This window comes from Phaethon aethereus, assembly GCF_964289735.1.
Source record: "Phaethon aethereus genome assembly, chromosome: 15".
NCBI lineage: Eukaryota > Metazoa > Chordata > Aves > Phaethontiformes > Phaethontidae > Phaethon > Phaethon aethereus.
Genome location: NC_138591.1, coordinates 7,235,064 through 7,379,242, shown reverse-complemented (window position 1 = coordinate 7,379,242; position 144,179 = coordinate 7,235,064). Strand labels below are relative to the sequence as shown.

General features: G+C 44.4%; 2 protein-coding genes across 2 annotated transcripts; both read left to right on the top strand.

Annotated features, from left to right (window-relative positions):
* Positions 1 to 50,140: 50,140 nt before the first annotated feature.
* Positions 50,141 to 110,406, top strand: FAM20C (FAM20C golgi associated secretory pathway kinase). The gene is made up of 10 exons (XM_082006495.1): positions 50,141 to 51,535; positions 53,416 to 53,588; positions 62,647 to 62,725; positions 95,850 to 95,942; positions 97,730 to 97,845; positions 106,315 to 106,495; positions 107,099 to 107,208; positions 108,771 to 108,852; positions 108,947 to 109,006; positions 109,802 to 110,406. The coding sequence occupies exons 1-10, from the start codon at positions 51,033 to 51,035 to the stop codon at positions 110,052 to 110,054; spliced, it is 1,650 nt and encodes a 549-aa protein (XP_081862621.1). The 5' UTR covers positions 50,141 to 51,032; the 3' UTR covers positions 110,055 to 110,406.
* A 30,641-nt stretch (positions 110,407 to 141,047) lies between these two features.
* On the top strand, positions 141,048 to 142,934 carry FOXL3 (forkhead box L3; the record flags this gene model as incomplete). The annotated part of the gene is made up of 3 exons (XM_082006679.1): positions 141,048 to 141,154; positions 141,931 to 142,099; positions 142,452 to 142,934. The coding sequence occupies 3 exons, from the start codon at positions 141,048 to 141,050 to the stop codon at positions 142,932 to 142,934; spliced, it is 759 nt and encodes a 252-aa protein (XP_081862805.1).
* Positions 142,935 to 144,179: the final 1,245 nt, after the last annotated feature.

Genomic DNA, 144,179 nt, shown 5'->3' with positions numbered 1-144,179 from the left:
CTTAGAGCTCAACATAATTACATTTTTCCCCGCAGAGGTAGTAACAAGAGACTAAACTGTATTTTGGTCTTCACACGCAGTAGCACCCACTTTTCTGCAAAAAACTTCGTTGTTTATCCTCGTTTAGGATTACGAGAGATGTTCAGTGCCCTGTGCAAGACGATTAATATCTTCAGCTGCCAGTGAGGCCAATGGGAGTGGAAGATGCTCAGGTTCTCACTGTAGTTATTAAATAGATTTCCGCCTGGACACGGCCGCTGGGCTGCGATACCCGCTCCTGCGGGAGTGCCAACGCTGTGGTTGCTTTGCAATTCAGCAAAAGCTTCTAAAATCAGCCAGGCTGCACCAGAACAACGTACCAGGACTCAGCAGAGGATGCTCAGGAAAAGTGTCTAAAAATGAAGACCTGTATAGACCCCCCTTTCCCAGCTCCCCCCCTCACAGCTGCCATCCAGAGCTTTATCTCTGCTTTCTGAAAGTGATGCTATTCTCTCAAATTTTCAGCCTGCTCCGTGTTCATGGGACAATGGAATCTCCCTGCAGACAAAGGACAACATTCTCCATTTTGATTTGTCCCTCTAAGCTGCACTGCACATTTGAATCTCGTACCGTGCACTCGCAAATCTGTCCCTAGCACCAGCAGCACAGAGAAATAACCCTTCCAGCCTTCCAGGAACAGAGAGGGAACGAAGGACAAAAATGTCCCTTCATTTGTCTTTTGTATGCTGGGGTTTACTGCAGATTTATTAATGTCTGGACAAAATCATTAGCATTCTTTAAAAAGTCTTACTCTCCAGCCAAAACTAAAATTAATTTGATAGATTCTCCTTGACTCTCAGTTATTAGGTGAGTGCAGAAAACGTTCATAAACATGAAGGACCTTGACACTGCATCTGAAAATTGCCCTCATAATAAATTAAAGATTTTTTAATAATATAATTTCTCATTGCACGTTTTGCCCTGCTCCTACTTCCAAAGAAGGTTTTTGTATATATTTCAAGCTCCCTCACTTTCTCACAGTTGCAAGATCTTTTCTGTGACTGAGCTGTGTATTTCGAAATATTATCTTCTCCAAATAGTTCTAACAGCAAACATGAACTAAAAACGTGAGGAGCACTGTTCAGCATCACTTCAAGACTTCATAGTGTGCTACAGTTTGGTTCAGATGTTCACGAAGATATTCTAAACTAAAAATCCCAGTGGATTTTCTTTCTAAGAAAACTATCATTTACATGATAATGTTTTATGTCTCTGAGAGAAACTGCAAATAGGAACCGAAAAGAGAAAGAAAGAAAAAATGCCTGTGCTGCAAGAACATTTATACGTGAAAACTGGGTCAGAAATCACGTAAAAGATGACAGCTATCAGAAATACTGTGTTTTCAGCTGGAAAATTTGGTTTATCAAACTGCTTTTTAATTTTGATGATCTGATTAGAAATCTGACATTGTAACCTGTGTGCGATATCCTTCAGTCCTCCCATTTCCATGTAAATGAGAAGAGAATTTAGCCCACTGAGTGTGCTGGGAGCTTGCCTTAATTAGCAACAAAAGCCTGGGTCCAACATGAGAGACAAATCTGAGGGAGAAAACCCGGTGTCTCACTGGGCACGGGTATGAGATATTGTCACTAATATCGTCCTGAGATATATTCTTGAATTTAAAACTGTAGAACCAAATTGTACTGTGTAGCCACATACATTTTGTTAGATTATTCCAAAGTCCCTATAAGTGGAACTTCTTTTTTTCTCTCTTTATATTATCCTTGGTGATAGTATCCCTATGTCTCAAATGTAAGATAATTTTACAGACTCTATTTTGTCTTTCTATAAATATTTACATTTTCTCATAGTGCCGTTTCTTTTGTGCAAGTCACACTGTCTCTGTCACACTGTTGGACACAGGCTTCCGTTGCTTGTAGAACTGTGCAACATTTTCACGTATAAGATGAAAGCGATAAAATTTCCCTTTTGCTGATGTCAAGAGCGCAACAAATTAATTTACTTCAAGATTTTTTTTTCAGATTTTAACAGTTAATAAATTGCTATTTTGCCTTGAAAAAACTCAACATTTTGCTTTCTGTGTCAGAGTGCCAGAGGCTCAGTGCCACCCTTAATTACCACAAACCACTTGAGATCTATTGACTTAGGTGGACCTACATCACTCTGTAACAACTGAAGATCTGGTCTCTAATGTGCTGTGAAAATCAAGTTTTCCTGGAAACGCAGTACAATAAGCTTACAAGCTAAATAGGGAAAATGTGATCCTTCTCTGCCTTTTTCACTGCACACTCAATTCATAAGGCACCCAGCAGTACGGCAACCCACAGTCTGTATGTGACTGGTTTAGAAGCGGAAAAAGACACCCCAAGCAATAGGCTTAAACTTTCAACGTGGTCATATCTCAACCAGTTTCTCTACATTTTCAATAATTTTTTCCACAGTGAGGACTCGTACTATGATGCTTTTGTCTTGTGGCATTTTAGCACAATCACTCTAAAACAAAACCGAGAAACCAATATAGACAGAAGTTCAACCTGTAAATATATATGTATGGGAAAGTTATTCTTCCTCCAGGCTCTTCAATCTTCAAAGTGGCTGACCTACTTTAGTTCAAGTCGCCAGAAATAGCCTTTTTAGGCACACGGAGACCTCGTAAAATGGTAGGTGAAGTTTTAAGCGATGGCAGCAGGGCACTGGGACAAAAGCTGTTAAGCCACCCTGGTGGTTTTCTGTGCTTGTGCTCCCGCTACGATTAAGCATCCAGCCACGCTGAGCTGGGAGCCCAAACCCCACATCCTCTTGTGTGCGCCCGCAGTTCTTTTCAATCGGCAGAAGTTAGAGACAAAATAGAAAAATGAGTCTGGTGACTTATTGTAGGTGGATGATTAATTGTTCTGAGATTGCAGTCATGATTACAGAGCTTTCATCTCAGGTGACGCTAATTAGGTTTTTCGTTCCTCTGCACGCATACGTGATACCAGAGCAACTCACTGCAATCGCACTGGGGGGGCTGCATGCAGAGCCCCTCTGCTTATCATCACCAACCAAACGGCCTTAAATCTACTAATCAGACACACGGTTTATTGAAATAAGGCACTGTCTCAGTTTATGCAGTGTCTAGAGCCCCAGGCCGCTGCTCAGGACAGGTTGCTGGTTGGGTTTAGGAATACAGTTTTACCAATCACCTATGGTAAACCTATGCCCAGGTATGCTGGTCCACCCCGCAGCCTCTCCTCCACTGCCGAGCAGGCAGGCAGGAGACAAATCTGGTGCGTATGCAGCCCAAAAGGAGTAAACACAAGCACTTTTCTGATCAGTGCTTGGATGAAGTTCAAAGCCAGAAGCCTTAGGAGACATCCACTTCTCCCTGCTCCCGTGGGAGCTGAAGAGGAGCTGGGGTAGGTTTGTGAGGGAGCAGGCGATGGACACCATGGAGGCTGGGATGCACCAGCCTCAAAATCTCTCAGGTGGTGAGCCTGCAGCCCCGGCTCCACTTGCAAATTCAAGTACAGTCAGCGGGAACTGGCAGAGGAGCCGCATGCCCTAACGGGGACTGGGATGGGGCTGTGCTCTGCCTGCACGCCCAGGAGAGGACTGGAGAGCACAGGGAGTTAAACTGCTTACGCCAGTGGTGTGGAATCAGGCTGCTAACGCAGGGAAACGAGGAGGATGAAGCAAAGCATGGGAAAGCACATGGGAAATTTAGGAGGGGAAAAAAATGAAACAGGCTATAACTGCTTAGTAAACATCATTTTTTCTCACCCTGGGAGAGCCCTGTTTCTCTGAATGTATCCTACATCATAACGGCACATGGAACACATTAACTTGCAGCCATGACCTACATTAGGATCAGAAAAAGACTGTCCTAGCTAAAACAAAGTTGTGAGCTGATGTTGTCAAAATACTGAGCTGCTGTTTTCTTACAGCCTTTAGGATGATCCCCTGCAACAGAAGGCTTCAATGTATTCAACAGCAGAGCAGGTCTGCTAACAGCTTTTAAGTCCTCAGATCCCTGGGAAGCATGGCTATCCCTCAGTCGTTAGCCTCACTTGATCTAACGGGACAAGCACAAACAAGAGCAAAACCAAGGAATTGCAGGAGTGGAAACAACATTTCCCAGAAACATCCAGTAGGTGTGAAATACATGGAGTCCCCAGCATAACCACATCAAACTAGTGAGAGATATATATGTACTCGGCGCAGCTGTACTGGTTTTTAAATTGCTTTAGCCCTTTTGGATCGTATCCAAAGTAGGAAAAAGCCAGTACAATCTCCTCTTCTGCAGAAGAGGCAAAGCAATATTTATTTGTTCAAGTGGCCCCTGCACATAAATGGGTGGACCTTGGTTTTGAAGCCGTATTTTTTGCAACCCAAAGACGCAAACCTAAGAAAGCAGAAATGGGTCTCAAGCAGGACGTTGAGTCCCAAGCACAGGAGCAAGCGCAGCATCTTCCCCTTCCCTCTAGCTGGTTGTACATTCTCGTTACATTTTCAGCAGTCTGGCTCTTGCGTTCACTCACGTTCCCCGTGTCCCAAATTCAGCCTACACGCTGTACGCAGAAATTAGCCTCTTGTGAAAGGATTTGAGGCACTCTCCCATTACAAAAAGCTCCAGTGTGCTCTCCCTGTCACTCCATTCCCTGAGGCTGTTGAAGTGCATATACTGACCCATAAGCAAACAACCTTTGCCAATGAACTTAAATATCAAGTCACAATCAGGAGGCTGTGGTTGACGACGCATACACAGAAAAGTATGACAAGACTGACAAGACTGAAGTAGTGCCACAAAATATCATCAGACATTATCAACTGCTGTTGGGCCTGGAGCTTTCCCGAGGAAGCCTGCCAAGGAGGCAAGAGTGCAGCGTCTGTGACTCGGTGGCAAGTAGCCTCAGACAGTGTAAGAGACCCAGAATTGTCGTATATAAATTTCCAAAGGCTGGTAAAAAACAGCTAGTGAAAGCAACTGAAGCAGCAGGGAGAGAACTCTGGAGGCAAATGTTAGAGCATCACCGAACCATATGCAACCCTACAAAGATAATGGCCCTAAATTACCTCTCACTTGCATTGGTTCATTAGGAATTTGACAGAGCTCTACTGGTGCCACTGGAAGCCTGCTCAGAGAGCTAAGTGGACTCTGGATGAGGCCCTAGGACTGGAAAATACATTAGGTTGTAAAGTACGCTATTACATATTTTATAAAGGAACAGATACCAATGTCTGCTCCACCCGGGGAACATACAAAAACAGCTGGAAATAAGAACAGCTGTGCACATCCCAGCTTCTCTTTAGCTGCAGCTTCTTCCAACTGCTCCTGAGCTCATGTGAGAAAGACGTTTCTATGGCTCCCTATCTGTAGGGGGAATCTTAAAAGACTGAGAAAACAATTATGTTCAGTGGCATATGTGAGTAAAATAATTATAGCATAAATAAGATATGCTTGACATTATTGTCAATTATTTGAGCTAACCTCTGGGTATGCAAATGTGGATGATGAGAGATGTATTTGCAGGCGTCTTTAATAAGTGCTTCTTACATCACAACTTTTCAGCCAAGATTTTGGTATTTGCTAGCCTGATTTAAAACTATTCTATGAATACAAATCAGATCGTCCGTCACTTATACAGAAGGTTCTCCTGTTAAGGTCTTCGCAGAACAATGGGCAACAAGGGTGTGTAGTGGGTGGAGGTATTGCTAATGAGACCACTACTTATTCCCAAGGCAGAGATTTTTAGACCCTCTCTAAATTACCTGCCTCTTGGGCAAAATTCTTCACTCCCACTCACACAGCTGATTTTGATCACACATTCTGTGCTAGATACATTTGCAAGTCTACCACAATATCATCTGCGCTTTCAAGAGGGAAAGAGAGATGTATTAGTCCATAGATGGATGGATCCATGGTGCAACCTGGACAATTTTGCATTTAATTTCTTTTCCATCACGTCTGGGAGTTAGATCCAAACAGTCTTCCTTCATCATGATTTTCCTTCTCCTTTAGGCATATAAACTAGACTATGTGTTGCGTTGAACCAGCTGCTTATTTGTTATTGACTCAAAATATCCAACAATTGATAAAGAAATTGGTTTACTTTTCTGGCATATAACCCTAGCTCCCTGGAAATAACAGACAGGTATTTAATTGTTACGAGGACTTCTATTTATTTTTCTAAAAATAAATGATAAAAAAATATATAGCATGCCATACTTCACAGAGTGCCCTTGTTAAATATAATGTATCTGAGTGGAAAACTTGCCCAGAGTTTTCCATAACATACCAAATTAAATACGAGCTCTGTTTGGAAAAGACTTACAGTGTGCCTAAGGCTGTTTTTAGTACTGCTCACATGGAAACGTCACACCATGCAAGTCTCCATTATAACCCACACAAAACTGATATTGCCCCCCAGTAATGCAGCCTTGTGGCCTGGGCTGGTGGAGTAATGGCTGTCAGTCTGCACGGATAATTAGGAGATTCCTGGGGTTTTAGCTCTCTGGGGTAATGCTAGCCTCAAGTTGTATATAGGACAGATTCTTTAATTCACTGTCGTTTTGACTATGGCAAAGCTACGGAAATCTATACACAAGAGATGACTTTCACAGACTGGTGTTGCTAATGCATATATATCACACATATCTGTCCAGAAGTTTTAGGTGAAATGCTTCTCCCATCTGATTTTATCCATACGATAAGCAATAGAACTAAAACAACTGCTCAGTCATGGCAGAAAAGCCTGAAGCTGATAATATCTGCCAATTTAACTTGAAAGTTGCCGTGGCGCAGAGAAATTCCTGGGTGACATAGTGCTGTGATGGCAGTTCCCCTCCCAACACTTAAGAGGAAAGCTACTGCGACTGAAGAGGAAGGGCGCAAAGAATACCAGTGACGTTGTCTCTGGCCCACGAAGGTTGAGCCTGTTGAAATCAGTTTTTAATAAACGTGCTAACACAAAGGAAATTCCTGAACGCTGGACAACAGCTGGTGCCGTGCCAAGAGTCAAAAGTGGAGCTGAAGTATGAGCCAGCTAGCCAGCATCAATGTCAGGCAAGGCAATGGAAAGCCGATAACAACATCGATTAATAAAGATAATTAATAAAAATAATAAAGCATAGAAATATAATCAATGCCAGTAATCATGGTTTTGTGGAAAACAGGCCTCATCATATAAAGCTGATGTCATTCTTTGATAAGATTACAACTTTGGTCGGTAAAGATAACTGCATAGATTTAACACACTTAGAGTTTGGTGAGTCATAGAACTCAGCAGAACACAACATGCCGATTATAAAAACATTATGAAACATCTGTAGAAAAGAGGTTGTTTGTAGCACAATATGGTTGTGGGCCAACCACAGTCGATGGTTGCAAAGACATTAATCATGGAAAGCAACGTGCATTATTTAGCAATTTTGGGCACTTAAAACGAGATGCATTTTAATCCAGTCAAACGCGAGTCTCACTGCTATCAATGAGGAACGCAGGTCGTACTTGCAGCAGGGAGGACTACATGGAAAGCAGTGAGTTGGGACAGAGTTAAGCAACTGAATATGAGCCCTCATTCTAGGAGAAGAAAAAAAAGCAAAACAAATAAGCAAATTAGACCTTTAGATACACTAAAAGAAGAGAATTGTAGGGTAGATTTTTTACCTCTGCACACACCAGTAAAGCTACCCTGTTATATCACTTGCATTTTTTAAGGCTGCTGAAAATTGTAGTAAAGAAAGAGTCTAAAATAATTTAGTAAAATGTTTTACATTTTATTTATGGAATTCAATCAGTTTAATTAAGCAGCAAAACAGTGAAAAGGTGACTTGACTGCAGTGTGCTTGTACACACAAAAGAAGAAAACGCTGGGCATCAAAGGTCCCTTTCTTCTAAAGGAGCAAAGCATAACAAGAAGCAAGGTCTGAAATGTGAAGCCATACAATTGTAAGTGAGCAGTTAAGAACACATTCTAATAGGGAAAGTTATAAATTGCTGTAGAAAATACTGAGGAAATGGCAGATTCTGCAGTTCTCAGAATATACAAATCAAAACTAGATGCTAGCTGCTTTTCTGGAAAAAAAATTAACCAAATATAAGTTTTCAGGCTAAATATAGGGGTAACTGGCCTTTATTAAACAAAATGTCAAAGTAAATGATCTAGTGGTCCTTTCTGGCCTTAAACTAAATGAATCTCTGAAGAAACAGAGACTGCTTTTTCTTTAAAAAAATCGCATGATGACTTCTGGTTTTCAGCCAGTTGAAAACAACATGCTTTAAATTTTTCAGAGTTTTGACTGGTTTTCCCATTCTCCCTTGAGTATTTCAAGCAGATCAGTATAAATATTGATAAAACATATTTCCCACCAAAAAGGAGATTGTTCAGTCAATAATTTCCATTGGCATTCATATATTTTTATGTGTTTATGACTGGCTTTACAAAGTGCTGGATTCCTCTCCGCATTTCCTGCTGAAAACCAGAACACTTTGTTGTTGAAACGTCCATACAATTTTGTTTTGGTTTGGTTTTTTTCTTACCTGTATTTGATATTTTGTGGGTAATCAATGAAGTGAATGAATTTGACGTAAGAAGTCATTGTTTATTCCTATCTTCGCAGCCAGAAGGAGTTACATCAGTACCATCTGCTAAAGTTTTTCATTTCTGTAGCGCATGATGGGATCATATTAACGTGGAGCAGTTTCTCATTGCAGCGCCGTATGCGGTGTCACATTCTTTGCATACCTCCATTGCTATATGACACATTAGCTTAACAAATAACTATGTGGATTTGGGCAAATTTTGGATCCAAAGTGCATGAAAGAAAATGGAGACATTTTATTGACCTAAATGGGATGGGACCTCCAAGACCAGTTTTTCCCAGCATTGATTATCTTAGTCCTTCCCATCATTTTCCCATCACGATGGGAAGGTGCTGTGCTTGCTGGACCACGTGGCGCTGATTCACGTGGTCTGAACGGCTCAACATACGCTCACACCCACGTAGCAAAACCCTAACGAAACAACATCCTTTTCTCTCACCAGAAACGTCAAGGCTCGGTTTTTTTAGTGATACGGCCAAATACGAGTTGGTTTATCTCACTGGGGAATTCCACTTTGGGAAAACAAATGATGAAGTGGTCTTTCCTAATGAAAAGCATACACTCTGCTGCGACCTACAGGCCACAGCCGGTATGCGTCTGCCAAGAAATGCCTTTTTTGGGGGGTAAGAGATTTTTCACTCAGTTTTCCTCTGAGGGCTCTACTGCTTGTAATGGGGTTATTCCTGAATTGTTCAATATCAGTGAAAGGAGAATTAGGTGCACTCTGTTTCCAAAACTCTTCCCTAACAAGTACCAACAAATTGTTCTCCATCCTTCTCCACCCACGCTGGGCATTTACATCTACTCTCTTTATCCTTCTAGCACAATATTCACAAAGTAAAAAAAAAAAAATCCCGCTCCATACATTTGCTTAAGGTATATATTTGAAACAAGTACACAGCAGAGCCACAGTCAGAGCTGCACGCTTCATACCAACCTTCCTTCAAATGAAGTGACAGACTCAGGGGGCCAAATTACACCCAAGGTGTCACTTTGGACTAACCGTGGGCACCTTCAATAGATTTCCCCATCTACCAACTTTAAGAAGATAATTTCTCAAATAGTCAAATCTGCATTTCAACTCCTTTACTACAGACATGTAAAGAAGCACTTATAATACTTGGAAACATTTTCTCCTCCACCCATGGGGAGCTCACTGCCCCTTGGTTTTGCTGACGACAGTCAAAACTCATTCCATATTCCTGGTCAAAGCATCAGTCGTAATTATGGGAAAAATCAATCTGAGACTCCAAGGAGCAAGCCACAGGCGCTGCCTGGCTGGTAGTGGTCTGACTCCCATCAGTTCATCCCTTCACATCGTTCTCCTCTTGGGGGATGGTTGCAACCATCAAATTACAAAGTAAAACCAACGTGGCTGATTACACTCCACAAATAATAAATGACCAAATCACCTAGAAGATGGTACACACAGGACGTGGAAGCTGTGCTTTTCCAGTCTTCCAACGCTTGTTTGTCGCTCTCATATCCTTTGTGCTTTTAAACATCCCCCTTTGTACATGAACACCTCACACGCTGTCAATGATTTGCTTGAATCCTACGCATTTCCAAATAACTCCGTGGCCCAGCACCTAATGCTAAGCTCAGAAACCAGAAGCAGTTTGTAAATCATTCACAGATCAGCCAGAGCACAGAGACTTGGAAAGCACTATTTGAACAGCTATAATATGCTTAACAATATTGCAACAAAATGTTGATACTTGGAAATCAATAGGGTCTGACAGACTAAGTATAACTCTGTGGTCACAAACATGAGTTTAACTAACTTCAGAAATATTACCTAGGCTGGATGAAGATGAAAATTGGCCTTTTCCTTTATTGAGGGAAGAAAACAACAATTTCCTGCACTGCGGTCATGTAGAGATTTCACCTCCCTGCTGCCACGTGGCTCTCCTGATAAGAAACTCTTTAATCTCCTTGACCCAGGGAACACACATTCTGCTGATTCTCCAAAGGAAGTCAAGACATGCAGCAGGTCTTCACCTCAGATGAGCGTGGAGCCCTGAACGAAGCAGCATGACAGGACGTGCACCAGGGCTGCAGCGAGGCATGAGTCAACCTCCTCCGGCCATAAATCCAAGTCATTGCAAAACTCCCTTCCATTTATTCCATCTGATCCTCTCCCCCGATTAATTTTGCAATGGTGTAATTTTAAAGGAATAGTTACACTCTCTGAAGGAGGTACAGGATCTCTTGGGGAGTCTTGGAACAATGTTACCAACTCACATGATTTTTATCTCGAGTCTTAGGATTTTTGAGCATTCTTTAGCTTTGGCTGCCAGAAGCATGCAATTACATGAGAAACTCAGCTAGCTCCTCTCTTAATTTTTATTAATACTAATTTTCTAGACTTTATGATTGTACCCTAAAGACCCAGAAGTCAGCATGCAAAGAAAAAAAGGGGCCAATTTAGTAATTTTAACTGTGATTTTTAAGATTACCATGTAATTCATGAAAACCTGACTCAAGATATTTTTCGATTGAAGTTGGCAGCAGTGTTTGCTTTTCATCCTTACTAAACTGCCCCTTAATATTATTCTAATTGATCTGTCTAGGTTGTTAAAGAAAGGGGGAATACAAACTCTCCATATCTGGAGGCAGAACAGCAACCTGAGTAATTTTTTTCAGGTGCTTGCAAAGGGCTTGTAGGTACTGGATGAGGAACAGGGCCATCGAGATGGTGGGGAGGAGAAGGGAAAGAGCTAGGTCCTAAAGGAAAGGAAAGGCAGAGACGAGAAAGAGAAGATGAGGTTGCCCTCCTTTAAGGAAATGCCCCTCCACAGAGCCTCCTGGAGGCAGGATAGCCTCTTTGGCTGCTTCCTCCAGGATGAGATGAGATGGGCTGGCAAGAAGCAAAGGCACCTTCTGGAAAGCAGGTTCCTATGGCTGAGTGTGCTTTTCCTCTGGTTTCCACAGGGCTGCAACTAGAGCCATCTTAGAGTCAAGGAAATACTGTTCCTGGGGCAAAGAGGCGTCCATATTTAACCAGCTTTGAACCCAGAGGGCCAAATTATACATATTCTTGCAGCTACCCGCCTTCCAAGCGGGGTTTCTCCTGTGCCTTTCCAGGTACCAGGGGCTGGGCACACAGTGGGTACATCCAAAGTGTCACTTGCTCTTCAAAATACAAAGGCTTGCAAATAAATGGCGGGGCGGGGCGGGGTTAGTTCTCCTCTCGGGCATCCAGAAAGGATTGTGGCCAAACCATGCTGCTGACAGGGCCAAAATCTCAATGTCGTTAATACAGCAGCCGAGCTCCCGTAAAGGGGAGCTTTGTTAGGGACAACCAGTTTTCACCCTGAAGAGGCATATGACCATCCGAGCCGCTGTGTTTTTCAAGGGTAGGCAGGAGGTTGTGCACAAGTCGCCTTTTCCTCTCTGAGAAAAGCTGCTTTGACACCAGTTAGGCAATGGGAACCGTTGCTCATAAAGGAAGTGCCTCTGCCCAAAAACACTGTGGCAGAATATTCTGTGGGTGTATGTTCCCCTGCTGAGCTGTAGCACGGCCACTAGCTGGTGGCCACAACATGAGTCCTGTTATACTTGGCATCTTTCGGAAAGCGTTACCTACTGAAAGCATTTAATTAACTGATAATTTTAACCTTCAGAACAAACAAACCAAAATACAACTGTTTAGCTCTGATGACTTTGGAGAAAACCTCAAAAACATAACCCAGCCATACCCTGTAGGCATCAAAGGCAAGTGAAAAGGTTGCTAGTCTTTGTGTTTTGCTTTCAGATACTGTGGTTGTAAAGTCAACCTCCTACTTTTAGACAACCTGACATCATTTTTGCATGGGAAGAGGCATTCACAACTTATCTGGGCATTATCTTTGAGAGAAAAATCATTTAGCAGATATTAGTGATCTCTGGATAGTAATGGGCCAGTGAAGAAAAATGTGTTTTGCTTAAGTGTTCATTACTATTGCAAGTTTCACTTGCTTTAAAACAACTTGCATATTAAGTAGCAATAATGTAAGCCTCATTAGGGGCTGCCCATATGTCTGGCAGTGAAAGGATATATAGCTCTGGTACTGTGAAAAAAATAAAGACTTGCAATGGTAAGCTGTTCCCAACCTTTTCCACCGGCAATCCCACCCTGACAAGCTCCTCGTCCAGGTGGAGGCTCCCACTCCTGCTACTGGATTGACCTGCAGTCATTCCTCCACTCCTTTATGAATAACTACTCACATATCTTTCCATCTGTCAAGTGGTATATTACTCCGTAAGTGCAAAATAGATTACTGGTATGTCCATTACTAGATTGGACTACTAGTGAAATAAAGTGATATTCAAGGAAAATGAGGAAATGTATCAAAATGCAGCACTAAGGAAGCATTCATCCCACTACAAATGGAGAATTATGCTCAGCTGTACGGAGCTGGGCCCCAGAGAGGAGGAGAGCGAGCCGGAGAGTTAAGCCTTACAGCTTGATAATATATATAATATTACGGGGAGAAGGGTTTTGACAAACCGAACGTGTAAATTTACAAATTTGCAAATGTACGTTTGCACACAAAGATGTAGATTTCTAAGTGTACTCAATATCCTGGGAATGTGGAGATTTGGCTCCTTCTGAGCGAAAAACCCCCAAGATTTGGTGTATATTAATACACCAAAACCAAACCAATAATGGAAGAATTTCACCCAAAACTGTAAGATGTCTTGTATTTTTCATGCCTCTAAGCAATGAATATTGGTATTTCCTGCAATCTATAATACAAAAGAACTGTAATTTCCTCCAAGAATGCATTTTCATGGTTAGAGGAATAAAAATTCTGACCTTGAAACACAGTCATAGTAATGGCAACAAACTACAAAATATGTGCGATCCAGTTTATCATTATGCCTCAGTTAGATGAGATTAGCTAATCACGCAGTTTATTTTCCAAACTTCTATATGCTGTTATTGTTTGTTTGTTTGTAGTTCTAGCAGACAAGCCTCAAAAGGATGAAAAACATGATTAAGGACTTATTTACATTTTCTTTAAATATCAGCAGCATTATATTATGAACGATGATTTTAATGACCTACCCAAGTCTGTGTTTATAATGTTGCCCATGATTTCTGAGCACTGATTTATTTTTTGACAAAGCCTTGTTGGTTTTTTGTGCAAGCCTACAGAACCTGATCTGGCCCTCCTTAGAGTCAAGAATCAATGGCTCTTATCGACATCTGGGCATTCAGCCAGGTCCCATTGGTGTTTTTTCAATCACAAGCAATCACACAAGAGCAACAGAGAACTTGCAGCTTCATCTCAAAATCTAAAGTCATGTTAAATCTATGGTTTTAAAAACGGTCCTTGGACAGGCAGGGGTGAATGCACAAAGAGCAGACCTACTCTTGTGGGTGGCTTCTTAGCAGTAGCTCCAAAATCAATGTACAGAGGAAGCATCTTTATGTCTAAATTTCAGATAGGCAAACTAAACGTGAAGTTATACAGCACATCTGAGCAGATCCATCCGTTTACAATGGCTAAATGTGGGAATCCTGCTCCCTTTGCCATCGCTGCTCCTTCCCCTCAGCCCCTGCTCCTGCCTGCACAGCTCCAGCCTTCTCCTTGCACATCCTGTCCCTCATGAGACACCCCACTGAACCAGTTCAACCCACTTAATCTGGCAGAAAACTATCCACTTTTTCCATGTGGTTAGCAAGTTTGCAGCAGTTACCTTAAACCCACACTTTTGCACCTCCAAAGCCAACTTATTGCAGAGGACTGCCATGATATTACCCCAACATTATGTAAAATTATCAGCATCAAAAGCCTTGAGCCCGATTTTTCCACCAGTCACACAAATCAAGAGGAAACACACTAACAGATTATAGAGCCATAAGTGAGGGGACACTCAAGGCTTCAAGACCCCTGGGTATCTCAAATTGCTCCTGCCTTTGTGGGCTGCACACAGGCTGCCCACTCAGCACCTTGGGTGCTGCCTCTGAGAGGGTCGGGAAAAAAATCAAAGACTGAGAACAAAGAAGGTCATTCAGCAGCTGTGTCAGTCCGATCTTTATTTTAAACACAGTCCCCAAGAGCTTAGAGCTGGAAAGACTTATTAGGTCACCCTAGTCAACTGCCTGCCAAAGCAGGAATACACTTTGTAGTATTTTCTTGAGGGCTTTTATCCAGCTTATATTTAAATGATTCAAGTAATGGGGATTCCACGTTTGGCCAGACTTTGGAAAAAACACACTGACAGCCAGCTTATATTTCCTTCTGCTCATTTCATGCCATTCCTACTTGCCATGCCTCCTCCTAACAACAAACACAACTTTTCCTGTGCTTTTGGAGCAGCTTCCTTGTCCCTGCCATGCTGTATTCGGGATGGGATGGAGCGAGGGGGAAGGTTGACTCATGTGAAATGTAGCTTTAAGCACAAATTTATCTCCAGTATCTTGGGAATATTTGCTCGTTGGCTGCTGGCATAAAACACAGCAGTCTTGAGAATGTCCTGAGAGGTTTAAAGCAAAGTGGTGATCTTAACAAACTAGATACCCTGCCCAGCTGGGTGTCTCCAATGTCACTACTGACAGCTGAATTTTACCCCTCCCTTGAGCTTTCATTTAAGCTACCCAGGCTTCTTTTAAGCATCCCTGCATTTACAGCCCTCCCGCCCTAACTGACATCCTTCCAATCTGTCCAAGGGAGCCTTTGTTCCCCCAACCCACTCCAGAGAAACAAGGCCCTTTGCAAATTGCAGACCATCCTTTCAATTATATTTCTATAGTAATGCTGGCACATTAGTTCCACTTATCCTTGGTTAATAGTTCAGCTTATATTCAAACAGCCATTAACATAAAATCAACACAGCAATTTTGTATGAATCCTCATATCATTAATCCATTTAAAGTGGATACACAGTTCACACTCCAAATTCACTTAATTATTGACTTAATAACATTTAAAGAGGCCATAGTCTTTGGCTCCATTGGAATGCAATCTTTTTTTTTTCCCCCGCCTCCTTACTTTTACAGTTTCCTTTGCAGAAGTTAATTTTGCAAGGTTTGGGTAATGCTTGGAGGTGTTTCTGTGAGAAACCCCCACCTAATTATAGGTTCAATCTCATGAGGAATAACCTTACAGAGCCCGTTGGCTGGTTGGTTGGCTCAGTTGGGGGCAAGAGGGCAAACATCCATGATGGGCTGCATAAAATGGACCCTATTTGCCCAAACCCCTCTGCGGGAGGCAGCCCCGAGCATCCCAGCCTGGAGCATCCCAGAGTAGCTCCTTTCAGCCTCCTCCATTGCTGTGGGCTCAGGAAGCCCTCACAGGGTCCTGCTCTGGTGGCAGCCACGAGCCCTGCTGAGGAAGGGGAGATAATTACATCTTCCTCTGTATCTGACATAATTAGGTCTCTAGCTCTGGCACAGACAGTGGATATAGCATGATAATTTCGAAGCACTACACACAAAATTAATAGTTTCATCAAAATTGTCTATGAAGAAGCTTGTTTTCCTCCATAATTTGATTCAATGCTTCTTTTTTTCTCACTCCTTCCCTGTCTCGCTCTTCTCTCCTTGTCATCATCCATGGCAAATGATGCTGTTTGCGCTTCAGCTGCTGTTACAGGGCAAAAGCAATCAGCAAGCAGCGGGTCTTGCATTTCACTTTGAAAAATGTCAGGTTAGGACTTGCCTGAAGCCTCGCATAATTTGTGCCACTGTTGGAGGCCTTTCCCAGAGACTCGTCATCCTCCAGCGGCTCCGGTGGGATTTGGGAGCACAAACAAAGTTCTGGGCAGGATCAGAAAAACATCTGAGAGCCGTGGGGAAACATGTGCATGGCTGACACAGACCATTGTCCCTTCCAGCCTCCCCTTGTGGTCTGGGCACTTCCCTGAGAGCCGCTTGGTGACAGCGGAGGAGGGTGCCCAGCACCACCCCGTGCCCCGGGCTGGATTCCACCTCACCGTCGTGCAAGGCAGGCCAGTCAGACTCAAGCAATAGGTAAGTCCATGCTGGACGTGCTGTTTGCCAAAAGTCCTTGAAAACTACTTTGAGCCATCGCTGTGATTACGGTAGCTCATTTCATTGCCTTAAAGCCACTTCTGTTTGCCCTGGCTATGTGGCAAGCTGCATCTCACAGCACAGACATATCCTAAACACCCTTTCCCCTCTCCAAGATATCAGGGCAAGACAGGCATCTCCGCTCCCATAGCACGTTCACAGCACTATACTGGCAGGAAAAATTCACTATAACAGACAGCAGTGGAGACTAATTGCATTAGGCTTTCTGCTGGAGAAGGGGCAGCGGAGCCCACGAGGCTACTCTGCTTTTCCCTGCCTTTCAGAGAGAAGCAAGTGCTTGGAGGATCATATTGATGGAGAGGAGCCAAATTTTATTAATGCACTCTTGCCACAGACATCAGCAAAAGCATAATCAGATGCTCAGCGCTGCAGGTTATAAGCAAAGGTTTTAATTCAGATATTGTAGTAAAGAAAAGAGCAGAACATCCCAGGACAGACAACCACCATAGTGTGTGGTTTCTTCTTCTCAGTGGGGCCTTAGGGTGTTTCCCACACCTTCACCACACTTAACACCGTTCCCTCTTAATTCAGGCACCTGGGGATTTCCAGGTAGTGTTTGCTTAGGACTGCTTTTAAAAGCGTGAGTAGGTACTTGATAAAACTAGGTACAACTTTACACCCATTTTATTGCTTGCTTAGTTATCACTCTGAGAATAAATGTTTCTTCTTATTCGAGATTCGGGACTTATCTGCACCAGTAAAAGCAGTACTTTTTTGTTTAATGTTTACTGATGCATCTACTTATTTTATGAGGTAACATCGTAATCCTGCTTTTACTATAAAATGCAATAAAAACATGGAAGAGAGAGTTGTAAAACTACCCCTGAAGCTCTCTGTGACATTTCATAAATACTGGCAAACATCTCCATGTTCTTCCTAAATTTGCCACAGATTTTCTAAACGTCGTGTTTAGAGAACACAGCTCCCGTAAAGAACAGCTTCTCTGAACGCGGTGCAGAGCCTGGCTGCAGGCAGCATGCAGACCAGCGCTCTCGCTGCGGCATTTACGTGTTCTTCGGGACCACGGCCCCTCTTGCTGGGGAGACGGAGCAGTTGAGCGCTGCCCGTCCCCACCTGCGCGCGCGGCAGCGGTCAGGACTCTTGGCAATTCGAGGAGCATGACGGAGCACAGAAAGTCTACTGAAAAACGCAGACTGCTCCTAAGCGGCCGGATCCGCGTCGGGATACTCCTCACGTCGCCCAGGCGGTGCACGGCGCGGGGCAGCGCGACCGCAGCCAGGGCCGGACGCCGCGCGGGAGGCTGGCGAGCGGCGGGCTCGGGAACCGAAGCGGCGATATTTCCACCTACCGCTTTTAAGAGGGGGAAGAAAAAACCCAACAACAAAACCGAACTCAAACGGTCGGGTACGGCACGTGGACGGGTCAGGGCGCGGAGCGCACCCACGTCTGCATCGGGCAAACCCGCCGTGCGGCGACGCAGGCAGCGCGTCCCGCAGCCGCGGGTCGGTGCGCGCGCTGCTGGCACAGGCAGGCGTTCCAGCAGGCAGCCCTGCCGGTGCCGGCGGTCTCACGGCTGCCGCTCCTCCTCGAGCATCCCACCCGGGACGTGCCCAGGCAAAGCGGCTGCCGCGCTCTAGCCTCAAGCCAGGACGGACGCAGCAGCGGGAGTGGAAAAATACGCCTTTCCCACGTCTATCCATCCACTCCTACCGGCTGCTGCTCCTGCGTCCCCGTTCCTCCCCACGCTATACGTGGGTTAGTATAAACCAGCCTGGAGGGCTGCCCTGCTTCGGAGATCCACGTCACGCTTCCTGTTGGGCCCCTCGTCATCCTCACAAATACGTACTAAAATTATGGTCGCTGTTCCCAGAATAGATCACATCGTAATCAAAACTGGAACGACGTGGTTAAATATTTTCTCCATCTTACTGGGTCCAGGTATTTATTGTAGAGAAACGCCACTGGAGGGGAAAATTCAAGGTTAAGATACCCCAAATTTAACACATACACCTTTTCGTGAAGACACTTGAGAGAAACAAAGGAATTGAGTCACTGCTGGGCTCCTGTGGGGCATCTGCCATTACTGGAGGATGTACCCGTGGATGTCCCAACTATAACCAATTCCCGTACATCGCTTCCCCCTCCTGAGGTGCTGCCCAAGAAATAAAGGTATTTTCCAGCAAGCCGGCCATCTACATTCCCATGGACTTTGGTGGGGCAAGGATTCAGAGTTTAGTTGTAGGCCTGGAGACCACAGGAAGGGCCAGTGATGTACGGTTGTAAATCAGAGAACACCAAGAATTGTCTTTATCTCTGGAAGGTGGAAGTTACGCAGACACATTCATAGACAGGCCGATGGCGTTTGCACATAGCAGGTACTACGAGGAGGACCTTACAGTCTGCTTTGTCTTTCTTGCAGAAACAGAACAGAGAGCAGCAACTTTTTTTTTAATTTCCATGTTTGTATGAAAAAAACATAATCCTTATTACCATATATGGTTCTTGAAAGGTAGAAGGACACATCCACACTTTTTTTTTACTACAGATAAAGAGGAAAATGAGAAAACATGGTCATACCAATCAAAAAGATAGATTAGGATTTTATGAAGTGTATGTTTTAGACAGATGGACCTTTCTTAATGCCTTGGATTTTCCCTCTCCCCACTTTTTGCAGTTAAGATAAAGATGCCCATCCAACTCTTGAGTCTTTTTTCTATCTGTGCTGAACCCTGCCCACTTCCCAGAAAAAAAACACCCAAAAGCTCATGTCCACCCTTGCTTCCCAGAACTAAGAATTCATCCTACTTATTATAGGATTACATCTCGTTGGTAATTCAGCTCTACCTGAAATCTTTCGATCCTTTCATGATTTTCATCTAGAGCTCTATGATCAACATGGACCTGATCATATCCAGAGATAAATGGGGTGCAGAAAGACTGAACTACTTGAATATAAGAAAGTCTGTGTTAATGAAAGGACTTAAAGCCATATCCACCAAACCCTCGATGGTGCTCCGACCACCAGAATTTTACCTGTAAGAGCATTTTATTGCAGTCCTGCAATAAAATGTCCTGCAGTCCACAATTGTGACCCATTCTTGTTTCATGGTGGATATATGCAGATCAATTTCTCTTCTGTTTCAGAAAAAAAAAATCAACATTTCAAAATTCCTTACAATAGAATTTGAGGAAAGAGCTGCTTTGTATTTATCAAAACATTTGGTTTCTGTATGAATTACTTATTTTTATTTTTGACAGTAGGAAAAATATAACTTGAAATTCCCCAAAGGAAAACTGAAGTTTCTTGAATTACTTACTGCAGCCCGATGCTGCTGTAAGTTTCTTGTCCCTTTTATTCTTCCTCTACAACAAAAAAAAATTTGACTAAACATGAATTTACAAACAGTTTTGACTCTAGCGGAATTCAGTCCCCAGTAGAAAGATACTCAGTGGACATCCATATGAACAGTTCTGTCTTGTCATCAGAGGTACCAGTCAACTGAACATCTGCAGCTGAACAAGCAGATTTTGCTCTGCCTTTTTGCTTGCAGATATGCATGTACTGCCCAAGCACCGAGTTGCTGTAGTACCACTGCCCCTCTCCCCCCTTTTTTTTTTCTCCTTACTTTGCTCCATCAACACAACTTTTCTGCAGCAGAATGGGATGTAAGGCTTGAGTTGTTCAAGCTGCAGTCCACGGCAGGATCCTAGAAGTGCTGGGGTTCTCAGATTGTGAGCAAGGGTTTCAAACAAGAAGTATTTGCTGTAATATGAAGCAGCTTAAACTGACTTTTTGGCAATGAGCAGGAATCTCAGATACTCTTTAGAAAGAAAGGCCCATCTAAATCGTCACATCGGTTCTGCAAAGGGGTTTCACAGTACTCAGGAACTACTTCAGGCAGATGGGTGGATTTGGTTTTTTTTTTTTACTGTGCATCAAATATACATTGCTGCCCATGCAGGGCTTTGCTATAGGCTGTAACATATTTTTCCATTGTCTCTTCCTTCCCTCAAAGCCACTGAAAGTTCCTCTGCTTCATGTTTTATTCATAAGTTTTTGTGACTTTGTTTTATCAGTTTGGGTGGGTGGGGGAACTCAGTTCATGGATTTTTTTTTTGCAGAAGAGTGGAAAATATCTTCTCACAGTAACGGCTTGCAGTTTGTCAGGGACTGTTCTGCTTTATGGAAGGTAGAATATACGTTCCTCTGGTTTGGGTCCTGAACCGAAACAAACTTTCCTCTGAGCAGGCTGCAATACCAAGTGCCCAAGTCTGAACACCACACCAAAAAAAAGAAAAGCCACAAAACCAAACCAGCACTGCAATTCTGGTCATGCAGCAGTCTGGGGCTGGCAGCTTGCATTTGCTGTACTTGCTGGATCAGGGTAAAGCTCCTCCTGTGTTACTCAGGTGTCAAAGTCGGGAGGCAGATTCCTACCCTCAGAGTATCAGGATCCAGGGAAACAGCAAATGGAAACAGGTACCACCTACACAAAAATAAAAATTGTATATGAAGAGCTTAGAAAACGTGGTGCTGTGCAGCACTGTTTCCTTCTTGCGTAAAGATTATACGATGACTATTTTCTTTCCTGGTCCAATCTGTTCTAGCAGAGACCACAGCCCCACCTCAGCACGTGGCACATCAGGTGGCAGGTTGTACCATCCCCTCCGAGTGATTTTTCCAAGATTCACACATTGAACAGTCCTCCCCAGCCAACACACGTGAAAGAACAGCTGTTTGACTCCTCAGGGGCTGGGAACAAACAACTCGCAGGACCAGAAACGTCCAGCCCTTAGAGCTAGCAAGGGGGAGAGGTCTGCATGAGATGTTCTGTTTGTGCAGGTGAAAAAAGCCTTGCTCTAGCCGAGAAGTTACCCATCTTTTTTCAGCTGCATTCAGTACAATTTTATATTTGCATTTAAATCAGCACCCTTGGCACAGGGTGGAGTCCAGGTTTGAAAGCCAAGAGTCATCTGAAAACATCTTTCTCTGAGCCAAACTTTTCTTATTTAATATGGCCAGAAAGATGGGAAATGCTTTAAAGGGGCCTTTGAGACGCTCACTGTGAAGCATCCTTCGAGCCTGCATTCACACAGCAGCTACACCCTGCTCACAACACCCGCTGCCTGCTCTGGGTGCCCTCACACCAACAGAAAAGTGCCCGTCCCAGGGCAGCTTGTTCCTCCAAGCCTAGGACTGGCTTGCATTAAGGGGGATGTGCTGGTACAACGCGAGCACAACCCCCCCCCCGCCAAGGGAAACACAGCTCACGCCCATGAAAATTTATTTGTCAGTGTAGCTTCAGTTGGTTCTCTGAGCAAACCAGTTATTGCAGCAAAAGCATGTTCTTGCTGTATAAATGTGTCTCCATTAAGGCTTTTCTCCAAAAATAAAAAAATGGAAGAAAAGAGTCATACTTCTGTGGAGAAGTGAGGGTTCGCATTTGAGAAAAGTTTTTTGAAAAGGAAATATATATAAACCTGATAATTTTTCACTTCACGGAAAGAAATAGTGGGTGGATACTATTATGAAACAATTTTGGAGAGGTCAGAAAAAGGTGGTGGAAATTGGCTGTTTAGAATTAGAGAGAAAACTCATGTTAACACACAGTACAATTTTACTCAAGCAAATAAGATGGGTGATAAATAACTCATAATATAATAAATAATTATTTTTTATAACACTTACTACAGACACAGATTTGAAATAGGAAATTAAGCCAATTTTTTTAATTACTGGTGATAAAATGCTTTAAACTCTACAGTAGCTGCAACCAATACAGTGTCTTTGATTCCACTAATCAAACTTAATTGATTAAACGAATGCACTTCATCTTTGGATTTTATTCCCAGCATATTCTGCCACTTCCTATTACAACCCATTTTGGACGATACCCAACGATCACATCTGAACACCCTTCCTTTTCATTCTCACTTTCAACCTCTAATTATCTGGTTTCAGCAAAGCCGGAGCGCGCGTGTCCCGTTTCTCACGACAAGAGCCCCGCTGGCTGCCCGCCAGCCACTGACAACCCAGCTTCCTCGCAGCAAGGGACGCCAGCACACCCCCCCCAAAACATGGCACATCCGACCTGACCAAGAGCAAAGCTCTTCTCTGCTTGAGTCTCTGCCTCAGTCAAGTGTTGCGCTGCATAGAAGACCCCTTTGGTTCATGGATTCCTTTCCATTAAAGGATCTTTGCGCATTTTTTAATGAGGTCTCAGCACACGGCTGCTTAAGAGAGATTTTTGTACGTGTTTCAATATTCTGTTTAAGTTTAGTTAATGTTAAGATGTTTTTCTCTGAAATTTACTCTGGGTTTCAGGGTGCAATTCTGATTCTCTAGAGAATCTGCAGAGTGCCTATATGAAGAAGAACCCCAAGAATTTGGATAATGTGAAAACTGCAACTGCATTATTCAAATTAAAGACAAAAGACTTTATTCACCTAGAAGGGAAATATTCCCTGAGATAGCAGACAGTGGAACACCCAAATAAGATTTTGCGTAAGATTAATCATGAAAGTGTAGCTACTCAAGCAGTCACGTAATGAGCAGTGTCTTACAACCAAGTTACTAGAGGGCTACAGGGCTGTATATTGGTTATTTGTCCCTAGGGACTTCAGTCAGAGCTCATCATGCAAACTCAGAACACAGTCTGACCCATATGTGCTATTACAGTATCGCACGTCGCACCGACCGGATTTCTGCAAGCAAGGGAATCTGCGTTAGCACAATCCCTACAATCTATATTCATGAGAGCAAGTGAGGCAGATAATAGAGACCTGCAATGCAGATAATTAAGAGGAAAAGAAATATAAGTTCTGCAAGGGAGGAAAAATGGACAATCTCTCTTGCTCTGTCACTGTTTTGAAGAGGGAGTGTTCCAAGACAAGAAAACCCTCCTGCTTGCTTTTGAGTTATCCTGATGACTGGGGACACTGTCATTACAGTGATTAGGTAAGGCTGAAGAGTGATAAACCTGCAAAAGGTCTTTTTGTCCTCAGCACAAAACAGAAATTCAAGAAATACTCATCCACGTAAGTCACGAGCCTCGCAGCCTGCTAAGGTCAGCAACTTTTGCAAGTGATTGCCATGCACGTTAACATGGCATGAAGGCTATCTCAGAGCAAACAACTAAACTTCCCCAGCCTCCAAAATCTCTGGAGGGCAGAATTACAACCTGCAGATGCCTTTGTTAAAATCCACAGTCTCCAGCAGAAAGTATATCTGGAGCCAACAACTGGGATTTGCTTTTACTACCAGAATAACTCCTCTACAACAGAGTATAAATCAATGACTATTTTCTTTTTCAAACAGACGCCTGCTACAGTTTGTCTCCTAGAGGATGGCTCTCCCAGGTTCCTGCTGCACTTCAGTTTTATCTTACATATAGATCTTTATCTTATCTACTGCGTGAGTCAAGTAGGGAAGGAGGCTTCCTTATCTTTCTTAGCCAACAGGGAAGAGCTTAATAAAAAAATCCCATTGTTCTTCTGTAACAATCTGCTTGCAGCTCCCAGCAAGGCTGCGATACCCGATGGAGATACACTGATACTCATCACTCTCACAAACATGTCTCTAGATCCAAATCACACATCTGAGTTACTCTACCAGAGCCCAGACAGCTTTTCACTACGTTCTCCATCTTCTGGACTTCTGAGCATGCAGGTATTACTGTATTGTAAACCTTAGCCAGAAAGTTTCTTCATTAATATTGAAGATTGTTAAGTGTGATAAAATTAACCATGTTTACACATGAAAGGTGATTCAGATTAAGACAGCAGTGTTCAAACAGTTATGGCTGTTTCTCAATAACTCCTTGTGCAGAGCGCTGTAATTCCAAAACATCCTCTCCAGAGCAGATCTTTATTTGGGCCATTTGTTGAATCCAGAAGTTAATATCTCTTCTGCCACAGTTTCAGGAGAACTTGAAGACAATTTAATCTTTCCAAATAAATGCATTAATAAGTTTAACACCTAAAGGAGAACCACCAAAAGACTATTCCTGCTGAAGTGCTAGGAAATATTTTTACTTTGCTAATTTATTCCTGCAAGGGAAGGGAAATAAACTATCCCAGCATATGTTAGCTTTTATGTTTTAAAAAGTTCCACATGTGGATTCATGTAGATTTATGTTTTTCTTACTCTTTCTGAATGAGGGACAGAAAGCGTTAGGGACCAGAGCATCAATTCATCAGGTGTACCGAGGGCCACCGCCCCAACTAGCTTTGTTTTCCTTTATCAAAATGTAATTAAAATACTGATTCCATTTTCTCCTTGCATCAAATTTGTGAAAAGGAACCATTTTCTTGCAATAAATTACTAAAGATTTCGTGACATGAGCAGCAGAGCATAGAAGTGCATAATAAATCAGTCCAAATTCTAGCTGTGTCTAAAGGGTTTATAGAAAGCTCTCTATCCATTTCACACTCCAAAATCTGAATTATAATTAATTTTAGGAATCAACCAACTTACCGTTACTTTAAAAATGTCAAGCTGAGGAGTGCATTATGCGAGATTACAATTACAATTAATCAGAAGTGCAGGTGCGCACACACGTATCTTCCCACTTAAAATCTTTGGCCAAGAAAATATTACAACGGCCCTGACAGGTACTAAATGATCTTCCCAAATAGTACTTGCTGGTGACAAATGTTTCCGTTTTGCAGCCTCGTGCTAGTACAGAGCTCTTCAGCAGCAAACAGGCCTCATTTGACAACTCCAACACCACGCCGGCGGCCCCGGCAGCTTGCTTTCCCTCATGTTCACAGGCCCGTCTGGAAAGAACTCCAGGGATGGAAGAGCCCAGCATGCTAAATAGTATTTTAGAAGTCATCAACATTCATGAAACATCAATGAAACATTAAACGTAACTTTCTGAGGACGATGTTATTTACGGGTTTTCTTGCACAAGAGCTGCCCGTGAGCGCTGCTGTCTTTAGCCCTGATGGCGCTTTCTAGTCTTGCATTGCCCTGATGAAAGGCAACGGGCCTTCCTCTGCCTTGGTCTGATACTTTCTAAAAATCTGCGACTGCAAACCAGGCTACCCAAACGTCCTGACGAAAAAGCAACTTCAGGGTTAAAAGGGAGCACTGGTAGGTTTTAGGTAAAGGACAGGAGCGAGCACTGGCGCCGGGCCCCGCAGGCGCTGCCCCTCTCTGGGCAGGGTCCTTCCCACGCCTGACCTGTTCCCTGTCCCCGTCCTTCCGTGGCCAACTGGCCCTACGTGCTGGGAGGAAGCAGATCCACATCGTAAACCCCGCTCACAGTTAAAGCAAACCTAACCACGAGCGTTGGCGAGCTTTTCCTCCCCTCCTCTGCGGCAGCGCCCAACTTCCCCTCTCCTCCCGCCTGGATGTCGCACCACGAAAGGCGTCTCCTTCCCCTGCCTCCGCTCAAGGGCTAACGAAAAGGCTGGACAGCCTGCACAAGGCGATAGTCCCAGAAATATCATTTCACTTCAGTGTCACCTGCAAGGGGTGAGGAACAAAAATAACTGCTCCCTAATTTAATATGGACTTCGAATAAAAGCACCTCCTCTTCCATTTATCTACCCATGGAGCTATTTTTGTCCGGTTCACTGGGAGAATTCTTACATTCTGTCGTGCCTAAAATATTTTGCTTTTCTCATCACTGTGCAGGGCTCCTACCTGCAGTAAATGAACTGAGCTGACAAGAGAAATTTATTACAGCCACCAGCCAGAGATCAAATTCTTCTTTCATCAATGATTTGGGCCACTATTGTTTCTGGCAGTTCCTCCTCTAATAAAACTGATCACAGCTCAATGTTTGGCTGCTTCTGTAGGAAATGCCAAGACTTGTTATTTCATTATACATGTATTCTCCTTACTTGTATGTCCTCTGGAAGGGTTTTATATATAAGTGATGAGCCTTGTCTAGTTGACGAAGTATGAATAAAGCACAGGCTGAAGAGCTGGAAGATAAATTTGTCCTCACAGTGCTGCCACTGATTTTTTTTTTTTTTTAATGTAACTATTAATAAAAAGCACCTTTATTTTGTTCCATTTCCAAAGGCAGAGCTGGCAATTTTGTTTTGGGGGAGTAGCAAAAGAATAAAGGAGAAAACATCTGGGCAAGGCCCCTCCCCTAGCCCAGCACTGGAAGGAGGAGGACGGGACTTCTGTACAACCTTCCAGGCAAGGGCTAATAAAGCACAGGACAGTCTTGTCTCCAAGGAAGCTCTTCCCAACCCTGGGAACCAAATACAGGGATCAAGTAATATGGACTTAGAGTCTACATTACTTTTTGCTTCTCTTGTAGGGCACAGTTAGGATGCCCTCTTAAAAAAAAAAATCCCATTGCAATTCCCACCCCACCTCTAGAGCAGGTCCAAGGGCCTGTGGATGGGAAAGCAGGGTCAGCCATAGCAGAGGCAAGGAGCAAAACAGGGAGAGCTGAGAGCAATACTGGTCTGGCAGGGAAGATGCAATAGGACTAAGCTGGGAAGGACTGGAGAGGAAACATGGCAGGGGCTTCTCTCAACTCCAGAAGGGCAGAAAACACATCAAGAGTCACAGCTCTGCAGTGACATGACCCATGGGAGCTGAGGAGCAGGAAGCTGGAGGCAAATGCATCCCTGGCCCCTGTGTAGGGGGGTCTGGCACAGGGCATAAGGCAGAGAGGGACTCTGACATCTCAAGGACCAGCCAACTTGTTTCCAAGACCTGCCAGTTGCTGTACAGTGCAGCTGGATCTCAGGATTTATCATGGGAAACACAGTTGACTTGCTTGGAGGAGCCAGCCTGACAGCTTCACAGAACAGGAGATCACAGTGGCACGCAGGGAGGAGAGCAAGGTCTCCCTGCCACTGTGAACTTGGCACCAGTGGAAAGGTGGCAGCAAGGGAGCTGCTGGAACAGGCCTATTTCCATATGTTTGCTTTTGAGCATGGCATTGCCTCAGGAGGGATTAGTGTGAGAAGTCAGGACTCTTCCCCAGGCTAATGGGAGCTCGGCATTTCATAAAAGAGATGCGGGCAGCTTTGGGGGCTGCCAGCACGCGGGTCCAAAACAACATGCCACAGGAAAGACACTTGCTCGTCCTTGAATAAAGGGCTCTAGCATATCGTGTGCTGTGCAGGCAGGCGGGATGCTGCTGTTGGAGGGCTACAGACCATGCTCTCACCTCCCCAGAACCAGAGGAGAAACCAATGAGAAGGAACTGAGTGCCCATAAAAGCATTGAAATACAGACTGTGTTTCTAAGGGTTAAGCCTTCACTTTGGCAGAGGTGCCATGAGAAATCCTTGCCAGGGATGAGCAGAGATCAAGCTAAAGCAGCACAAAAAGTAGAGGCCTGGTTGTATCTCAAGGACTTTCCTCATTCAGCCTAAAAGCAGCTTTTACAGCAGTTTTCCTAACAGCCGTAATAAGGTTAGCTCAAACCTAGCTTTGTGTATTTGCCCTGGAGCCTAGTTCAGCGGCCTTAACCATAGATCACTTCACCAGTCTCTGAAAGACCAAGTATCAACAATCCATGTTTTTGCAGCTCTTTCCACTGCCTCTACAACATTTACTCAAAAGGCAAATAACAGTCAAAAAAAGCAGGTGCTACAAAACTTCTTTTGCCCTGTGCTTGCAAGCCTCATCACCCAAGCAGCCAGGAGGAGAAGCTTCTGCTGCGACAGCCGAAGCAGAAAAGGTGCTGAGGGCAATTACTCTGACACCAGTGGGAAGATTCAGGACTAACCCATTAGGGCACCTCAGTGCTACGTTACTCTGCTGGGACACAGGAGCTCTCAGAAAAACAGGACTCAAAAGCTAGGAGATCTAACATCTCTACCACCTAGTGAACTCAAATTTTATTCCCATAAGAATACTTTTGGGTCCCACTCATGTTTCTGAAGACACTTTCCAGCTGGGAGTGAAGCTCCCTTAGTTGCATCTACACTGTTATTATCTGTGATAGTAAACACCACAAAGTGACTTAACCTGGTAGCACAATCACCCATGGCCCTAGTGGTATAGCACAAGGTATCCTTAATCCTGGTTTCATGGGTTGTAGGGCTCCACACAATGATGAATCTGTCTTATCTTAGACTTCTTGTTTGTAGAACTGGATTTCACAGCTGCCTTGTGACCGTGTGAGGTGTTAGTCATGCACATGTCCCATTCCTAACAAAGCCAGTTCATATCTCTTTTTGAGGAGACATAATTCTACAGTCCCAATCCAGGATTTCACTGAAACCAGTGAAAAGTGATTTGACTAAACTGTCATTCACTTGACCACATGAATTTTCCTCCTGCGTTTTTCAAGCATAAGATTCTTATTCCCCCGATTTCCAGCTATGGTTCATTGAAATAGTGGTTTTTGAGGTGTTGTGTGTTTTGACCTCTGAGATCCAGGTTTCTTTCCCCTCTTCTGTTTCTAACCAATTAGAAAAGTAAGGAAGACATAAAGGCAAAACTCAGGTCTCATTCACCCAGAACGTGCGTCTCCCTTTCAAGCAAGATCACCTTACCTGGCTGGGTACTTGCATGCGCATAAGCGGTGTGAAGAGCTGTCAAATTAAGCTAGAGATAAGGTTCGTACACATACTCCACTGGCTCTGAAGATACAGCCACTGAGTCTTATTTGCCCCGATTCAGAAGACTATCTCCAAAACCACCAAAATGAATGGGGTCTTGCCATTCAGGATGAGGACTTCTGGGTTACCCATTATCTTGCACGAGTCATTTCACCTCCCTTTTCTTCACTTTATCTCTTTGGAAAGTGAGAATAAAAGTATACTTCTACTTTTTTGAATTACCTTTGAGATCTCCCAGTTTATCTTTGAGGTCTCCCAGTGACAATTGCCAGTCTGTGTTATTACAGTTAGATCAGTCTAATACCAGTTTTGGCAAAGTACATCTGAAGACCTCGGCCTTGGAGGTCTAATTAGCACTCCAGGTTCTAGTGGGAACAGAGTGCTTAATCTAGAATATGAAGAAATTGTCTTGAATCTACTATATAAATTGATTTAAGAGATAGATGAAAAATTAAATGGTATAATTACAAAGGTTAACAAACTCAAGGGAGTCATTAGACAAACTGTGAAAAGATAATCATTTTTTTTAAAAAGAGCAGAATCAAAGATAATGGAATTCAACCATTTCAACTCAGTTTCCCTCATTTTCCTCAGTTGAGAAAACATTGTAAGGCCATGTCAAACAAAAATGTTAAATGGTAATTTCTACGTTTATCTTTGAGTATTAAGTTTAAATGAGGCTTTATAAGGTAAAGGCTGGTGACTAATTTAACCTGCTGTAGTGGAAAAGTATTTAAGATATTAAACATGATCTAAAATTATTGCTATAACCCATCATTTCCTAATCCTTTAACTCTTAGGGAGGAATTAAAATGAATTATATAAGCTTTAGTAAACAAATAAATGTACCGTATAGGAAACTAAAAACGAGGCAGACTACCTGAGAAGGGAACTACATATTGTGAAATGAGGTTTAAGGGAAAATTTTTCCAAGTAACTCAATGAATTAACAACCCAATTCTCATTTATGGGAACACTTAGGAGCTATGATAAATGAAAGATTTTTCTCCAGGAAAACTTTTAAGTACTTCCGTCATGTAATTTTAGTTATTTTATGATTTTTATGACAACAAAAATACACAGGGCAAAAAGACTCCTGGAGCTCCTGATGGCTTTCATTTCATTTCTCACCACAAAAGTGAAACAGGAGAACGAAGGGAAGCTTATATTGCCAGGATTCTCGTTATTAACGGTGGAAGAAATCGTTGCCTTAATGCATTTGATTACATCTTAATAGTCACAGTCACCCAGTTCCTTTTTAAACATGCCAAATTCTGTAACAGGAAAGTGTCTTCACATGGACTGCGAACCGTTCAGTCCTGACCAGTGACAAGTTGTGACAACTGCACCGAGCCTTCTGGGAGCGCGTAAATATAACCGGCTTGGCACCCGCGCGAGTACCCTCCGTCAGCACGAGCGCCTTGCCAAGCTGCAGGGGTGGCCGCCCGCGCGCCGCAGAGGCTTCCTGAGGCGCTTCGGGAACGATAAAGAGCAGCGCCCACGCGTAAGGAGGAGAGGGTAAAAGTAAAAAGGCGCGATGCAAGAGCTGCCCGCTCAGTTCCCGATGTTCCCAGGCTGTCCTCAGATATTCCTGGAAAAAAAGTCCTTGTTAATACAGGTAGAGACGGTTGAGGAGAACTCTGCACCTAACATGTGCCCAAATGCTGAGATAGGGCTATCAAGTGTGACAAGCTGTTAAAAAACCGATCTTGAACAAAAAAATAAAAATAAAAATCAATCACTGGAATGTAACCGAAACATCCCAAGTCTGAAATGGGCTTTCTTGGCTTTGAGCGAAGGCAGTGCAGAGGACCTCCAGGGGCTGCTTCCCTTCATCTTCTGGTTTATACCGACGTCAGAGCTTTTGGATCGCTCCTGAAGGGCTGACTAGCCAAGGCTTGCAGAACTTGCAGGGTGGCTTGTAAACTGCATTACTCTTTGCCTTTTGTCTGCTGCCCAACAGAACCAAAATCGAGCATCAGAACTGAGACTCCCTGTGAGGAGCAAGCCAGCGGCCACATGGAAAGAGCAAGAATGAAAATCCCCCCCAGCTTCCCGGGAAAACACAGACCTTCCAGCAATAGCTGCGTTCGACCACAGCTTTGTCTCCTCTATCACTTACCACTAAGTAAAAGTTTGGGAGTTCAGTTTCTTTAATAAGAAAGCCATCTCAATAACGTCACATGCACAGGCTTGTGCACGGGGAGTTGGCACTCTGATACTCTCCACTGATACCCGGAAAGTCAGAGATGCAGAATTTCTTCTACCCACCAGACTTCCTTGCTGCCAGAAACCCGCAGCTCCCTCCTTCAGCCCTCACAGGTGGTCGTCCAGAGCAAGGTCCGAGAGGGCTGGAAATGAGGGAAGTGTGAAAATTTACAAAAAATGTGCAGTAAGGGAGACTGAGGTGGAGGAACAGTAGCTCAGCTCTGCCCTGAGACTGCTGCAATCGCATGCTGCAGATGGGAAGGGAATAATCTATTCTTCATGTGCATGGTAGGTTAGACGAGAGATAATGAGATAAAATTACAGCTAGGGAAATTCAATTCGGACATCAGGAAATACTTTCTAATGGTAAAGACTGTTATGCCCTGGAACAGATAGCTTAGGGAGACTGAGGAATAGATGGTGCTAGTGGTTTAAAGAGACAGACGAACTAAATGACCTCCTGAGGTACCTTTCAAGCCCATTTTCTTTAAATTAGGGTAAATAATTTCAGATTTCTCCATGGACTCTTGCACCTGTACAGCCTCTAACTTCCCAGACTTAGTGGATGTGCTTACTTTTGAATTAACAGTGCCTTTGGGTTTTAAGAACAGTATATAAACCAAGTAATAATAATTTTAGTATTTTATGATATAGTTTTACCACAATTATACATAGACTATAGCTCCATTTAATCCAAGAACCGTATTAGACATCTGGCTACACAGCCTTCATTCAGTCAAGAGCATCAGCCATTTCAAATAATGTTCTTCAACGGCTCCCAAACAACATTCACAGGTTACGAGGCATCAGTCTCTGCATTTAACTGCCTCAAGCGTTTTAGTGTTCTTAACTGGAATGGCTCAGGTCGGCATTACTCTGGAGGAACAGTTTCTGCTAGTGTGCATTGTAAAAATTCTGAGCAGCACTTTTTGGGGTTGATTTATTTAGTGTCATCACTTGTTTTCATCAAAATCACAACTTGAAGAGCAGGCCTGAAGTGGCAATAAAGGAAACCATATAGACCTCCTGCATGCAAAAACCAAAGCAAGAGTCTTGTGATCACTACAAACCTGATCTTGCCACCCATTGCACACACTGGCATCAACCCAGCAAAGCACTTAAGTGCATGCTTAATTTTAAGCATACAGGTAGTGCCATTTAAGCTAATGGAATCACTTAAGTGCTTTGTTGGATCAAGGCCAGTCTCCTCAGCATCTTGCAGTGTCAAGTACACAGAGCAAGGACTTCACCTAATTGCATCAGACCTTAATTGACAAAAATCAAAGTAATGCAGCATTTAAAACTGAACCCAACTCTCCAAGGCAGCTATTATAATCACATCGAGTAGGGCAGGGTTTGTTTGTGCTGTCCCAGTGCCTGAAGTGTCCTGTTGGATTCAATCCACCGTGCCTCATCTCTGGAATAAGCCCTTCCTCAGCAACTCTCATCTAAGTTTTCCATCCAGCGTGCTCCTGTTGAAACAATAGACTTGTTCACCATCACCCTCAGATGATTACGCTAGCTTCTCACCCAACTATGTTGTCTTTCATACGAAGAATGTTCTATCATTTGCTATTACCTCCTCTCGATGTACACTCACACTTAGGCTGTAGACTCTTAGAAAGTGTTTTTACTTGTGCTTTGAAATTCTTCATGCAGCTGTGGAACTACACAAAAGGCACATTTGCCTGTCAAAAAGGGAAATCTTGAGAAGGAAGTGGGGAGGGTCATGTAGTTGGACCTTGCAATGGCAGTATTTCTGTAGTAGCTCTCCAAACTGTAACTGTGCCTTCAGAAATGCAACCACATTTTCCTGTGCCTTCTGCAGGAAGCAAGTCTATGCAGTTAAGAGCTCAGGAAGCAGTTTTTTCACAACATCTAGAAACAATATGCCACTGAACACTGACCATCCTCACAGCTGCTGAAGGAAGTGAAATCTCCCAGATCTGTAGCATCTAAACTCATTATGCTCTGGTAGCACCCGTGCTGCAAGCATCCCATAACAGACAGGGAGGCAGGAATGATTCAAAACACAGAGGTAATATTTAACAAACACATTTAAGTTAGCATGTTTGCAAAGGAGATCCATCTTCTTGCACAGTCTGAAGAAACATAAGTCTCCCCTGTATTGGGGAAGTTGTGTTGAATTTCTAAGTTCTTACCCACTCCAGACTCCCGGTGAAAGTAAGAGTCATGTGCAGCAACTTGGAAGATGTGAAATTTCAAAAACTTGAAAAAGCTCTTTCTGAAGACTTCACTTGGTAGCAGGTTTGTAAAGAATTTTGTCTTTTGTAATGACCCTTTGAGTCCTTGTATGCACTTTTAAAACAGGTAAAAAATAGTGATCCTCAATGAATGAACTTAAATGCACACAAATTTGGATACAATAGTAATTTTGAAACTTGAGATTGCAGGTGCACCTTCACATCTCACTGATAACAAAGTCATCGGGACCCTTCTGCGATTGAGTTATGAATGAATGCACGAGCTTTCCAATTGCCCTTTACGACTCCCTTGTGTAAGGATCACTTTCCAAAATGCATGGGCAAGTCAATTAAAGGAAAAGCTAATCTTAAAATGTCAACAAGACCATCTCTCTGCATTTACTCAGATCTCAAAACAAGTCCTACTATTCTACAGAGGTTGTCTCTAGCAGGGCATTTTCCCTAAAAATATATCCCAGCTGCAAAAAAAACCCTAACACATTTCTCTTGTTCCCATCCCACAGAAGAGAACTTAGTTATTAACTCAAAATTTAGCTTTTAATCATATCTGCTCAGAACAGGCTTGAAGTTGTGATGCAATGCACAGCTTTCCTGCTAAGCATATGGTATTTGAAAAGCGAGTAGAAGGGAAAAACGACAGACAGGAAAAGGTTCAGACTTCTGTAGCCTCGGTTTTGCACTGCGTGGTAATTATGCTGAAGAATTCATGACTCACTTTGGTGCACTACTGTGCGCTGCTAAATTAGAAGTTTGGCAAGGACACCAGACAAATGATGAAAGATATAATATTGGTTTCTCCAGCATAACTCATCACTATAGTCTCATGGCGTTTCAAAGGTCTTTTTTTAGCACTCTATGAAAACAAGTTCTTTTTTAAAGAGCAACGTCTTGAATCAAAAATGTACTGTATGGAAGTTGGCAGAAATAGGTAAAGCTCCTTTTAAAAAAATTCAGCCTTTCAGGTAGTTTGGTTAACTGTTCCCTAAAACTATTTCTGAGTCTACACAGAGTATTTTACATGGAGACTATTAAAAATTGTTGTGCGTTAAAGCATAAGTATTATGTAGAGATTAAGCTTTTCCACTATATAACATTCATAAAGGAAGAAAATGTTTTCTTTACACCAGCTTACAAACATGTAGTCAAAGTGATTTGCATAAGGGCTCCCTAGACATTTGACAGCCGCGACAAGGCCAAGCACACTGGAAGATGTACACATTGGGACAGCACTTAAATTAACTCTTAAAGACACATCCTTTTCTCATAAGGATTGCAGTCAGTCTGGAGTTATGCGGTACATTGGAATTAATCCAGTTTTGCCAGATGCAGCCAATCCTCCATGTAATGCTGAACTAGTTATTCTGATTTGTAATGAGAAAGAATTGGTACCAGTCATAAGAAAGAGGCACCAGCATTAAAAGTAGTTTGCTGTGTGACCCAGAATTAACTTCTCCATTCACCCAGATACAAACCCAATAATATCCAGCTCCCCAGTAGCACAGGTATGGGAACTAACTTCTATTAGGCATTTGCACATCTTTTCACAGAAGTTACTGTAACATGCAAGTGGTTATAAAGATTTGCACAGCTCATAGCAGTCAGAGGGTTTGAACACAGAGAGAGTGCTTAAAATGTTAGCAGAAATCCTGCCTATGAACCTTGTCGTTAACGTCAAGGCTCCCCTGCATAAACTTGGCAAACTCTCAGATATAGTGGATGCAACTATTAATGTTAAAGTCTCCATATGCTAAAAAACACTGCTCTGTGTATTACGTGCTTTGTTTAAAGGCGAGCATAGATTGCAAACAGTTATTTTTAACTCTTTTCAGTATACAGTACATCTGTTGTGGTTTATGATTTCCATTTAAAAAAAAAATCAGTTATTTACTGATCTGGCTGTCATCCAGATTTCTACATGAAACACATGGCCTAAGCACAAAATAATGCTGTTTTATGTGCATGGGTGCATGTATTGTATTTATTATCTGCTACAATAATTAGAAATGCAGTTAAAAATGCTGGGGGGGGGCTTTGAAGGAACAGACCATCATACTTATCTTCTCATTTCCTCAAAGTCCCTGGGCTTAAAAACGTTAAGAACAAGGCAGTGAAACCTTTATGTTTACATGCTGCGGCAACATACAATCCCATTGACTCCGCTTACTTGAGAAGGGATCCTGAAGCTGGCTGTAAAAGGGACACAGATCAGGGTGTACCACGTACTTCAACACAGCTTTAAAGAACACGCGTCGAGAAAAGCCTCCAGCAATAACGAGCTACCGAAATACCTGCCAGCATGGACCTCAGCCAGTCAAGGCAAGCAAATTAAAAGCTGCAATCACTTCTCTGACAATTCTCCAGCAAAACTTGTCCTGAGTTTTGCTTCCCTGGTGAAAAATAGAAGATGATCAGCATGCACCAAAGGTCAGTAGGTTCAGACTATCCGAGACCAGCAAAGGGAGGAAATTAAAACGCTGCGAGGGCACTGCGGAGCGCCTTGCCAGCAGCCTTCTACAAGCTCACTCCAAAGCCTGCTGGAGTCGACCGCACTCTTTTTGTAGATGCCACCAGCTTCAGGGCACATCCTGGCTTGTTGCAGGGCTCCAGTGCCCTCCTCGCTGCTGGTTTGGAAGGTGGCAATGCCGCATTAGAGAAAAGAGGGACTCCTTCAAATAAATGCTGAATTAGGGCTAGAGAGGTCACACCACAACACCGCTCTTAGCAAAACTTTGAGCCAAGCGGAAAAAATAAAGATATTTGCTTGAATTTGAAAATTAATTCCAAGGTCATTGTCTTGGCAACCTTTCAGCACTTGTTTTCCATGCCTGCATGCACAGAGACCTATTTCTAACCAGGGTCCTTCTAAAAATCAGCAGGCCTAAAACGTGAACAGCCAGATGTTCAGAAGAAGGTGAAAATTGTGTATTTGATTTCTGATGCGATTACATAACCTGTCCAGAAGACGAGCTGATACCCAGCAGCTTACACAAACGACCCAGATGGAGCTTTGCTCATAAGGCAATTCCTGTTATTATTAGCAAAGGCACATCTGGCTGGCCAGGCCACCCCAGCCCCAGCACGTGTAGGTCCCAGCCCGCTGCCATTAGGGGTCAGTCCCCAACAGGGTGAGTTACGAGGCTCATCTACCTTCTGCGGCAGATCGCGACGCAGAGATGCCGTTGGGTTCCCTCACCCCAAGCAGGGCAAGGACTCACCATGTGCCCACTCGCCACCCAGGCAGACGAGAAAGTACAGTCGTCTCAGATGTGCAGAGTCTCAAATTTTTCCTCTAAGGACAATGTGATCTTCTCTCACTATTGATTTATTCCCCTGGCCTTTATATGTCAGCTGCATATGGTACTAATTTCACACCCATTTTCAGATGATGCAATGAAATTAAATGACATGGCCATAGTCACACAGGGATGGCAGCATTAATGTGGACTCTGGGAAGAGCTCCTTCGTTTTTTGCTCTAAATATGGGTATACCATTTCTTTCATATTGTGTTACTGCTCTATGGCTGTCAGACTTGCCAGACTGGCAATACAATCTTATGTTACAAAACCTACAGTTCAATTTAGCTTTAGTGTCCTTCAGAGGTTAAACTTCCATGGGAAATTGTTGGAGAAATACAGCTTGCGTATGTTTATGCCAGAAAGCAGCTTCTGCTGCTTTTCTCCAAAACTGATTCCTGCTTTTTTTTTTTTGAATCATGACTCAGAAGGACTAAATAAGAGTTCAGCTTGGGTTTCAAGAATGCAAATGTGCATGTTCAGCACCCAGGGCAAGTTTTTGTACTACTGGCATTAGCTTGTAGTCGAAAGAATAGCACTTCTGGAGAACGCGGCTGGCAGCCGTCAGTCGCTGCCTGCCCCCTGAACGCAGGGGTCTGGGGAGCAGAGAAAAAGAGAAAATAATTCTCCGCAGACCTTTCTATTAAAAGGCTTCAGAAGTGATTGCCACTGCCATGTCTCTCACCTCTAAGCCTCAGTCCCTTTTCCCCCCCTCGCTCTCCTTTCCTGCTGTTTATTTCTCAGCCCTTCTGGCTGTCAGGTGCCAGTGAGCCAGGAACTAAATCGCTTTAGATGGCACTTACTGTGGGGTACAGGCAGGAGCACGTTCGCAGTCGTCACCCATTTCTGGCTGCCAGTGCAACGAAGGAGCAGATGAGAAAGGCTGTGGTTCGATGCAGCAGCACTATAAATTTAATGGCAGAAAAGAAGCTACGGGGCATACAAACTGCCCGTATTTCCCTCTGGGGTAAGGCTATTTGTATTTCAGTGCCTTCCAGTGTCCTTACCTCTCCTGAACTGATTTGCAGCAGTGCCCATGCCTCCCTCCTGTGCGAACACCAAAATGCCAGACCACGTATGGAGGGGGAGCTGGCTTCTCTGAAGTCCTTTACAAGGAGAACAGTTTGGGTCTGGCTGGACTCACGAGATCCGCTGGCCGCTTCACTCCCATTTTCCACAGGCTTACAACACAAAAACAGGTGGAAAACAGAGCGATTAAGCCCCGAGTGATTTTGTGCTGCCTGTGTAATGGGTTCACCCTGGAGCGCGCGTGGGCATCTGCTCCGCGCCGCGCACCCGCGGCAAGCCTCGTCCCGTGCCCCAGTGCTGCTGTCACCGCGCCCCGCGCATCAGTGCGGGGGGCACATCTGGAGCAGCTGCACAGCAGGACCTTTTGGCCCTAATTTACATGCTGATCTGCACATCAAGTTTAAGTAACAGCTACATGCCAAGAGTCTGGAAAAGAGCATCTTCCTTGGTGCACAAAGTAACCCTACAGACCGCATTGGCAGCGGTACTTCACGTGTCCTTCTGCACCTCTCCATAGGCAGCAGATGGGACAAGTCACACGTTGTCAGACCTCCACTGAAGACTTCCTAGGGAAAGCAGCCCCCTCCCCATCCTCACACAGCCTTCACTCTTCCATCATGCACACCCCCAAGTGCCACCCAAGCTCGAGCACATACTGGTGTCTCCCCTTTGCCATCTGCAACCCCCCTGCCCACTTCTGCCACTGCCAGCGGTACCAAGCAAAGCATCCAAGCAGTCCCTGGCTACCCACCGTGCTACCTCTCTGTTATCCCTAGAGACTAGAGGTAGAGGCACAGCCTACCTCTAATTATTATTAGAGGGGACCTATAATTGTCTTCTCTGGGTTAAGGAACAACAAAATAAATGAAAATAAAATAGGAAGTATAAAGCAAGTGATCATTCTTTTAATTTCAATTCTGTTATTCCCTTGTTTTGTTATTCCATGTCCTTCATTTTCAGTCCTCCTTATAAAACATTTGGTTGTTTTGCTTCATAGTTTTGTTATTTAATTTATTTGTCCCCATTTCCTTTTGTTCTTCCTTTGATGTTTATCCTTTTAATGTTTCATTCCAAAAGCTTTTTTTTTAAAGCTCCACTAGTCTCAATGTGCTGTCTTTGAAGCATTTTTGGATATGCTGCTACTTCGCACAAAGAACAATTTTTTTTTTTACTGGTTTATTGGTTATCTGTAGCACAGAAGCAATCAGATACCAGGAACCTTATTGCATCACTCCACATCTTAACTAAATACAAATATTAAGTTTAATTTTCACTTTATTACCCCTAGCACTTGACTTACCTACCTCATTCCCATTTGTAGACTGGAATTCTGAAGTGGACCTCATGGATAACAAACAAAAAAATGTGGCCTTACATTGTATGAAGGTTTCCAATATTACGAATGTAGGTCTTGCAGAACTTAGTCCAGCAAAGCGTTGACCATGAGCGAGTTGAGCAGGACCTTTACTCACATTGATGGTGTTATGCACATGATCTCCACTATGAGCTGAGCAGGACCTCTACTCCTGGTGATAGCGTTACGCACAAGGGCTTCACCAGCCTTTCAGTTCAATCTGTTCAGTCCTTGAACATCAAACTGCCAAGCTGAAGAGCCATGATCAGAGCTTGTTGACTTCAGTGAGCAATGAAGGAGGCCAACCAGGTTTTGCTGCCACCTCAAGCTGAGGGGAACTGATCCAACTGCAACAGCTTCTTCCCCATCACATCAAGGCAAGGAGCTCCAGGGGCACTACCCCTTTGGGGACCTCAAGCATTAGCCCCTTTTCAGAGTTTTCTGGCTAAATCAGTGCTTAAAGGAGTAACACCCATGCAAAGGGCACAGACAAGTCCAGCCCCTGTGCCCTGACTAACCTGCCAGAAGGGCACGATCTATATTTGAAGACAGCTGGAAAGGAGAGGCAGATGCATACCTTCACGCAGCAAAATGTGAGCATAGCAGAGCTTTGTAGCCACTGTTACTACAAACCCCTTCTGCTCTTGAAGCTATTAGTGCCAGTAGAAATACAAATCCTTCTTCAAATGGCATATCTGCCACCTGAGTCACCATATTAGCATTTGTATGTATGGCAGTCATGCCTAAAGGGTCCCAGCTGAGATCTGGCCACACTAGGCCTGCTCTAGCCAGCTTTACTTGAGTTTCTGAAATATTTTACAAGAAAGCTACTGCACTAGCTTGTACCTATTCTGCATGTTTTCCTGTGAGAGAGGACAGAAATCAAAGCAGACAGCCATGTACAGAACACTAATCTAAAAGATAATAGGAAGAGTTTTACAAGGAGAGAATTCAATTCACTTTATAACAGGAAAATGTTCATTTCTCAGTGACACCCAGAATGGTCAATGCTCAGCTCTGTATACAAAGGTCATGATATTTTGTCAGCAAAGAGAACAAAGGTGCTGAGATGGGCTAGTCAATAATTGACTAAGCCTTGTTACTCAGGGCAATCTCTATCTTGTCACCATGTCCCTGTCTCAAAGTTTCAGTTAAAACTAGTAAATCACTTCAGTGAAAAAGACTTCCTACCTTGAAAAAAGAAATCACCATCACTGACAACAACAACAAAGACTTCCCATCTGGTTTTGTCAAAGGTCACTCAGCAGTTAGGTCCATTTACACTGTGACTTCTATCAGCTGTGAAGAACACAGAACAAAGCACACACTAATATTCACTCCTTTGGTTTCAGAAATTTCCATGGAAACCTTTTTTTCTTTTGAAGTTACTTCAATCTTCAAAGAACCAGAGAAGGGAAAAGCCTGCACTTGAAACCACTTTCACTTTGCATGTCTGACATTCATGTTTGCAGCCCACCCGAGAGCTATAACCTTGACACATTTCTTGGCAACTGCCCAAAGTTTTTATCTTCCAGCAGAGAAGGTAAGCGAGCAACTGCTTTCACCACTGGATCACAGGCACGGTGCATATATATCATCCCCATCCCTCTTCTAACCTGTATTCCTCCCGAGGACACCGCGCTCTTGCTGTAGGCACTGTAGAAGCACAGAATAAAGGAGAGGCCCTGCTCAGAGCATTCCCCCTCTGAAGAGGCAGAGCAGATAAATCAAGTCTTATTACTCCAACCTATATACGGAATCTGCGTTGGTCTCTCTTGACTAAATGACAACCCCAAAGGCAATTACGTCTGACTTACAAGGGAGAATATGGCAATTATGCTTCCAGCTCAGGCACCTAAGCTGTCTCAAGTGTGAGCCCATCCCTTGAAGAAGCCCAAGACCCGACAAGGAATAAGAGTAAGCAAACAAACCTGCCCCCAGCACTCTGACACTCCTATACTCACAGATCATCCCTCCCTCCTAACAGCACAGCTGCTTTACCATGAGGGCTACACACATCCTCCCACCTTCAACAACAAATGCAAGATAACCCTATTTAATCACTAGAGTATTACTATTGCAACACGTCAACAAAACCACCCAAGAAAGAGAGACAGGGTGAAAAAAACCCTTAGAGAAACAAAGGCAAATTTAGGACCAAAAGAGTAGAAATCGCTGACAACAAAATTATTCCAGGAAACCTCATCCTGCTGATGGGAAGGGAAGGAGAGACACCAGAGACCCTCACCACCTCTCTTGGCAAGCCAGCAAACTCCCCACATCTTCATCAAGGGAAAGGCCAAGCCAGCCCTGGGCCCACCTTGGCTCAGGCTAGAATGGTTTAATTCAGATCTCAAGGGTGTGTAGCAGAAACCGTGCAGGCTGGGATTAGAGCTGCTGCCTTGGCAGGGTTACAGCAGCACGGGGCTGCTGGCAGAATCCGGCAAGGAGAGGCCTGAACCACAGGGCAAGTGGAAATTCGTTAGAAAGGAATCTTACAGCAAGCTAATAAATTAAAAAAACAACGTATTTGTTTGTGACTAGGAACACAGAGAAGGTACATTTTTAAATTTAAGTTTTTACAAAATTATGTTTACTATGACCTACTAAGCAACAATTCATGAGGTAAAAAAGAATAAGGGCTGCTGGAAACTCAAGCACCCTTTGCAAGCACCTACCTCTCACATGCCTTTCTCTAAGCTTGCAGAGAGCTTTATGACAAGGCTTGATTAGGCAAAAATATCATCAACTGTTGGGAAAAGAAGGGTTTTTTTAAGTGACAACTATTGCACGGGAATCCTCCACAGTCAAAGTTTTCAGTGTCTTCAATATCAAATCACCAGAAGTGGATCTGTGATTGTGTCTGAACAATGTTCCAGAAAACGCTTTAAGGACAGGATGTAAGAAAAACACAGGACAGCAGGAAAACAGAGAAAACAGAAGGGACTGGGGAAAGAGGTGCAAGTGGGTTCTCACAAGCCCCTCTCGCATTAGAGACTCACTGTGCTTTGCTCTTCCAGTCACAGCACACTGTCCTTAAGGATCCAGGATTGCTTTTAAGGACACTTATAAAAGTTTAAGGTGTTTTGAGACTCAAGGACTCACCTTGAGTCCCAGTGTTTCAGACCTTCATATATAGAATATTCTTAAGAGTTTGAGCTTCCTGTGGGGTTAAAGTCAGGAGTATGACTTATTCTCCAAAGTGAGACCTAAAATATCATCATTGTCTCTCTCCTGTAGTGGCTTTTATTAATAGATCTCAAAATGCTCTAGGGTACCCTCCCTCTCAGATGAGGAAACAGAACCAAAGCAACTTCCCGGCATCACACAGCCAGGGAGCATCCAGGCTGGGGAGAGTCCTGGTGTCTCCTTGGGGCAGAGTAATTTGCAGCCTGTTAAGTTACACTGCCTAGCTGTAAGACTCTCATGAGGGTTCTTTATTAGTATTTTAATTTCTATTTCAGGCTGTGGCATGCTTAAAATGTCTTCGTGGTTTGCTCTCTTACTTCCTCAGGTTTTTTAAAATTATCTGATTGAAAATTTAGCCAGCCAAGAGGAAAAAAGCTCAAGTTAAGAAGTCAAAACATCCATACAAATCAAAATTAGACAGCAACAAAAAAGAATTCCCAGAAGAGCTTTCAGTATACAATTAAACTGTTCGTGTGTACATGCATGCATTCATTTCTTTGTATGCACTCAAATGGGTCTGCGTGCGACTGCACACTGCAGCACGCAGAAGCTTCCTGTGTGCATGTGTAACTACGTCTTGTTTTAGCATCAGGACACATTTTCTCCAGGCGTAAGTCATAAATCTCCATCAATTTCAATGAATCCACAAAATGATTTTATGTGTAATTTAGCAAGCCATGTTTTATACACTTTAAAAAGATTCATGCACTATTACCCAAACTCAGAAAGTCCACAAGGAATACAGGTTATTTGATCACAATTCTTTTTAAAGGAATCAGTTGTTATAGGAAGATGAAATTATGATAACTCAAGTAGTGCATGCTCTTATGTCACACACATCAAGATAATTTACTTTGACTTAGTTTAAATAATCATTTTTAGATAAGAACACAACCTCCTAACAGCTAGTTTTCTTTATGACACCTTACCACTTAAGAAGGTAATTTGTCAGCCCCTCCGTAACGTAGCCATATGCAAGCTTACTACTCCACTTGAATGACTAGAGCAAATGTGACCCTCCACAGGCCAATCACATTGCTCGAGCAACAACAACGGGTTTTGTTCTTGCATTGCCAGGCAGCTCTTTGTTCCAGCCAACAGAAGAATTAAGCATTGTGGACCAGATCCTCAGCTGATATAATTAGATGGCATTTCATTGAAACCGAGGCCAGCTGATACCAGCTGAGGAGCTAACCCTTGATCTGCAGCAGCAACAGCTGAGGGGTAACAAACAGGCAGGAAAAAGCCTTCCAATTCATTGCCTTAATATAATAATGAGTTCTCTGCCTTCAACAGGTTTATCAAGCAATCCTCAGGTTTTTGGATCATCCAGAATAGTGTATCCCAAATTAAAGAATAGGAACACTCAAAGCAAAAGGCTGAAGCTGGAAGCTTTGGCTTTCTGAAATCAGTTAAGGCTAGTGATGCATTTCCAGGACAAGCTACCCCTTGCCCAGCTCTGCTGGTAAACAGGGGAAGTCTATCACATCTCCCTCCTTTCATCACTATTTAGCTCAAGCTTGCAGCCAAACACCCCTCCAGCCCACCTTAGCAACTAAGGAAGGAATGGCTGGCCACACTGCCTGATTTGGGAGAGGAGATTTGGTCAAGATTTGCTCAAAAATATCATGTAGCTAATAAAATCCTGGGCTGGAAGGCAACCAAGACAACATTAGTTTGCTTTATTTAAAAAAAAAAACACAACACTAGCACACCACTTGAAACCAGTATCACTGATCCTTCATACATCAACAAGAAGTTGACTACGAAATCCAGCTTATGGAACTGCCTTCTGTTCAGTACCAAGTATATTCCTTAGCAATAAAGGTGATTTTCACAGTGTGGAAGGTTAATATGCAGTATTCATTAGATTGCCTTACAAACACAGATCACACTGGCAAAGTACTAATAAACTGGGTCAGCACATGAATCTTCAGAGGGAGAGCAGAGAGAGCACCCTAGGTAGCATCACCGCAGGGGTCAAGCAAGGCATGTGATGCCCTCAGGACTTCCAGCATCATAGGTAGATGTTTTCAGGAAGAAAAATCCATTTTCACATTAGAAGTAACAATACAAATATTAAATTGATTGAAAATTGTAAGTCAGGCCTGATTGCACGTTTGCCCTGCTGCATTCAGGCTTTACATCAGAAGGCTGTAAACCGTTATAATGGAAAATAGCTAGGTATGTTTACTCACCCAAAACCATGCTTCATTTATTTACCTGAATACATTGTCACGTACACTGACCATTGTCGCTGCTCAGTGAGGCAGGCAGACAAAAGTGGGGAAAATAAACATCTACACAGATTTCACCAGCAGATAAGTTATTAATTCATGCACAAAACAATGAAGAAATGCCAGGATATACGACAATAAGCACTCCTGAATTCTTAATTGTATTATTAAATAAAAGCAAAGGTAGAACTTGCAAAAAACATGCTTAGCATTAATTTGTGATATCAAATTAAAAGGCCTGTTAGATCCAAAGCAATCTTGGCTTGTGATTGTAGTAATTCAATGTGAAATTTCCAATAACATTCAAATACTTCCAAGAAAACAGAGGAAAGATTTTAATTCAATGGCCAAAAAAAGAAAATAAAGAACTGATTTAAGAGACTTTATTTCATTGAAATTATTGAAGTGAGCTGTATGCAATAACTTATTCATGTCATAATATTCCATTAAGAGCTTATTATTTCCTTGTTTACATAATGCTAGCAATTATAGGGGCAATGCTGGTCCAACACACAGCACAGCAGAAATGAAAAGCTCTTTGCCACATACTGGAATTCAATATGAAGGCATAGAGTTTAGATAAGAAGAAATATTTACATATTTCTTACTGAGCCCAAGACCTTGGAAAGCAAAATAAACAGCTTCTGAAACAACTCAAATCAGACATTATTACGAGGACCCTATGGCTCGACACACAAGTTCTGTAGTTAAAAGCTTATTTGACAACAGTCAGCAGTTACCAAAAATTTTTGTTTTCCCATCAACTGCAAGTGGAAGGCAAATGTTTGAAACCAGGGGGAGGTAACTCGCATACAAGCACTGCACTTGCACCCAAAGTGAGGGGCCCAGGGTGTCAGGGTACATAGACAGGGAGGTAGAGCTGGCTGGACACAAATCCCCATTTTTTCCCTTGCAGCAGGAAAAGGGAGACATTCCTTACTGGGGTGGGTCATACATATGCCAGACCCCAGCACAAGCACAAAAGCTCTCCTGCACCAAGCTCATGGTTGTCCAGACTCAGCAACAAGGCTGTCCAGGGAAGCTGCCCCAGCTTTGGTAGCACTTAGACCTGGCCCAAGCCTGCCTGATCCTTATCTTGTACCTGCTGCCCAATTTCCAGGCTATCCTGACCTGCAGCCCAGCTCCTGACTTCTCAGTAGTTTCACATGTCTACAAACCGTAGCTTCCTGACCACAAGACACCTCAGCCCTCCCAACCCAGCAGATATTCAGGTTCCCACCTCCAGCCTGGCTCAAACACCAGGCTCCCTGCCAGCCCCACAGGGCCACCAACAGGAATGCTAATGGAAGGTTATCACTTACTCTGTGTTCCCACACAGATGGCTGGAGAGGCAGGAGGAGCCCCTTCACTCACAGCCAAGGCACAGTGGCTCCAAAACAAGAGCAGGGTTGTATTCTTGCACCTCTTCACGGGAAAGATCAATGGGAAAGCAAGGAGGCTGCTATCCTCCTTGCATTGAGATGTGCTAGAGATGGAGCCCACACAGGAGAGGGAAGAGCTAGATGTGTCTTGGCTTCAGTCCCTTGCTTTACCAGTCAGAGGCACAGAGGGGCTGTAACATACTCCTGGTGCTGATCATTAGCAGACAATCTCCAGGATGGAGGAAGAAAGGCCCCGGAAACAGAATTACACATTGCTGCTTAGTCCAAAGCAAAGCCACAAGCTCGCTCTCTGCTAGTGTTTGCCAACTAGCCAGTGTGTCTTATTTCACAGATGACCACATTGATGGGTAAAGGCATTTGTAGATTCTGAAGTTGAGAAAGAATTATCTGATGTTATTTGCCTTTAAAGCTTGCTTTATTGTATCAAATAAAACGTCAGAAAAAAATCTGATTCAGGCAACAGCGGCTGCTCATCCCTGCTGGGAAAGACTGAAGCCTGAAAGATATTGGGCAATTTAAGGAAAAAATATACCTGCAGACTGTCAACAGAACAGAGGACTTCACACTTAAGGCAGCTCAAGATAACCAGTTTGTAAGATGTTTCCCAAGACTTTGAGGAGGTGGGGAAGGCTGGGACCAGAGCTGAGAGACATCCTCTTGTCCATGTAAGAGTGACACCAGCCTAAGTGACCCACAGGAGGTACAAGGGAGGATCACAGCAGGAGTGGTCCACCATTGCTGCCCACATCTGGGTTACCAGCACTCTTCACACTAAATCACCAGAGAATGAGAGGTACTTGAGAACAGCACATTGAAAGACCCCCTGGGTCTTTTTAACCAGGCTTGTTGAAAGCAGGTGTTACTGCTTATTAAGCAAACTGGGGTGAGGTGGCCTTTGCTCTTAATGGGCACCTGAAAGCAGTTAGCTGTGGGTCAGAGCCCCAACTCCACTGCAGATCACCACAATGGATTCTCCAACTGGTGACATTTGCCATTTCAACATTTTGACTTCACTAGTATATGGGTCCTATTTACACTATAGAAAAGCTCCCCAAAAAGTAGTAGGTATAATCTTGCAAGAGTGAGACTTAGTTCTTCTGAATCCCACAAAAAAGTAGGAAGATGAGGGAAGAAATGCAGAGAGATAAGACTTTATTCTCTCTTGCCTTTATTCACATCTCCAGGGAACTTTGGTCGTGGCAAAACTTGTCCACAAAGGTCAGATACAGAGAGGAACAGGGTACATCCACCAGTCCCCCATCTTCAGATAAAACTCAAATGTTTGAAAGGCTCAAAGAACAAAAAGCTCATGGAAGAGTTAGGAAGATTCAGTTCACAGCAGACAGTTTAGATGAAACCATACTTAGCTGGAGAGCCATACACACCAAAGGTCATACTGATGAGAACAAAAAAAAGTAGTTTCAAGGAATCATTGGCTTGTTCACAATACTGCTATTTCAGCTTTCAAAAGTCACATAATTACATTTAGTTACTTACATTTCAAAGCTAATCTCACTTTCATTACATAACTCTTGCATGTTGAATAACATGTTTGACATAGAATTCTGTTACTGCAAATTAATAGAATTCACACAACTTTAACTTAAAAGAACTCATTTAAGTAATTTGCAACTTTCTCTTCATCATACCTGTTAAGGCTCACCACTCATCTAATACCACAGCCTTCAGCTTTAGTAGGTCAAACACTAAGAAAAAAACACATAGCTACAACCTATAGCCTACAAACCCTATTGTGCTGTGTTAAAGCAGATAATGCATCATATTACCTATCCCTACCAAAATGCTACATGCAGCTCACCCAGAACTCCTTAAAAAAGCCACAAGCAAAGTGAATACAAGTGATACACATGGAACCACATACCCTGCACTCACCCACTCCTGGGATGCCAGCTTTGGCTGCCCTCCTCCATCACTCCACTCCCCGAGGCACAAGCTCTAGCTCCCACCTGCCTCCTTTTGTCTCCTTGGGCTTGATTGATAATCCAGCTCAGCTGGTGTCCCTACAGGGCAGCACCAGAAGCTCAGCAGGAGAAAGGCTGCAGCCACAGGCAGGCAACCCCCCCCCCCGAAGCCCCCAAAGAAACAGATACCCTTCCACATGCCATCCATGCTGCACTCCCAACACGTATCATATCCCCTTCCAGCAGTGGTGTGTTCTCCAGTTGAACCAAAACTGCAAGGCTCTTCCTGATGGACCTAAAATACCAACTTGCTAAACGTAGGTTAAAATCAGCTGAACTTTAGCTCACTGCATAGAGAGGTAGTTAACTTATGAACTGAACTCAGTTTCCCAAACAGAACCATACAGACTTGCTATTGAGCAGGGGTGGGAGGCAACGGCACACAAGGAACCAGTGTTACTGCCCTCACAGTCAACTGACCAGATGCCTTTTGCCTGAGCTGATCTTGGTGAAAAAATGGGAAAAGATGGAAAGCCTTGCTTCTGGCTCCATAGCAAAATGTTTTGCTATGATTAAGTACACCTGTACTTGGATGATCCAAGGTGACATAAAGGCTTCCATGGGAATCAAATTGCTGCATCTACAGTGAGCTGTACCTCTGAACCCTGCTGCTAAGAGGTCCCCCTAGGACAGCCAGTCTTGTTCCTCCATAAAGGCACAGAGCAGTCCATAGGATCATGGCCCTGTCAGGTCTTTTTTTTCATCAATCCTTTTTTCCCCACTGGAAAAGCTGTGACTTCCCTTGTGCAAAACATGGTGACACAGTAACAGTGTGCGGATGTGCTTCAGGGGAGTGCAGAGCACAAGGCTCTGCAGATATGCCCAGTGAGAGAACAGTTCTGGATGGAGCCTCAGGGGGAAAAAATACTTTTTTTGGGAAAGAAATAGTTTAATGTCACTTAATCCAAGGAAAAATGGTCCAGCACGACCAGCGTTGAGACAATTCTGTGGAAAGGTGGTGGTGGGTAGGCAGGAGCGCATTTGTCATTCCTACTGCCACCCCACTCAACGACTGTTTGAGCCCTTCTAAGGACCATAAAATCCAGGGCACCCCAGGCCCAAAGACAAAATCAGCAGCCCAGAGAATCCCTGGCTGATCACCTGAAGACCAGTGGAGTGGCTTGTCCCTTCCTCCAGACTGCCTTCAACCTTAGACAACCATCAACGGCACTTGCTGGGCTCTGGAGGCTGCCCTGGCCCGGGGACCACCAGCTCCATTAGCCATTTGGCCACCCAACCACGGAGCTGACTGCACAGCTAACGGCAGCAGGAGATACGGCAGATTACCCCGCAGCACGCTCACGGATTATCACAGCCCACAGGATCTCGGATTAAAAATAAAGACTGTTCCTCCGGAGGAAGCGAAGCGCACAGCCTTCCGTGTTGACCTTGCTCTGGCGAGGGGCTGGGGGCGAGGGGGAGCGGGCGGGCGAGGGGGAGCGAGCGGCCGGCCGCTCTCCAGCCCAGGCAATGACAGAGCAGAATCGCTGCTCCCAGCCTGGGCGCATGGACCACGCTCCTACTTTGCCATGCTATTAGCGCAGATTCCTCTCTCTGCTACCACCTTTTTTTTTTTTTTAATTTTATTTTGCAAAGCTTTGTGGAACAGACGCCCTCTCTTTGCCCCGGTTGGAGCTGCAGTAGAATGAAAAGGGGGCTGGGAAGGAGGGAGGAGAGGAGGAGAAAAAAAAAAAAGCTTTTGGTTGAGGTTTTCCTGTTACTATCACTGTAGCGTTTATTTAGCCAATCTCCTAACTATGACGTGAGGAAGGCAGGAATCATGGCTCGCTCATAATATTTAACACACCCACTGAGAGCTGGAGCTGCAGAGCTACTAGTCCAACCAGTCTCCAGAATTCAGCGTAGCTGAAAGAGGGTTTCACTCTGCACCTGCCAAAGATCTCTCCCCCTCCTTCCCTTCTCTCCCCCCTTCTCTCTTCCTTTCTCTCTCTCTCTAAAAGGCAGATCTGTGAGACCCAGCAGAGATCAAAGACAGGACCTCTTTGCTAAAAAGAACCTCTACTGATTTATATTAGTTTCTTTCCTCTAATCCTCCCCCCCCTTCTTTTTTTCTGTGCCATATTTAACCTTTATGTTGCAGTTGTGCCATCAGACAGTTTTGCAGCCAAAAAAACCCAACCCAAGCCAAAGCAAAAGCCCAGCTCGGATACAGCAGCCACCCAGACTTGATCTCAGTTGAACATATTAATCTCTCCCAAGCACCGGACACGATGGATGAAGAAACTGGAACTGCTCTAAGAAAATGATTTTCCAGCCAATGTTCTTAAACAGTCTCAGAGAAGAGAGGGAGCGAGAGCGAGCGGGAGAGCGCTTCTGCTGCATCACTGGTCAAATTCAAAGGAAGGGAGTCAGCATTTCCAGCACAGCCAAATATTATGGATGATTTTTTTCCTTCTGTCGCCTTTCCATACAGGTTTTCTTAATATTATTCTTCCCCCTCCTCCTCCTCCCCGTCTTTTTCTTTTTCTTTTTTTTTTTTTTAATTTTATTTAATCAGAGCTAGTGTCTGATGCCGGTTTCTCTTCAAGAACCAGTTTTCCCTATTTGTTGTGATCCCTGTAATAAAAGGAGGGCGAAATCGTGAACAGATGGCTTTATATATTGCAATGCCGCTGGCATTGTTTTCCTATTGATTTTAAAGGCTCGCTCCGGTGCTTCTTTTTAAATTTTTTTTTCCTTTTATTTTTATTTTTTTCCCTCCCCCTCCTAAGTTCTTGATGATACTGAGAAATGAGGACCTATTGTTTTTAGCCTGTTTATTTCTCGGCGCCTATGGGGATAACTTTATTGACTTGATCGCTCGCTTCCCGATCCGAAAGGAGAAAGCCAAAGCCCCGGGGGGGGGCCTGGAAGACCCACGCCCGCCCGGGCTTTTTCCGCGAAAGCGCTCCCGACCGACCCCGCCGCCTCCCCTCCCTCCCCCTCCCCCGGTAATTTATTAGCCGCCCCGGCCATGAAAATGCTCCTGGTCCGCAAGTTCCGGGTGCTGATCCTGATGGTGTTCCTCGTCGCCTGCACCATGCACATCATGATCGACCTGCTGCCGCGGCTGGAGCGGCGGGGGACCGAGGGCCGCCCCGGCTGCTCCTGCCCGCCGCCCGCCGCCGCGCCGCCCCGGGCGGCGCCGCGCTGGCCCAGCAAGCACACGCTGCGGATCCTGCAGGACTTCAGCGCCGAGCCGGGCTCCAACCTCTCCTCGCAGTCGCGGGAAGCGGCGGAGCGGGCGGCGGGCGGCGGCGGCGCGGGCGGCGGGGGGGCGGCGGCGGCGCGGACGCGGCGGCTGATCGCCCCCGGGGCGCCGCGCTCGCCGCCGCCCGCCGCCGCCGCCCCGCTGGCCGCCCTCTTCCAGCACCCGCTCTACCGCGCCGCCCTGCCCCCGCTCGCCGACGGCGACCTCCTCTTCAATGTCGACAGCGACATCAGGTTCAACCCCCGGGCGGCCGAGCAGCCCGAGTGGTGAGTACCGGCGAGCGCGGCGCCCGGGGACGCGGCCCGCTTTGGCCCGGCTCGGCTCGGCACCAAGCGCGGGTTGTGCCGCGGGCAGCGCTGCCCCGGGGGCGGGGGGGGGACACCCGGCGGGGCGCGGAGCGGCCGGTGCGGAAACGCCGAGCCACGGCGCTGCCCGGGGTCGCTGCCTTCCGTTTGGTAACGTGGGGGTTTTTAACCCGGGCGTTCGCGAGAGTTGGTGTAATGGCTGGTTTGGAGTAGGCAGAACGCTAAACAGGGCGACTCGGTGTCACCAGGAGACCGAGAATTCTCTCACAGGCTTGACCGGTTGTGTTCGTTCAACAAAAAAACAAAAAGCCATGAAATACAGACCAAGTGCGGGAGCAGGAGAAGGTGGGAGCCCTGAGGCCAAAGGGCCCCTATGCCCCAATATCCCATCTCCAGCTGTAGCAGAGGCAGATGCTACCAGAAAACAACAGTGCAAGAAAGAGGGCGAGCACTGGGCAAGCCTCCCTCTCCAGCACCTTCCTTGTCTCCAGCTCTGAGGTGTCGGGGCTAAGCAGTAAGACCAGGCAGTAATACATTAACTTTTCTCAAAAGCAAGGTCTAGCGTCACAAAGGCATTCATCCTCGCAGGTATTTCTGCCTTCGGGATCTGATCTGTGTTACATTTTTCATCCTCAGTTAATTCCCCGCGGCCTAGCACCTCTGCTGCTCTCCAGCCTTCAAAGCAGTTAGCTGCCTCTGTGCATCGTGTGCCCTGTTGGCTTGTAAGAAATGCTGAGAAATGTCAATGACTGAAAAATCAAAAGGCTTGTCTAATACAACAGCACCCTCTTCCAAACACACTGACATTGTGATGTTTAAACAGCTGCATTGTACTCTGCAAAAGCTCTGTTAAGCCACAGAGCAGCCAGCATGATCTAAACCTTTAGAAAGAGAGGATAACTATTTCTGATTTCCGCCCCACGAGCATGTGAAGTGTCCAGGCCCCTTCCATCTAATAATCAAAACTGACTGTGAAGTGAAATAACCTGAAAGAGTTCTGGTTTCTCTGAGAGAGGAAAAGAAAAAACCAGGAAAAAAACCAGTCACAAATGTATGAACATCTGGAGATGACTGAAAACACAGAGGACTTCTGGATCGAAGATATGTGATAGTGTTTGCAGTAGGTGAAGGGTGAAATTATTGATGTCCACAATGCAGCTGCCTGCTGTACGTATTTTCCTTAACGGCTGCAGCCAAGGTTCACAGAACTAGCATGAAAATTAGGAGTTAAAAGTAATTTTAACAATTCTTTTCTGTAATAGTATCCTACTGCTAGGGAAGGGGCAAAACCATCCAGAGCTGTTCTTCAGCAACCAGTGCAGAGTGATCCAGTTTCTTCTCATTCTCTCTATTTAAAAAGAGAAGAAGAGAGAGTGGGAGCATTTGGTGCAAAAGGTCAAGTTACTGCCGCACTCTCCACTTCCCGCCCCAGGTTCAGGATGATGCTGTTGTTTGGGTCAAACTTGTAAAAGATGTGTGCCACATAGTCCAACCTAAACCTGCCATAAAACCTGCAGCTCTGTGTGTTTCTGCTGCGTAAGGGCCTCCGCTAACGCTCAGTGATGTCCGAGTTTTGCTCCTGACTTTCATGGGCTTTAAATCAGGCCTGAGGAGTGGAGGGTGAAGATCCATCTGCCCCTTGGCCCCAGGTGGGAGCAGGCTCCGGGCGAGCAGCCGGCGCAGGGACAACCCCAGGACATCTCCCACCTCTGTAGTGCTTTGCCTTTCCGAGTTGTCACATTTTGAAGCCCTGTTTCTTGATGCCTGTTACAAGCTGTAACATTATTTCTTTCTCCTCATTTTTGGGTTTTTGTTGTGTTGTTCTTTTTTTTTGGTGGTAGGCAAAACGAAGATAATGAAGAATTTTTGCCAACTGGAGAAACCTCCATAGACTCCTACCCAAACTGGTTAAAATTCCACATTGGCATTAATCGGTACGAGTTGTATTCCAGACATAATCCTGCAATTGAGGCTTTACTACAAGACCTGGTCTCCCAAAAGATAACCAGTGTTGGTATGTTCAGATATATATAATTTTTTATGATTATTTGCTCATTGTTCAGGATCTCATTGCTGTTTAAATATTAATATTTTGCATGGCTTCTCTCCGGGGGTGCCTACATTGCTTCCCGACTTCAGCACTCATTTTCCCTGTTAAACATAAAGAGATATTGCCAGCTCTGTATTACCTGAATAATTGCAAAGTCTGCCAGCAAGGCAAACCCCATTGAATTCAGAGATCTTTCAGTCATGATCAGGCTGAAAGTGCCCTATTTGGTTCTTTAATATGATAATAAAAAAAACATGGCCAAAAGCAGATAGCATCTTGCACAAGCTAGATTTGTATTATTAGCTGGTTATTGCATAAAAGGCTGGGTCCAGCAGCGCTCGCCTTCCCGAGGAAGGAGAGAGGCGACTGACCTGCAGCCCTGCAGCAATGGCTGCGGGAGCATCCGGCGCCGCGGGGCTCTGCGGCTTGGCGGAGCTGCAGCTTCCCCGGGCATCACGCAGGGAGCTCCGGGTGAGCCAGCCGCCCGCTGAGCAGAGTTCAGCTCTGTTTATTCTGCTTGTAAATCCACAACAGGGATGTACCCATGTCAACCTTTGGTTCTGGTTAAACAAGGTGACACAGTTTGGGGCTTTTCTCCAGGGCTATTTAATGACAACATGCGTTTCCTTGAATTTAGCTGCGTAGCTGTGCAGGGAAAAAACCAAAACACAACGCCAAACGAAAGCCCTGGGCCGCTAAACAAATGCACACCCCGTGGTTTTCAGAGGTAGAGAGCTGCAGCGCAGCCAGCGGTTTCCATCGGCCACGCAGAAAATGAAGTTACTTGTGCTGACCACAAAGTTGCTAAGTCCGTTTCAGAGGGATGAAATAGCAGGAGCTCTGTAAAAGTGCTGATGGTGTGTTGGCACTGCGGGATGAGGTCAGCAGGTCTTTAACCCTGCAAGGCAAAAATTCCCCTGGCTTCAGCAGGAAATGGCCTGGGCAAGAATAGCACGAGCAGCCCTAAGGTTTACATTTTCCATCGTGTGAATCACAGCGGCTGCTGAGCAGGAGTAAGGGAGATCCTCAGTCGCGAAGAGTGGGCTGGTTTAGCTGATCCGGATGGAGTAGGTGTAAAATGCAGGATGCCACAGGAGAGCTTCGCCTCCATGAATCGAGCTGCCCGGTGGCTGTACTCAGCGCACAGCTCTGCTCTGAGCTCTGCTGGGGCAGGATGTTGAATAAAGCAGTTTGCGGTACCCAGGTGCCATCCCACATGTTGGATTCAAGGGTCCAGTGGACACCTAGCTCATGAAAGATGACAAACACAGGCTAGTTTATTAATCTATGATGGGTTTTCTGTCCCTAAAACTCCGGATGGGAGTGATTCACTAAGGAGCTCAGGTTTGACAATTAAGCCACGTACCTTCCCTTCGCTAGCTCAGATGTGATGCGGCAGGTAGCAGCAGACTCTGCCCATGCTCCTCTGGTCTGCGCTGGTGGGTAGCAAGGGCACTGTACAGACACGGCCTGTGTGATGTTCTCCTTGACACGGCCCTCACCGTTCCTGACCTCTCCTCTCAATATCAACCGATTTCTGCAATATTAGTGACACGTGTGAATGGGGATTGGGCCAGCACTGTATAACACGTCTTATGTTGGTCGCTGGGCATGTCCATCGAAGGGGAAAAAATGCAGGCTGTGCCCGTCCCTGTCCCCCGCAGAGAGCAGCAGTGCCCAGGCTGTCCCCAGCCCTGTGCAGAGGTGATGCTCAACCAAACCGTCTCCTGGCTCACTTGTTGAGGTTTACACGAAATGCGCTGGCTGTAGCGGCGTTTTGTGCTGCACGGCTGCACGGCGTATCAATCTCTATTTACCTCTTCCACACTTCAGAGCTCAGCCGTGCTGTCTGTGCAGGAGGAGAGCAGCGTTTGCAGCAAACTCGGCAGCGTTCGTAGTGTGAAGTCTGTCACTTCTGCAGAGCAGTGGGATGGTTAAGGTTGATGTAGGGACGCGGAAGCTAGTGGGAGAAAAAGGGAGGTAGGAATGAGAATTAATAGTTTAGTGCTCAACTCTTCACTTGTGCTTCTGGGCATGTTGCTTAACCCCTCTACGCTTCAGTTAACTTAGCAGTAAAATGGTTATCATAAAAAATGGGAGTGAAATCCTGACCCCGGTGACGTAAGTGGAAGTTTTGCCATTTTACTTCCCTGGGGCCATGATTTCACCTAATGTGTCATATAGATGGGTCATGAGGTTTCCATTAATTGTGATTTTGATAGAGCTTTCAGAGCAGCAGGGCCATGGGATCACAGAGGAAGATTTATGATTGTTATTAGTGATTTCCTATGGGATTGTCTCTCTGTTAATGTTTGAACAAGGCTCTTCAGAGCGCGGTGGGGGCCTCTTACGCCCCTAACAAAACCAGAGGACCATGGTTTCTGTTAATGAGTCCGTATAACTTCCGTGAACTAAAACATGAGATACCTTTGGTGTCGGTATCAGTCGCTGCAGAACTGACAGGGAATGATTCCTACACAGAACCAGTCTAAAATCAAGCCTATGGAAGTGGAGGGGGACATGTAGAGATGCCAGGATCTGAATTTTGCTGCTAGCATCCACTGCATGCCTCTGTGGGGATTCGGGAGCTTTCAGTCATGTTGCAAACCACGAAAAAGCACGTTGTTAATATACTTTTTTGTTTTTATTACACAGTGCAGCATCTCTTATTTTATGTTGCAAATTCTTTGGCTGTTTAAAAATACATGTTTTAAGATAATACTTGCCAGTTTTCAGCTTTACTGCAGAGCAGCAGCAGGGATTCAAAATCATGTAAGCTGGTTAATAAAAAGTAATACATTTGACCAAAGTACATTTATAGGGCTGTTACATTCTTTTGCATATTCCTGCATATCTTCTAATTTGTCTGGGTTTTTTTCCATATGGTCAATTTTTTTTGTTTTGCCTTCTGTTTTCTTTTTTTTAAGGCAGCTGCAAAGATGCCAGGTTAGGAGTATAATATAAATGGAAACCTTCATAATGCCCAATCTTCAGGCTTCTTTCTGCAAGCAGGACAATTAAACAGACAGGCAGTGGGATATTGCTTTATCCAGTTTCTTCCCAGTGTTCAGATTTGCTTTGGCTCTAATAGAATTAGGTGATTTGCTGTGCAGGGTCTTGATACCAACAGTAATTAGATCCAAACTGCAGCTAAACAGCTTTCTTAGCCACATTGTAATTTCTCGGCTCAGCTTGCATTATGGACAGAAGAGAGCGGTGACCAGATTGATCCCCCACCATCTATCAGAACCGCTCACACGACTCTATAACGTGCAGTGTTATTTTAAAATGAAAACGGTGACAGAAGCAATTCCCAAGAGCAGAGAGCACCAAGGTGACATTTTCTTGATGTTAAAGTTTAAATGGAACAAATTCATGGATGGGAAAGAGCATCACATTCAGCTCCCACAGTGACACCTAGAGCTGGCCTTTAAAAGGACAGGGTTACCCAGAGCTTTCAAGCCGAGGATGTATTCTGTGCCCTGCATCAGTATATATATTTCCTATTCATTTTATTCAGCATAAAGGGATAGCTCTTAATTTGATTTCATTCACTGAAAATTTCCTCCTGCCATAAACAGGAGCCTAGAGAGAGTTGTTTTTCCACAGAGCACTGAAACCCAGTTTTCAGAAACAGCACATGCACGGGCAATTGCACGTTTCCTTTGCCTTTCATAGCTGTTTATTGCATGCATAAATAACCATAGTTAGCTGTTTTCTTGCATATTTACAAGGCGTCTGCGCATAATTGTGGCAGCACTGTCAGCAGTTTAACAACAAATATGGCATGGTGTGTTGTAGAGGCGGTGTGGTCTTGATCTTGCTTGTACTGTTGTCCAGGGGAGCTGTGGTGTGGGGTTGCCTGTGAGCAGAATGGGCTTTTGTGATTCCTGTGTTCAGTTGGGTTTTATTTTTTGATTCTTTAAATTCTCTGATTGGAAAGGTTTGGAAACATTACCTGACTGAGTTCATTTCGGAAGCAGCGGTGCCTTCCGTTTGTACAGGCAGTAATTAGAAAGCAAGCGCGCAAGATTACTCACGCAGTGAATAAATGCTGCGGTTAACCAAGGTGGACTCTGCTTCAAGTCAGGGAAGAGAAAAAGACAAGACGCTAAATATTGAACCGAAATTCTGGTGCTAAAGGCAACTATAAAAATCTCATCCAAAGGAAGGGAAAAAGTGCTGTTGAGAACGTGTGAAAAACATAATGAAATGTAGCACCCTTGATTTACTGTATAAGAAAACAATGAATCTGCCAAGAGTCAACAGATTGATTTAATGTACAACTCCAGATGAAAGGAGGGGACTTAAAATGTATAGCAAAGCTTCTGAATGATTTCACAGATCTCTTCCCCCTCCAGAAGTCTTTTACTCTCTTGACTAAACCAAGAAAGGCCTTTAAAAGCAAGTTAGCAGAATTGGCTGAACAAGAACAAATTAAGAGATGATGAGGGCTTGAATTTGTTTTGAAATATGTTCTTTACAGCTTGAACAGGGCCATGTCTCTAGCCTGGGGCAGAGTATTACTTGTTAAAGCCAATCAACATGTTTATGTTAGATTTAAGCTTGATCTATAAATAGGAATCCAAAATAGATCTGAACGTCCTCTGTTTCAGATGTTACTACATCCCAGGCTTTGACTGGATGTGACTTCTCAGGCATTAGCATTCCATAATTAAATACATTTTAAAATGTTTGTTGGATTCTGACCAAAAGCTAGGTCCTGTTAGGATCCTCGCTCTCCATCAGAAGACCACACAGTCTAGACAAGCCAACAGGATGAAGGCTATCCTGCAGCAAAACAGAGGAGCTGAAAAGTCAGATCAATTAAAATTCCAAATCCTTTTGGGTCAAATCGCTTTGGGCAACATTGGGTCTCTACTAGGGGTTAGTACCAGATGCTTTAGAAGAGGGAGTCAGAAACCCTGTAGCATAGAGTTATAAAAAGATAATTGAGAGATGATGGGTAGTGCATCTTTTATATTGGATGGTGTCTGTGGATCAGGAGGGGAATTCAGGTCTTGTATGGGTGAGGAGACAAGGTGGGGGAGTAGGAGACATGGCATATGGCTGTGACAGTAAGCTCCTAGATGTAAATGGAGCGGGGGTTTGTGGAGGCTTGATTCAAAGTCTATCAGAGAAAACAGAAGGAATCCCACCAATTTCACTGGTCTTTGGACAAGACTCTAATGCCACAGACACTCAAGCAAAAAGATATCTCAGGGAATTTTTTCGCAAAGCCTCCTAAAATTAGGAAGATTTCTGTTCACACCCAAAAGCCCTTGCACGGGGTTAAGAGTAAAGGTTAATACTACTTTCCATTTCCTTTTACTTTGGGGGAAAAGAGAGACTTCAGGTTGCCTGAAGATAAAAAGTAATGATTTTATTGGGATTTGTTTTTAACACTGTGCCAGTATGTCCGGGAGCTGTATGAGACTTGATTTGAGGTACCCGCTGGGAGCTAGCAGATTTATAAAGTCTTTTACAGAGCTGTTCATGACCTGTGATGTTACAGTATGTTCAGAAATCTTAAAAAAAAAAGGTGAATTCAGAGTGTGACTAGAGTTTTCCTTGGAGTCAGTATAGCTTTATTTTGCAAGGGTTTCTTAAAAATAGCTAAGCCTGCTGACCGTAGACATGACAGACCACAATGGTGTAGCATCCTCCAATTTCCTGGAAAATTGCATATGCTGCTTCTGGGTATTATCAATTCTTCAGAAATGTTCCTGTGGGCAGTGGGTGAAGGAACAAGGACACCTCCAGAGGAGCAAACAATGTTCGTTTGGGATAAGCTCCTGGAAGATGATGGGGCTCCCACTGTTTGGCCATAATGGCCAGAGGGACATGTTTAACTGACATCTGAGCAGGAAAGGGAGTTCTGAAGGACCACAGCTCAGAAAATGAGAGGGAAGCCAGTAGGCAGATGTAGTGTTGTTAGGACAAGGGAAGTAATCTGACCTAGAGGTCTGAGTGAATCATCTCCACTGAGATCTGCTCTTTTCTGGCATTGCGAGCCCCAAGATTTGGGTGCCCTGGACTGCTCCCGAGCCTGCCTAGTTCAGAGGTGCATGAAAGGTTTTGTTGAGTTCAGAAGGACTGTCTAAGCTCAGGTGTTTCCTTCTTTGCAGGGATTACAATGTTAGACTAACTAGTCTGGGCTTGGAGGGTGGCTTTGAATCACCTCCAGCCTGGCCGGCACATCTGCAGCACTGAATGAGCAGCCAAAGTTGGAGTATCTGCACATGAGTCCAGATGATGTGTGTGGAAGCCAGCGTGGGGCTCTGGCACGTGTTGTTGTCGTCCATGATGCATGTGGCTTCCAGCATGCCCTGCCATAAGGCACGATGGGACACTGTTCCCACCACTGCCATCCTCTGTTTTGGGGAGGTGCGAAGTTTACTCCTAGCAGCAGTGGGAGGACAACATGCCAGCAAAACTCGTGTTTGGTTGAGGCTACTATTGCAACCAATTAAGGCAATACAATAAGATGGATCTAAAAAGACCAGGGAGATGCTTTTGTCTTCAGCTCAATTCCTTCTGACAGGAAACCAGGCCTTTGTGTCTCATGGAAGAATTATTCTGAATTGTTAATCTTCTTCATACATTTCCCTCCTTGGTGATGACACACTCATTGTTGAGTTCGGCTGCTAACAAAATCATTATCTGTCAAGTGGCTTCAATTTGCTGAAAAACCAGGCCTCTTAGTGTGTCTGAAACTTTGTGCTTAGAAAAGGGCATGCTGGAACATCCTTTTTTCTTTCTCTTTGCATTGGTGTGATTTCCCAAATGCTTGATTTCCCAACTGTACCTCAAAATAGGCTCCATCCTTCCCTCTTCTCTGATGGGCTTACAGGATCTTTGCTCTATTTTTGGACATACATGCCTCATGGAGGACAGAGAGACCATCTCTAAGCCCTGAGCTCCTCAGAATTGAATATAGAAGCATAAATAATGTAAATTTTAGAGAAAAAACATTTGGTCTTCCATTGGTGGAAGCTGTCTGCAAGCAGCTATGTTGAGGTCGGTGGAGGTGGGGAGAGTTTTATCTGACAGAAAGGAGGCAATTCATTCTGCCCTTTGGTACTGAGGCTGATCTCCTGACTTAAGTGGAGGTAGCGCACATGAACGGGGGACAAACACAGGCTGTGCCTCACAGAGCTGGGCAAACCCGGCACTTTAGGCTGCATTTGGGCAGGGAAAGTGGTGGGGGCCGGTGCTGGGCACGGCCAGGGGTCCCTGCCCTCATGAGGCAAGGGCAGCTCCAGCTGCCTGTTTGCTGTCCAGACTATCCAGCAGTGTTTCCAGAGCGCAGAGCTGGGCTGTGATGGTCGCAGGGCAGCACAGGTAAGTTTTTGGCTGGAGGATTGCTGGTTCTCATTGCCTTCAGGCTCTGGGCTGGGGATGAAGAAAGGTCTATTGCTCCTTCTTCCCTCAGGTGCAGATCAACTGACCTGCTCTCACAAGAGAGGGAGTTTAATGTGTGGAAACGACGTGCTTCTGCTTTACCTGTTCAGTGCAAGTTATTTAACATCCTTTAATTTCTAATTATTTATTTGTTCCTTTGGGATAAACTGGAAATGCAAGAGAAGGCTGGGGTCAGCAAAACAGCAAGGCAGGAGGGACTTTATTATAGGGGAAGTATAATTACACTGACCAGATTTGCATAGCATTTTGTTGCGAAAATATAGATTACAAGTGCTGAAAGAGAGCTGATGACCTATCAGTAATAAGGCACAGAGATGAGTAATTAAACAGATGTGTAGCTAATGGCATTGGTTAGAGAAAACGATGTACAAGCTATATAGGTGGAACAAGGGCACTGCTGAGCCAAAATTTACAGAGCAAGGTAACTTGACATTTATGTAGTTCTCCAGTTGACACAGGCTTTGTCAGGACTGTAAAGAAAGGCATTGATTATCTGATCATTCGTAGGAAGCATTTTTAAAGGACTGACTCATCCACACAGACACAACCGTCACGGCCTGCCTCTCTGAACACAGAGGTGTGTTAAGGAGTCGGGGTGTAGGTCATTTCATTTATTCAGAGCAGTTTTGATTGAGATGGTAGAAAAGCAGCTGGTTTGCAGAAGTGTATATTTATCTTTTTTAAGTAGCCTTATCATCAAGTAAAATGCATTTTTATGAATTCTTATATTAAAAAAAAGTTTGCTCCGGCTTTAGAAACAGTATAATCTGGCTGTTAACATGATATTGTCCAAATTGTTCAGATGGGTATGAATAAATGTCGGTCTTAAATTCCCATTAGCTCTCAGCTGGAAAGTGAAATGTTTGAGCAAAGATGGCCCTCGGTGTGCAGTGTGGATCGCAGTCCCTGCAGCCTCCACGTGCCCTCTCCTACCCTCCCAGCAGAGCCAGCGACCCGCTCTGCACCGCTCTGCTCTCGCCTGCAAGCCACCTTGGGATCCCTTGAAAGTAATGGATGGGCTTGGATACATATCCATTGTGCACAGAGGAGATGAATTTACATATCTCTGCTGCTCAGCAACAATTATTAAAATCACAGCAGAGATCAGAGATTGCTATAGTATCTGCTCGTGCTTTTAATTAAGGAAGTGTCTGCTGCACATTGGACTATATGTCCCAGCCGCAGTCAACTTTGAAAACACCCCATCTCCTTTCCCAGTGTGTGTCCCTGTTAGCAGAAATCCAAAACCGATTAAAAATGGAGAAAACGGGACTGCAATGTTCTGTTCCTATACATGCTGTTCAATTATGGTGCTTGTGGAGCCCATACTGGTTCTGCCTGTGGCCAGCTGAAGCAGACAAAGACATGTCAGGGAGTACAATCCATTTTTAGACCTGGTCAGCGGCTCAAAGCCTTCCCCTGTACTCTGCACCCGCTGAATAATCTGTTGTCCAGTTAGGATTACCCTGCTTGATGCTCAGATACCGCAGTGCTGAATCTAATACAGAGCAAAAGATACATGACTTTGTTTCAAGGAAGCTGAATGTAAGTAGATCCACATGTAGCTTTTTAAAGCGGTTTTGTTTTTTTCCCACAGCGATGAAATCAGGAGGCACCCAGCTGAAGTTGATCATGACGTTCCAGAACTATGGACAAGCATTGTTCAAACCAATGAAGTAAGTTAAAAAAAAGTCTGTGTTGTAAAGTGAAGTTGTGGTCGAATAGCCTGTTGCCATTTTCTAAGCCGTCAAAAGTTTGCTGTCGTATCTCAAGGTTAGTGTGTCTGGTTCCCAGGCTTGCTGCTGAATCTAGAGCTTCAGGGGCTGTTGAAATGTTGCCCTGCTAGGCTGGGCTTTGGAAGAGATACTGAGGAGGATTCATATACATTACAGTCTTCTCAGGAATGTTATTCACTCTGATCTCTGTGAAATCTCCCTTCATAAATACAGGATGTTTTCAGCATTTCTTTCTTATAAACTTACTCCGCAGGTCTGAGCTTTATCTAGCGTCAATGTTCCACTGGAATATGAGCAGAGAAGAGAGATTGTTCAGAACAGCTTTGGGAAGAGCTAAATAGTATTTGTCTGATAAATTATAATTCAATCTGTTGATTTATTGTTGTTTGTATTAAAGGGTTGTACTAGTCATTTGGCTGTGGCTATGCTGACTCTGTGAAAATGAGTTTATCTGAGAGTGGTACTGCGAGGTAATGAATCTAGAGAGAAAGGGAAGGACCAGGATCACACAGCCTTGATTTGCACCTGCCCAGATTCTGCTGAGATGAGAGACGTTATTCAGATACAAAGCAGACGTAAATGAGTTCTTAATCCTGACCTGTATGTTTGTGTTGTAACAAGGAAAATGACTCTGTGCTTATTGTAGAGGGTTTAGCAAAGGCACTTGGGGCTGCAAAATGTTTAATGAAGCTACTCAGTATCTGTGTCAAGGGTAACACTGGAATAATAAATTAATTTCCTTCTTTTGTTCCCACTGTAGGGAAGTTCAGTTAATTTCTTCTAAGATGGTCCATAAAAGACTAAAGTAACTGAGAACAAGTGGTTTGGAATACGTCTTGGCATTATGTTACAGCTATAGCGGGGAGCACAGCTCAGGGAGTAAGCTGCTGGCTGGAGACTGAGGAAATCCCTGTTTCACTATAGATTTTGCTATAGACTGACCTCAGACAAGTACAGATTTGACTTGATCTTACTTGACTGTCAGCAGGGCCAAATAATTGGTCCCACTTTCCTTCAACCCAAGTTTGAGCAGGAGCACTCCTTGTGTGCGTTCGTCCTGGGAATCTCAAGGAAATCCTATGAACTTCCAGGCAGCGCAAGGCACTTGTGCAAAGGCCAAATGCCTCTGTCATTTCTCAAATTGTACACAAATTTCTCCATGTTTCTAGTGGATCACTGATGGCCTGGGAGAGGTCAGAGGAAGCACAGATAATACTGGTAAGTCAGAGGGAAGGCAATATCAAAGACAGTGTACTCCAACATCTTCCCTTCCCTTCTCTCCCCTCTCCCTGAATACTCAGATCTTCAGATCATCAATGCATGGGTCCATCCTCTATATCTGCAAGTTTGATGCATATAGGCACAATTCTTAATTGTGTCCTGTCCCCCATGTGAAATCAAGAACTAGGTGGGCGTGAGCAGCCTTGAAGTGTTTGGCAGAATCGTGGTTGTGCTGTTGGCTTTTTACATACTGTGTGATTTGTTTCTTCTCCATTTGCTGCGATGCAGATAATCTCAATCTTTATCATTGGTATGACATTGTAATTCTGGGAATGCTAATGAGGTCAAATCACAAGTTTACCATTTCTACTGTACTGTACACAGCCTTGGCAAGATGATGGATGACAATAGAGGTATAGCCACGTTCCTGTGTAGAAGCAATTACTACCATCCACTAGAACAATACCAGAAAATGATGATGTCTTAATCATTCCCTTTGCTTGATTTGAAGGGCAGCAACACCCTATTTTCTCACAGCTCTTTGCATTCCATACACCACTGGAAGAAGCAGCATTAGAGCATTTAGCAGCTGTGGTCCCAGGCACCACACCTTACAATAGCAACTGCTGCGTTTGTGTTGAGTGTCACTGAACACATCAGTGATTTTGAGTAAGGATGTTTGCAAGCATTTGTCTTCATTCTGATAACAGTGAACAGGGAGCCGGATGCTCAGCTAGTGTAAATCTTCCTAGCTCCTTTGGTATCTGGTCCCATTGGCCTCTTTCACCAGCTTATGGACCCTTGTTGATGAAGTTCGTGGAGAGCTTTGCAGCATCATTTCTTTATACAAAAATATGCAGTCTGGAACTATGAAAAAAAAATAAAATAAGGCTTTTAAAGCTATGAGACCTCCTTTTGCAGGACCTTCTTCAGGCCCTAGACACATAGCAGGCCGTTTCTGGTGCTCCGTCTTTCCTGCAGGGTGCCCTTCTGATTCAGGCTTCGCAAAGCTGGCTGCACCTTCCCAGGTCAGGAGATTATAGGGAGCTCACAGATCAGGGCAGACATCTCTAGTCATCGGGACTGCTAGTGTAAAGGACATTTTTTTTCTCAATAGTTTAATTTGAGGACCATAACATATCATCCTGGTTGCCTACTTTTGAGATCTGCTCGTTGAAGGAAACCCTTGGTGGATAGCCAGGATGTCTCCATGTGGTGCAACCCACATGTTTCAGTTGTTACTGTGTTATCAGCTCCATGGCTTTTCAAAGCAGCAGGAATTATGCTTTTCTTTCTCTTGAATTGATAAGCCTCCTCATGCAAGCAACCTTCATGACCCAAGGTAACACAACCATCAGATAGTACCAAGTGCCCAGCCGCAAATGAAAACTGGGGCCTCAGTTCATCTCTTCAGTGCTGGAGAAGGCAACATGAGTTGCATCTCTACCTTAAACGGAATGGAGCCACTGTTTTTTAGAGAATATAGTTGGCATCAGTAGGATTGCAGGCCTGATCCCAAGGGAAGTTGATAATCCTGAGTTTCCCACCCTGTCTGGGGTTCGAACTACTGAAAGCTGAACGGTGTGAGGTACACAGAGGGTAATATGCAGGCGTGAGGCCAGTCACTACCTGGGTTTGATTCATTTGAACTACCTGGAAAGCTGCTTTTGCTCTATTTAGCTGTACTTGGGATCTTCCAAACTGAATTAACACCTGTTTGAGCAGGATTGCGGCAGAAAGGGGAGACTGTGCACACCCTTCCCTGACACAGCCGGGCATCTGCTAGCAGAAGAGGAGGTCTCCAGACCTTTGGCAGTGATTTCTACAGGCGATTCACAGCAAAACATACTCCCTGGCAAATTGCTTGAAACCCTGCAGAACTCATCTGACTTGTTGTGCCCTTTCCCAGCCTCCCAATTCCATGTTGAATTTATCCAGGGAGCAAGCCAACTCCAGAAAGGTCCAGGCAGGATTTGGAAATGGGGAAACCAGAATCTGCCTTTGGCACCTTTTGTGCTCAGTGTTTGACGTTAACTGACAACTCTTCATCTGGTCATTGATTCAGGCTAGTGGAGCAAATGAGAGGAGGGAAGCTTAACAGTCAGAGAAATGTGATAGCAGTAAATAAAGCCTGATCAGCTGCAATTATTTTATTTATTTGTGGCTCTGCATCTTCATTTTTGAAATAATTGCCCATAAAGTATTGCAGAAGAAGCCAAGTCTATTTATAAGTCCTGTGACCCAGTCTAGATTCCTTTGCTAATTCCAAATGCATCATAGAAAAAGCAAGTATTTGCTAAAACTCCAGGGAAGATTTAATGTATTTGCAATGTATCTTACAGTTAATATGTAGTTTTATTTAGCTCATAACAGTTCAATCATAGAAAATTATTACCATATGGGACAGGAAAAAAATAGCAACCTCCCCTTCTCCCATGATCAGTGTGTCTAACTGTACTAGTATTGTACTGCATAATAAAAGTTATTTACATGATTGCTGATATCTACAGCCACAGCTTTCTATATGACTTATCATGTAGGGATGGTGTAAAACATAAATTTCAAAGGGTTTTGGCTTATTTGTCCAAAAGGAATATGCGCTTTATAGTTTTATTTGATTTCCCTTTGTTTCTGCTAGCTGGTAGAGTTAAATAGCTGGCTCAGCAACAAAACCAACACACTATTTTTTTCCTCCCAAGGCTTTTTTCTTGAAGGGGAAGATTCTGCTCCAGCAGAGTCAGTGTTAGGATTCCTATTGCATATGCTGGTGCCAGGGTTTTCAGAGAGGTTTTTACAGTTCCTTATGGAAAAGCCAAATAGGATCAAATAGAAAATGTTATCTTGTTATTGGAGTTGTGAGAAAAGTGTGTTGTGGTACGTGTTTAAGAATGACATCTCTCGCTCCCGGTTTTATAGACTGCTTTGTAGAAATGTGTAGAAAGGGTATTCATTATAAAATCTTTGAGGTTTATTTGTTCCATTCAAACAAATACTACTGTATCTAGTGAACTTACTTTTGACTGAAACTGATATAAAAGCCAGTTCTGGTCCAACTGTAGATTTTGCCTGATATTTTTAACATCTTTTTTTTTTTTTTCCCTTCTGTTTTTACAAGTCACAGTACAGGGTTGGTAAGAGCCACGTGGCCATTTCTTTCAGTAGCTGAAGTTCATGGTTAACGTAGAACCAGTCAGCATCAAGGTGATATCAGGCCAGAAGAGACTTTTGGGGTCATGAAATCCAGTCTCCTCGAATCGCAGGCGATCATCTCATGAAATCCCGTTCATTAACTGATCAAACACTGCTGACCACGTCATTTCTACCTTTTGCCCCCACTATCCCTCCTGAAAATCACTGCTGTAGAAATAATGCTACCCACTGGGAGCATCTCCTGGTTCCTGCAGCCCTCAGAGCCACGACCCATCCCAGAGCCAGGCACAGAATAAGCTGATAGTCACGGGCTGGTGCAAAGCTAGTGCTCTGCAGAAACAAAACAAGCATGCTCACCTTTCAGCTTCTGTAATGTTCCTATAGCTTTTGGCTCAAAGATATAGGCTCCGTTAGCTGGGCAGAAATCTAGCAGCCAAGGTCATGGGGAAGATAATATTTTTGTTTTGATTGGCAAAGCAGACCTTTTTACTGGCTTTTAAATGCCATTCTTATAGCGACAAAGGATTAGCAACGTTCTTTAAGTTTCTCTTTGATTTTCTTTTAGGATTGCTCAACAAATAATGCAGCTTTTGATAGGGACAGTAAATAGGCCAAACAATCTCCATAATACAAACAACTGTTAATCGCTTTCATTTCCTGCAGCAATATTCCCTTTCCGAAGCTTCAGCGTGACTGTTGTACCTGCAAAATGCAGCCTCCAGGCCCGATTATCATATCCATTAGGCTGGTGTAATTCTTCCGAATTGGTAGCGCTGCTTCCAAGACAGAGGAGTTGAACTCCAGGATCGGGGCCACTGGAAGATTGCTTTCCTTATTACACTGCGTATCGTACTGTTTTGAAGAAACGCATTTTGCAAACCTGTTGCGTTTCAGCTGGCAGGCATCCAGTATAAACATACTGTTATAAGTCAACATAGCAATTAAATCAAATTGCAATGTTTTCTCCGAGCAGCTAGAGAAGTGAGATACGCATACAGTAGCTGCTATCCTAGAAGCTTTCCAGGATTAACATTTCGGCACACTGGAATGTGCTGCGCAAAACCCGACTGAGCAGTTGCTGGTCGAAGTACAAACCCAGCCGCTATGTTTTGTCGCTCGGCTTAAGGTGTGGTATGTACCAGTTCCTGGAGAACGCTGGTTCTGTGCAAGGTGTGTTACCGGAGACCTAAGGTTGAATAAACTGGTCAGAAAGGTTGAAGCTAGTAATCCCAGTATTCAGTTTATGTAGGTGTATTTTAAAATTGCAAGGCGTGCTGTCTCATTACATCATGAAGAAGAAATGCTTTCTTTGCTGCTGAAAGTAATAATCAGTAATCAGATATTCTGTGGACCTCATCCATGAGATTTTGGGCTTTTTAAGCATGTTGAAATCCCTACCTACCAAATCTATGCTGAAATGTTTACCTGAGTGAGACTGACAGTGAGATTTGGTTGTACTTACATCAGGAATTAATTTGGAGTAAACTGGATAAACTGTATCACTTGATATTTAAAGTACATGAGATCTGAAGGTGGTCCTAAATAAGGACAGTAGAGGTTGCCATGTAGTATTTTAGTTCTTTAACTTCTGGTATATTATGCATGAACTGTTTTTCTCTTTTATAACTAATCCTGTTCATCAGATCAGACTTCTTCAGTATTTCAATGCAAATTGTGTTTTAGGACTCAGCAGTGCCTCTGGTCCAAATCTCATTTACGCAGATTGGAAAATTTGCGGTGACTTCAAGGGGAGCTGGATCAGGATTGCGGCTGACTGATAGCCCTGGACAGCAACGAAATCCAGCCTTCTGTCTGTCACCGTGCACTGCATTTCCCCTTGCCACAGCTCAGCAACTGCTGCCTGAAATATTGATCAATCCCATCCAGCCCAGGAGAAATTTGTTCTCAAATTCTGCAGGCATGTTTATGAAATGACCCCAGAGTCAAAGTCTGCAAAGTCCAGGTAGCTCAAGGGTTGTCCATTTAGATTAGGATCTGCAGGGATCCGTGACAGCAGCGTTTCACCATGCTGGCAGACAGGAAGGGAAAAACAAACCTCTTTCTTTCCCTCTCTTTCTGCACCAGCTGAGCTGTGCTGCCCCAAGCTGAGCTGCCCCCAGTTATCCCCTCTGGAGTCGGGCAGGAGCTGCCCTCAGCCGGGACGGGATGAGTCCCAGGGGTGGGAGGGAGCCGACCGTCCTCCAGCAAACCAGGGCTGTTTTGCTGGATATCACCATATCCGTGGGGTTCAGCTCCATCCCATCCCACTCCCTGGCACTGGGAAGATGCCATCCACCACCACTAGTGAATTTCCCCCAAAAATGCCTCTCCCCAGCATCCCTGTGGAATCTCCAGCTCCTGGCAGGAAAAGACTTCACTCCGCAGCTCATGGAAACACCAGCCGCAGGGTCTCTGTGCCTGGGGCTTTTCACACAAATAACTGAAGCCTTGCATTTTGATTCAGCTCATTTGTTTGGGTTTCTCTGGCAGATGATAACATGATGTTCAGTATCTATTTCTGTTCTTGTGTTACACAGACACAAACGGCCATAGGTAGTGACTGTACCTGCCCCTTATCACTGTTTTAAGGGACAGCTGAGTGGGCAGTTGTGTTTTACAGTAGTGAAGTGTCTCTGCTTGATTAGCCGCCTTCTAAGTGCTTATAGAATCTTGCTAATTAGTCTTTGGGAACAAAGACATGCTGGTGTTTATTTTTTCTTTAAAAACCAGTTACTGCAGCAGCTAACAACTTTTTTTTTTTTACATGGTACCATAGTGTATTAGGAAAGAAGCATCTGCAGTGTCTGATTTTAATCAAGCTACTTCTTAATTTTAATTTTATACATACCAAGAAATGCAGTCCTATGGCTTTGTCTTTTAATCAGAGACCCACTTACAGTTCCCCAGTTTCTTATTTCTTACCCTGTATCGACAGTGCAGAAAAGCAGCAAACGTTATCGAGGGAAGAGCTGGCATGAAATGCATAACCTGTAATTTACTGCTAAGTAACAGGGCTTGGCACACGGGGGACTCGGTGGTGTAGCAGTGAGGTAAGATGTTCTTAGTAAATCTAAGCAAAAAAAATGTGTTCAAAATGTTTTCAGTGGGACATGCAGATACTGCTACCCTGAAATATTTTATGGGAATTTGTCTCCATTTCTCTACAATTTATAAGCCTTAAACTAGGCTCAAGAGACTGAAATTTAGGAAGGGGAAAATGATTTGTGCAAGACTTGTGGTGTAAACCAGAGGTTGAAGCTGTTTTCTCTCTGGAGCAGCACGCACAGCTTTATCCTGGAGATGAGTTGCACCATGCTCATCTCCCACCTTGGGAGGAATTATTTTTGGATGTTTTATGGAGCTCAGTTGCTCCTCCTCTGCCCCTGGTCCTTACCTCACGCAAGGATAGCTCTGGGGATCCCTACCGCTTTGGGGGATGCAGATGAGGATTTGGCCACTTGTGCTGAGCGTTTGTTTGAAGTTTGTTTGCTCTTAAAACAACCAACTCGTTAAAGCCTCAACATTTCTACAGGTTTCTTGAGTTAGGGCTGCTGGCTGCCGGAAGGGGCAGGAGATAAGCAGCAGTGGAACAGGTCTGATGAAACAGCCTGTCTGGTGGCTGAGGACCCATGTCCAGCTTTGCCGGAGGTCATCAGTTCAGGTGACACAATCCCGTGGTCAGTGATGATGCGAAAGCAGGGTGGCATTTGAGGGGAACCCATGACCAAAGTAGCAGGGTCTTGCAGGTCAAGACAGGAGGGTTTTGGTAAAGCTGAGAGTCTTAGGAGAGAGCACACAGCGTGGTGCTATTGGTGACTCACTGCTGTAAACAAACAACAAAGGTGTCTTTAAAATAGCCATGATAGCTGCTAATAACACAGCTTTAAGACATGCTGGACATTTTTGACTTTGGTTTTTTTTTTTTTTCATTTTCAGTGTCTGATTCAGTAGTGTTAGTACTTTTCTTGTTAAATTACAATTTTCCACCCTGCTGTAATATTCTGCGTGTGGGTAAATAGAAGTGAGAAAGCCTAAAAGACTCATTTGCATGTGAAGAAGTAGCAGAAACCTAGAGTAAATAGTGTCTGCACCTGTGTGGGAGCTGGAGAGTAGGGGTGGACAGCAAAACTGTTGTAAATAGAAGCAGTTTAAAGTGCTAGATTATGTGCTACGGATAATAAAATACCCCAAGCTAGCACGTAAACCAGCACTGTTAGCAGCAGTATCCAACTGATCCTGTTAGCACTTCAAGCCCCTTTTGTAAACCTTGCTAATGGGTGGTCCAAATTCTTCATGCAGCGGTGGTCACCCAGCCAGAGGACAAATAATACCGTGCCCATGCATGGAGACACTGATAGTTAGAAGAAATATTGCACGCAAACTGCAGAATCACACAGTCTGTGTATGGATTTTGAACTGCTTTGATAAGCTGGCATGAAGCAGGAGAAGAAATGAAGATGTTAAATTAATCTGTAGATTTATGGGGAAATCTAGCAGTGATTATTACTATTGTCTTTAGTTTTCAGTATGACTGACCTATATTTTGCTTGATTGTATCTCATGATACACAAGAAGAGTATTTTGACCCAGCATATTTGTGTTTGCCTCTATTTTGTGCCTGTTTGAATTGCCGTGATATGATAATCTGCCCCAAATTTTCAGACAAACCTCTTCTACATCTGATTCTTTAGGGGTTTATTAAGCAGAAAATCTGATTCCCAGGGTATAAACCCCGGAGGTTTTTCAGCCTTTCATGTTGCAAGCCCAGGTTTTGTGTCAAGGCCCTGAGTGAGCCTCAGCCAGGAGAAGGCGAGAGAGATGCTGTGGTTCAAACACCAGCTCTGCCTTCTGGGGCTGACGATGGCAGAGACAGCTTAAAGCAAAATCCCGCTTTTCTCCGTAAGATTGAGAAGGATGGGGTGCCATGGGGAGTGCTCGTGCCACCCCTGGGCAAGGTGGGGACAGCAACTGTCCCCTTTGGCATGGACCCTGGACTACCATGGGCCTCCGTGTCTCCCCCCCATCCACAGCAGCAGCCAACCTGACACCTCTGGGCGCTGATGCCAGCAAAACAGGGTGCCCAAGCAGGGCAGAGCCTGCTTTCCCCTTTGCCTGCCTAATTTTCCTATTCCCAGAGCCAGCTCCGAGTTGAAACCATCTTTCTTTTGCAGACCCCTGGCCCCGGGTACAAGACCTGGCTGACTGGGACTTTAGCCCCAAACATGCCCTTTTGTGCTCTGCTGACCTGCTTGTCTCTGCCCGTGGGCAGCCGCGGGGGGTTCTGCTCCTCCCGTGCCTTTGCTTCGGAGACTTGGGCTTTTGTGCTGCTGACGGTATCATGGCGCCTTGAAGTCGCCTTGGTGTGCGCTGGGTGTTCTGGTACAGGAGCTGCTTTTTATGCGCTTCTGTAGCGCGGGGCACTAACGCTTTACTCGAAGCAGCGGTGAAGCCTCCGCTTTCATGCTGTGATACCGCGGGGCAGTGCTGGCCCGGAGCAAGGCCACAGCTCCGGGCAGCAGGAGCTCGGTTGGGTCCCGCTCTGCTAGTGGTCAGCGAGCCGTGCAGAAGAGATGGGTGTTGCAGGGTGTCCAGGCCACCTATTGAAATCCAGGCTCTTCTGGCACCCGTGAAATTGTCTGACAGCTCGTGAGCAGGCGCTGTGCCACGCGAGCAGATGGGCACGGATGTCCTGGCAGCCAAGAGCCCGGGATGTGCATCTGGCAGAGGGGAGCGGGAGCAGAGCTCCTCAGTGCTCGTCTCCAAACGCCCGTCCCTCCTGAAGTTACCATGGGAAGAGCGGGCACAGTGGTGGGGTGTCTGGTTTGGGCACGGGGTGCTTCACAGCAGAGGTGATACACCCCCCTCCCGCCAGATTCTCCCCCTGGTTCCTGCTACTCCATCACCAAGGACAAGGTCCTTTCTAAGACGCTTTCAGTCCAAGCTCCCCGTTTTGTTGGGGACAGCCAGCACCCGGCACTGTCCTGTGTCCTCCAGAGACTCACCCTGGAGGCCACAGCACGGCCATTTATTTTTTTAGCCACCGCTGCTGGGTGGTTTCCTACGGGAGGCTGGCTCTGGCCAGAAGTGAATCCTGAGATAAAAGGATGAAAACATCCTCTTCGGGGCTTCACAGGAATTGCCACAAGGGCTTTCTCTAAAACATAACTCCAGGGAAGGCCTTAACGCTTACCGGCCCGAGGGGCAGCTTTGCTCACGCAGGCATGCACTTCATGATGATTGACACATTATTAATTAACTGTTATTAATTAACCCCCTAATCTGAAGGGACGGGGGGAGGAATTCCGTGCAGGCCTGGATCCTGTCATTTCTTTGAACGCGGGAGTCCCCTGTCCCGCTGCCCTCCCAAACCCCTCTGCCCCCGGGCCGAAGCAGCTCACGAGGAAGGCAGCACTAATGAACAGCCTTTTACAGCCCCTCGTCAACCACCTTCGTTTCCTGACAGCTGCAGTTCAGATGCGATCTGCAGGGCTGAGACTATTTGTATCTATTACCCTGAGTTTAGGGGAAGAGAAACGTGAAAAAGAGAAAATGGGCCTTCCAGCCTCCCCGTGTTCCCGGCGGCGTAGGGTGTATCGCCGTTGGAGGATATGGGATCCGTCTGTAACGTAACGCTGGCTCTGCGCGTGGATGGTCGCACACCTCCTCTTAGGCTGGCTGTGCTGCAAAAGTTTTCAGCCCAAAGTTAGGACAGAAAACCATTCTTGATGACCTCCCTGCTGCACGCCGTAGCCCGAGCTGGGCTCAAGTGCCACACTGCACCCAGAACAGCAGCAGGAGGGACAAATTCTTCCTGTGCTGGCTTCAGCTGGGCTTTGCTGATGTCCTTGAAGACTATTTTGCTCTAATCATTTTGAGCCAGCCCATATCTTCTGCCAGTTCTGCCTGGTGGCCTCTAACAATCTCATGTCAGGCAGCAGCATGATTATAGCTTTATTTAACTTCGTCTGCATTTGCCTTTCAAGGAGCAACAATACAGCAATTCTGTAGCATAAATGTGTCCTAAGAAAAGAAATTGTCCTGTTTATCCACAAACACCAGATTTTTGGGATGATGCCAATCTCGATAAGACATCAGTGGTGCTGATAAGCCAAGTCATAATCACTGATCAGGGTTTTGCTGATGTTTTGGCAAGGTTTTGTGTCCAATATTATTGACCCTACACATTTCCTGTTGTGCGCTGTGTCATTTGGGAGCAGAAGGACCTTCTCGGGGATGAGAATGGTACCTATACTGCAGGAGGTGCCTAAACCCCATAACGTTTGGCATGGCTTGTTCCTTTTATTCAGGGTCGTATATCAGGGTTCATCCCTCCCATGCAATTTCAGGCACAGCAGTATTAATCCTGCCATTTTGCAGCTCTGCAATTGGGAACGGCCTCACGTTGCTGACATATGAATTATATTTTTAACAACAATTTCCTTTGTTATCTAAAACAAAGCCAAAACAAACACTGGTATTGGAGGCTCACTTTCTGGTTTAAATAACACAGACCTTTAAATGGATGAGGGCTATGAATCATTTTTGTGTGGAAACTGGTTTTGGGTTGTTTACTTGCTTGTTTGTGAAGGATTTTGTTCTTTTTTTTTTTCCCTGGCAAAGTAAGTCTATCACTCTTGATGCGGTAAGACAGTTTGGAAAAGCTCCCTGGTCCCTTTTATCTAACTGTACTGTTATTAGATTCTTGGATTCTCTCTTCTCTCCCTTCCCCTAAAAATTTGCTCCCTAAAAGGGTGAAATTGCAGTGTATTGAATTGCCTGATATTGCACTGATTCTTTATTGCAATATCTTCTAGATTTTAATAGCTACAGGCCTTGAAACTATTTTGGTGTTACCAAAGACATTTAATATCTGTGAACTTACAGAAGGTATTTTCTGGCACTCAGCAATGACTCCAGAGCCCGAAAGAATTAAGACTCAACAGTCCTGAATTTCAAAGCCTGACATCACTGCAAGCAAGGAATACAAATCCATCAACAGGAGCGGGATTTTAATTGCTTTTGAATGATTCTATAGAAATCTAAAATTGCTTTGTGGCATGAAAAAAAATCCCCACTTTTATCTGTGAAGAGGTTTTAATTCTGGCGAATAAAATAAGTGGCTGCCGTAATAATACAAGATTTTTTCCCTCTGACTGTGTAGCTGTTCCTTCAGACCCTGCCTGCTGGGATTTTATCCTTGAGCAGAGAGACGTCGGAGTTCATCAGATATTATACGTGGCAATTGCCAAACCAGGAGAGGCTCTTTGGTGGCTGGAAGATTTGTGCTTCTATTACATTAGCTGTTAAAAAATGAGACCGCCTGCATTCTTTTGCAATGCGACCTCCTCCAGCTGGTCATATGCTGTGTTTTCTCTGTGATCTGATCTGATTTTAAGGGTAATCAAAAGGCCAACAGAGCTTTAAAACCCAATAACACCTTGACTCTTGCTTTACAGTTTTATTTCTTTTTTTTTTTCCCCTCTTTTTTTAATGAAAGGAACTAAAACCTCTGCAGACGTTTCTACATCTGGCTTAACTTCTGGTTAAGTGCATCCTTAGGGAGTGCTGGAAAATATTACTCTCCTGTTTAGAAGAGAAGTAAATGAGTCATATTTTCCAAAATACTTTTCAAGGAAAGGGATATCAGAAATTGTTTGTATTTTCCTGTTTAATAGATCTGGTGACTATTTCAAAATGGTCTGCATCTCAAGAGAAACACCAGAGTGTGGCTACTTCCATTGCCTTGGCCATTACAACTGGCACGCACCAAGGGCGCGTGCAGGCTGTGGTGGTCCTTTCCCTGTCCTGGGTCAGATCCTGCGGCTGAAGGGCCGGGGTGGGGACGGAGCATGTCCCCAGCCCTGGGCAGGTTTGCAGGCAGAGCAGGAGGCTTTTTCCCCCTTTTCCACCCCCTGGGTGGACTGTAAGAGGGGTCAGGTCAATCAGCGGGCTCTGGGGCTATCGGATCTCTGCGGGTGCGGTGGAAGGACTCTACTGGGTTCCAGAGGGAACCAAATCTGGCCTCTCCTCTTATCTCAGAAGTTCTGTTTGTGAATCAGCTGGAGGAATCCCCTTCCCCTGACCTAAAATATTCAGCATGCCCGAGGGAGGAGTCACAGAAAAGGAGGTATTCAGGGCCCCCGACCCGGAGACCGTGGTGGAGATGGGGAGCCTGTCCCATCTCCTGCCTCTCCACGTGGCTCCTCGCCCGAGAAACCCTTTCTGAAACCCTGCACAAGCCTCAGCCCAGGGCACCAAAAAGGCGCCGTATCCCCCATCTCCACCCGAACCAACATCACCGATGTAGCTAACCCTCTCCAAAGGCTCTCGAGGACATTAGCAGGCATCTCTCAAGTGGAGCTATAATCACGTCTAATACGGGTCAGCAATAGCACTTCCTTATCCAGGTATTAAAATTATTATTGAGCTTGTTTTAGGGAGAAAAAAAAAAGAAAATCTTGTATCTTATGTTTTAGTTAGCATTAAACTTACAAAAAGGTGATTGGTTGCAGCATCTGAAATTCTGCGCTGATATTTTTCCTGTCCTTTGAAGCATGTTGATACGAACGTGCATTAAAGTACAGAAAACCTTCTAGCTGAGGGCATTAAAATAGTTTTAATTATTTTCATAAATAAACCTAGCCATTATTATATTTTTGAAGGACAATTATTTTGTCCCTTCTTGCATAACTACACATTTTCAAATACATCTTTTAATTAATTATTTAAAAAATATTTTTCTTGAAATTAGCCATAACAAACCAGACAAATCTCTTCAGGATTAACTTTCCACCTAGCTGAAGAAATTAGCTATTGCTTTCTCGCTCCCACCTCGAAGCCGTGCTAGAATGGTTACCTGGATACCCTGCCTGTAAAAGATGTATGTGCTGAAGCAATTTAAATAGCCCGATTTGTCATCTAACTGCAGACATCATTAGCAAAGCATTATTTGCCTGGAACATTGTAGGCTGAGCATGGATAACTCCTCTGTGTTGAGGAGAGATTTAATTTAACCACCTTGTGACCAAATACTGCCCATCTTGAGCGTGAAGCTGCAGCAAGCCTAGTGTGAGGGATACGACCTGTACCTGGGTGGGAAATTGTTTTCCTGTGGTGTATAGCTGTTGGAAATGTATTCTGCATCAGGATGAAAACAGGCTCTTTCAAATATGTTGTTTCAAAATCTACTGATTTGTTTATATTGGGGCAAGGAGATATTTTCATATGGTGGGGAAGAGGAAAGGGAAGGAAATAGAAGCCTGGCTTTTGATTTTTCTGTGTAACCTTTCTCCTTGTCACAGTCCCTATTTCAATTTATTGCTCTGGTTACTGTCTCTATTTTTAAAATGGCAATTCCGTCAGGATGGAAAGACCCTTATAAGCAGGTTTTTAAAAACAAGCTGGTGAAAATACAATGATGACTTGAAATTAATTTTATTGCCTACGTTAGTGTGTAAAGCAGAAAATAGTGGCCGTCTCTGATAAATCCTGCATGTCAGAAAGCAGAAACAGTCTGGAATCCGAGTACTGAGCGTGGTCAGGGAGGTAGTCTGTGCGTAACAATAAGGAACACATAAAACTGACTCTGAGTTAGTTCTCAGATCACTTTTTAGGTCTGCACTGAACCTAGCATACCATTTTAGGGCTTTAACCAAAAGCAGGTTATTTATTATTGATTCCAATACGATCTGGAAAACTCAGCTAGAGTCTGGAGATTTGTCAGGGCAGTTTAATAGACCTGCATGCTCCCATCTAAGCTAATTCTGCAGCTACAGCTGAACTGCAGGAGCCCCACAATTGCATAGCTGCCAATTACATATTCCTGAACAGCCTTCTTGGCAAACCAACTCCCAAATCATGTTCAGGAATCAGAGTCTTAAATGAAGCACGGTTGCAAAATATTCTCCTGATCTGTGGTGCAAGTCCTTTCCCTTTAGTCGTAATTGATGTTACAAAATATTTTATGGCTTCTATCATTAGTATTCCCAATTGGCTCAATCTACAATTTATTTCGTGCTGGAAAAATGCTAAGAATTCTACTGAGTAGCAGCAACAGAAGGGCATGTTTCTAGATTTATCGACATGGGATATTTTTGGGTGGGTAAGGAGTCTTTTGTCTTTGAATTAAAATGCATCTAGACACTCTTTTTGGTGACAAATCTAGCAAAATGAAAATACTTTTGAGGTAGTAATTAAATTCTTTTAGTGACATACAGTCTACTATGCACAAGGCTTCAGTATAATGAATGTATTTATTTCCAGGAAATCTACAGTATTTTCCTTGCCATTTGTAGGACCCAGCATATGAATAATGCAGACCATGCTGTGCTGCTTTTCAGTTCGTCCCAGGAAATTATGCCATTAAAAATGCCACGGTTCTTTCAGGCACACACAGACACAGCAGGTAAAGAGCATGTTCATGTGATGAGCAAAATGCCATGGTTCTTTCAGGCACACACAGACACAGCAGGTAAAGAGCATGTTCATGTGATGAGCACTGACAGAAGCAGTGTCAGCTAATACAATCCTGCAAAGTACACCTCAGACGAGGAAATTGTTTTCAGTAATTATAGTCTGGAATGAGACTGTTGTTTAACTTAACATCATGGCAGTCAAACTATGATCCATCAAAGTGGGCTTTGAATTTGTAACCCAGGGTTAGGACTCGGAGGTGCAAAATAAGGTGAAGTGAAATGAAGAGCTCTGGAGCCTCCTCTGCCTCCCCAAACATGCACAGTCAATAAGCAGAATGAAAATGAAACTTCATTTGAGCAGTTTTGGAAATAAAAGGTCCCCATAAATTCCTCACAGACTTGTTTTTGTTTTGTGAGCACATGTTGCTATTGGAAATCTGCAATTCAGATGGTAAAATATCTCCTCTGGAAAAGTAGCGATCGTTTTTGCAGTGTTCAGACAGCAAAGATCGTCTGGGGTATAAAAGCACAGTCATGTCCCCTTGTTCAGTAAGGTAAGAGTGTTTCGTATGTTTAAGAAGGAAAATTTACCATCTACCATTTGTAGGCAGTACTTACCCATAAGCAGCACTTTACTACGTGTCGCAAATGGAAATCAAGTACATGATGTGCCTGGAAGGAGTTTATCTAACTATTTATGGGCTGATCACATTTTGAGCTAGAACCGACTTGGTTATTTTTAGTTAAATAATATTATAGTAGTAGTTGCATTTATAAAGCAGCAAGAAAATTCTTCTGCAATTCACAGACCTTTCTTGCTGGGTCTCCTTTCAAGCCTTAACGTCCCCACGCTCAGTGTCTCTGGAGGAGAAGCTCAATCCCTAATGCCATGACGCTGCTCGTCTAGTTGCAGATCAGTGAGTTGCAGCTCAGAGACAGACTTTAAACTCCCACAAAGCAGCTTTGGGTGTCTTTGTGCCTTGCCTTCTTCCCTCCCAGCTGCGTGCAGAGCACTTGAATGGGTTTTGCCAACTAGGAGCCTCCCGCTCGCCTTTGGAGGTGGACCGTGTCTGCTCTCTGGCAACCCAGGTTAGGTTTTCCCATCCCTCAAAGGTAGTACTCATGTGGAGTGCATGTGTTTGCCCAGTGGTTTTGGAAGAGATTAGTTTTCAGAGCTGGAGTTAGGTGTAACTGGTGCAAAGGGGCTTCATACAGGAGTGGATTTGGCTGAGCACGAGGCTCATGTGTGAAAAGTTTCTGCTGGATCTCTCAGAATAGCTAAAAAAGCCAAAAAACCTCATTGTCTTTGAAAAAAAGCCTCCATCTGCTTTCTCGTCTTTATTTTCATGATAAAAATCAACAATTTCAGGCAGTTGCTCTTTGATATGCCTTTAGAAAAAGGTTCCAATAACTTTAGAGATGCAGATGTAAAACATCATTAGCATGAGTGACTATTCCTTCTTTCTAATAATAAAGCAATGGAAAACCTTTAAAACTCATGAAATAATAAGGCAGAAGCATATAATTTAATACGGTCATCTATTTGGAAACGCACATTGTGCATAAATAATCAGACGTATCAGCAGGGAATCCGCAGCCATCTAGCAAGTCAGTTGTTTTGCAATTGCCATCTGACCTGTAGACAAGTGGAAACGATGTCTTCATTAAACTTACAAAACTGAATATTAATCATTAGCAAAACCAGCACTGCAAGGTGCGAGGGAAGTCTTGCTACGTCCCCGGGAGCGGTGTGCGTGTACCTAATGGCAGGGTTTAACTATTAAGGTCATATCAAAAATAGATCTGCTATTTGGCCACAGTGCTTACTGGCCTGCTACAAAGGCAATCGGATTTAGGATGTAGTTTAAAGACGACTTATATGTTGGGGGAGGAAAAGGTGTATCTGGAAATATTTCCTAAAAGATTTGACTTCACAGGCGGCATCCAATAAAAAGTCTTTAGGGGGAATGAACTGGGTTTTTAGTGGGGATGAACATTGTACCAAATGCACTTTCTTAACGACTGACTCGCTCCATCGCTCTCCCATCCTTTCCAGCAAGCTCTGAAGCAATCCGTACTAGTGCAGAGCTTTTGGAAAGCATGCTTTCCAGCCCTGCCTGAGACTGCTTTAGTCTAGTCTGGTCTGTACAGGTTTCTCCAGTGCCTTCCAATAGCACTGAGCCGAGAGACTAATATCTGCCAGGTATGGTTTGTTCTCTTTTCTTCTTATTCTCTCCTCGGGGTGTAAAAGATTAAGAATAATTGAGTGTTTAATTTTCTAGGACTTTACCGAAGGGGTTTTTTTGGTTTTCAATGTTTGCACTGCTCTGTCCTCTGCTCTCTGTTAGCAGAGGTGGACCAGAGCTGGGTGGTGGGAGCAGGAGGTGGCGAAGCCCTGAGGTTCCCGAGGCAGTTCATCTCACAGCCTTAGACTGCACAGTAGTTATGTAGGTGAAATCCGTAATTTAAAGGGTGTGATTAATGTGATGGTATGGCACCAGTGTATGCGATGCTGGAAATGAAAGAGTGAAGCTAATATTTTTAAAGTGACTAAAAAGATCTATATATGTGTAGAAAATGGAATGGCAAATTTAATCCTGCTTTGCACCTTTGAGTCATTTTGCAGGTATTCCTGTAGGCGAGCAATGAAGCTACTTTATTTTGTTTCCTTTGTTTTCCCCTTCTACCTGTTTGAACCAGTAAGCCGACTCAGTCAGAAAGTAGTCTGACTGTAACTAATCCCGTAATACTTTCTTGACATTCATATTGCTGTTGAGCATTTCTGTCAATACAATAATTGCCTGTGAGCTGCATGGAAAACAGTGCCCAGGGAAAAAAAATGAAATGTTTCCTTCATACCAATATTTGTGATATAATTAAGATCTTCATTCAACTTTACTGGAATTTACTCAGGCATTTGGTAATAGCAGCCTACTGGAGATTGCTAAGGAGGGAACTTGAGGGACCTGTAGTAAAACACAAGAAGAGGACTTGTGTGTTCTTTTTTATCCAAGATCTCAGTCCAGAAAGTGTCAGACACACAGTGTGCTTTGGACAGAGTTGAAATTCCAATATTAATTTAAGACTCTTCTACTCCTGCTCTTGCCTAATCCTGCAATATCCGCCTTGATATTAGCAAAAGATGTGGACGATGTCATGGACATATTTAAACTAAGCACTAAAAGCAGAGGTTCTGTCTTCTGTCCCACGTATCCAGGCGTGGACAAGAACAGGGTATTCTCTGTCACAGACGGCTCCTTTAGTTATTCACTTTAATCTGCATCTGCTCCACACTCCACTGAAGTCAACGGGAGGCTTTTCCCATGACTTTGCTGGCCTTTAAATTTGAGTATGGGCAGGTCGGGTCCCAGTTTATGAACTGGCTCTGTCCTTCCTGATCCAGTTCACCTTGAACGGAGTGGGAGACCTTTCCCTGAGTAGAAGGAAAGTTGGATCAGACCCAGAGAAAAACAGTAAGTGCTGAAGGAATGAGACGATGAAGTTCAAAGATTACATCATGTGGTCGCTTGGCTCCGCCGTATACTATCCTCACAGTTTGTATTAAAAGGGAGGAAAACCGAAATACAAGCGTCCTTGGCTTTAGGAAAAACGTAGTCCTCTCTTTGAAACCAGACTCCCACAAAACTTTTGTGGGCTATACACACACATACCTATTGCACTGTAAATAGATAAGCTTCATATTTTGTAGACATTTAAACACAGTTAAAAACTCAAGGAGAAGTAGCCAGACATGCATTGTTAGAGAAAAGCAGCTGCATGTCATAAATCAGCTCCATAAAAAAAATATTTGGCAACAATATCATTTCACTAAAGGTTTTACTGCACATCCTTTGCAGATTTTTCCTCCTTCCTCTTGTCCTCTACTCTTGTCTCTTGTTTCTTGGGCTGTTTTTTCTAAGCTCTGCTTTTATCATCAACCCTCGCATACTTTATCGTAATCTCCCCTTACTTTACCAAGCAACCTCCACACAGGTAGGCTTTTACGTTTAAATTAGCCGCACCTGATGTGTAAGCCTTGTGAAGGGGAGCATAGCTGTTTCACACAGAACACTAACTCAGCCGAGTCTCGTTGTTGAGAAGTGTTCCCCTCTGTATGCCTGTACACACACACATATATACCCTTCTTTATCCTCTCTCCAGGTTGGGGTGGATGCATTTTTGCTGTCCACTGGATGTGAATATATCCCTGCACCTTGAGCATGGGAGTTCACCGCACGCATGGCTCTCGATGGGAGATGTTTATGCGAAAGAGCAGTCGCCCTGAGCAGCCCAGCCAGCAAGAGTCTGCCCTTGTAGTGCCACAGAGCAGTTCCTCTTTATTTTTTCATGTGGGATACTTTTCAGAGATTTTAGTAGGTCTTTTTTTACTTAAGAGGAGCAGGTTAGGCCAATACCAAGCTCTTTTGACAGCTCTACTGTCCTTTCAGGTGATGCTCCTCAGAAGCTCCACCTCCATTTTTTTCCTAAAATGCTGTGTCTGTAACTAAGGCTAAAGGAGGAGAGGGATAACGCTCTGTGCAGGGCGGGGACTGCGCTTGCAGCCCCCAGCAGCGGGGCCCGTGTGGAGGCCGGGAGGTTGAAATCCTCCTTCTCAGTGGAGATGCAGAAGAGGGAAGAGATGCTAATACGGCTTGATTTTCCCCTGGGAGTAGCACAGTGACTCCCCGTGGGCCGTGGAGCGTTAACCCACCCTTTATCCGGACGGTTGCAAGCTAAAAGGACCCTGATGTGTAATTTCCAGTGTAATTTGTGACTCATGTGGTGCCCTTAATATAAAGCACGGATTAGCGGTGGGGGTTTCCAGCCTGGAAGAAGAGAAGTTTAGGGAGAAAGTAACAGTTTTTATAGTTTTGTAAAACAGCACAATTAATCTGTGAAATGGCTACAAAAAAGGCCTCCCAGCCCAGTACACTCTTACTTGTGCGATAAGTGAACAATCACAGAATCACAGAATAGTTTGGGTTGGGAGGGACATTTAAAGGCCATCTAGTCCATCCCCCCGCAATGAGCAGGGACATCTGCACCTCGAGCAGGTTGCTCAGAGCCCCGTCCAGCCTGACCTTGAAGGTTGACAAAGACACGGTTAGTTAATTCAGGTTTAGCTGGGGAGCGAAACATTAGGGTTAACGTTAAGACAGTCCACGGATTCTTTCTTCTTGAAAAGTTAGGGCATCCTCTGCCTGAGGCTGAGATCCTTGTTCCCGAGCACTCGGGAGGTGTAGGAGCACGCTGGAGGATTTGCGCTTGTAAATCACCTTGGCAGCTGCCCGTCAGAAACTGCTTGAGAAATGCTCCAAAAGGCAAAGCGGTGATGTCAGCACATTCCCAAACGTGTAACGCTTTGCAGATGGGAATAACCCAGGTGGGACATGTGTCTGTCAGGGAAAATCAGCCTCGGAGATGTGTTGGTCGCCTGCTGGTTTTTGCAGTGGGCTGGGGCCGTTGCCCGTGCACACCCGGGGAATGGCAAGCAACGAAGTGCTCTTCTGTATTCCTCGTTCAGGCAAAATTCTGGTTGGGAAGAAAATGCATTAAAAAAAGGAAGTTTACCTGCGAACTGCAGAGCCAGGGCAAAGAGTAAGTTAGACACCCATCACAGATTGTGTTTGCCTTCAGGAGGAGTAGTAATAAGACAGGAATAAAAAGAAAATGAATAAATAAATGGAGAGGTTGCATAGTTTGCTTTATTAGAGCAATGAAATATCGCACCATATCAAAGCAATTCCCATTTCTTTTGTAACCGCAAAGTAGTCTGAAACGGGCAATTACGTCTTCTTTCCAGCTCGAGAGAGGCACATCACCCTTTGCCACCCATTACGGAACGTTAATAGCAGCGGTGGGACGAGCTCAGGGTTGCGTGTGCTTTATTGGGCAATCACACCCCTGAGGAATTAGAAACAGCCCTGGGGGAGCGATTATCTCGCAGTAGCCACATGCCTGCTGTCCTCAGCGGCATAATAATGGCAGATTCTCAGGATTTGGGATTGAAACAAGCTTGGAAAAAAGCAAAATTTGCAGTTCTCCTGGGGAATATCCCCCTCTGACCAGCAAAAGGACTGGGCACCAGCACATCCTCTGGAGCTCTATGCAGAGCACTCCTGGGGGGACTGATGTGTAGTGGCTTGAACTGAGCCGCCCACGGGCACTCAGGAGATCTGGGGTTTGCAGAAGGAAGTTGCACAAGATGCTTCGCTGTTCTCATCCCCTGTTTCTCATTTTGTACTGCATGTGAGAACAGTATCCAGACTTAGAGATCCATAGCTGGTAAAAGCAGCTCGCTGTACAAATGAGAATTTCATGCTCCTTTTTGATATATTGGTCTACACATTCACACCATGTCCTATTCAGACTCTGTCCTGTTGATGATTTTGACGGTAACTATTTATCTGCAAGATTTTGGGCACTTAACAGTGCAATTCAGTATCCAGTAGATCTTGGATGGTAAACTGTAAATAAAAAGCCAAAAGTGTTTGACTTCTGCATGGGTAGAGAGGAGGGAGTAAGTTAGCATGGTTACTCCTTAGGGCTCCTTGGGAAAGTAGAGCTCCCCTACATAAATGCAATTATATAGGTGACCCATGACACAAAACGGTGAAATTTTCAAGGATTTTTAACTTTCATAGCTGGAGTCTGAGCATCCTTTTATTTATTCTTCCGAGCCACAATAAAATGTCAGTCTCATTGTATGGCTAATAGAAGGGTGTGATTGTATTAGGTTTTATCCCTATTATACGATCTTAAGAACTGCAAACATTTCATTTGAGAGAGAGACAGGAGAAATTAAAATCCTGAACTACAAACTGAAAGAGGGAGCCTGTACCAAATGGACTGAATACAGAGTGGAAACACTGTGGTGTTTCTACTTGTCAATATTCAGTCCAAACAACTTATTCCACTTGGGCTGGGAAGAAAATGTTGGGTCTGTATTGCTCATACATACTGCCTGCGGCCCTTCAGCCGCTCCCGTACCTGCCACAGCTTCAGTGGTGTTTCTGGAACACGAGAGCTCGTAAAAGTTGCCTGAGCTTTTCTAGATCTATTTGTATTTCCCTGTGTGGGGCCGGAGACTCATTGAAAGCCAGGATTTGAGTCTTATTTCTGGTTAATCTGGCAATATAAGTAAGAAAAGTAATTATTTTTTTGTTTAGAGGAGTTGCAGTGCTTTGTGTGGTGCAGTTATTTGGGTACAAAGAGTCTTGAGCACACCTAGGAGCTGCAGACCTCAGTGTCAACCTGAAAGGTGACATCTGGGATCTACCAAAGCCCGTGGCCAAACTGACTTGCCCATGGTCAAACTGACTTGTACTTTTGGCAGAATGACACATTTTTTCCGAAAGTAGTTGTTGTCATGGGTGGAAGAAGAAGAAGAAAAACTAATTGTGAATCTGGAAATGGCTGGGGTGAGCAGCCAGAGCTGCTGTGGGGATCTGGTGCTTATCACTGGTTTGTTCTTGCCAAGCGCCGAGCACAAAAGTGCTCCAAGGAAGTAGTAAGTCTGTGCTTGACTGTCAAGGACACGCATGGTTCACTGGCTATATGTGTGCCCACAGTTAAGCATGTGCTTAATGAGGCTAGAGTGCTTGGCTTAGGGCAAAGCTGAATCCTTAATAGCTCCATGTTTTGCAGCTTTTGCCGAAAAACAGGGCTAACATTTTCCTGCTTCCTCAGAGATTTTGAGGACAAACTTACTAGCATTCATGGTTCTCGTAATAATGATGGGAAGGAAACTCATTAATAAAAAGGAAGAAGTTATGTATCAATAGATCAGATTCACAGTAATTACTTTTTCCATTTTGAACTGGAACCTGTTGTGAACTCGGGAATTTCAATGGCAGATACATCACGTACAGCAAAAAGAAAAAATCCAACAAACTGAAAAATTTGAGCTCCGCTATTCTTCTAATATGTTTAATGTTATTGTTCCATTAAATCCCTACCCTTAATGACCCCAGACATATTAAATAACGTTCTCAGGGCTGAAGAAATGCTTCAGACTTCTAATTTTACACATATTTTTCCTCCTGTGTTCACAGAGCTCTACAAATGTTATATATTGTAAAACCTCTGTAGAAAATATTCTGCAGGCTTTTTCCTGAAGAAAGGCTGAAGGTACCTGGGCTCACACTGAGCTCTGTTTGCACTGCCTGTTTTTCAAAAAAAGTTTTTGCAGCTGTATCTTTTTTCTTGTTTGCAATTTATGGCTAGCAGACAATGTACAACAGAGCCTCAAAGGGATAAATCAAGGGGAAAGATGACAGATATCATGGGCTTGGCATGTCGGAAATTCTCACACCACTTGTTTGAAAGCACAAAATGTTCCAAACCATACAAGGGCAGAAAATATTGATAGTGATATAGTTTCTTAATGAAGATACTTTAAAGGCAGGCACAAAATATCACTGTAGCACCTTATTAATGATGTCTCCTGCTTATTTAATTGCTATGACGCTTTTTTCTCTCTGCTGTGGCAATAGCATTGACCATGTTAATGTTGGCACTGGGAACTCTTTTCTTGTGCTGTCAGGTACCTCTTAATCTTTCAATTCCTGTATGTCAAGTCAGGTTTCTATCTCAAAGATGAATCAAACTATATTTCTGGGTTAAGAATTTTTTTTATCTGCAGAGTAAACTAGTGACAGGAGCTTCCCAGAGCTTGCCTTTCTCTTCATACCGTGACTCATTTGTTTTTCTGTACAAGCCCTGCTTTTTCTGGATGTTAGAAAAAAATTTCTAGCCAATGGGCACTGCCACTTAGCCACCATGGCATCAGCGTTCATCTGTTCTCTGCCCTACACCCCCTCTGCCCACCAGCGTCCAAAAAGAGGGAGACGAAGATGAATTTGCAGCACGTCTTACGGATTTGCGCACCTGCAATTTCTGCATGCGTGTGCCGCCTCCAGCGCAATCAGCATACCCATATGGATTACATACCTCCCGCCGAGCTCCCTGCACAGAGGGTAGGCTTCTTTAAATCAAGGTATGAAGACCGGAGCTTCTACTTTTGGAAATACACTTCAATCCCCACTACTGACCAAAAAGCAGCCGTGCGTGTCATTACTTAGAACAGAAGCAGCCCTGTGCACAGCTTACAAAAGCAGTCGTGAAAAGCATCTTTATTTCTCTTACCCCAGCAGCCAGTGGTGCTGCTTTTCGGTGATAACTGAGATCAGACTCTACCCCATAATGTTGGAAAAACTCATCTCACCTCACGTGTTTTAAACCTGCATGCTTTCTAACACTGTGCCTGCTTCTTAAATTTGAGATGATTGTGGGGTGCAGGGGAAATACGGGGAAACACATGCAAGTACTATAACGAATGATCCTACTTGTCAGGTCACATAGTGTCCAGTAGCACAGCAGGTGGTGTTAGATATCGAGGTATCGATGTATGTGTTGGATTATACATTAAGTGCACCTACGTTCATCCATCTAGAGATTGGTAGCACCGGGGTTCATCTCTCTGGTTTTGTATGGCTTACTTCTTTTCTAACAGCATTTAATTTTGCCTTTTCAGCCATCATCTAAATAATAACACCACCACCACCACAAAAACAACCTGTGAATCTGAGATCTGACCAGGCTGAGAGTGCAGCCTCCCTGAGAGGGACTCCCCCTCTTCAGCCGCGTTCCCTGGGAGCATGAAGGGGCCGCTGGCTGTTGCGCCAAAAAGCGCGGGTGGGGAAGTCATCCTGACAAATGCGCTTACGCTAATATTTTTTTTTCCATTTGCTTTTCGCGTGGTGACAGACAGCTACTTACTAGGCAGAGCTGGAAGTAATATTCTGAATTGCTGAAGGAGATTTTCCCAGTTGATCAAACTGTTATGTGTTTTGTGCTGATCAGAGATTCCCTTCATGTCTTATGTATCTGAAAGCACAAAAGAATGAATGAAAAAAAAGAGCTATTCTTCTGTGCTGGTAGACAATGAAATGATGATTTGTGAGATTATGCCTTGACTTTACTGTCAGCACAATGTCAGTGAAGGCAACGGTATAGAGAGGGTACATTCTGAGATATTAATACCAAATCCAGATCACTAAAAGGAACAGAAAAGCCCCAAAGAGGAGGAAAACGTCTGGTTTTATTATTGGTATTTTTATGTTTTAGTGGAGAACAAAATGAATCTTTTATATTCTTGGATCATATTAGTTACCCTGGTTATTCATCCCTTCCTATCCTATCTGCTTGTGTAGTCAGGAGTGGTAACTCGTGTTTTGCTCAGGTGAAAATCTGCTTTTAGATATATATATTGCTACATCTTGTACATGTGACATCACGAACCTTTTGCTGGTGCTGCTCTAAGCAAGGGACTGGTTTTGCACAACCTTTTCACAAACACCCAGAGGTTGCTTCATTGTCTTCTGGAAAGAGTGCAGGTTTTAGGGGGAAAGCCTAAAGTAGGCTTTCAAGGCTTTGGGTTGGTTGGGTTTTTAATCAATTAAAAATAAATGAATTGTACTTAGTAAAGAAGGAGCCTCTGAGCTGAGGAAGTCCAAATGCAGTCCAAAGGCATTAAGGCTTCATTCCCAGGTCTTGGCTTGGGGATGCTTTTTTCAGGAATGGGAACCAGTTGTTCTGGCATGTCTATCGCAGTATTCCTTCCTCGGAAAGGCACTCAGATCAAATCCAGCAAGTCTTACTGTGATGGTGTTGCCTTGATCGTGGAGCAAGGAGGAAAAGCAAAGACTGGAGATTAGCAGAAGAGTAAGGCCAGGGCATGGGGTCAAGGAGGAGGGGGCTGTAGCCATGGGGTTGCAAAAGGACATTTTGAAAATCCTGTTACAGCGATGTCTGTCAAGAACAGTTTAGGTCTAGCTGATCTCACCCTGGGGCCAGGGGATGGATTAGGTGACCTCCTGAGCATTTTTTCCTCCTTTTTTCTTTGACTCTGCAACCAGACATAGAAAGAAAACTCACCTTAATATACTGTTTCCCTGTGGATTTTCTCTCCCTCTTCCCCCCATTATCCTCCTGTGCCAGGTAACAAGATATTTATATATACAAATGCTCTTTCAGAGGCGTATTGTCATTCTCTGCATCAGAAGTTTGTGATTTATATTAAGCTAACTGGTCCTTGAGCGTGTGCTGTTGTCAAGCTCTCTTCATCTGCTGAGGAGAAAAGGACTCCAGGGCTGGCGTGCAATAGCATGATCTCGGTATTTATCCTTTTGGCGGTTTGCTAATTATTCCTATTGCTATCGCATCCCTGTGCGAATTTCTGTCTTTCTGCCACAGTAAATATTCTCTCATTTTTTCTAGCTGCAGAACTGCTAGTTAAATGGGAGAAGCCTGAATATCCTGCAGAGGCCCATATTGTCATTTGGATGATAGCGATGAAACGGGCCAAACATCCTTTCTGTACCACTTAAATTGCCTGTCTTTGCATTCCTGGACTGGCCGCTCATTTTCTGGACCATATTCTGCTCTTGTAAACAGCTCGTGTCATTCCTGGGAGTGCTCTTTGTAGCAGAACGTTTTGATAAAGCCAAAGCCATCAGCTGCCAAGACTCCATAAGGAATTGGAAATAGGCACCAGATAACTTCACTACTGTAGATGTAGCTGCATTAGCAATATCATTTATCTTCCTAAGGACTTACTAAGCCACTAAAATGTTTTATAAAATTAAGTGGCATTTTTTCCACCTGTTCTAACTGGTGCCAAACGCATAGAAAGCCCTCCCGGATGATACAACTCTGCATGCAAAACCTAAGTACCCTCCTAAGGACTGCAGCTGCCTCAGAGACACCGTTTTTTTTCCACACTTTGCACAGGCTGCCTCCTTCACTTAGAATAATAAGCTTTAGATTATCTCAGGGTTCTCTAGATCCCACTGCTGCACAATCCAATTTGACGTAAGGGTTGCGGGGCGGGGAGAAGACCTTGCAAGCAGACACCAGACTTTCTCTCTGAGTTTTCCACTAGTACAAAGAAGAAGTTCATAGGCGAGGGCTGGGGAGATTTCATACCCGTCTGTGTAGGAAGAAAGGCTCTCCGGACTTGACGGAGCATCTGCGCTTCGGTTGCTTGCCGGAGCAAGGGGCTGCCTGCAAAGACCCACCGTTCTGCTTCCAAATGCAAGAAGTCACTTCCAGGCCCCAAAGTAACTGACACAGCAGCAAACTTCTGAGCGGCAGCCTTTTAATCTCGTATTAATTATATTTTATCATTTGGGTAAGACTGTATATTAAGTGTGGACCCTGCAACTCATCTCCAGGACAGGTATTTAAACACCTTAAATACTCCATGGGAAGAGAGGAAAGCTGCTTTCCAAAGGAGAAGAGTAGCGACCTGTAGCTGTGGGTAGACCCAGATAATGTCCAGTTATCTGTTCCAACAGCCAAATTACACTCTTACCAATGTTAGTCGTGTCCCTGCCAATGCAATTACCATGCCTCGTTGGCCTGTTTTTGCTGCTGACGAATTTCCCTGGCCGGAGAGGGTCACCCTCTGCGTCTGCAAAATGGTCTAACCCAAGCAAACCCACTCCCTGCTGCAGCAAAGCTCGTTGTTGTGATCCGTAATTATCCCTAATCCCTGCGGTTGATTCCCCTGATTACGTGTCGGAACAGGAGTGCAACCTATTTAAAAGGAGCTGTTCTCAAACCAGCGGCACGTCCTTTCATTAGTTAAGGTATGCGAGTTTGACACAAAAGGTGTCTCTGAAACGTCTCTGGACTTTGGCACAGGAAGACAGCATGTGTCTGTCAGGATAACACTTGACTCAGATTGGGCTGTTTGCCCTATTTTCTAGCTTTTTGGCTGCTGTACAGATAATAGGACCCCTCCAGAGCAAAGGAAGTCTGGTGTCAAGGCAGGATTCTTTCGAGTAATACATGGCCCTGGTGGGTATTAATCCTGGTAATTTAGGCAGGTGTATGCAAGTGATCCTGGAAACTAAATATAGATTTCCACGTTAAAGGTTTAGTTTCTATAACGGCGTTTCCTGAAATGTCAGAGAGGCTGCAGTCTCACTGTGGTGATGAAGTTCATGAATGGCAGAAACCGCCCGCCCAAGAAATTATTAATGTTGGGTTTTGGGGATCAAGTAATTGGCCAAAAAATGTTTACAGAAATATTTAAGAAAAGCTTGAGGCTTTGCAATTATTTCTGCATGCAAATCACTATGTTGGTTTATCCAAATATTACTGAACACCAAAACAGTTCCCAACCGTAGCTAGAATGGAACTGACTCACCAGATTTATTCATGACTGTTCATTTATCAGAGTAGCTTTATTTCTTCTATTTTTAAGCATGACTCGCTTTTCTAGCCACAGGATCAGATCACAGTTGCATGTCATCTTGTGTCAACCCAAACGTGGCCCCGTCCTGTTTGAAACCATTCTTTAGTTCCCACGTTTTCTCTACGTTGTGCCATGGTGGGGAAATTTTCATGGGCTTTGATTTCCCCTTGGTTCTTCTTTCTCCTCTACTAGTGTTACCGTGCTGGTTTGTCTTTTCCTCCTGCTGTAATTGGTCTGGTGCCACTGTGTAATTTTTAACTGTGTGCAGTATCAACAGACCTCCATCTGTCGCTCCTCCAGAGCTTCCCAGCCTGCCTTTATAAATATCTGCCAAATCCTTCTCCGAAGAGAGGATCACCAGATTCCAGCTGTTTGCAAAATAAGATCCACCGCCAGAAGTCCTCTCCCACCATCTGCAACCTGTGCAGAACCTGTGTCCTGCGCGTTGTGAGTTGTTACTGCTGGCACTGAGGAGCTCCGACCATTGCTTGAATCTATTGTCCCTCAGAAGCGTACACTTCTGCAGAGGGTTCAGCGTATTGGTCTGTGTGCTCAAATGTCTCATTATGTGTGTCATTTTATTAGAAAATAGCCTTCAATAGCCATCAGGTAATAAAACCAAAACAACCTGAGGGCTGGGGGGTTTTGCCTCTTTAAAATGCAATTCTCGTTTAAAATATGCTATGGGACGGATTGGTTCCAGTGTTTTATAAGATACTTTACTTGACCTGGAAGGGACTCGAGGTGCATGCCCCTTTCCCAGCCTGTCACTTTGAGAGTGAGGGCCAGTTACCATGACCTAAAGCCGGAGTAACTGGTAAGACTTGCTGACTGTACGCCCATGATGCTGAGAGCAGAGTTTGATCTTCCACATCTCTATACGTATACATCAGAATAGATCATGAGAAGAATTAGCTCCAGACCCGGCAACGCATTGATTAGATTGTGCACACTAAAAAATAGCAAGTTTTCTAAAGTGGATAAAATAAAATCATGTATAAATACATTTAGGTAAAGTAAAAAATACGGATTATGGTGTAGGTGCCCTTTTAACACTGTTAAAGGCATTCTCATAACAGTCCATTGATTCCATTGATTCTAAGCCATTTGAGGTTCCTTTGGCTTTTTAAATTCAGTTGTGTACCTTAGGCTATGATCGTCACACGTGTTAGCATTTGCTGGTGGTGTGGGAGCTTCCTGTGGCTGAGGAATTACCAATTAATCTCTTGAGGTGCTGCTGCAGACATCAAATTAACGATAAATGTATGTTTGAATAAAAAACTCTTACCAGTTAAAGTCAGATCCCAGGAACAAGGTTCCTCTTCTTTCTATGAATAAGTCAGCAGAAAGAATTTTTCAGGGTTATTTCAGGAGAGGGTTTCATGTTGGATCTGCTACATCTTAGTTTTGCAGAGTTTTGCAAAGGAACATAAGGCATATAAAACAAATTGAAGATTTGATAAATACTCCTCCCAGTCTATGTTCAGAATAACCGAGTATTTCCAAGAGACAGAAATGTGTGAGCCATAACTGTTTGACACGGGCATGGGCCACGAGGACTGTGGCTGGAGGGTGTTCTTCTGTAGATAAGTAGAGGGAGGCACCTGAAGCATCAAAGAAACTGGGGCATTTGTTTCATGATATATAGTCAGGTTTAAAAAATTCCGGTATTTCCATTGTCTAGATTGCACTGTGGATTTGGTGTCCATTTTTGAAGGTTTTAGGACAATCAAGTTCATGATTTTCTAGGAGGGTGCGCTACCACTTAATAATACATTATGACAGGAGAGAAATACGTACAAACAAGTCTAAGCCTGCAGGAGAGCTATACTTACTCCCAAATGAATAATATCCCCAGCCATTGCCAGGGGTGGCAGGGAGCAAATAGAAAAGTGAAATTAGAGAGACCGGACTATCCTGGCGGTGATGTACTGCCTGCCCGGCACGTCGAGCAGGCAGCGTAATGGAGCTGGGCTGGGGGTCTAGCTGTGCTCGCAAGACTGAGATTTACCCTTTATTTAAGGCTGATTTTCTGGAGCAAGATTTTCTGTAAAGGAACAGCCATGATTTGTTTAAAGTCTTTGAGAGATAAAAAGCAGATGGCATTGATTAGCTAATTAGTAACATTTTCTGCAACTTATCAGATGTGCTGATATGTGTAAAGTTTGCAAAAGCTTGGGATGAGTCTTTCTCTCTTTGATTTGTTGAAGAAATTGAGTATTTTAAAATCTGGAGGGGATAGAAAGCTATATACAAATGTGTAATTTTCTGCCCAACAGAAATATGTTAATCTTTTCCTTTGAATTTATATTCAGAGCTCATTTCTTCCTTTTTGACGGGAATATGCACGACAGGGTTGCAGCTCTCCTAGCTCTAGTCTTGATTGCATGGTGTATTGTGTGATGTGCCACAGGCTTCTGGCTCTGCCATATTCCTCTTTGTGGTCATGTTCCTTCTCCTTTTGCATTTAGTATGGAGACAAAGCAAAATACTATATTTTATTTTATGCCAGGCTCACTTTTAGCTTGTCTCCATATGAACTCTTGGCAGCCACAGCAGCACTCTAGCAGGACTTCTGCCAAGTGTTGGCCATCTCTGTGACCACTACGATTGCAGTGGTCAGTGCTGTTTTGGCCAGAGCATCACTAGGGTGTTACAGAGGACGCTCTGATCTCGAGTTATACTGGACACAAGTCAAATATCTTCATGTTGTCTCTATGATGGCAATTGATCATCCTTCAGGGTGAGACAGAGTACCTTGCTGAGATGTTAATATAAAGAAGAATGTCTGAGAAAGGATATCAGCCTTCCAGACCCTGCTGGTTGCATAGCAGAATCTTCATATAGCCAAAAAAACATGAGACTCATCTGATTTCTTCAGCAAGGTGGAGACGGGAGGCCTCACAGGCATGTACCAGTCCCAACAGTCATGGTGGTCTTTGTGGGAATGAGTGTGGGTGGACATAGCTTCGGGTTCCCAGCAAGCCCTGTCATTAGGACTAGCTGCAAATTCTCTGGAGGTTTGAGCTCTGCATGGGTACCACGCAAAGCCTTTGATGTGACAAGGTCCCTGTGTAGAAGCTGTATTTTAATTGGCGGTGTGTAGCACGGGCGACGCGCGAGCTGTCAGCTGGCCACCTGTGACAGCGAGGAATGAGAAAGAGCTTTGTTTTCCTTTTCTGGGGAGCTGTCCTCCCTTGCAGATGCTCTGCAGAGCAATTTTGCAGTGCTTATCTCCCTCCCTCAAAAGAGGGCATGATGTAGGTTCAGGTGGGGCCCAGGCAGAGTTGTGCTCCATCCAAAAGCCATCAGGACTGGAAATTGCCTAAAGTGAGACAGAGATTTGCTCCTCTGTTATATAGAGCTTTCTATTTTCCGTGGAGTTCAGTGTGGAAGCTTTAGCCTTTCTATTTCCATCAGAATGACATTTTTTATTGGTTCTTAAGCTGAAGAAACAACAAATTCTACATCCACTCTGGAGCATGGTCTTGTTAATGTTCTTTGAAACATGACATGTGTCTTGGCCGTCAAACTGCAATGATCCCATTTCTTCTGAAATGAGAAAAACATGTCACTTCTGGCTCTAAGTCATACAGAGGGAGGGTCATATTTTAGATAGGAGCTGCATGGCTGCCAAACATGAGAGAAAAATGTTATTACTTTTGGAAATTTCATAATTAGTTAATGATAATTTAATGAAATTACATTGTCTTCACTGCTATCACTAATGAAATGTTTGAGAGTGATAAAACAGATCTTGCTAAATAGAGCGAGAGTCTTGAGTGGAATAGCTTTGTGACAGCAGCCTGCATGCACAAGTCTTGAATTCCTGTTTTTTGTTACAGTAGTTTAAAAAAGAAGATAAAATGAAGGCTACATGGCAAATAATGCATACAAAGTATTTAGAGGCAAATATATAGCAAAGAATACTGAACTCCTGAATGCTGATGACTGAGTACTGCTCCTTAGAAATGCTAACCCTTCACTAAAACACTTTCCTTGTTTTTCTTTACAGACAAACCAGAGAACAAGAAACGCCACCTGACTTTTTTTATTTCTCAGACTATGAAAGACATAATGCAGAAATAGCAGCATTTCATTTGGACAGGCAAGTAAACCAGATTTGCATTAAAAGAAAAGTAGAAATATTGTGATAAGTTTCTGCACTTGGCCGGCCATGTAACTAAATTACTTTCAAAAAAGGGAAAAATGGAACAAAGGTGGGCAAACCCCATGAATAAAAGAAATGGCAGATGATGAAAGGGTAGATTAATAATTAGGAAATGCGACTTGCTCTGGGAATAAGAAACCTGGCAATAAGTAATTCTCAAAAAGAAAGAGAAATTATATTGAAGAGAAGCCAAGAAATGAATTTCCCCTCTGATCTTGAAGTGCATATGGCAAGGACCTGTCTCCCCGGGAATACGTCGCATGAGTGTGCTGGGAGTCTGGCTCACCCCGCTTAGCTCTGGGGCATGCAAACCCAAGCGAGGCGTGGGGAATCGTGCGAGTATTCAGAGAGGAATAATTGGGTTGGGAGAGAGTTCTAGTTTCACAGCAAAAAGCTGGGGCCGTCCCTTATCTGGAGCATATTTAAGCCACAAGTTAGTAGGAAGGAGAGGGCACTGATGGTCATCCCATGCTCCTGTTAGCTGAAAATGTCCCCCCCCAGGCAGAGTTAGTGCAGGGTGAGGTGGGTACCCCAACGCTCGGAATAGACTTGAGTCTTTCAACCTGCCCAGATTAGGAGCAGGAATTAATCATTAGTGAGGAGCTATTTAACAGTATGGCTAGAAAACATGGCATTCCACAGCTTGAGTTAGAACTGAAACATCTTTCACACCCTGAAGTGCCAAGAAACATCCATCAAAAGCTTGAATCTTTGGGGCCACAAGTTGTTTGGGGGTATGTGTAGTATCGCTGCCTTCTGGGTTGATGGTTAAAATGAGGGTGGCACTATCAGTGGGTGGCACAAGGTAGTTTTGCCATTAAGAGCCATACTGGTCAGATCTTTCAAGGATCTTCTATGTTTTATTGTTGTTGACCTTGGTGTTGATCCCTTCTGCTTTATATTTTATGTTGTCATTTTAAGCAGATGGTGCTGTAGGAAAAAACATTAATGGAGTTCCTGCAGGGAGGTATGTTAAATATCCACACACTAAGCAGAAAAAAGCAGTTGCTACCCAATGTAGAAAATCTTACCAGCAGACAGTGGACATAAAAATCCCAGCTAAGGGGAGGCTTTGTACGGGGACTTTGCTCTTTTACGGTATCTAATAGCAATGCTTCATAGGGAGTTTTTAATGATCGACTAAGATGGGGGAGTTTGGGGTAGAGAAAGCCTTTGCCCATGAGAAAATTTTTAGTCTCAGGGTGATTGTTTAGGTTGGTGTAACGGTATTAAAACAAAGAGCAGCAGAAGCAAATAAATCAAACAAATACTAAGACTGTCAGGAAAAAAAATTACTCGTTTTTAGATCTATTAAATGGTGCTTATGGAATAAAGAGGCTGAAATCCCATTCCTCAAGTCACTTAAAGAATTAGTGAGCAAAATGCATGTTATAACAATCCTGAAGTAGCACAAAGTCAAAAATAATATTCTACTATCTCTTGTTTCTGGAATTCTTGAAATTCTTGATTTTTTTCATGGAACAATGTGTCCTCATACCCTTCTGTGTTTTGCATCTGCTCCATACTATGTAGGCAAGTCAGAGCTGATCATATTCAGGACATACTTTGTAATATATTATACGAAGGATAAAGTTGATGGGCTTTTTACTCCTTAAAGACCACAAATAAATGTGCCTTCAATGTGTAGTGAACCTTCCTAAAACCTATCACTATCATTATAGTTTAATCCTTTACATAAACTAGCTCTTTTCTTTCTCTTCCAGGATCCTGGATTTCCGTCGCGTGCCACCGGTTGCAGGTAGACTGGTTAACATGACGAGAGAAATACGAGATGTTACTCGTGACAAGAAACTGTGGAGAACGTTTTTCATCTCACCAGGTAGTCTTGGAAATAACACTATATTCTTTCTATCCCTTCGAACACGTACTTAAGGGAACAATGTGTAGATTGCTTAATTGCTCAGATATTTCTAGTAGAACTGTCTTCTAGACCTTTGAATAAAAATAAATGTGGAGACACAGCCTACAAAGAAGACTGTATTGTTTTGAGTTGAGTGCCTTTTCCCCTTGACAAATTATCTGCAGAGACAGGCTTTTATGTTCACAAAAGCAATGTATTCAACAAATGTTTTATGTAGAGTAATTTCTAAAGCAATTTCTTCTGTCGCTCTCAGTTTACCCAAAACCTTATTACTTAGCCCATTAGTTATTTAGACCTTTTTTCTACTGCAGTGTGATCCGTCACTTCTGTTGGTCAGATGCATTTGACTGGAGGACCAAAACCTAATTTTCTCAGAGTCATGAACCTCAGTTTTTGTTACAACAGGAGTTTGAAAAACATCAAGCAAATAGATGTGTAACATACCTTTCTTCGAGCTCAAATTCTCTGCTGGGTAGAGGGCAGAGTAGAAGCGACCTGAATTGTTCCCAGTCCTCGTTCTTGCTTTGAGGGCTGACCCCAGGAACTGATGCCACTCTCTCTTTCTACTATTCACTCTTCCACAACATCTGGTGGCCCTGGCCAAGGATGGAGCTCCACCGAGTGGGAATCTTACAAACACAGGGTAAAACCATGCCCTGCTCACCAGAATATACATCTAGAATAGGTAAAGATAGGCAAAGAGTAGGAGAAAAATGGTATCATCTCTGTTTAGAATCTGGGATGCTGAGATGGAGAAATTAAGGCTCTGAGTTAAGGCACGAAAATACATGCTTAAGTATGTTCTTACAGAAAGAATATATAGGGAAATACTCAATTTAAAGCATGTAGCTATGTTCTGGTGAGCTTAACGCATATTATTTCAGCTACATGCAAATGTGCTTTGCTGAACTCAGGCTGTGCTTTGTGTAACAGGCAATCTGGAGCAGCAATCTCCTGAGATCTCTCCCTCGCTCTCTGTGCGATTGGCCAGAAGCTGTTTATCCCAGATCCCTAAAGTCAAAATCCAAAGACTTAATTATGGTTTCTCCTGATGTAACTGTAATTTATTGCTGTTAGCTAGAAACCAGAGCCCTGTCATTGCAGAGCTTTCTCTCTTAAAATATTTATCACACTTTTGTGATCACCAATAAAGTCATTATTATGGCTGTTATTTTTAGCTTAGTATTTATGTTCAGCTCTGCAGGACACACACAGTTGAGCAGACAGTTATTTATTCCAGTAACTTCACTTGTAAAATACATTACGTAACTAGAAGAGGTTTCATCTTACCCCATGTTATGAGTGCTCCAATTTTACATGTGCGGTCGTGGTGACAGTACATGGTGACAGTGTTCACCAAACCTGACGTGTAGAGCTAGGCACTTGTGCCTCAGTCACTTGTCTCCCTCTCTACATTTTTTTTTGCTTGATTTTTTTTCATGCAAACAATCACGCACAAAAGATGGCAAAAAAATCTTGTGACTGTTTATGTGCACGAGGTGCTGTGGCTCATTTGAAATACAAGCCATTTTATTCCCATTTTAGCAAGTAAGACATGGATTAGTAGGTTTGCTTGCTTTTCAGTCTTCCCAGGTTATATATCAAGGCTTAGGGGTGAATTTGAGTGATTTCTGAGAATTACAAAACTCTACTCAAGTACTGAGCAGCTTACAGCAGCCAGAGCACAGCAATGCAGAGTTAAGGCTGCCAGTTCGGATGAAGATCTTTATCTTGTCATTATGAAATTCCAGACATACAAGGGATGATCCAAGCATAATCCTTTATTCAAATTTATTTAGAGGCCTCAGATAAATTCAATTAAAATATTTGATTAACTGTGAATCAGGCTTTTCTGGAGAATAAAACGCTTACGCAATTAATTTTTCTTTCAATTCTACATTTCCTAAATCAATATACTTTGCTTAAATCATGTTGGTTACTTGTCAGAGTTCTTCCCTACAAGTCCCCAGTTTAATTAGTTAGATTCTCATTAACATGCCCAACCTCCGTCTTCTATTTCATACTGACCTTAAGAGGCAGGCACTAATTAATGTTTAATGAAAAAGTAATAAAGGTCCTAAGTTAAGCATTTGGAAACAAATTCACAAACCTAGCAGCAGCGCAAGCAGCAGGTTGAGGGCAGAAAAGGGAGCAGAGGAGGGTGCTGGGACGAGCCCCGGGGCCTGGGGAGCTGAGGGTGAGGAGGGATCCGGGAGCCTGGCGAAGGCTGGAAGAGGCTGACTTGCCCCTCTGGCAGTTGAGGGGCACCAAGGTCACTTGGTTTTGAGGGAGAACTGGCTACAAAGCTGAGAAACTGAGGTGTGCCATGCGGACGCTTGCAAGAGCCAGCCTGTGCAGCAGGACCCCCTGGGCCTCCCTTTGGGGTCTGCGTCTCCATCCTCAGCGGTGCTCAGCGACAGCGGCCGCGGGGACACCCTGTGTCTGCTGGCGGAGCGTCCCTCTCCGTGCACCCACGGACATCTCTTGAAATGAAACAAGCACTACACGTCATTGATTTTATACAAAGCTCTTCCCCTCGGGCTGGGAGATCACTATGTGCGGCGGAAACCCTCCGCGGGTAAGTATTCATGATGCTCATCAATACACCGTGTTCTTCCCCGAAGCAGCGCGGGGATATGCCAGGAGAAACCTCACTGCATTTCCACGGGCCCATGGCCTGGGCCACCTCACTTGTACCATGAGGCACAGAAACCAGGGTGCCGTCCTGCCAGGAAGCCACCGGCGGATGCAGGTTGTAGGTAGGATGTAGCTTCAGAGCGCGCTGCAGAGCGGCATCGCCGCTTCTGCTGGGAGGTGGGAACGGCTGCGAGCAGACCATCGACTGGTCGGTCGATGTGTTAGGCTGCCTTCAGAGAGGAGGCAGGTTTGCGGAAAAGTGCACTTCCAGGCAGTTTGGGCTAAACATGAGAAATGGAATTAGGTCAGTAATTATTTAAATTAATTTTACATCTTTTGCAGCAGGGCAGACTGCAGTAGCCCTGCTACTCTTACAAATGAATGGTAATTTGCTGGGAAAAAAGAGACATATTAGTGATGTCAGCCTTCATTTTGGAAGTAATTGAGGCAGCAGCTTAAAGAAATCAATGTTACACAGCTAGTAAGCACTGTGTTTTTGTTCATATTAACCAGTTCCAAGGGATTATGGATTTTTTTCCCCTCTCAGCAAACAATAGCAATTCTGAATTAGCTATTATTTTGAGCAGGTAAAAGAAAGATCTTTTCATGTATTGCTGTAGTAAACATTCGGGTTTCTTTCCAGTACTCCAGTCGCACAGGCTTGCTAAATGTCCTCTATTAACAGTCATGCAAATTTCAGTAAAAGAATTGCTCTGCCAAGCAATTTGCTTTAAGGTATCTCCACTTGTTCGTTTTCTTCCTGAGAAGAATTATTGTTCAGCTATCAGGACGGCGCGCAGAAAACGTGCGGATGAGTACACAGACACTCTGGTTCTTAATTGTTGTAATTAGTTGGAGTTTCGATCACCAGACCATGATTTTTGCGTGGATTTCATTACGAATTGTATCCATTCATCCTCAGATAATGAAAATCAGACATTTTCAACACCGCTTGGGATTCTCTTGCCTCTAGTGCTCTGGGGAAACAATTCTGGTTTTTAATGAAGAAAGAGTTGGCGTGTTGCGCGTTCACAGCGTTGGAACATTTCAGCACGTACAAACATCCCTCCCTTTCTGGTTTGCCAGCACTGCTGCTCTTGCCGTTTCTACCCACTCTGCAGGAGCACAAATTCCTGGCAGTCGCTTCTCTTGCAGGTGTATTGAGGGAGGGGGGTCTGTACAGCAACACCTCTATCGTATGTGAGGGGAACGTACGGGCTGGGCGATTTTACTGGGAGGAGAAGGACCGCACTGCAGTTAGACCTCATCTCCCCTCTCCCCCCGACCTTTGCCTTCGAAAGGCTGAACTCTGCTCTCAGCGTGGGATTGCCGGCGAAGCACGGGGCTCGTGTCTCTAGCTGGAATTTTGCCCTCAGCCTGCTGTGCAGAGTGTGGGTCACCTACTTAGGTTTCAGAGAGCTTGCTACTGCACCTTGAAGTCTTAAATGAGAACTGTGGTTTTCTGCATTTGGTACCTCTTCTGTTTTCTACATTTTTAAGGAACCTTAAAAGTTAATGTTTCCCCAGATAATTCGGGCAACAAAGCTGGTGAGGGGGCTGGAGCACAAGTCTATGAGGAGCGGCTGAGGGAACTGGGGGTGTTTAGTCTGGAGAGGAGGGGGCTGAGGGGAGACCTTATCGCTCTCTACAACTACCTGAAAAGGGGTTGTGGTGAGGTGGGTGTTGGTCTCTTCTCCCAAGTAACCAGCGATAGGACAAGAGGAAATGGCCTCAAGTTGCGCCAGGGGAGGTTTAGATTGGATATTAGGAAAAATTTCTTCACCGAGAGAGTGGTCAGGCATTGGAACAGGCTGCCCAGGGAGGTGGTGGAGTTGCCATCTCTGGAAGTGTTCAAAAAACGTGTGGATGTGGCACTTCAGGACATGGTTTAGGGAACATGGTGGCACTGGATTGATGTTTGGACTTGATGATCTTGAAGGTCTTTTCCAACCTAGTGATTCTGTGATTCTGTGATCTTAACTGCCTGTATATAAGAACTAGGGTAGATGTATCGGGATGTCTATTCTGTATCAATCAAAGCAGTTAATTTCTTTAATAGTAACTTGAGATACAGCATCCTTTCACCTCCACTACCCCCAGAAATCAGACAGGAGCCATGGAGAGTACGTACCACAGGTCTGAGCCCACAGGGAGAGTAACGGCAGGCAGAAAAAGCTTCGCCATTGAAAGTACCTTCTCACCGAGAAACACACTTGTGGTTTTACCGCGAGTTTGCTGTCTTAACGTCAGGACTCATCCTGCCGTCGCTCGGGCTGGACTCGCGTTGCGGCAATGGGGCCTCTGCGGAGGAGCCCGGCCGGAGCGGGGACGCGCGGCCCGGCGCGCGCAGGCAGCCGCGTCACGCTGCAGCAGCGGCTGCCGTCGCTGCCATGGCCGTCCAGCTTTCCTGAAGATGTGTCTGGATACAAATGTGTGGTTGCTGTCAAGTGATGAGTCCCAGTTGCTTTGGTTGACAATACGGAGCAGGGTTTCATTGTTCCCAAAGTTGAATTCAGAAGCAAACTATTAAACACAGCATTTGCCTTCCCGCTGTGCAAAATGCTGCGTTTAGTAGAATTCCCTTCTCGAAAGGCCGGGTTTACGCAGCCAGCAGCGGAGGCTGCGATAGCGTGCGAGGGCCGTTGCTGGGCCTTTCGCTCTCCACGCAGCCGTTATGGTGGCGGGTCGCCGAGCGTTGGCTGCGCGCTGCCGGGTGGAAGTCAGGTCACAGAAACCCTGGAAGATAAATTGTCTCAGGCGACCAAGATGAATCTGCAGAGGTTCCCCCCTCCACAGATGAGCAGGTGGTGCTGACAGAGCTGAGTTGAAGCACGAGCCCCACCGCAGCTTCAAACAGCTGGAAACACAAACCGCGGCTGCAGCGCGGGGAGGGCCCTGCCTTCCCTCCCAGTGGGGTCCCGGGGACCAGGGACCTCTTTGTATCTCCTGGCTCTTCTGCGCTAACCCGCAGCAAACAGCATCTGTGTGTGATTTCTTCTAAATCATTCCGTGTGGCAGCCTGGAACCCCTTGAAATACTATTTTGTCTGCAATAATTTTTTGAAGGGTCTAAATCACAGATTTTTTTCCCCAGTTTTTACTGGCTGAGAGTATCCCAGCCTTCCTAACGGCCCAGCATGATCCACCTGTTTGCAGACCACCTGCGGCTGGCAGCGCTGCCCACAGGTGCTTGGACAAGCCTTCGCTTGGATTCTGAATTATGGAAGAGGTTCGCAGGGAGGCATGAAACCCTCCTGGTTTTGCCAGGATGATCAAAGGTGAAGCTGAGGCACCTGTGTTTGCCCTGCAAAAGCTATGCCAAGCCCGTGCCATGGTAGCATTTTTGCAAGAGAAACTCGTGAGAGGTTATAGACTGCAGGGCAGCACGCCCAGGCCTTGCGTTCGGTTAACTTTGTCTAGATGTTGTCACCACACTTGATTTTAGACTAATGAAAGGAGTGAGTCCGAAGGAGGGCCACTGAGCTGGTCTTGGAGCTGGTGCATCTGGTGCACAAGGAGAAGCTGAGGGTTTCGGATTTGGACAAGAGAAGGCAACGCTGGTCTGACTCTCATGTTAGTGCCGGTCTGAACATGTAGCTTGGACCAGAGGCTTCCAGAGTGCCTTCCGACCCAAGTTTCCCTAACAGTGGTTGCTCTTTTCCCATACAATTTGTAAAAAGGTTTTCAAAACTTTTCAAAACTTCAAATCAGAGATATGAGTTACTTTACTGAGTTGCTCAAAAGGAAAAATGAGTGGGGTTTCTGTTTAGAAATTAATAAACATATCATGTGATGAGCAGCGCCAAGATTCATGCTGGGGTTCATAGGAGATAGCCAAGCCGAGTGGCTTATTGGCCAAGGGCATGGTCGCTTCTTAGCTCATGGGAAGTCTCAAACTACTGTTCCTTTAATTAGCATGTTAAGGGACTAAGTATGCTGTATATATAAGAAAAAACTTCTTTTAAAATATTTTTTAAGAAAGGGTATCCTGCATGGTAAAACAGTTTAAATTACAAAATTAAAAGTATAGTCATGCTGAGTGCTCCCTTCCTTCCTTTTGTAATTTCTGTTTTCTCTTCCCTGAAGCACTTTTCTTTCAGTAATTGTCAATGAGGTTTTTGACCACAGGGTAAATATTTCTGGACTGAGTCAGGATGTGTTTAGCTGGTATGAGTCAAGCCTGTAAATGTAAATATGCAGTTTGGGTTGGAGTTGTTCCTGAGCACAGATAAATGGGTGGCCCTTATGAGTCAGTCACAACAGAGGGTTTCGAAGAGGCTGTGTCCAGAGTGAAGTAATCACGACTTAATGGACAAATCTGATGGCCATCAATAGAAGCTTGGAAATGAAGAGCTGAGACAAACTGTCAAGTAGTAACACACCAGCCTTTTAGTCTAATTATATGATGTAATTCCAAGGTTAACAGTAGGTCTTGGATAATACAGCTAATTAATACAATCAAAAACATCAGAAGACCTTATTGCTCTTCCACGTTGTCCTTCTCCTCCTTCCCCAGTTGCAGCTCCTTGTCCTGTTTCTCCCTCCCTCCTGTTATCTCCATAGCACTGGGACCGGTATTGTTCCTCGTCATCTTGACTCACCGTCTCCCTTGCATTGCCCACTGGCAGTGTACCACCTCCGCCGGCCGCTTCGCCGCCGTAGGTCGGGTCTGGACTGGGGGGACGTCACAGTGACGTGCAGAGTGTCGTGCCGCAGGGCATCGCTGCCATGAAAACCCACCACCTTACCTTTCCGAGCCACGTGCTCTCCTGTGGCAGGCAGAAAATCACCTCCCTCGATTCACCAGCCCTTCCTGCCTCATTTATACTGATCCTGCCTAAAGGGAGAGCAGCTCAGAAGCAATATTTGAATTTAGAGATCTTGTGCGGAATTAGGAAGCAATGTGACTTCTCAGCTTCACGCATTACCGTAAGGAAAGAGCACAGTCTTCCTCTAATGACATTTTATGTGCATAAAGCCATGTCAGAAGAGTTGTAGCACACCGACAAGAAGATCAGCATTGTGCTCCTGTTCTTGTTCGTAGTGTGATGTTGGTGGTGTTTGGGAATGAGCTGCTCTCTCCCACTCCCACCGATTTCACGTGGGAAGGGGGTTCTTGTAAAGAGGTGGGTATTCCTGTTGGTACAGAAGTAGGTGGTGGCGGCTTTAGGGAGGTTTTAAGATAACACACACTCCTGCTGCAGGTTCTTTTTCTGTGGTTAATGTGATGTGTGGAGAAAGAAATTTGTGTTTGGGATGTGTGCTGACAGAGTTACATCTGTGCTATTTCCGCCTTCCACATACACTCCCACATAAGCCTTCATGGTAAATAATTCTCTTTAGTAGAACTGACAGTTCTTCTCATACCAGCAAGTAAATGAATGAAATGTTGTTGTTTATTCTTAAACAAGCCAAGATTTTGGAAGGTGAGTAAATCTTGGGCACGTGCCACTTGTTCAGCTGTGGGAATTGGGGTTCCAGCCTGGGGTAACAAATGTATCCCAAAGGACGTATCAGTCTGGGAAAATGAAAGAAGAAGGGAAAGGATTTAAAAAAAAAATAAATTTGGATTTTTTTGGAACATAAATAGACCAGAAATAGTCACAGAGACCTCAGCACAGGGCGTGATCCCAGCCACTGAAATGAATGTCTTTCTAGTGGTTCCAGTGGAAGAAAATTATGTCTGGTAACGGGGTTTTGGGTCTGAGATTTATTTCTGCTCATACAGGCATCAGTGCTTTTATGAATTCTTGAACGTAAGGGTTTAAAACTGTTTTCCTTTATTTGCCAGCCAACAACATCTGCTTCTATGGAGAGTGCTCCTACTACTGCTCAACAGAGCACGCCCTGTGTGGAAAACCAGATCAGATCGAAGGGTCTCTGGCTGCTTTCCTACCTGATTTGTCTTTAGCTAAAAGGAAAACCTGGAGAAACCCTTGGAGACGTTCCTACCACAAGCGCAAGAAAGCAGAGTGAGTAGTGGTGAGCAAAGGGTTCGCCAGCCGCAAAGGGTGATAGGAAAACAAAACAGTGCTGCAGTTACCATTCTTGCCTGTTCTGAAGCACTGAGGCTTAGGAGAGCACCTGTATTTCTTCAGTGGGTCCAGCTCCTGATCAGGGACAGAGTACTTATGCTTGCAAGGAGGTCCAGCTTATGGTCCTGAACCTAACAGGACCTTCAATGGCATAATTCTCTCATGGGACAGATACCTCCAGGGGCTTTGACAGGATGCAACGGGACCTGTCTAACTCCTATCAGTGGAAGAAAGATTCACTGCTATCAGCAGCCCTAAACAAGTCTCAGATGTTTTCATCATATGACTGATGGTGCAGCTGGTCTCCTAAATCTTGAAGCTATTAGCCAGATAGTTTTCAATCTTGTGATTTTCTTCCTTTTTCATCAGTCACAGTTATTGGTTGCCTGCATTACTGGAAGCAGCCTGAAGAATGTGCTGCCTCTATCTGACCCTGCCCTCAATCAAACGTGATACAACTAGATCTTTGCAAAATAACATTTTTTTGGTAATAGTAGGCTTTGTATGTCACATAAAATATCAAAATATTGGCTTTTCCAGATGGGAAGTTGATCCAGATTATTGTGAAGAGGTTAAACAAACACCCCCGTATGACAGTGGGACCAGAATTCTGGATATAATGGATATGACAGTTTTTGATTTCCTAATGGGTATGTTTCATCTCTTTCAAAAATTAAATACAACATTTAATTAGAATAAGAACCATTTCTTTCAACACCACTCTGCATAGCTCAGCAGTTCGCTAAAGCATGGTTGAAGCTGCATTTACGGTATGTGCCATTCTAGATGATTATGAGAAAATGTAGATTTACATGATTATGTATTCCCATCAGTGCCGATTAAAGGAACAAAGATGTTCAGAAGTGCAGAGTGATGATGAACACAGGTCAGGCTAGTCTCCTTCACAACAGTTAAGGGCTTCACAGCTTGCTTTAGTGAGCGCTTTACTATTGTAATGTATGGTTCCCGGGGACACATGCAAGGACTGTTCATTATTGGCACATTGTTTTCAACCTGCAGTAGTATTCACTGCTGCTTGGTCTATAAGCTGTCACAGGGAGGAAAAAAGAAGTGTTGCTTTGTCGCAAAGGCAACTGTGGTGTGTATCAGGACATTTTTGTTTTTGTTGTTTTTTATGTAACCTGATCGGAACAAAATAATTATTAACAAGCAGGTAATAGAGACCTATTCCAAGCCTACTCACTGGTTAACACCAAGACATTCTCATATGAAACCTGTTCCGCTGCAGCTAATATACCTGTAAGTTGCCAACAGACATACTTGATCCTCGGACACATGCCAGCATGGCCATAACCTCTGCCATTGCCACTACTGAGATTTCTGCAATAGGCTGCAGCAGGAGAGGGCAAATCACAGCTCAGGAGCCATGTGTGGCATCTATAAGTGGCTCAAGAGCCCCGCCATGAAGACAAAATTCATAGCCTGGCACCAGTACTCTGCACATTGACCTTAAAAAGCAGATCATGCGTCTGCCTGCCATGGGTGCCCGAGGAGAGCTGTTCAGCTGTACCACTGCAGTAGCATGCTGATCCGTCTGTTAGAGCCATAATACCGTTTCGGCTTTCCAGGCAGCCAGAAATTTGGACAAAGTTCTTATTAGAGGAAAAACAGGATGTTTGGTCATGGTTCAAAAAGTTTAATACAATATTAGCAAAGTCATATGGATTAACATCCCTGCGTGAAGGATGCATTTTCCCCTCCCTAAGATAAGCCTCGCACCCTGCACACATACAGTGCACGCCGTACTGACCCAGGGCTGGAGCAGCAGGGCTCACTTTCACTCTGCTGGCTTAGGACATAGCTACCTCATGGATGACCAGGCTCCCCAAGGCAGTCGAGATGCCATCATACTTGAGAGGGAGTTCCTTGGAGCACCCCAGGAGGAGTTGCTGGAGGGTGGGAAGGTTCATTCTGTCTCCTGATGGGTCCTCTAGAGCTTAAAGTATAAAAGCTACGGAGAGCTTGCCAGCTCCCAGAGGCATAACAGCCCATCTTCCAGTATCACACACTTCGGGCTTTCCACAGTGAAGCAAGCGAGCTCAGCAGACCCATTGTTTTCTCCGCTCTACACAGCCGTCGTGTCTGGGGAGCGCGGGGCTTCTCGCTGAACCGTAGCTTTTGTATTCCCCTGACCTGCAGGCTCAGCAGCAAGCCGGAGTGAGAACGGGCTTTTTTTCTCTTTGTTCCGTAGGTAACATGGATCGACATCACTATGAAACCTTTGAGAAGTTTGGAAATGAAACATTTATTATCCACTTAGATAATGGAAGAGGGTAAATACCTTTAATAATCTTTCTGGGGAAAGAAAAGAAAAAAGTCAGTCTTTAAAACAGCCTTTGTCATGTTCTTGCTCTTATCTTTTAACAGGTTTGGAAAATACTCCCATGATGAACTTTCCATATTGGTGCCTTTAAACCAGTGCTGCAGGTATGTTTCATCTCCGGAGTCGTTTCCCATTTTATACAGTCGTTTCCACTAACAGGACCGAAATGTTCAAGTGAATCTTTTGTTGCGTGCCGTGGCGAGGAGGAGACGTCGTGGCCCTGGCCGGTGCACCCGACCCGAGCTAGCCCCGAGCGTCGGCACTAGCACGTTAAGTGCTTTGCCGAGCTCAGGACCTTGCGGGAGCGTGGCTGCGAGCTGTCCTGAGAGGGGCTTTATTAAGACAACATACGCGTCCCGTGGAAGTCAAGTGGCAAAATTCCCCCCAGCTTGTTGAGGTGCTGCACGAGGGCTCTCCGTTTTCAGAGAGGAGGGTGGCAGTCGGCTTTGTCGGGCGGGGAGCGGGGTGAGCTCTGCGTCTGCGGGGCTCTGGGCAGCCCGGCGGGGTCAGCCAGCGGGAGCCTCTGCTGCCACCAGCCACGCCGCAGCTCGGTGCCACGAGCCTCATGCGCGTCACTGCCGGCGTGGACGGGACCCCATGAATGCTGCACCCGATCCAGTTGGTGCCTTACCCGGCTGAGGAGCGTGGAGGCTGCCTGCGCTTGACTGTAGAGCTGCGCTCCAAAACCTCTCCAGCATTAGGGCTCCCACACATCGCTGGCCGGGTGACAACGCCAGCTGCGCGCCAGGACTCCGGCAGTGCCTGGTTCTCATCATTTCAGGTCACATCATAAGGTTTTTAGGCTGCTGTCGCTATGCTGACTGTAACCCTTTTACCCTGTCAGCATCAGTAGTGATGAAAACACTGATTTGCATTTTTTTTTCTCCTTTTTCTCTTAGAATAAGGAAGTCTACCTATCTGCGATTACAGTTGTTAGCCAAGGAGGAATACAAACTCAGTCTCTTGATGAAGGAATCTTTACTAAAAGATAAAATAGCTCCCATTCTCTACCAGCCTCACTTGGAGGCGATGGACAGGCGGCTGCGGATTGTCCTCAAGGCTGTTAGTGACTGTATAGAAAAGGATGGTTATGACAATGTGGTTGAAAATGACTTTAACACTGATGTTAACACTGTTACGACCGAGAGGTAGTGAAATCGCAAGACTACGTTTTTACCAGCCAAGTAAAGAAGATTCAAAGAGGAAAAAAAAAAAAAGTCTTGCAAAAGACTGTGTGTGCCACTTCGTGAATTCAGTGAATTCAGAAATGAGATATAATTGTTCCCAAAGTAGGTAAAATGTAGACTCTGCAAAGGATTAGTTCATTAAGAAAAGTAAGTCTGATGTGATGCTTTTCATTAGTTCCTAAAGAGAGATTATGAAAAGATTGAGAAAATACTCAGATCACTGACAGACAACGGTCTGATAGCAAAGCACCTCCTGTCCTTTTTGTATAGAAAGGAAGCCTTTACTTAATATTTTGTATTTATATATGGTATATCTATGAAACCCCAGACCTACCTACCAAATTTAACTGAGGGACGGCATAGTTTTGTGACTCACACTTTATTTGTGGTGACAGTCCACTTAGTATTTTGTGATAACCCTTTAAGTGCTCTAATCCACTGTATCTTATTTAAATCAAATGCTTTTTTTCCCCAGCTACTCAGCATTTAAAGGGTTAAGGCATTATGAACTTTTAAAGGCAAAAAATTATAATTATAATTATAATAATAAATACAGTGGTTACTGGAAGGGAATTTCACTAATTGTGCATTGACAGGAATACTTGAATGTTGGTTTTACAAAGTGATGTAAAATGACAAGTTGTACTATTTGTTCATAAGGAGGTGGCAGCTCTTATCTTTCTAGACTACCATAGCCGGGCTGCTACTTTTCAACTTTGCTTTTGATAGTTTTGTGTAAATATATACATATATGGGTAAAAAGCTGCTTTCGGCAGCTCTAGGCTTACTTTTGCAGCATTTTTGTGGAATTGTTTGCAACGTGGTAAAAGTGCAATAAAGATATGGCAAAATGTGTAGCCAGTGTCTCTAAATGGATTCATTTTTCACTGGAAATCTTGTTCAGAGCAAAGCTGGGCACAGCAGCCAAGTATTCCAGCCAAGTGTTGTTTGAATTGTCATCCCCTTTTGTAGCAACAGCCGATGGAGCTAAAGCAGGGAATGGGTGATTAATATACATCACAGCTCCGATTAGGGCCATGGTGTTGAAAACGGCTAATCTTTCATACGAAAGCATTGTTTTGACTATCATTTCAGCATCCCTTCCTCTGGCAATTATGGCTGTAGAAACAAGCTGTAGAGCAACACCTCTAAAAGATTATGTCTTGACACGCTGCCCAGAGGATTTAGATACATCAGTTTCTCTGACTTGGGTAGCAAAAGCCCTTGCGCAACCTGGAAAATCTCAGCCTAAATTATCTAGAAACATGGTATTCTCAACCAAATAGTTCTGAATCATTTACAGCTGAGTTCATGTAATATGTGTGGCGACTTTCAGCCCAAAAGCAAGCTATAAATGAAAAAGTGGCTGTGTTAGACTTGTGAAAACATGGTGTGTACAGAAGGAATCCCTCATTGCTCTTTTGGGTGGAGGAGAGAATTTATTATGACAATATTCATCACAGCTATAATTCAAAGCTGTCATTTTTTTCATTTTGTCTCTTTCTTCTCAAGGATTTATAAACATGTACTTTAAGAGCTTGTAGCCAGATAGACTAAAGTGCAGGCATTTCAGCATATCAAAATTACAAATGAGAGAAAGACCTGCTATATCGTTTCATTCACTTCTTAGGCTGATACCACTAAAAAACTTATGTCCTCTACTATTTCACTGCCCATTTCAAATTCCCGTGACTCTTACATACATGGCATACAAAGACAACAAAACATCTCAGATTATACATGTCCATGAACTTGGAAAATTCCTTTGTCACCCTATGGCTTTTTTTCACCTTCAGAGAGCCACCTGTGGTAGCGAGGATGGTCTCTGTAATGCAGCAATTGCACTGCCGCGCACGCTCGCTCTCTTCCTGTGAGCCAAAAAGCCCCAAACTTAGGACTTTTAAAAGGTGAAATGGGTGGTATTATCCTTGCTTTATCCTTAATGCCTGGCTGTGGTTTTCCTGCAGGTGCAGCTTTTTCTCACGATGAGGTTGTGCCAGGACAGCAGACGGGCTATAAAATGGGCACAGCTCTGCTTTCTGCTTCTGGGGTCAGGGCAGCCAGCGGCTCTGGGTCTGCAAACCTGGCTTTCTTTTGGAAAGCAGCGCTCGGCAGCCTCTTCGCTCAGAGAGGAGCAGGTATAGCAAAGGTCTTTGTTCTTCAGAAGTTGGGTTGGAGGTCAGGAGCTCCTGGCAGGGTGGTTCAAGCTGAAGGTCTCTGCAGAAGGCTGCCTGGTGCTGCCAGGGATATAAACTCACTGTTATGAACCTGATTCTGAATTTCTGTGAGCAGAATTAGTAGCGTTTCTATAGAATAATTAACTAAAGGTCACTCATTCTTGCCATATTGCAACCGGCTCTGTAGGGCCTCCAGTTTCTTTCCTGAACTTTGATGCGTCCCCTTGCGAGCTCTGTGCTGCAGCTTTCTAGAGCTACAAAAATTCTTCTTGTTTCCAGTTCTAAATTAGACTGACAAAAAAGCTGAAGGGGAAGCTCCTTCCTTGGGATGAGACATGCAGGCATCTTGGAAGAAGGGACACACTAGCTAAGCGGCTGGGACAGGTTTCCTTTCCCCTCTGCTCTCTGAGGAGACGCTGGGGTGAGTTAACCCCCTGAGCCCTGCAAGCCTGAATGCACCGCAGGGTGCGCGGGCACCGATCGGCACCGGCTGAGTTCAGGCCCTTCGTGTGGCCTGAGGACACGGACTGATCTGGGGTTATTTCAAGAAGTAGAAGGGCTGGTTAATTAAACAAACTGTGGCATTGCTTCTTGGTATCTACCGGGAAGCTCTGTTGTGTTTGCATTCGTGCTGCCAGGTAGCTAGAGCTTTGACTCATATTAATTTTCTAGGCGTTTGGGAAGGGAAATAATTATTGCCTTGTTCCAATATTTCTTTTTTATGTGGGCAGGGGTGAGTGGGCGTGATAGACGGGAAACTGGAGCGGGGGAGCGAACCTGTGGTTCTGCCACAGCTCTTGGGGCTACCGCAGCTGTGAGAGTAGCTCTGTACGGTCTGGGGAGGGGCAGACCTCCTCCTGTGGTGCATCTGCATTGCCCCAGCACGGAGCTAGCAGCTGGCCTGCACTTCTCCTGAAAACCTCCTGGGTTTTTGAAAGTCTTTAGGGAAAGGGCGTTGATCTCCCGGAGCGAAATTTATCCTTGTGCAGGCGATGAGGCTGGCTGAGCCATCTCAGCAGGAGGTGCGATTTGAGGGTGCCTTGGCACAGGGACACATGTTCTTGGGGCTTCTTGTGGGGGGACAGCATGGGGCGGATGTGCAGAGGCCGTGCGCGCTGGCAGGCTCGGGTGGCAGCAGGTCACCGCGGTGCTCTGGAAGGGCTGTCGTTACGCGCTAGGTCAGTAAGCCATGAGCTAAGGAGGATTAGCGTGACACGCTGTAATGTCTCTGTAGGAGTCCTACATACCTACCAGACAAAAAGATTCACTCTAAGAAGATAAATAAATGTCAGAATCCAATTGGTTTGTCTCTGAATCTCAAAAACAGGTGTAGCAGCAGCACCTAGGCTATAACGTACCAAGAAATCTGCAGTAGTCTAACAGGTTCAGCACAATAAATATAGTATGCACAATAAATAACAGACAAAAATAGATACTGTGCTTCTAAAAGCACCTAATTACAACCGTATCCGACAGCCTAGAATACCTCACTGTATTCTCCCGAGTAATTCAGATGAGAGCCTCATTTTGCTGTTTTTCTGTTATTTAAGCATCAAAGGAAATGCACACAAATTAAAAAAAAGCAGTACTGGGCAGAGCCCATGATGTATATGGAAGCTGCAAGCCTGAAGGAGACCGCAATGTAAGCAACAGCAAGAAGTGTTGCGCAGGATGAGAGAACCTGGGATTTCAGTTTGACTCTCGCCTTCAGACACTAAACTGAAAATGAACTTTTCTTATGTGGGCGTTAAAGGGAGGAGTGTCCAAAGGGTATTCTGGTTCCTACTAGTGTGTCTGTACATGGTACCTATAGGTCTGAGGGGGACATCATGCTCTCTTCCATTGCAACAACTGCATCCTCCTCTTAACACATCCAGCCGCCGCCTGAACGCTGTCCCGGCGTCAAGGCTTTTGTGGCCAAGGCCCAAGCTTCTTGAGTTTCCAGCTTGGAGCAGGTCTTTCTCTCATTTGTAATTTTGATGTGCTGAAATGCCTTGATAATTTGCATCCTGGTGGAGCAGACTTTCTTTTAGTACTGAACGTGTGACCTCAAAATTCATTTTTCCAGAAATTATCCCAGATATTGGTTGTTTCTGTGGACTTTCTTGCCAATGGTTGTTTACTAAAATATTTGGGGGTCAGTATGCAGAAATGAACATGCACAAGGAAGATTCTTTTTAAACTGCAAATTGAGTGTTTGAAGGAAATGTTGAGTTGCCTGGGACATGTTTTCACATGGAATTTCAAGCTATTACCAGTTAGAAGCTGCTGGATTTCTTGAGAATTTTTTTATGCTAAAAGTGATTCATAGGTAGCCTCCAGCCATAACTCAGTCTGTGACCAGATCAAACCGAATTATCTGCTTGTTTCTACGTTTCCATCAGTACTAATCCAATGCTTTTTAGGGCTGTCTAGAAAAAAATTCAAAGCAATTCAATTTTGTAGGTCAAAATACCTGAGAACTGAGGTCAGACCAGCTCTGGTCGTGGGTGAAAATGAAGCATAAGCAAAAAGGAGGCTATTGCTTTGGCAGTACCAGTACCTCTTCCTCTAATGCAAGGTCAGAGCAAAAGTGTGTGTCTAGAGAGCTGCTGGAACACATCCTCTCTGCTGCTCCATCTTTTTAGAGATATTAAATACTTTCCAAGGTTTTCCATTTATGCAACTTTGATGTAGTTAACAAAGAAGTTGATGTTAAGAAGTTAATGTTAAGAAAAAGTTAATGTTAAGAAAAAGAAGTCGATGTTAAGAAAAGTACTTCCCCTTAAGAAGTAAGGGGATTTTGAGCATGATGAGGGGAATGCCTGTATTTGTATCCAAGCCACTACATGAATACTTATGTGCTGGATGATCAGCTCCTGTCTTTCAAATGACCTTCATACACGATCAGCCCCTGTCCCCTGTCAGAAGTAGCACGTGTTATGCCTTGAACCTTGCCCAGACACGGCCCCAAACCCAGCAGCTTGCAGATGGAATTGGCTTCAGCTAAAGCGGAATATCTTGAAATTGGAGGTGTCAGATCAGAGCACTCTCCACTTCTATGAATGTGTGAATCTGGGTCACGTTGTGCCTTGGCCACAGTAATGAATGACATAAGGCTCCCTGTGTAAATTCCTCTGCCACTTTTTCTAGAAAGGTGCTCACTGACTGACAGCCATATGTACAGAACCACCTACATGCCTTAGTTGACCCTGACATAACTTTAAAATACATCCCAGGGTGACTGAAGATAGATCGTACCCAAAAGACAGACGATTTAAAATCTCATCCCTCGAAGTGCCGGTGCTGTACTATCGCCAGCCATGTGTCACTCCAGAGGTGGTCGCTGGCGTCCGCTGAAATACAGTGAGCTCAGTACGTCGGCGTTGCGTGCTGGAGCACCCGGGTGCCTGCAGAAGGTGCCATAAATCCAGCGAGGACCACAGTCTGCGTGCATCTTCTGAATCCTCGTGCGCAGCTAAATGCCAAATGAATGTTAAGGCTGTCAGCAAAATGTAAGCAACGCAGCTGAGGGAGACCAAGGGCAGGCAGGGGAGGTGGAACAAACCCAAAACGAGAAAGGCAAGTTGATGGTCAAATCCTTTCTTGCAGACACTGATACATAAGCCGAGAGCAGCACTTACTGCGCTGATCTCAGGCTGAGCTTTGGAAATGGAGGACAAATCCTCTTCTGATTTGTAAACTAAGCAAATCAGGCTATCCAAAACTGCAAGCAGCTTTCCTTCTAGCATATCCTCCTTAGTCCTTCGTCATAACAACTTGTGTAACCTCTTAGAGTAGCACCAGGAATCTTTGCCACAGGCAGCACTTTGTAAATAGTGACGATAAAAGGCTTTTCTGGTTAGTCCATTGAGTGAAGTTTGTATCGTTTTACAAACCAAATCGGAACCATTTCTGCTGATTTTCAAGCAACTTCTTCCTAATCAGTGAAGTCAGTGAGAGTTTTACAGAAGCAGAATTTAGGCCCATTATCTTCTTTCGCTGCCCCATTTACAGATGAATAGTCACTCTGACTTTCTCATGGCTTTCTTAGCTATAAGCTTAAATAATGTATTATTATTGTTTATCTTCTCTCTATATTTCTAGCTGCTTGCTTAACTGATTTGCACTGGATTTCCATTTTTAATGGATGCTTTTTTAGCCTGAATGAACTTCAAAAGTCATTATTTATAAATTGAGCCATCTATAGCCAAGTCCTTGCATTGTAATTGGAGCTTCGTTTAAATGCTGGCAGTGGCCTTCAGACTCAACTGGTTGCAGCGTTTCCTTACGTTGGTCATGCCTGTAGAACCCTCACTTTGTGACGCATCTAGTAGACTTCTACAGGAGCTTGAGTGATAATTCCTGTGAAATCACTTATTCCTCTAGAGCCCAAGACCCTGACCAAGTGCTTTACCCTCATTGTCCCTCTGGGAACTATATTTGAGGATGTCTTCTGCGCTATCTGTACCTGCCCTGTATGTGTAGAAAAGCCTTGCTGAACTTCGCTGCTTAAATTCCATATAGCAAACCCCTTTTTTTTTCATCAGGAGGGAATACAAGTGGTGTTGGCACAAGCAATCTCCTTGTCTGGTGTAAGAAAAAAACAATTCTTACTGATTCAGTACCTGATCCTCCTGGCTTCAGTTACTATCCTGAAAGTTGCGCTGAAACTGGTGTTTTGGTCCTTGAGCATTGCTCTAATGCCAAGTTGTTTGGAAGGGAGTGGTTCTGCCATGGTACCTGTTATGCCTTTTTTTCCTCCATGTGTTGGCAAAAGATGAAGTAAAAAATAGTAATTAGAAATTCAGCTGAGTCCCCCTGATTCCTTGCTGTCCTAAAGGCTTTTAACAGCTGTTAAGATCAGGGTAAGCGAGAGGAGCCTGTTGGCCATCTTCAGGTTTGATGCAAAAAGTGGAAGGAAGCTCTTCCCTCTGAAGAAGCCAAAATAAGGCTAGAAAACCTGTGTCATGACTCAGGTGTTTGAATGATAGCTCCAGTGGAAAAACGTTTTTTGTAGTGTTCAGGACGTGTGGTCCCCACGGTGGATTTTTTCACCTCTTAGAGACAATGGCAGGGCCGTCCCACAAAGCCTCCACGCTCACCAGAAAAGGTCAGTATTTTCCCGTTAGAGGACCTAACCCAGTGAGTTAATGGAAACCTTCCCAGTGGTTTCAAGTTTCTTTGGATGCAGCCCAGAGCAGGTGCAGAAGGCCAGTGGTACAGAGCTGCTCGCCCAAGCTTCTGGGAATAAGGATGTTAAAAATTAAAAGACCTTAATGGTTGTACCAGTGTTTTGTTTGAGCTGGTGGTGGTGTATGTGGTTCCTGGTTAAAGAGTAACCCCTTAGCTATTTACATGGGGCCCAGTTTTGCAAGAAGAGAAAAATAAATGTTACCTACCAAGGAGGGAGGCTAAGAAATCAGAAGGAAAATGTATGGACTATACAGTCCTGTGTAGTCTGCAAAGAGCATGCAACCCAGCTGGCTGACTGCTGCGTATTATGAAAGCATCGCGCACATCCTCACTCTTATTAGAGCATCCTACCTCAAGCCTGTCATGCTTGATTAGCATTTTAACAGTTTCAGACACTTATTTACCAGGTCTCCACACTTCGCACCCAAGACCGGCTCATTCGGACGCTGAGTGCTGGTGAGTGGCAGGTCTGTTGCCTGCCTAACAGCATCCCACAGCAGCCTGAGAGCCCATTCCTTACGCCTTCCCCCGCGTCGCTCGGAAGGGCGGTGAGCTGGAGGTTAGGGACCACTGCAGCCCAGAAACAAGCTTCTTGTTCGTTCATCAGCCTTCAAACCCCTTCGGAGGGGCTCACCCAAACCGGCACAACACAGAGAGGTGCATTACCTGTGCTATTTGGGCTGATCATTCCGTTTTCAGCCTTCAGTGCAAAGCTGCAGAGATACCACGAAGAGTGTCTCTTACTGCAACAAGGACCATTGCGGTTGTCCAGATTAAGTCAGAACCCAAATAAGCTTAAAAAGTTACATAAAACAAGGAAACATGTTTCAACAGAATCACTATTTAAATAAAGTGAAGGAATCAAGAGGTCAGCAATGCATCAGTATCAGCAAGTTTTAAAGAGCAGGTCCTACTACCACAACTTTCGTGCTGCATCGGCACAGTCTGCACACCCTGTTCCCCTATTTCCAGGCACAAGTGGGCGTCTAGCTTTTGCTGTAAATGAAGTCATTAAGAGGACTACAACAATCACCCCGGTTACGAACCGCATCTACTTACGAACATCACTTGAAGGAAAATACCAGCTATCTCAATCTGTTAGCAAGCGGGGAGTTTGGTGCTACCAAATATTTCAAAACCTATGAGCTGGTGATATTTTCCTGGAAAACTGATCTCGCTGCAGCGTTCGGAGGTGTTGGTGCGCATCGTGCAGTTGTGGAGCAGGTTTTGGCAGACTGTGGAAAGGATATGTGTCACTTATAATGGGCATAAGTCATTCTGCAGGGATACACCCTATAGGTGCTCTCCTGCTGGCCTTCTGGTGGCCCAAACACTTTGGAAAATCATATATTTTGATTTTGAAGAAGCCTTGTCTTCCTGCAGCGTGGATATGGGGGAGGCTGGATAATTTCCCTCCCCTGCACTTCCCAAGGCAACTGTCCAAAAGCATTTTTTTCCTCTCTCTCTCTCAGGAAAGGTACTATGGGGAGCTGCATTTTCTTCTTTCGCTGCAACATGTTCTAATTTATAAGACGAGATTTGTGATAATTGAGTTCAGAGCTGAATGCTGAGCCTTCTTCATATCCCCTAGGATTTTCCTGGGAACAAGATGGATTGCCCAGTATGCTTCAGGCGAAAAATAATGAATGAGTGAATAAATACATGAATAACAGCATGCCTCATTTTGCCTATCTCTTAGAGAGAGAGGAAGCTAATTCTTTAAGTATCAGGAATGTGCTCATTATGCAAAAATCGTAGAACAGATGCACATATTCATAATAAGTATATTAAAAACCTCATTTTAGCTCCTCAAGGACAAGAGCAAGTGCAAAATTGGGTGCAATTATATTTATTTTCCCACCTATGGTGTGCTCTCATTTGAATATGTATTTGTTTGAGCTGCCTGTATCTAGAAGCATGGAGTTTCCTGTGATTGAAAAAGCAAATTATTATGACTACCAGCCTCCGATACTTCATATCAGACGCTGGATCCAAGGTCCCCTGAAGTCACTGAAAAGGCTGGTGTTGAGTTCAGCTGGCTTTGCGTTCAGGCAAGGGCTGGCCTCTTGCACAGCCAGTGCTAAGTGTGCGTTAATAGCTAGACAAAAGATCAGAGGACACAAGTGGGGCTGTTCATCGTAACTATCATTTCATCAAACTAAAATGATGAACTCATAATTGGATATCCTTGCAATGACTGCACAGAGCTAGACCCCTGGGTAGGGTCCCTTTTGTACGCAGAAATAAATCAGACAAGTAGGCTGCTGCGGGCAAAGTTATTAATCTTTGGCATGAGCATGAACAATAGTGGCAATAAGTGTTGCTCATGAGACCATTGGTCTGTGCCTGACTGCTGTAATATGCTTGGTGCCTGTGAACGAAAGAAGCTGCTCTTTCCTACCCTTAAAGTAGCATTAAAGGCTGTTGAAGTTCTACACGCGCAGGTTTATTGAAAGGCTGTGATGGTGAAAACCTGACTGGGTCTAAGGCAGCGACTTCAACAGAGAATTTATATGCTTTCCCTTCAGCAACAGATAAAATAGAGGGGGAGATATAAGGCTAAACCCAAACAAGGACAGGGACATTGGGAAGACACACGGAGAACCATTCCACCCAGGCAAGGAAGATGGACAAAGTCTTCTGCTGGAAGTTCAGCAGCAGGAGTGTCCTACAATATATTGAAAATTCTTTTTAATTAACAGTAAAAGTGGGATTTGTGTTCTCCCAAAATCCCAATCGCTGCACCATCTGGGAAAGGGTAATCATTTTTTGAAAAATTAAACAAAGTGGTTATGACAAATAGCACTCTAAAGACCCAAAGTTAAATGAATAGTAAGGAAAAGAGCTTTTCTTTCACAGGGGAAAAATTAACAAGACCAAAAAGGAAATGCTGAAAATATCTATAAACACAACTATTTCCTAAAAAGTGACCTTAGGATGTTTTAGCTGAGAACTGTTGTTCTGCTGGTCTTGCTTATTCTTGCCCAGCCTGCTCGGCTGTGGGGCTGTAGAAAAGACCCCGCTGCCGTCCCCAGCGCTGCCCCGCGCCGCTGACATCTCCCACGGGTCCTCTTCCCCGCCGACGCAGTACGCACGCGGCTCGGTATCTATTTTGTCTGGGGTTGCTTTTTTCCCCCCTTTAGCTGATCCCATTAGCCCGATTCCTCTGGAGGAGGCGAAGCCTAAGCAGCAGCACTCCCACGCCGGGATCAAAGCAGAAAGCGGCGGGGTTCCCCACAGCCCCGGCCTTCTGCAGGAGCACAGCCCGTAACCTCGGAGAAACTCCGTCTGCGGCACAGATGAGCCCTTCTCTCGCAGGCAACGGTTTTGCCAGAGGAATGGAGCTGCTGCCTGCCTATTCCAGGGTGCTGCGTAACACATATCAGCTGAAAATCTGCTTTTCCAGCTTTGAGCTGGGATTAATTGCAAACAGTTTGGCACTGCAGGTTCCCACTTGGCTCCATTTTTTCAGTCACATATTACGTGTAATCTGAAGCCAGCGCTTCTTCCATATTTCTTTCGCAGTACCAACAATAATTCTACTTTTTTTCTCTCTCTCTCAAGCAAACAAGTTAATAACTACATTTGCTGTTCCATTATCCCTAAAATAAGTGCAGCTACATAATTTGAGAGTTGGGATGTCTTTATTTTTATAACAGATGTAGAGTTAAAAGATAAAAGCAGACAAAACAGAATTCAGCATTGTGAATGGTGCAAAATTCAGCATCTGTGTCGCTAATTTTATTTCTGAAATGAGCGTCGAAACCAGGGTGATGGGTACCAATAAGGCACTAGAACAAGAATGCTGGTTAATTATGAGAAGAATCTCTGTTAAATTATTCTGGGGTTATTGTAAATATATCCAGAAATAACCTACGACAATATTAGCTGCAATCGTTAGCAGAGCAACCTATGTGGAATAGGAAGGAAAAAAATGCTGTGCTTCTGGGACTGTTTTTATTTCTATAAGGAAGACTTTTGCAAGTGCTTTCATTCTCTCCAATATACAAGAGGAAAGGTTGTCTGTCTTCCAGGATTTAATGAGCAACGCTTCTGAATACTGCTATGGACTTAGAGGCAGACTAATGAATATGGTCCCAGTGGAAAGTCACCGTCGTCCAAACTGAAAGAAAATATGGCTTAAGTAACAGAAAATCTAACGTTCAAGGTTGTGACTGAGGGATACAAAAGCTGAGTCTTGTCACAGGACTACGCGGCTGACACAGCACGGCACCTTCAAGGTATTTAATTGGGTCTAGTTCTGCCCCGTGAGGTGTCTAACGATTTGGGTCAAGCCCTGTGTACAGTTCCTGTTGGGTCTGCTGGGCCAAATCCTGACCTCCCTTGGTTTGCACACTGGCATAAAACCAGATGGGATTTGTCAGAAGGGAGAAGTCACGGCGGCAGGCATCTGGAACAGACTGCCATCCTTTACGGAAGGTGAAAAGAGGAGAGCGCGGCTGAAAGCGGTTTTCTGAAAGAAAACGGAACACGATATATCTCTTTTTGCAATTTATTCTTGATTTCCTTATTTAGAAACAAAGACAACAACACAAATAGAGCGTGACATTTATCTGAACAAAAAGCAAGATGAACTAAGCTGCTGATTATACCTCCTATATAAAGACAAAAGACATTTTCCAACATAAATATTGTACATTTATCCATAATTAGGACAGGATATTGCCAGAGAGGAACATGAAGGTAAGAAGAAAAAGACAGGGAGAGAGGTTTTTTTATAGATTGTTAAAATTGTCACCAGAAATATGCTGAAAAAGACAAGTTTGTGGGCAGAAGCACCACAGAATGAGGAAGAAAAGCCACAGGAAGGACGAAGAGTAATTCTAGGAGTAAACAGCTACTTTTAGAAAATACCATCTGTCCTGAATACGAGTTTGCCACATATTGTGACTCAAAAGGCTTTTTCCACTGAATTCCCAGCCCTGGCTTTGTTAAAAGTTGAAAACCTTAACCTGATTCAGATAAGGTCCCATCTCATGATTAATGTGTAACTTCATCTGGAGCCAAAAGTTACTGGGTAGGAGAATCAGTTTCAGAATTTGTGTCAGTTCCTCCTTGATCTCATGATGTCACTGCATTTTTGCACCTCAATTTGTCCATCTATGGAAACTCGCAGGACCTGTCTGTCTTGGTTGTGTGCTTGGGTTACTCTGTTCTCGCTTGCTAATGCATGCAGAAGATAAAGCAGTACGTAAACACCAGGAGTCATTGTCGCAGTAGATGCTAAAAATTTAATCCTGCTTAAAATCACAGTTGACAGGACATGGACAACAGGCGTAGAGGGGTCACGTCTGTCTTTTGCATGGAAAAGAGCCTAGGATGTCTAAAATGCACAGAGAAGTGAACTATTTTAGGTCATGGAAGGAAAAATACATTAATAAGCAGCTTCGCAAGCCAATTATACTCAATCTTCTAATTATCCACAAACGTTGGAGGTGGGAAGTTGTCTCCTGAAATTTGTTATTCTCCATCAAAGATTGTTTTCTTCAGGGTTTTCCGTCATATCAGTAGGAAATCAGAAAACGAGAGGGGAAAAAATTAGTAGATATAAACATCAATCAGGCTGGAAAACAGGCCAAATGGATTTGATCCTTTGAGGGAATGAGGCAGGCTTTCGTCGCGAAGTCCTAGGCAACTCCTAAAGGATGAAGAACTGAGCAGAGAAGGAAAAAACGCCAGATCCAGTTGAGGATTACACAGGAACAAGCTCCAGCAGAAACGGTCCCCCGATGGCCTTGTTAGGGAGACAGGCTTTTTTCCTTAGGTTTTCCACAGAAAAACTTCCCTTTGGATAATAACACTGTGCCGGGCACACAACCAAGCAGGAACACCTCACACACAGAGTTGTCTGGAGTCCAACGAGAGATGGTTCCCTGCCCCCCTCCAGATGCTCCATGGGGGACTGTCACTGTCCCATCTGCCTTTGTAGAAAGGAGCCCAAGTTGCTAATGCCTCTCTTCACCCACCTCAGCCAGCAGCGGAGGGATGAGAGTGCCTAAGAGGGGTATGCCGAGTCAAAGTCTTTCACGGTTTATTCTGAGTTAGTGCAGTTTTTAGGAGCACCCGTTGAGCATGATCTTGATGGGCGGGGGCAGGGAATGCATCTATCTGCAGAAAATGAGGATGAAAATGCTGATTTTGACTAGAAAAGAAAGCAGCCGATGCTGATTCACAGTGTTCAAGGTAGCAGCGACCTTGTCTGGAGGTTGCTGAGCATGGTGTAGCACATGTGGCCTGACTGATTACTCTCACTCTGGTTTCATTATGCTGCAACTCCAGTGCTTTCCACAAATTTTCCATTTGATTTATGCAGCCATACACGAGATTACAATTTTTTCTTCATTTCTCTCTGTAGTGTCAGCTAGACCTACTCTGGAGCTCTGCTAGTGAGCAGCACTTTCACCCACAAGTGGCTCTCAGACTTTAAGGGGAGTACTAGTGCAAAGACTCTTCCTTACATTGACGTACCGGATATTGCAACACAATCTTGCATTAAGCGAATAAGTTGAGCATGCTGAGTTTTCTGACACCAGCTGGAAACACTCTTCATACTGGTGCTGCTTTGGTGAGCTGGTGGCCACCGATTTGGACATTCGGAGTCAGATGTCGATGGAAACTCTCCAGTTGCTCCCTATCAGCTGCCCTCTCCTACCTCTTCCTGTAGAGCTGGCGTATGAAGACACAGCACCCACACCACTGCACAGGTGTGGGCAGGGACAGGTAGCACACACACTTTATTGTCATGTAAACACTGCTTATCCCCTCCTCCAATCCCCTGCACAGCAGAAGTGAAAAACCACAACCTGCCTCGGCCTGCTCTCGAGCACCGGTGTACAGGACAAATCATGTATTCCAGCACAGGTAGAAAGAGGGAGGGGAAACTTCAGGGACTCAGACCGCTCTCAATTAGCAGTTATCTCCAGCAGCTTGTCTGATTAATGGCTGCATCTCACACTGTGCCTATATAATAGGTGCAGGGAAGGTGCCCTAGAAGTGCTTTGCTCCTAATTACTGTGGAGACTGAAACGGTGGGTATCTCTCATTAGAGTAAACATCATCTCTGTCCTTCCCCCAGCTCAGACCCATGCAAGTGCCAGCACTGGGCCTGGGCAAGCAGACCACGTACAGGTGGGAGCACAGCAGGTACCAGCTGGCCGGTGCCAGCAGGAGCCTGAGCGTGATGCACTTGAGTAAAGTCGTGTGCTGCCATCAGCACTAAGCATCCTCCCCTCAGGGGACTTCAGGCCCCGCACCAGAGTCTTTCTGCCTTCATGGACCAGAGTCCAGCTTTTTTGGAGTTGATCCTCAAGGTACAACAGATCTCTCATGCCAAGCACAAGCCTTCCTGGAGCCAGAGAGCTGCTATGTGCTGGCGTAATGCATTAAACATGTACAACATCTCATATTGGACCCAGCTTGTGGCTAAACTGTAGTCCCATTCTCTATTCTGTCATAGACAGTTACTTTGGACAAACCAATTTAGTGTGTCTTTGCAAGAGAGCTAAATCATGTGTGCACATACTTGTGTCTTGGGGTAGCTTAACTGAAGCGTGGACAGCTATATTGCACAACTGGGCCTGAACTGCTGTGGCTTGGTGTCTGCCCCAGCTTCTCAAGGGCTTGTTCACTCAGCTTCTGGCCTACAGTGACCTGCTCTGAGCAGGTTTTCTATAACTCACTCTTTCCCAGTGAGTTATAGAAAAACTTTCTCTCTGCCTCCAAGGGAATGCATTGGAAGATCGTTTAAAACTTGGACAACTTCAGCCTACATCCTTGCTCCATGGGAGGAATGCAAAGAGCACAAGGAAATCTCTCTTCACCTGCAGGAATCAGCAAGCCCAGACTGAGCACACCACCAAAGGTGCGCAAAGTGAGACATTGTGGTTGTGGGCAGGAGGAAAGGACTTGGAGTCATCTTTTGTTTGGTCTGCTGAGAAAATGGTCTTGTACTCAGTGGACAATTTGCTCCATGTCAAGTCTAGTTTATCTACAGAGCTGTCTCTCCTACCTACCTATCAACAGGTCTTTGGGGTTGGTTTAGGTGTTAGGGCACTCTGGTGCAGCTTTCAGGCCAGACCAGTCTGCTGAACTGGTTTCAGCAATGTGGGTCTCTGGCACATTAGGGATGGATGAGAATGATATCCTCTCCACCAAGCAGTTCCTTTGCTTTGGGCATAAAGATGCAGATAATTATAGTCACCAGCCAAGAATCTGGAGATCTTTTCAGAAAAGTCACTTTACCAGCACCAAACCCATAGCTGTACTATGAGCAGGAGCAACAACATTTCCCAATCACAGCTGAATTACATGAAAATTACAACCAATTCATGGCTATCTGGGTGACCCTATTCTAAACCTTGCTTCCCTCTCCTCCTTTTCAGTAAGTTCACTTAATCGCCCATTCACTGCAAAATAAAGAAAGGTTTTAAAGTACATTTACCTTGTAGAAATATCAAATCTTCTTTAGAAATGAGCACTGGTGAATTATGAATGAAGGCATGCAGTGCTGAAAGTCCCTGCTTATACATTTTTAAATGTAGCCTTTCACTTCTGATAATACTTTTAAAAACCCACTGGACTGGAGCTTACAGTCTATTGCAAAAAACCAGCCGTATTCTTTGCCACCATGTTCCCTGATCTGAAGAAGTCCCGGCGGCTCCAGTCATGCTGTCTCCCTTGCAGCCTGGAGAAGAGGCCAGCAGGTCTGAGCAAAGGTCACTTCAAAGGGCAGGAGAGGAAGAATTCATTGTAAATAGCAATTATATGCTGAGAAGAGAATGTAAAGACTAAAAACTAAACGAAAAACCCCAATGCACAAAAACTCATACAGACGAATTTCCTTCACCAGAGGTCTTATTCTGATGCTTTGCTGCCGAGGGGGGTGGCTGGTGTGGACGTGCCCAACCCCACTGAGGGACATGCACAAGCAAGAGGTTTCTCCCCAGACCTGGGCACAGACTCAGATTTGACGTCTCCATCCCCAGCAGTGGCCCGTTGACCTGCCAGGTGTTGGAGGGGACGAGTTACCTTGTAGGACACAGTGACTCGCTTAAACGTGCGGGACTGAGCCCTTCAGTCAGCTTCTGAGCTCAGGTGTAACCAGCTGTACTGCACCCGGAGGCAGCTGGGTCAGAGCTGGTGCTGAACGCCCTTAAAACTGTCCCAAGGCTCTCCGTTGCAAACGTTTTTGTTTTCTTTTGCAGAGTAAGAGACCTACCGAGCTTGAGACAAGAAGCAGCTACATTCAAATTACATGAACAAAGGGGGAGAAGAAAATCCCCAGCTTATCCTTTCCTCTCACACACCGTCTTTATCGAACTTTCTTCAGAGACAATTTTTATTACTTCACAGTTGAAGGCCAGGAGAGGACCTTAGACCTGATCTAAATCTGATCTTCCTTATGTCAGCATTTCACCCCGTATCCCCAGACCGAGCCCAGTAATAACCTGACCAAAGCAGCTACCTGAAAGGCAACTACAGCTGATTTGAAGCCACGAGGAAATGGCACAGCGACCTGCTTCCCTTGCCAGCTTCTGCTGGGACCCTCCGTTTAACACGGATGCCTTCTCTCTCGTCTGAATGTGTCACGCTTTTGCCATGCCCTTTTTCGCCATGTTACACATACACTGCAGTCACATTCCCGTGCAACCTTCCCTTCAGCTTCCCCTCAGTCTCTTCCGAGATCAGCACTCCCAAACCCTTCAACACGTGAACGGTCCCATCATTAGTGTCACAGGTGCTTGAGCAGAAGCAAAACCACCTTCTCCTACCTACCTACTCTCCAGTCCAGCAATCAGATCTAGGCAATTACTAACTTTGTAAATTTATGCCTTATCTAGAAAATTTGTTTTCTATTTGTTTAGCATTATTTACAGTCCTGTCCATGCATTTTAGCTTCATAGGATTCATTATCCACCTCTTGGATGACAAGATGTCCCACCAGCAGGATTGTCTGGCCCCACTCATGTACTGACGTAGCAGTAGCATCCTTCTAGTCCTAGACTTTAACACATTCAAGCTACCCAAAAATGAATTCTCCTGGGCCAGGAACATCCTTGGCCAATTCTTCCAGGATGCTTAGTGGCGAGAATAATTAAGTCAGATTTTTTCACCAGCAGATGATGTCTAACATTTACCTAGCTGGATGGACCAGGAGGCACCAGCCAAGCTCACGTGGGAAGAGAGCTGCTTTCCAAATACAGAAGGTATCTGTTGGATACCTCTGCCTTTCCCATGGCTGTGTCAGCTTCAGTATCTCCACCTAATATTAGGCCTGTGATGTTGCTAGGATATGTTTTTGCTTAAAAACAAATCTCTTTATTTTCCTTAACCCTTCCTGCCATCTCCCCCTCACGATCGTTTTCTGGACCAAATGATCTGCAGTTTGTGTTGCTGCTGCCCATTCGTATACACACTCTTTTTCATGTGGTGTATGTTGCTTTTTACACTCTAGCTGATGCATTTATATCATCAGTGAATCAAAAGTGGGCTTTCACCTCAAATTGCTGTCCTCTGTCTCAAGTAGAGTGTTTGTATCAGTATGTGCATTTTAAGAATTGGCCTGGTTTTATTCCCATTCTCTTTCCTTCTTTTTTTTTTTTTAATCAGTTCCACTTGACAGCGTGATCAGCTTTGTGAAGTATCTTCATTGCAGCACGGCATATACACTACTGGTTTTGTTCACTAGAAATTCACAGTCAGGAACCTGTGATTCTGAGCTATAAATACTCAAAACCATTAAACCAAGTCTCTTACTCAACTCTGTGATCTTTCCCTATCTGACCTCCGAAATGCTGTGCATTTCCTGACACAGACTCCTGGATTTAAAAAAAAAAAAAAAAAAAAATTAAAAAAATCAGATAGACTGGTTCCGGTAGAAACTTAACGTGCAAAATATCCCAAGGTACGATACAGCACACCAGGTTTTAGGAAATATGCATATACCATATGGATCTGGCTCTCATCCCAACGCTTAAGGGAATTACCAGCAGTGCGGCGTTCCAGTTCCCAGTCATTGGCAATACGCCCTCCTGTAAATGCAATCAAAAACGCTCTGCCCAGAAAAAGAGAGACCCCAATCAAAGCGAATTACAGTCTTTTCTCAAATTTTTTATCAGACTGCACCATCTAGAGGGCGGCGGCAGCATCGCCCAGCTCCAGCTCCGAACCGCTCCCGGAGGGGTTACCAGCGCTGCCCAAGTATTTCTCTATCCCCACCGTCTCCGTGCTGGAGCCGGCGCAGCTCCGCGGGAACGTACCCTATCGAAAGGGTCTTCCTGGCTCTGTGCGACCTGCTGCCGAGGTGCAGAGGGGCAGGGGCTGCGCGCACCGCTGCGGGATGAACCAGCGCCGGGGAAATGCCCCGGCCCTGCTCCCCCTTCCCTGCTCCCTTCGGCATCAGGCTCTTCTTTGAGCCTGTGCTGTCACGGTCCGCCTCCAGTCAGTCAGAAGCCTCTATACAATATGAGGTATACAGACCTCTCTCATGTCTTCTGCTTACTTTTTTTTTTTTAAACACATCCCCACCATCTCTACATGAAAGTTCGCTGTGATCAGCATGTCCTGTAGTGAAGCAGACCCCCATCTGGAGCCAGCAGTTGCATGTGTGCTCTTATTAAATTCACATTAAGCTTGATGGAGACGTTTTATTTGGCAAGGGAAGTATTTCCTGATGCGACAACCGATACATCAAACCATTAATCAGTTTATTATTAGGGTATCAGCACATACTATGGTATTAATCAATGCACTGTTCAGAGAAGGGTGAATTTTTTTGCCAGGGTACGTAGCGATTCATGGTATCTTAGCTAGAGCTGATGTCATCTGTGAAACAAAACACAGGAATATTTCTCTTTCAAAGAGGAAAAACTTCTTTCCAGTCCCTGGACCACTTAGCTAGAAAGGTGGGCATCTAGTGGTACAGTGGGAAAATAATTTTCTTATTGACTTGTTACATTATCGGTTGATGGCCACTAGGTGCTACACGGCTGGGGGAGGACTGGGATGCTGCTACAAATGGCAGGGGATGACTCAGGGAGCAGTAGATTGGCTTGGCAGAGCTGCTAATTTCTACCTCCAAAGTGTAGGTCCATGTGACGTCTCATAAATCCAGCAAGAGATGAGTGCAGGCTCAGCTTTCCCATCAGGTAATGAATAAATTATTAATAAAATGAATTAAATAAAATTATGAAATACTACAAAAATTGGTCTTAAATAGGCCTAGAGATTGAGGCAAGAAACTGGCTGATGCACAAATATCTGCATACAGACAACGTCTTCATGTAATTCTCATTTTTAATGCAACCAACCTAACAGCAAGAGGTTGGGCGAGTAGGAAGAAAATGTGCAAACTGAATAGCCAACAGTGATGGCAATCCTCATTTTGCAATTTGATAATTTTTAGCATCACTCTCATCTTCGCAGGACCTTGATCCTCCTCCTCTCCTTGGGGAGCACAGCACAGAAGCAGAGTTGAATCTTTAAATGGGTTTTGTACAAAAAAGTCCTGCTTGCTTGGCCATCCCGGGGGGAAAGGCGTGAATATAAACCATGAAGTTTTTTAGGCAGCTGTGCTTCGAAATGGTCTTTCTAATGGTTTCAGCTCTACTCCTGTGTAATGAAACCAAGGAGGCAGCACTGGGGGTCTTTCCCTCCAAGGGGTTAAGGGGGATTTGATCCCGAGCAGTGAACAGCAGCTGACCCTGAAGGAATACGCAGCAAGGGAGTCTCTGCTCTTTGCTCAGCCTGGCATGCCCTGTGCCCTCTCCTTCATCAAACCTCCATGAGCCCCTTCAGGTCACCAAGACCTGAAGGCAGAGCGGGCAAAGCTGGCGGGGAGCCCTGCCCTGCTCGGGGCAGAGGGGAGCAGCAGGGCAGCGAGCCCTGCGCTCCCTCGCTGGGTCCCCGCATCCTGCCAGATCCCGGTGCTCCGCTGGGCACATCTGGATGCTGTGGCCTGGGACACAGCTGAACTCTTCCTGGGGACATTTTCGTGGTGACAACCTGCTTCAGCATCACAATACTGCCAGTTTCTGAATGCACTTCGACATTACAACTTGAAGCAAAATTGCTGTTGACAACCTCATGTAATACAGGTCTTACAATGATTTCATTAGCTCCGCTGGATTAGTTTCCTCAGAATGGACAAGCTAGTTCTTTCTTCTGAATATTGTGCATTTTCAGCAGTTCAGCCCCTTTGTATAATGTTAAATAACCTCTGAATGGATAATGGCTCATATATGCCACGTTTTGCCTTCTGTGAGACCTGTGAGCTGCCTTTTCCATTGCGGATGGAGGGGAGCAGGAGCTTCTTGATGTAAAGCTGCTGGATCTGTCCCTGCGATCCCCAGTTCCCATTCCAACATGTCACCATTTCCCCTCCCATCACAGCACAGCTTACGCCATTGAGCACCATTGCATGGGGGAGCCGATGCCAGAGCAGGGCAATGGGATGAGAAAACTTTTCAGATGGGTAGCCTTACACCAAGGTGTTGTCCTTTCCCTAGACACCCCAAGGAAATTCAGAGGTTTCCCAATCTACCCCTCATTGGGTAACAAAAGATGTTGACAAGCTGCGAGATGGATGCATTTGTATGACTCGGGTTGCTCGAACAGCTTTACGCTGTCCTAAGGAAAACTGGGGACATCCCTTGAAATCTGTGAATGGTTGCTCTCCTCTGCTTCCAAATAAAGATTCAGTTCTAAATTGCCCAAATCAGATATGAATGTATTGGGGTTGGAGCCAGGCGACAAGTTTCAGATCCAGACTCCAGCAACCAAAAATAACCTTGGGAAACAATCATCTAAACTCCAAGTTTTAATCAAGAACATGTCCAACCTGACCCGTATTCCAGGGGAATGAATCTAAATACATCTCTGGCTCTCTGTTTGATGCTGTTGAACCCTGTACCAAACAAACAAACATAAATTGTTGTGATGCCTTTTTTTAGAAAAAGTTTTCTCCACAACAGCTAGCAAGAGATATATAGGCACTTAACCACAAAAACGGAGATGAATTCTGCATGCTCCAAATTTAGAGTTATTTGGATCCAAGATTTCTATTGAGTTCTATTTCAAAATGCAAATAAGAGTTCATGATTCAGACAGCCCTTCCATGATCTCCTCATCCTGGTGTCTCATTTTTCTTATTAAAACGAACAAAAGTATACAATATCTCAAAAGTACATTGTTTGACCCGTAAGACCCCCATGCTCCAGTTTTCTCAACTGCCAGCACACAGTGATGCGCTGCCAGCAGATATCTCTGCAGTATGTGCCAGAATAGGTTTCTCTGCTTATTTTAAGTGATAATTTGGCTGCTTTGCATCCTGCTTCCTAGAAATCCTAATTCTACCCCAACATCCTTCGTCAACACTGATGCATCTCTTCGTATCTAAGCAATTTTCGAGATTGTTTCTGTTTATAGGCTGCTTCTGCAGTATAAGTTGGCTTTAGCAGCCCAGAACCTGATGTCAGGTAAGAGGCTGCTTCAAGTCTTTCCCAAGTACGCTGAATAAATAACACCAAGTGCCACCGAGCCCAGCTAAGTCAGCAAAGAGCCACGCTTATTCTCCTGCTGTCAGATACTGCGTTGGAAAAGGCAGCTTGCATAGCAGGGACGCTTCTACTGCAAATCTCAGCTTCTCTTTTTAGCATGTACACAGTGTTGTTTGGTTGAGTTAAAACTAGAGGCATGAAGCAAAATATCCAGGACCATCTTGTTGCTTGCTTTCAGATCAATGCTGTGTCTTGGGCAGCGGCAGTACGTGTTTTGGAGGGTCAGCACATTCCTCATTAGTCTGAGCGCATTTAAAATTTCTTTTTACGATTGTGCCTATCTTTTTTCCAAATTGACTTGAAGGTGGGGGGGGGAAGCACAATTTGTCAAGAGTCCCAGGCAGCCATAAAGAAAGAATGGTTGAAGTCATCCCTGCGTCTCACCTCCACCCACTGACAACCCCTTTATGGACCAGTCTACAAATGGCAACACTGAAGTTCCTACTTAAGACTATTGTTAACAACAGGAGCTGCAATTAAATATAGATACATTCCTTGTTGTTTCCTGGGTCACGTCACTACCTTTGCCACCACCCACGTAACTCCTTCCCTGCTCCCGTTCACCCCAAGCAGCTGCTGCGTGTCGGCTGACACAAGTCCTTTGCTGGCGGCTCTTTTACAAGTTTTACAGGGGTTTTTGTGTGCCCTGGTGGTTGTGGCTGCAGGCTGCCGCGTGGGCAGCGAGCGGGGCACTAACCTGGCTCTGTCGCACTGCAGAAGACCTACTATAACACCGTTTTCTCCGTGCGGCGGCTTGCGCTGAGGAGAGGCGTGGTGCCGTGTTCCCTTTGGGGACCGTTCGCCAGTATTAGAGCGGATGAGCACAAAAGCAGTTGGGTTTAGGAATATCTTTTGCATGGTAAAAGTGCTGGCTTTCCTCTCCTGTGATTTCTGAGATCCTATTTGTCAGCTTTTGAGCATCCAGCCAAATACAGAGTCCCCAAATCCTGCAAGTTTCATAAATTGCTGTTTGCCTAGGAATTCACACCAGCAGTTAAATACGCATAAGTAATCTGTTACTTTCTATCCAGAGCTCAGGAATTAGGACTAGTATTTCTAAATTCTGAAGTCCTGAGAATTATTTGTAGGTATCAGTGAACAACTTGGAAAATAAGGAAAATGCTAAAGAAAAACGAACTACCCTCACAAACACTCATTAACTGGGTGCTCTGCTTGTGAATAAGCACCCCTTTGCTTACGCACCTAGTCAAACATGCTACTGCAAAAATCAGGGAGTCAGAAAATACACAGGATTTGACTCTCAAATAAGGAAATCTTAACTCTTAATAAAGATACTCAGTTTACTGGGAACTTACCTATAGGTACCTGAAAACATCACACACCAGATGAGTTGAAATAAGCTGAGCTTCCTTTGAAATACTCAGCTTCTTAAAGGTTTCATTTTGTTAAATTCAGCTGTCTAAAGGAAGGCAGCTACCTGCTGAGCATGAAGAAAGGGAGAAACTTTTAGCACTCCAAGTTGGTTTCAGCCACTTTTAAATCCCAAAGACATTTCAAACTGATCAAACCGAAATGCTGATGAAGAAAAGTAATCTAAGGTCAAAACTTAATGAGAAGAAGCAGAAATAAGCCTAGTTTTTATTTATATATATTATTTTTATCACACTTACCCCATTCAAACATAAAACAGGACTTCACAAATAGATACACAGCAGAGCTCCCAACCTTCCTGAAGACAACAGAACCGAGGACTAGTGTTAACAGCACAAAAATTTTCACCTGAGCCTACTAATGGTGAGAATGCACTTCAGGTGGCAGAGATCAAAGCTTATGTCTCTTTAGACTCCTCTGTGTGTATTGGAAAGCCTCTCATAAGATGAAAAGGATGGAAAAGCAAGAAGGGAGCTTACGCCTCTTTAAGGAGCTATCAGCAGAAACCTCAAAATAAAATGTTAGCTGATGGTTCTCTGCTGAGAGTCGCTTTCATGTGTCAGATAGCCAACTACTTGAAGGATGCTAAATGATGAACTGTGAATGATTATTCTAATTCAGAAGAAAAGAAGGCTTATGTCTGGCATTGAGGAAAATGTAATCAGATGTCCCTGACACATTAACCATCCGGTGTTTATCCTGGAATTATGTCGAGTAGTTTAACTAGTATTATCAAAACATGGTATTTTTTTCAGAATGGAGAAAAGCCTTGACAATTGAATTTACTTACGGGGAGAAATACATCAAATCAGACCGAGGAGTTAGGAGGGGTGGATTATGCAAAAAGGAAATCATACTGCTAACGGGGAAATGTTATTACCAGGTAGGAAACATCTTACAAAATGTGATCCTATTTTAAAGATGGGTATTGTGGAAAACTGGGATATCCTAGGAGGTTTATGTGGCCACAAGTTGCACCGTACTGAGAAATTAGAAGGGATTATGCCTGAAGGGCAACTGGTAGATGGAGAAGCTGGAGAGCGGTAATCCTGCCGCTCAGTTACGAGAGAAGATGGAGTCCCTGCCTACCATCCCCTTCTTCTGTAACAGCTCTTGCTTAGGGACCCGTTTCCAGTTACTTTTATCATGCCGACTTGATCTGCATTGTTTTGGGGTTGTTCAAGCAGCTCCCAGAAAACTTCTGCATGGGTGAGAGTTATTAGTAAGTGAACTGGAAAGAATTACTACTTTCAAACAAACTAAAAAAAAAATCAGTAGAACACAACAGTGCTGCCCACCCCTTCTGTTCCCCAGGGTGCAGGATCTGTAACGCTAAAGGTGCCAACGGGGCACAGAAAGAGGCAGTAAATGGCCGTCAGCTGCTCAGCCGCCCGTGCCCTACGGCCGTGGGTCCTGGCTCAATACCCTCCGCTAAACCTCGCAGGCTTGTCCAAGGGAGGAACCAGGAGTCGGGGGACTCTTGGTTCAAATGGCCCCTTGATTCAGACTTGGCTCAAACAGTCCCTGGAGGGTCGCGGCTTCTCACAGTGACCATCTCCGGCGACGCAGACAAGCTGTGCTTGTTATTAATGATAACATTTCTATAATTATATACATTAATATTAATATGACAGTTATATTAAAATATGATACGATACGATATGATATAGACATATTAATTATAACATTTATATAATTATAAATATATTGTTTGTTAATTATAAGCTCCATCAGCTTGGAGCCCACCCCGTCATTACCTTTGCACTTTGTGGGACCACATGTGTTCAGTCAGCTTGGGCAAAGCTTGCTTGCACCGAGTATTCGCTTGCCTTGTATTTGTCCATTTGGCAATATCAGATAATAAAAAGTCCCCGATTCACTGACTCTGAGCTGTGTGCAAGGCAGATGGGAAGGACGGGTTTGAAATAGTTCAAATTTGCTGTGCTGTGGGTCTGTCAAGTGCTTGTGTGACCCCAAAAAACCCCTTAAACCGAGGACTGTGTGGTACAGAGCAGACAAAGCACCACAGACACTAGCCAGGCCCTCTAGCCCCTGAGTAGCCAGCAAACTCCTAAATACTGCAGTTTGTGACTGGGTAAAATGAGGCTGCTCTGTCATTTAGATTTACAGCGGTAGGAGAGCCACGTTGCCTATGGGATATTTGATAGGCATCTCCGAGGCCTGCTGGTGCCACAACAGTAGACCTTAGCTCAGCTGGGAATTAACTTTTTGCTTCAGCCTTGCTCCTCCACGCCTGGCTGACTGTTGTCCTCTCTCCTCTGGAATAATTATGATGGCTGAAAATAAATGTGTGGGACAACTTGTGCCAGCTTCCACAATTTAACAGCACATGGACATTTGTGTGAAAGTGTGAGCCAGGATGTTTGTGTTCATTCTCCTAATTCTCTCAACAAAATGGTTTTATAAATAATCAGGCCTTAATTGTGTGATTCCAGTTAATGCAGAGGAAGTTAATTAACATCTGGAACAAGTTTCCTGGCCCAAGCTATTAGCTGTGTCTGGTGCAGAATTCAAACAATGTTCGAAGTGGGGCCTATAGCCAAATGACTTTGTACATAGCTGAAATGAGAAATGACCCAAGATGGATGAGGTATGGCAGCTGCACCAAAATAATGTCTCTTTTTGGTAAACAAGTGTAGACTAAGTCAAGGCATGATTGTTGTGCTGGTCCAAGAGGTGCACTGTGACAGCAAAGAACAGGCATCCCCTCTCAATCTAGCCCCTCTTCAAACCCTCCAGCTCTTCCTGCTTGTCTCCGAAAGCCTCATCAATCAGTGATTCCAGAGACTTTCACAGCTGGGGAGGAACAATCCCACCAACATAAAGGACAGGTCTCTTGTGCAACCTCGCACATCCCTACTGTGTTTTACCCCATCTATCTGGAAAGTCAAAGAGGAGGATTTGATTTCGTGCCACTGAGGAGGAGAAGAATACCAAATCAAACCCTGAAAACCTTTCTTTTCCTATTTTTCACTACCAGAAATTCATCTCCAGAAATGGATTTTCACATATGCCTTGTAAATCTCCATATCTACCTAGGGCAGGGATAATACATCTGAGCTAGTTTATATAGCTCTTATTTACCACCTCTAATGTGATGAATTGTTATTGAAGGTTTCTTATCCACATTCCTGCTTCAGTAGAAACCTGTGCTGTTTTATGCATGAGTTTTACACTGCTGCAGCTAAAAGGCGTGCAGATGACGAATGCCTCTCCAAATAATCCCCTAGCTAGGAAATATAAACAATTCTCACAAAGCTCCAGCAGAAAACCACAAACTGTGGTGCAAATTGTATTTCCATGAAGTTCTACGTAAGAACACAAAAGAGAAGCAGAAAAGAAAGCAATTCAACCAATGGACGTGGGTGGAGCAGAGAGCAATTTAGGATGAAATTGCTGGTGGACAGTGTGGCAAGACTCATCGGTTTCCTAGAAATGAGGGTCAACGAGTTGAATGTCGGAAGATCCTGTATGTGGGCTATCAGGTGCCATCACAGCCAAATACCCAGACAAGGCTAGGGAACTCTTCTTCTCCTTAACCCATATCAGAGCAACTGGGAGAGTAAGTACCACCACCTTCATTTCCCCATCCTCTTTGTCTGGAAAAGCTACAGAACTTGTACTAAAAAGAATGCAGTTTAGTGGTGGTATAGGCTACTGCTGAGTGATCCAAAGCCTGCTGAAGGCCACCTCTTGTTTCCACTGATTTAAACCAAAAGAGGGTAGATTTAGACTGAATATAAGGAAGACATTCTTTACTGTGAGGGTGGTGAGAACAGGTTGCCCAGAAGTTGTGGATGCCCCATCACTGGAAATGTTCACAGTTAGGTTGGATGGAGCTTTGAGCAACCTGATCTAGTGAAAGACGTCCCTGCCCATGGTGAGTACGGTTGGACTAGATGATCTTTAAAAGATCCCCTCCAACTCAAATAATTCTATGATAAATTCAAAAGGTTTGGGATAAAGTCCTAAAATGCAACCAGCTCTGGCTCTGAAGTCAATGAGAGAGCAGGAGAAACCATGCTGCTGGGAAACACCAGTTTGCACCAGTAAGAGGACTGGGCTGTCAGCATGCAGTCCTACACACTGAGGTACCCACTGTTATTGCAAGGAGCTATAATGATCAGTAATTCAGGCCTGACTGGATTTATGACCAGCCTGAATTTCATGTACAATTTTCATTTGTGTCATAATTACAAAAATTGCAAAGAACTTTTTAATATCAATGTTAAAAAATAGGCAAATCTTTCACAGCATTTTTATTGCCTATTTACAATCTCAAATCAAATGGTTTACAACTTCATGTTCTGAAAATATACAATGTAAGAAAACACTAGCCTGGCAAAATTATGCTTTTATGATAATGACAAGGATGAGTTATAGTTACTCTAGTCAAACTATAATGGCTGCACAGATGCTAGGAAAAAGCTATCATACAACATGTTTTGCCACCATAAGCATGGCACCTGCTACCTCCCCCACGGTACATATAAGAGCATGTTAGCATTTCTTTATGAATATTATTTTCAAGGGTTGTAACTGGACCATAAACATTCACTTGGGGATAAAATATCAGTATGCAGGCTTTAAAAAATACCTTCAGGAATACTCAGCCAGTTTTGCGTATCTGGATTTCAGAAGCAAGTTTATGAGAGATAATATATAACTTGCTTCTGATCTTGTAAGGCTCAAAAATAGTCTGTGTTCTTCTTATGGTCTGCATGAATTTGCAGCAGGTGAATTTAATGATGTTTACAGAGCCAGAAATTAAATCCTCCAGCCCACTGCTGGCTATCAGGAAATAATAATGTTTATCCACGGATTATGTGTTACCCAAATGGCAACGGCAGGTTGATCCTACGCATCTTGCCAAGCTGCCCTTGCACCCGCCCCTGGTGCCACTCACTTCGGAGACGCTGCTCAAGGACACCAGCGCTGGTTGTTATGACCATTTGCTGAGTTTAGTCTCACAAACCAGCTGCTGAGACGGAAATTTCATCCAAGTGTTGTTTTCCACTGAAATGGGTGAGGAATTCTCGTGTCCAGAGAAGGGCAACGAAGCTGGTGAGGGGGCTGGAGCACAAGTCTTATGAGGAGCGGCTGAGGGAACTGGGGTTGTTTAGTCTGGAGAAGAGGAGGCTGAGAGGAGACCTTATCGCTCTCTACAACTACCTGAAAGGGGGTTGTGGCGACGAGGGTGTTGGTCTCTTCTCCCAAGTAACTAGCGATAGGACAAGAGGAAATGGCCTCAAGTTGCGCCAGGGGAGGCTTAGATTGGATATTAGGAAAAATTTCTTCACCGAGAGAGTGGTCAGGCATTGGAACAGGCTGCCCAGGGAGGTGGTGGAGTCACCATCTCTGGAAGTGTTCAAAAAACGTGTGGATGTGGCGCTTCAGGACATGGTTTAGGGGACATGGTGGCACTGGATTAATGGTTGGACTTGATGATCTTAAAGGTCCTTTCCAACCTAGTGATTCTGTGATTCTCTGAATGCGGTGGCCGTGAGCTCTTGCGCAGAGAGTAGAGGTGATGACCAGCCGTAACACGTGTTATAGATGTGCTAGGCATGGGCGAGCTGGTTGCACCCACCACAGCAAGAAAATACAGGAACTGAGGTAAATAACATTACTAAATGTATGCCACTACAATCGCTTGCTCTAACTCCCGTTACAGAAAACTTTACCGGTTGTATACTGTCAGTAAATATGTGAGGATTTTGGTCAATATGTAGTGTCTGACTTTCTTAGCAAGGCAATTTACATAAATAGAGTATGAAGAACTAAAAAAAGGGTGCTAACAGGTCATGTAAAATCAGAGTCAACTACCCCAGTTCTGCTTTTGAAAAATGGTTATAAATCGGAAGCAAGATTGTTTGAATTACTGGAATTTCAGTGAGGTAAAACGCCTCCAAAGAGAAGAACCACTGCTAAAAATCAAAGCAGATATTTACTTGTGTCTCAAGGATCACAGTTTTTAGTGAGGGAAAACCTTCCCCAAGTCTGTGGCCCAGCTTCTTCTTTACTTTAAACCTCAGTCCAGCTGGACCGAGTATGAATGAAGATCAGACATTATATATTTCATTCTCCACCACTGAATCTGCCTCTACCTCACTCGCAACTAAAGCCCTGCTGACGCCTTAGGCAGCAGTAGCTGACCCTTTGTATTAAGACCTCCTCCGCAGTGGAAGCCTCATGCATATGCCTATTGATGTATTTTAGAGTGGAGATAATTTTTTGTTTTGGGTATCTATCTGACCTGGCTTCGTATTCCCAAGGAAACACCTCTTCTATCTATTTTTTCATTACGTGTATTTCCCCCTACTCCCTGCTAAAATGTATTGTTATATTCTGCAGAAAAAGCTTTCTTATGTCCATCTTTGTCAAAACTCTAGGAGCCACTTAAGCATCACTTTAAAGGGCTCTTTATCACTGAGATGAATTTTCCCCTAATTGCATCCTTTAACTCCAAAGGGGGTTCAGAGACATACTTGGTATGAAAGATGCTACAGAAAACAAAAGTTGCATTGCAAGTGGCTCTGCTTTTATATTTCCATCCAGGTAACTCTCTGCGCACCAATTTGCTTTCTGTTTTCCACTACCAATTTCCTCCTGGGGCTAGTTCCTGGGACAGAGATGTCTTCAAATAATTTAATTATCATGTGGCATACACCTTTTCAGTCCCCCTGAAACGGTGCGTGATGCCTTTGGTTTACATCACTTGTTGGAAAACACTCCAAAGCATTGAAAAACTATTAAATTGTTACAGTATTGGATGCCAACACACAGGGCTATTAGTCTAATTCATCCTTCAGATCAAAGCCCACACAGGCAGCTCTCCTGCCTACAGCTATTTTCCTTTTACTTTCCTGCTTGACAGTAGTCCCTCATATCCCTCTGTTCTACTTTCTTTGAACATACACATTTTCCTTTAGTCATGGAAATATAATTTATGTCTATTATACTGTATTATAGATTGCAGATCAGGACAAGCGTGCATTACTGCCTGGAACGCCTGTTTATTGTACGTCGGGTTTCTAAAAATAAATAAAGCGAGCCACCCCGCTTCACCGGGAGAGGAAAATAGGAAGGGGAGGACGGGGGGCTGGGGGGAGCGGCACTCTGTTCTCCAAGTTTCATTTCCAAGCAGAGACCTTGCAGCATGATTTATTAAGATCATGCTGTTTGCTTTTGTCACGTTGTGGATGTGGCGGGGGGAGCGCTGGCCCCTCTCCAGCCCGGACCACCCAGCGAGCCGAGCGGAGCTACCGGCGCTGCGCACCCCGCTTCAAAGGTTCACCCCCAATTCACCAGCTCCATCAGTCACCAGCCGCCCGGCTCTGCCGCCCCATCGGAGGCGACAGCAGTAACAACAATAACGTGTCCCCCCCGCCCCCCAAATAATGTCCTGACAGACGGGCTGTCTGGGACGCGAGAATTGCAAAAACAATCCCCACCCCATCATAGAGAGTGTGTGCACGGAGGAGAGGGAGTGTGAGGAGGGGGGAGAGAGGGAACGAGACAGACAGAGGGGAGGGAAGAAGGGAGGAGGGAGTCCAAGCCCTGAGAAACATCACTCCATCTCTCTCACTCCACAGGAGCCGAGCGAGGAGCCGGACGATGTTCGACAACACGCAGTACCCCTACAACTGCTTTAACTACGACGGGGATGATTATCCTACCTGTAGTTCTGATGAGGAGAAAAAATTCACCAGACCAGCGTACAGGTAAGGTGAAGTTTTTCCAAGTCCCCCCAGCTCTGGGGAGGTGTCTGAGCTCCGGGATAGCGGGATCACAGCTCTCGGGGGAGCGGGGACCTCTCCCCAGGTGCGCGAAGTGGGGCTGGCCCCGCCAGGCACGGCCGTGGGCACATTTCGCTGCCTCTCTGTGTTTGAAGTGTCCACGATTTGTCTCCTCCTGCGCGGGGTCACAGCAGCTCCGGCGTGCTGTTGAGCCACCAGACCTCTGATGGTCTCCTCCGACCTCCAGGAGCCCGGGGAGAAGGGAAATTAAATGTGTAACGTGCCAACGGGTGAATCGGGTGCGGATAACCCCCGGTGCCGCGGGAAGATGCGCGGCGTGGACGTTCGCAGGGGCGGCGAAGGTCCTCTCCACGAGCAGGCAGGGTCTCCAGTGGCAGTGCCTCTGAGCCTGCCCTGTCTCACTGCAGCCTTCCAGCCCAGAGAAACTTTTCTGGCGCGTTTGAGAGGCGGGTGATCTTTCTCTAATCCCCCGTACCTGAGCACTCTCCGCTGCGTGCCACCAGCGCAGCCAGCCTGGTCAGGGCTCCGGTGCCCGGACGTAACGCCTGCGCACCGCCCCGGGAGCCGGGGCAGAGAGGCAGGACCACACTTGGGGCTTATCCCTGGGACGGGTTGGGTCAGGGCACAGATCCGCTGGGAGAACTTTTGGAAGCGGGATATAGGCACGCGTACCCGTGTGGTCCTAAAAACTGAGTGTGTGCGTGAGGTGATGGTGTAACAGCAAGTTTTCCTTTTTTCAGCTACATTGCCTTAATTGCAATGGCCATCCAGCAAAGTCCTTCAAATAAAGTCACCCTCTCTGGCATTTATGACTTTATAATGAAGAAATTTCCTTACTACAGATCGAATCAAAGAGCCTGGCAGAACTCCATCAGACATAACTTATCGCTTAACAGTTGTTTTGTAAAGGTAAGATCAGTAACTGTATGTTTACGTATACACTGTGCATGTCTAAAATAAATATACGCAGGAATAATCTCATCGCTAGGAAAGAAGGGAAACAAACAGCTGAGCTGCAAATCACTTAAATCTCTCTGAGTTGTCAATTATAGAGATAAAGAGTATGTCCTTGTCTGATGCGTGCTCCTAGATAACAAACTGAAGAGGACGCAGTTTACATCCTATTCGTACAACAAAAGAGAATAGGCTTAAAAGTCTTGTCATATGTGTTTACACCATTCTTGAATGTAAATGAATGCAGATGTTCAGCAGCAGCATCTGTACCACACACAAATACTGAACTGCCTTTAAATAAATACAGGTTCCGAGAACAGAAGGGAATGAGAAGGGGAAAGGAAACTATTGGAGCTTTGCAACGGGATGCGAATCCATGCTGGATCTCTTTGAAAATGGGAATTACAGGCGAAGGCGGAGGAGGAGGAACGTGAAAAGGGAACATAAGGAGCAGAGACTAAGCAGGGGGAAAAGTCCTTCATCCCCCGATGTGTCTTCTATGGACTCTGCTTTACACGACATTTCCTCTTCTGAAAGAAAACACGAAAGAATTGAATCAGGACCAAGACTACTGGAGCCTCGTGGGTTTGCTCCAAACAGCATGACCAACAGACAGAGCCTAAGCAATTCCTCCTTAGCAAAATCGGATTCTGAAATTAAGTTCAGCATCGACTACATTCTTTCAGCCCCCGACCCTCTGCCTGTCCTGAGATCTCAGTATAATATGCAAGAAAATAAATATCATCTACTGGAGGCCCAGCAAATTAATCTCCAGCTCTGGACAATGTGATGTTATTTATCCGTGGTAACAAAGTCTGAGTTGCTGTCTATCCAGCAGCCTCACGTCACTGAAAATCAGCCTCCTGCCTCCTTGTTTTCTCCCCGAGCAACACTCAGAAGGGGTTACCGATTCCCCAGCTGACACTGTCTGCACCCAAAGAACTTCGCTAAGGTTAAAGCATAAATAATAGTTACCAAGATCAGTTTTCACTATGCCGAAATTAATGAAATTCTAACTTCGTTTTCTAAACTGTCGTGGACATCATTTAACACCACAAAGAATTTCCTTTCTCAAGCAGAATCTGACGGAAAAGAGACTTGCTCATCACCCGTTGCTTTATTAAAGACAAAGTGAATTTGAGTCCACTTTCACTGGTGGAAATTAGGGTTAATTCCACTGAAGTATATAGGTCAGAACTTAAGCTGATCTAAAACAGTGTAATTCTGTTGATTTACACCGGCTGAGAATGTAGCGGGGCAGGGGGGGGTGTGTGTGTGTTTGATTTCTTAAAAAGAATCACAGAAAATCACTCCGTCTTCCCTTATTCTTTCTTTTAGGATCATGTTTCAAACTGTTGTGCAGCTTTAATTCATCATTAATTAGAAAATGTAGTTATTAATAAGTGTTTAAAGTATATTTTTATTGATATTCAGGGCAGAGTTGTTTAAACTGTTGAAGTGAAGTTGTATTCAAAATAATTCCAAGAAGGGTAATTGCAAAGCTGTTGAACTCTGGTAGACTTTGAGGGGTAATGTGACAGAGCCACGGGGCCTCTTTATGCCTTGTTTTTAAAAAAGCCAAACCTCTCCCCAGGTACTATCAGAAAGCTTCCTGAGATGCTGCGGGAAGTCCTTGAGCATATTCCATTTAGTGAGTGTGGAGGGAGGCACAGCTTTGCAGAAGCTGTATCAGTGTTGACCAAAGCCAGAATTCCACCTACCTGCTTTGAGACAAGTTCTATATTCCTATTAAACAGCTTTTCATTGATCCTTCTTGCAAGCAATTACCAAAGTGGTGCTTGATACGATTTCAGCAAAGCTGGTGAGATTTATAAAAAATTTACAGATAGCAATGTTAGATCATGAGCTCCATTTCTAAGGAAAGCCATTTCATTACCATTTACATGCAGGGGGGTATTTCGGAACGGAACCTGATGGACAATGATGAACTGTAACGAGCGTTTAAGAACTTGCTTTTATACAACTTGTTCGTGATGAATTGCTTCCCAGTACTTAACGGCAGCATTAGTAAAGA

Bases quoted from the DNA above. Each gene is read 5' to 3' on its own strand.
- FAM20C (XM_082006495.1), top strand. From the start codon at position 51,033: ATGAAAATGCTCCTGGTCCGCAAGTTCCGGGTGCTGATCCTGATGGTG. The intron at 107,209-108,770 runs GTATGTTTCATC...TTTGTTCCGTAG, and splicing joins AGTTTTTGATTTCCTAATGG to GTAACATGGATCGACATCAC. The intron at 108,853-108,946 runs GTAAATACCTTT...ATCTTTTAACAG, and splicing joins CACTTAGATAATGGAAGAGG to GTTTGGAAAATACTCCCATG.